We start from the raw sequence: 144,179 nt of genomic DNA on the forward strand, positions 1-144,179 counted from the left end.
TAATGGAGGGGAAAATCTTTGTTTTGTTTTAGACTTCAATATTAAAAGGTCTCGCCGTTTCTTGTTCCGAAGAAAACTGTTGAAAAAATCTTTTTACACAACTTTGTTAACGGACGGGAAATATAAAAAACACAATAGTGTGGCCATATTTTTTTCTTTATTAGTTTTTTGGCTATACATAAAGACGTAATGATGGGAGTATGCAACTTTAATTTAATAAAAGTTAAGACATCTTAAGTCGTAAGCATTAGGTCTTAAAAACGATACAATAGGTAGGTATAACCATATAACAAATATTTACTTCAACATTATGTTGCATGAAGAAGTCCGGGTATCTATCCGTATTATGTACATATACTCTTTACAACCTACAGCTTGAATGCTTTACAGACGTAAGAACCTTCCCCAGATAGCAGAACATTTCTGCATTATTTTCTAAGTTTTTTCCATCACTTGATTATCAAATATACCTACCTATGAATGTATCAATCCCTTCTATAGCTACGATGGTATACATCTGAAAACAGTGATTAGAGAATTTAATAGACTTGAAAAACGATCCTCTGCACAAAGCTTCATTTTCTATGCTAGAGTTATCATCATTCTGGATTTCGGTATCCTCGATTGGCTATTAATTATTACAGCCATTAAATATCTGTTTCAGTTTGAATCGTCGTATCTTGATGGCCGCGTCGGCATATAGCGTCGTGGGTCCCAGGTTCGAATCCTGGGTCTGACAAGTACACATATTGTTTTTCAATTTGTGTACGAGTATGAACCTAATAGGTTGAGCAAGTGGCTGACATCCATTTCTCATAAAAAAACAAAATCTGTTAATACTAACCTCCACTCTGTGGAGGCCCATATTATGATATTATTAGATTAGGATCGGACATAGTCGAAATAAAATCTTTTTGGAGTAGGTTTCTCAGCGCTCATGGTAATGAAATTATCAAAACGTGAACGATTACAGATGGAAGATGAGTTTTTGTTTGGTTATCTAATTTAGAGCCATGTTTTGAAATAATTTTTTTCTCAAAATATTTTTTATTCTTCTCACTGATAAAATTATTATCTATCTATATAATATGTATTATATATATTGATAAAACAATGATATTTTATAGTATTAATATAATAAATATTTAATCATATTAGTAAAGTAATGTTTATTTTGCGAGATTTTTATTTGGTGTGCCACAAAACAATCTACCATTCCTCAGTGTGCCGTCAAATAAAAAAGTTTGGCATACACTGGGTAAGACGGTTAGAGGGAACACTGTCTATAATTCTCTTATAGTAGATATTCAGTCTTGAATGAAGAAATGTCAAAGGTTTTAATAAGACAAGAGACTTACACCTGCATACAAATGCAGAAAAGCAGAATATTTTGTGAATTATAATTTACTTTATCTCATAATGCAGGGAAGGGTAGAGAGTAACAGAAGCGCGGATAGAAGGAGAGTATCTTGTTTACATCACCTCCGTAAGTCGCTCAATGTCCAAGGCGTTATTGATATGATACAAAAACTTACTGGTCGCCAACCTTCGATAAACAACGGCACCAAAAGAAGAAGAACATGTCTCGCATCAATACATGATTTCAATTTAAATTTAAATCAATAAAAAAATATATAAAAAAAGCTTCGCCGTTCTGTCTGCAAACCATGCAACACCAAATATAGAGAATGTCAATTAATGTCAGCTTCTTACGTTGTTTTTGGAGACTTCAATCGATTTCAAAGTATCCTTTACCTACAAGTAGATTTTTTCAAGGCTTATAGACTTGTTTAACTGAATGAATCTTCACACTAAACATCCAGTTTCATGTTATAAGATAAGTGATATTAGTTAGTTACTTTTATAAATGTATTATTAGACTATTATGATTTATGGAGGTAATTCATTGACAGTAAAGTTGACATTCTTTAGGACGTAGGTTTATTAATAATGTAGCACTTCGTAAACATTAATCAATTATTTTTTTACAAAAAAGAAAAATCAAAATCCTCTCGAATTCTTGAAAAATATACATAACATAGAAAGCTGAGAAAATGGGGTAGACCGAGGGAGTGTTGTCTTGTGTTTTTAAGTTGGCCACAACGAGCGCCATTAGTCACGATTTTTTTCGCCTTAAACGCTTCTGCCCCAGCTTAAAGTGTTTCACAACAGATTTATTGCTTAATTACCCCACTGTCCCCTCGGAGATTTTCGTCGCTGGCTGACGGGGATTACGCACGCCACTGAATTTTAATTTTCGCAAACATTTCGTGGGCCGATTGCAAATGAGAATTTTACTTTTAATTAAATTAGAACGATATTTACGGCATGTTTTCCATTACATTTCCATAACTAAGTCTAAGAGGCGTGGGGCCGTTCAGACACACATCAGTAGCCAAGATTTCTAATTGGACGGAGTTAAACTATTATAACAAATGATATGAATATGTAACAGATATAAATACGATACTTAGTTATCTAATTTCGGTATGGCTACAATATTAATGCTCGATTTGATATAAATAAAAAGGATTTCAAGTTATACCTATGATGTTTTTTAAAATAAATATAAAAAATATTAAAATCATGAATTAGTCAAAAATCTCTTAGGTGATGCTTATAAAACTTAATAACTAAATTTTAATAATAAATATGACCATACAAAATATGTAATAATAAGGCGCGGTCCGATTCAACAAATTCACATTTTATTACATTTTTTACAATTGTTAGTTTATCTTTGACTAAAAATAAAAAATATTTTTCTTTTTAATGTTTTCAGATACATATTTATTCACTAACACGGTTGAAATTGTAAATTGTCAAAAAATGTCTCAAATTGCAAGCTTCGTATTTTTCCGCTAGGTGCCTCTAGTAGGTAAAGACATCGCCTTGGGCACTTCTAAATCGATTATAACCGCTGTATGGCAAAGATGAGTTTTGGTCCAATATAATAATTATTTGTTTTGTTACGCCAAAGAGGTATAACTTCTAACACGCGTACATAAGTACACATACCGATTCTTATTCTAACTTTGAGTTTAAAATAAATATTTTTATATTATTGAAGTGTATAAGTGTACATTTCAAAAATTATTGCATATTTTATTAAATTTAAAGTTTCACATTTTTCCGCTAGGTGCATCTACAAATTATTTGTCACCTAGTTAACTTTTCCCGAAGCTTTTACGTATTGGGCTTATTGGGAAGAATATAAAACGGTCTATCTGGAATGTGATCTTTGAAATGAATTACATGTCATATAATATTATAAATTAAATTGGCACGTAATATTATATTAGCACATTAAATTTTATCAATATATTTTACATCCATAGACACTTTATTCATTTTTACTAGTGACATCTTTGACCGAGCGTGTAAACGTTCTACAACATAATAAATAATAATATTATACTGCTATGACGTGATTTAGACCAAGTGCTCGCATATAGATGTCAGTCATATCGCATTATGAAGAAAATGATTTTCATTATACACTCCAAACGTACTGAGATAAAAGTGTATGAAAAGCCATTTGTCATTCATAACAAGTTGGAAAACTTTTCCTATTTACATATTTAATACCAGTTATCATGTACCTAAATAGTATATTATTAAAAACTTTCGGGAATCACAGTTAGTCCTGTTTTATCATTGTAAGAATCAATTCTACGATAATATCAAAATGGAGATCAGTGGCGTAACTAGTATACGCAGAAGTCTTCAATGATTTTTTTTAAACATGATCGATCCTAGGTTCATAATTATAAACCTCCCAAATTACAGGTTGTACATATTACCTTTTTTTGGTTTTACGAGAAATGGGTGTTGGCCACTTGCTCAAAATAATATTAGGTCCATACTCTGGTCCAAACACATATTGAAAAACAACATGTGATTATTTGCCAGACCTGGAATTGAAACCCAGAGCCCACGACATTATAGGCGAACACGTTACCGCTTGGCCATCGTGTAAATACTGTAAATGACCATGTTTGGTCATATTATACGGAGCATAACAATCTCCACCGAGTGGAGGTATTATGTTTTTAATATTATGGCGTTAAGAGGAATTACTTCCTACATGCATAGGTGGTACGAAAAACTATCATTTTATTCGCTTTGTATATCTAAGTATAAATGAATTACTAAACACTATACTCAGAGCGCTCTAAATAGAAAAGTTTATTACGCTCGATAATTTTCCGAATATATAGGTGTACATATTTTTTTGTTATATACCTACCTAATGTCCTTCTACAGACAAATGCGATGATAGTTTTTAGATATCTGCTATGCACTACTATTAAAGATCTCACTTTTCAACGCCGCAGGCGAAAAAAAACTATTTTTTACGAAATATGCTGTCATACATTAATGGTAGGTAGGTATTGTTATTTTTTCTTACTTTCCTTTTACTGCATGGTTTGTCTACCCTCGCGAGACGTCACTGGTTTGTACTTATAATTAATAATGTATTATTTCCAATCGTTTAATTAGTTTAATTAATAATATAATACAATATCCACAGATAGGTATCGAAGATGTCGGAAGGGGAATCTTGGAATACTAAGCCCAAATCCTATGAAATGGTACAAAAGTCTGTCAGATAAAATTGTTACTTCAAAAAGAATTCGAATGTCCCGATTATTTTTCTATAATCTAAGCTCCCGATACAAAAACGGCGTTGACGTAATCGAATCGATTTATGCTCCAAATTCCTATTGATAAATACTAATTTACATAGGATACCTATTATATTTCTGTGGTTTCATAAATTTTTGTATGCTTACCTATGTATTTTTGTAGTTTGTTTAGGTAGTAAATAGGTACTTTATGCTCCATCGTCCTTACTGACTATACAAAATAAACGGAATGATAAATGAATATAACTTATAATTATTCTTATGAACACTAGGCAGTGACGTCCCTAGACAAAATGGCGCCCCTAAGCAGCGCCAATATGCCGCCCCATTTTTATACAGTATTTTTTACCATCATTTCATGACTGCAATATCTAAGAAATGTGTTGTATGGATACATTAATAACAAAATATATAACGCTAAATTTAATTTAAATGCCATCTCTACTTCAGTAGATAATATTGCGGGTCCACGGTTTCAGATACATTTAAAAATACATCTGACAACTTTCAAAACTCGCGAGTGACTGGCAAAAATATTTGGATAAATTTATTAGGTTATTATGTACCTACCACATAATTAAAATATAATTCGCAAATCTGCACGTGTAATTGCTGGTCATCAAGGACGTGACGTCCAAGAACAACGGAAGTAAACTAGACATCGCAAACTCGAAAAAAAATTACATTCCTGTTAAACCTTTCATGTTAATTAATACATTTTGTTTCCAACCAGTGAGCTCATTTTTTTAATGAATAGATATTCCCGTTATTACTAAGTTTTGGTACCTATTTCTATATATATACCTAATGATTCTCCTCGATTTTCCGCCCTTCGAGCAACTGCCGCCCCCAAGCGACGTTCAATCTGCCTACCCCCACGGGACGTCACTGACACTAGGATAATGTGCACCTACCTCTTTATCTATTCTCAATAACGACAAGTTTTCTGTAAAATATTGCCACTATTTATCAACGTATTAATCAACAAATTATCCACAGTCCGGCAACTTGATCTTGGCTACGTGGCAAAACTGTGAACTACAATAGAACTTCCGGTTTCAAATTAGGAACGCCCCTAAATTATTCATTACATTTTTGACATTTGCATTGGACGCATCTATCTATTACGTAATTTGAAGCTTATTGTATTCAAAAGATGTCCAAAACTATACGAAGTGATGTTCGAAATATTATTAGTAAACTTTTGATGTATTGTGAAGAAGAAAAAGAGTCGCATTTAAAAGGCGAGCCTATACAATACTTAAACAAACCCATATCACGGGTGGCGGCCATGTCTGGTATGTCAAAATTCAGTGTTGTAATACTAGAAATATTTCCCCAAATACTGGAAATTATGTTTGTTTATTATATAGTTGTGTGTATCGTAATATGTTTTATTCATATTTTTAGACGTATAATAATAAAGTATAAATGGTCATTTAAGTACACTGGCAGTGTAATAATAAATTAGCAAGAAGAATATTTTCAAGAATAAACATTATTGTAATTAAATCAATTATTACAGAGATGTAAAATTTACAAAAATGCTTAAAATTATAAAGATACTTACAGGAAGTGTATCATTAATTTACAGGAATATCCCCAAGGACAGTTTCGAGAATTAAGAAAGAAATGGCTACAGCGAGTGCCTCCTCTTCAAAAATCGTAACGCCTGGAAAAAAACGCCGTGGAAAAAATAAGATTGCATTGGACAGTATGGACTTATATACCATACGTCAAAAAGTGCAGGAGTTTTATACTGTCCGCAAACAAGTTCCGACGCTGCGAACCTTACTAGTTTCTTTAAGAGAGTGCATGGACTTTCAAGGAAGCAAAGAATTTTTACGGCGATGGTTACATAAGCTAGGGTTTAAATTAAAAAAAAGCCTTTCTAAAAGAAATGTTATCATAGAGAGACACGACATAGTTGCGTGGAGAGGTAGATATCTCAACACTATGCGAAATAATCGACTTGGTGAAAATCGTCCTGTGTTCTATGTAGATAAAACATACGTGCACGCATCCTATGTTATGAATAAATGTTGGCATAGTGATGATATTAGAGGAGTTTTGAAACCGGAATCCGCTGGTCCTCGATTATGCATAATACATGCTGGGAGTGAAAATGGGTTTATTAATAATGGATTGGTAGTATTTAAATCTAAATCAAAATCTGGAGACTACCATGACGATATGAATACAACTAATTTTAAACAATGGGTGGAAACACGCCTTGTTCCAAACATTCCCACAAATTCTATAATAGTTATCGATAATGCCCCTTACCATAGCGTTAAAATAAATAAACCACCAACTATGGCCAATAAAAAAAGCGTTATGAAAGAATGGCTGAAAGAAAATAATATAATATTCGAAGAAAATATGGTTAAAACTAAATTAAAAGAAATAATTGATAGAAATAAACCACCACCAAAGTATTTATTCGACGAGTTGATCAAAGAAAAAGGCTCAACAGTGGTTCGTCTACCACCATACCACTGTGATCTTAACCCAATAGAATTTATGTGGTCACTTGTGAAAAGAAGAATTGCAAGTAATAATGTTGATTGCCGAGCAGCTGACATGCAGAGGCTAACAGAAGATGCTTTTGGAACGATAACACCGGACGATTGGAAAAAACAATGTGAACACACAATACATTTGGAAGAGGATTATATGATAAAAGATAGATGTTGTGAGACTATGAGTGACCAAAGTTTAGTTTTTAGTGTCAATTTTGATAGCAGTTGTGAAAGTGAATAAATTAGTATCGAGTGATGATGAAGCCAATATGTCTGGTGTAGAATACCTCACATGATGATTGGTTTAATCAATTTTTAATGTCGTGTCCTTGGAAATGTACTTTTAAAAGTTGTGTTGACGACCTTACATATGATGTTATAAATTATTTTAATCTTATTTGTATTTACGGTTAGTTAATTAGTTGTCCTCTTGTATTTTTAAACCGATAAGTAGGTACATATTGTTTTAAAGTTTATAATATTAGGTGGATATAATTTAATTTATAGAAAATTATTTTCACAGTAGGTATGTGTTTCTACAACAATTTTACTAAAAATACGATATAAAAGGCGTCATTTGTAAATTATAAAAAAATGTGATTAGGTCATCAATATAATATTGAATATGTTATATCTTTCACTTCTACTTATTTAGTCATAATTTGTGTTATCTTAATTATTTAATTCATAAATACCTGCAGCAATATTATCAGTTAATGTGGGTTCAATGATAGATTTCCTTACAAATTCAATAATTACGCTGTATTAATTAATCTAATATAATAGTAATGAGGTGAAATTATTTTTCTATTGATACTTATCAAACAATAATTAGATTTATAAATTAATTACTTACTGAGAATAGAATTGTTATAAATTAAAAACCTAATTTAGCGGGATTTGTTTTCTCAAAAAATGACAACACTGAGAAATATTCTATAAGTGACACGGGCGACTTCCTGTTGTCGCCTAAATAATGTTGTCGTACCTACCGACATGACATAATATCCTTCATACTGAGTATACAAAATAAACGGAATAATAAATGAATATAACTTATAAGATAATTTATCTATCCTTAATAACAACAAGCTTTCTGTGAAATATTGTCATTTATCTACGGATCTATCAACACACGTTCCCTTTTTATCTTAATATTTGCCGCATTGAAATAAGTTATATTATTTCGAGTAGTATCTTCGCTACAACACTGTGTCATTTCTACGGCAGTAGGCGACTAATGAACTCGTATGTTCAGACTTGTTTCGTGGTTTGTTTAGTATTTAGTGAGAGGTGGTGGGGGTCGCTACTCGGCCGAAATAATAGAATAAAATGGATCGACTGAACTGACGATTTTACTAAACTACCCGACTAAATTTGTCTGTTCAGACACGTTTATTTACCAAATCACTCACTACTCGATTAAATCACTGGAACAGTCCGAGCAAGCCTTTAATACCTACCAGTGATTCGAAAGCAATTTTTAACCCAAGTATTTGTTTTGCAGATCTAATATTTATGGTAACGGAGGATGTTTTCAAAATCCGTCAACCAAAGTTTACTAAAGGGTAGGTACTGTATTTGTTTATTAAATAAAAAAGTGACAAAACTGGATTTTAATACTCCAGTATATGGAGTCAGGATTACTCAAAATTCTTACTGTGGCATTATTATAATTACCTTGAATAAATCTTTCGACTTGGTCAGATTCGAATACCTACGTGTTTTTCAATAATTCATTCAGTTGTTTCAATGCAAATTAATTATTTTAAATAACAATGAACAATAGTAATACTTACTTAATTACCATTCGGTTAAATCCGATAATGGCGTCTCATAATATGCATGGTTTTTGCATATTTTTTTTATCTACGCTACTGGGCTGTATCAGTTGTAACGCATCTGATTGCACGCCCCAGTAACGATATTGAGTATAACTCAATCATTTCAAAACTTACTTCATACTATATATTAAACGACGTACCATTTTACCGTTAACCTATTTCCCAAATGTCTAAAACATCCTGTGATTTTCCATGTGAATAATTAACTTCCCAAAATGGGCGTTACTCTTTAACTTATAAGTTATATAAGCGGAAAACACACCCTTGTGTCATTTCCAATCAAGATGTCGACGGAAAATCAGGCTCTAGGTTTTATTGAATTCAACGCTAAGGTTTTAGGCTACTGGGGCATGTGGCCGGTGGTCAAAGGGACAAATCGAATGGCTATCATTCAGCACTGGACCTATACCGCTATGACTTTCATCTTGATGTCTGCTCTCGTGTTTGGACAATTGTGTGATCTGTTTACAATTATTACTGATGTCATTGCATTTTCTGAAAAGTCAGTACCTACCCAATTAATTAATTAATCAATAATATAATGCATTTCTAACATTTATTGACAATTATTAACACCATAAAATAAATAAATTAGTATGTATTTATAAATTCAGCATTTAATTGGCATAGGTACCAAGATATCTTCTTTCTGGTTACATACATGTAAATTGTACGTAAAACATTTCACCGTGGCGCAGCTCGCCGTGAGCTTTCTATCGAAAACAGATGACCTTATACTGTACGGTCTCCAATTTTATTGGATTCAATATGACAATAATTCAATTTTCATAGCTGATTTTGGCAAAATTCATAAATTCAATAATGAAAACCTAACCTAACCTAACCTAACATATAATCCAGTATATCGGCTATTTTCAAAAATTGTTTGATACTGGCTTCCTGTAAAATGTAAACCGACAAGAACCGTGTTTTATTTAGACATGAATTTTATGTCAGTACCTACTATACGACCCAAAGAGGTTACAAGATTTCACGGTGAAGTGTGATACGGCGAAATGCAAACGTACAAGTTTCCGGACACGCTTTTTTCTATGTTTATGACGCCCTCCCAAAAAATGCCAGAGCCAAAGTTAGACGGCCTTAATATACGGAGTTACACGAAGTAATCTTATATGAATTTATATATATTTTGCATACAAATTAGCTGTAAAATTGTAACAAAAAATATCTGCCTAGACTGCCCAATTCCGGAAAGGCAGAATTTCGGTAAGTACCAGGCCATGATACCTTTCGGTGGTATACATGTGGATATTATCTGGGTTATTCAAATTCGACCTGTCACCGAAGATCCTCGCACGCAGTCTACATATATCTGCTAGACTGCTTGAATGTTGTAATCTCATTAAACTGTATCTACTGTAATTATCTGTAGTTCTTCGTCTGAAATTGTGTGATTCCTAGACCCGCCCTACACCGCATACTCATTATAAATAGACACCGAGCCAAGGACCTTAACACTACCCATTCTAAAGATGTTAACTTTCGATTCGTAGTAGAAAGAAATTATAACATTAGGAAGAAAGTTAAAACACCAAACCATAATATAAAATATATTATGTACCTAGTTTAAGAGAAAAAAATCGTGTTTGATTTAAATTAAATGAACATGTAGGCGATTGCGAATTCGTTGTTACACTACTAATAAGTATTTTATCCCGAGGCGTGACCCTGGAATACTTTTACCAGTACCTATGTCTTATTTAAGTACCTACCTATTGAATTATAATTCAAAGTCACTTGTAAAATTGGTTTGGTAATACGGTACTAGGTATACATATAATTTTTTTCCAGGAGCCATGGGGACTCATTTTACGATTTTTGACTAATTTCCCATAATACAGTGGTCGTTTCAGCAAACGAGCGAAGCGGGGGAAATTACTCAATGATATACTTACAGAAAAAAGAGACAAAGATATTATTATTATCCAACTAACACACCCGCTTAAACGATGTCGCATACGTCACGACTAAAAATAGTTCTTCTTCTTCGGCCATATCCGCCCCTTAATTAGAGCATATGGACACCACGAGGCGCCTCCAAGAATCCCTGTCGGTCGCCAGTCTTCTTGCATCGTTCCAGGTCAAACCAGCCTCCCGTAGGTCCGCCGTATACACCCTAGATAGTATTTAGCGCTCTTCCAGGATGCCGGAATCCGGTTGGTTTGAAGAAAATACTACTCCACCTATAATGAGATAATCGTTTTCTTCCCATAACTACCTATGATTTCTTGGGTCTCATGACGTCTGAGACTGTTTGATTGATTAAACACCGTTTGATTTCAGCTCTACGCTAATGTTCACAACAATTTCAATGATGTGCAAACTCATAAATATGATGATGAAGAGAGACCAGTTCAAACGCCTTCTTAGATTTCTTCAGTGCGAAGAATTTGTCCCCAAAACTAAGAAGCACGTTGAATTAGTGGGCGCCTGCCTTCAGACGAGTCTCATAACAGCTAAAAGCTTTTTCTACATATCGGTATTTACTCTGATAAGTAAGCACTTTTTATTAATTAAAACGCGAAATATAATATTATGGTGCATGTCACGGGCTATCACGTGACGTCACAGTAAGCTGCCGCTACGGGAATAAAGTGTGTAATGTCGTTTTTCTCGGTGTTTAAAATGTTATCAGACTGATGGTCCCATTCCGTAGCACATTTTGAACCTTTAAACAAACATTGTTAGTTGGCAAAATCTGCCGAAATCACCAAAACAACAATGAAGTCACCTCACGTTGAACCGCACTGCATTGACACCTGCATGACGTTTTGAACGATTATTGTCTATGGTCTGCAAGTTGGGTTCTGATCAAAATATTATCTATGGATATAATATTGCAAGTAATTTTAACGTACGCACACGTACTTCAAAATACTAATACATTAGAGTTGGCACTCTCTATAATTGAATTGAGAGAGGCGGTGATCATTCAAAAATTTCTGCAAAATGACGAAACCATAGACTAAATTTGTCGCTGTGACAGCGTGACAGTGACGTGACATGCATGTCAATTTGATCACAACTTAATTGGTAACGAAGAGATAAGGCACGTAACAAACAGCAAATACCACAAAATACGCTAGATATCTTGCAATAGCCGAAGGCAACGCTCTGACCCAATCAAATTTCACCACCTGATAGAGCAAGTTAGGTGAGATAGGCGGAGGGTGATCTTATTATTAATAAATAGGTAATAATTTTCTTTTGCAGGTTTCCTCATTTTCCCCGTAATCGAAAGAAATAGACGACATCCATGCCCGGTTAAATTCCCGTACGTGGACGTGAAAGATTCACCAGCTTTTGAAATAATCTACGCCAGTCAAATAGTATCTCTGAGTGGACTCGCTATCATGAATTCCTCATTAGACACGCTTATGCCAGGGTTCATGTCACAAGCAAGTAAGCAAGTTTATGTATATCAAGTATCCGATGGAGCTGACCATTATTTTATGTGCGGAAGAGAGATTATTAAAAAAAATATTGTCATGTGTCATCAACAACATAAGTGATCATGTTCAATAATTCTTCAGGTTATAATGCCCTGACCTTTGAAAATTAAAATAAATATGTTGTCGAAATTTCGTCCTTCATTTTCTAAAAAAATCATCCTTTTGTCATACCAACAATGCTTAATTTGTATCTCACCTAGTAGCACAGTGGACAATGCGCGGACGGGGCGTAAACCCAAGAGATGCAGGTGCGATTCCTGCCGGGTGTCTTAGTTTTTTTCAGTTTTTTCTCAGAAATGTTTTTCAAAATTATGTTTGTTCAATATATATATATATAACGAACGAATGTAAAAAACCGCCCGCAAAAAATACAAAAATATACAAAACAAGTGCTTTTTTTTTGGTTTTTCGAATTGCGTAGGTATCTATAGAAATTTACATACTGACGATAATCAGTGTAATTTGAGATTTAAGTGATTGCAGCTGTTAGTATAGTATTAACTTAACATCATCAGCTTTTAATACGTAGTTAATGCCTTTGTTTGGTTTTTTTTAATTTAGAATATTTAAGAAGGTTAGCACACAATATTGAAATTTTATTTTAAATAATTAATATATTTTTTTATATCTTTATTCGGTTTATTTGTGTACTAAAATATAATATTATGTAAAAATAAATACTGTCTCATTTCTAAATTGTTTTGGCGGCAATGTCTAGGCGGTAATGTGTGGGCGGTAATGTCCGGGCGGTTTTGGTTCGGGCGGTTTTGTCGGGACCCCCTCGTTATCCTTCTCCAGTAACTACCCAACTCTCGCAGGTTTTTCTGAACACCAAAGCACCGTCGTGATCTTTCCGCTCCTACCGTGATCGTACATAATACATAGTATATACCTACTGTCACCACCTCGGACTTCGGGTCTTATACCTGGAGTACCTTTTATGGGTGTAGAGTGGCCTGAACACGCCCTTTGCCTCGTAGTCAAATAAACTGCACCGAGCCGCACCCTTGATCACCCGGAGGGACGTTTCTTTCCAGAAATAAGTCCCACGGCCCGTGTCTTTGAGACTGAGGACACGGTTCATGGAAGACCAGGTGTGAATAAGTAAGAAAGTATGCGAGACGACGAATGCAATTGGGCTTCGCCACTTAACCAGTATAAAAAGTGACCAACTGTCGCTAACAATAATTTATGAAACATGTCAGTAGAATGTATAGAAAAAAAACCGTTGAAAGCGGAAGACAAGGTGGCGGCAGTGTTCGGAAAACAGCCAAACAAGAAACGCACAAATCTTGTCCTCCGTAAAACAAATTATAAAAAAAACGTAACAATTATATAACATCCACTTAAATATACCCTGCTATTTATAAAACAAATTCCGGTGTGTTACTTTGTCCACCCCAAATCCTAAAAACCATAGTAAAGATAAAAGTGACAGTTTACTAATTACTAACCAAAAATTATGATACCCACCTTCAAAAACAACTGAAACTGAGCTAGACCTGAAGTGTGGTGGTTTATCACTACATATATATTTATTTATTTTATCGTTTTATTTATTGATGACTAGTTGCCCAATTAGACTGCTTGAATGAGTCATTGAGTCATATTATGGAGTCAGACATCGCGAAGAAAAACACACAGATAACTGACAATTCTGAGACAATCACAGATGACCAGCCCCACGAAAACATCAAGAAGGCTATCCAACACCATTTGCTGATAATAAGGTAATCATTCCGTCAACCGTCCTTTTGACGGTTCTGTATGTTGTATGTATTATCTTGGCGTTGGTAAAAATGTAACCGCAGGAATTAAACGAGCTCATCAATAATGTACATCTACAATTCTTCAACGAACTATTATTCATATGTATAATATTAATACTATCGACCGAAGGTACTTAATGGAATTTGAATTTAAATTCTAATGGATTTAAGTTTTATACAGTATCAGTGGTGGCGAACTAATTTAGATTTTCGAACGATTTTCCACGGCACGCGTTTGAAGAAAAAAAAATACCTGATAATAATAATAAATGACAATATATCGCATATAAAATAGCAGGCAAATACTCTTCAAGAATAATCATTACGTTTAATGTAAAAATACAATTGCATAGGGCAGTCCTTAGACTTTATTCGTCACATATAATATTATCGTACTAACCTTATCAGGCGGCGGGGGATGTCGCGCCGCGAACCTTTAATTTTGGTCGATTTACAATGCTTGAGCTACTGTAGCGAGAGAATGCCTCATCTCATCGGAGCAATTCTAGTCTCAATTTATGCGCAAAGAATTAGACTAATGAATACATTAACAACTACTTTCTACGCATTAAAAATGGCTGCACCAAATAGGAAACAAAAGTTTGATGGAGCTAGTAGTAGTAATTCTGGCAGTTTCAAAATTGGTGGACCGAAATGCATGGCTTAATTGAAAAAAGTGTTAAAGCTATATGTGTGCTATGTTCTATGATTGGTATCTCGAATAATATAATTTTTTTAATAGAATTCTTAAAAAATATTTTTCTCCGTGAAAAGCTGCTCGGCACGTCAGACAGCCGAAAAATAATATTTGGGAAATTTTGGCACGCGAACGTAAAGAGGTTCGGGAACCCTGTACTATATACTACTTTTGTACTATATTTGTACTCAAATGGAATAGTACAAAACTTAAATCCATTAGAATTTATTATTCATATAATATAGGAATAATATCATTAAAATGAATGTTCACTTACATAGAGTTTATTGATATTTTTCTGTTGTAGATTGGAAAGTTACCAAAATAAAATAAAATTTGATGGAATTTTACTCAAAATTAAATATTATTTTTCTGTTTAAAAAAAATATAACTCTTTTTTGACAATCATTTAATTAAACCGAAACCCTCGAAAGTAAGAAAAAATCAATTTTATAATCTCAAATGTTATTTTTAAGATTGTACTTTCTGGAAGGAAATGGTACATTATTGTGAATTAATTATTATTATATTATCATTTTTTTTTAAATTCCTATTCAACGTTTTTGTCACCATACCAACGTCAAATAAATTTGCCTACAAAGAACATTGACCCAGTTCTCATAGACCGGCAATCAAATGATTATCTGCACACTCAGTTGACAAACATAGTCTACTTTTTGTTGTTATTCATTTTTTTTATATTAATTAGGTATGTCGCAGAGATAGAAGACATGTTCAACATAGCGCTATGCTTTCAGTACCTCGTAAGTGGGATCGTCATATGCTGTAGCGGTATTCAACTTGTCGTGGTAAGTTATCAATTAAAAACTTCCTCATATTATATAAAATAATCAATTATTATAAGTTACTAGCTGAAGTACCCGGCTTCGCACAGGGTCGCTTCGTGGTTATATTTATCTTAGATATTTAAAAAATAATAAGAGGTAATTATTTTTTTAATATTAAAATATCTGTGTAATACAATATATCAATATGAAAATAATTCTAATATAAGTAAAGGTCAAACAAAAGAACACTAAATTAAAATCGAATCCAAAATATGCAAACGTTATTAATGTTATTAATATGCAGTAACAAACCAAAATTGGATGTATTTTATATAATACTAATTTAGAAACCTTCGCAGGTGTGCGCACAACTTACAAAAATTTCATCGCAATCAGATGAATGGTATAAGAACGCATATGAATAGAAGAAGATAGAATAGATGAAAAAGAAGAAGAAATGGTTGTCTCAATTTAGAAACCTTTGCGGGCGTGAGCACAACACTTGATCAAAATTTCATTGCAATCGGATGAATGGTATAGGAACACATACGAATAGAAGAAGAAGAAGAAGACGATTGTACTAATTCAGAAACCTTCGCGGGTGTTGGCACAATTACTGAAGAAAGTTTTATTGCAATCGGATGAATGGAATAGGAACTCATACAATTAATAGAAGAAGAAGATGGTCGTACTAATTCAGAAACCTTTGCGGGTGTTACCACAACAACTGACGAAGGTTTCATCGCAATCGGATGAATGGTATAGGAACCATACGAATAAAAGAAGATATAATGAAGAAGACGAAGAAGATGTTTGTACAACTTCATAAACCTTTGCGGGTGTTGGCACAACCACTGACGAAAGTTTCATCGCAATCGGATGAATGATATAGGGACCATACGAATAAAAGAAGATATAATGAAGAAGAAGAAGAAGAAGAAGATGGTTGTACTAATTCAGAAACCTTTACGGGTGTTACCACAACAACTGATGAAGGTTTCATCGCAATCGGATGGATGATATAGGAAACATACGAATAAAAGAAGATATAATGAAGAAGAAGATGGTTGTACAAATTCAGAAACCTTCGCGGGTGTTGGCACAACCACTGATGAAAGTTTCATCGCAATCGGATGAATGATATAGGGACCATACGAATAAAAGAAGATATAATGAAGAAGAAGAAGAAGATGGTTGTACAAATTCAGAAACCTTTGCGGGTGTTGGCACAACCACTGATGAAAGTTTCATCGCAATCGGATGAATGATATAGGGACCATACGAATAAAAGAAGATATAATGAAGAAGAAGAAGAAGATGGTTGTACAAATTCAGAAACCTTCGCGGGTGTTGGCACAACCACTGATGAAAGTTTCATCGCAATAGGATGAATGATATAGGGACCATACGTATAAAAGAAGATATAATGAAGAAGAAGAAGAAGAAGGTTGTACTAATTCAGAAACCTTTACGGGTGTTACCACAATAACTTATGAAGGTTTCATAGCAATCGGATGAATGATATAGGAACCATACGAATAAAAGAAGATATAATGAAGAAGAAGAAGAAGATGGTTGTACAAATTCAGAAACCTTCGCGGGTGTTGGCACAACAACTGATGAAAATTTCATCGCAATTGAATGAATGGTATAGGAACAATACGAATAAAAGAAGATAGAATGAAGAAGAAGAAGAAGATGGTTGTACAAATTCAGAAACCTTCGCGGGTGTTGGCACAACCACTGATGAAAGTTTCATCGCAATCGGATGAATGATATAGGGACCATACGAATAAAAGAAGATATAATGAAGAAGAAGAAGAAGAAGATGGTTGTACTAATTCAGAAACCTTTACGGGTGTTACCACAACAACTGATGAAGGTTTTATCGCAATCGGATGGATGATATAGGAACCATACGAATAAAAGAAGATATAATGAAGAAGAAGATGGTTGTACAAATTCAGAAACCTTCGCGGGTGTTGGCACAACCACTGATGAAAGTTTCATCGCAATCGGATGAATGATATAGCGACCATAGGAATAAAAGAAGATATAATGAAGAAGAAGAAGAAGATGGTTGTACAAATTCAGAAACCTTTGCGGGTGTTGGCACAACCACTGATGAAAGTTTCATCGCAATCGGATGAATGATATAGGGACCATACGAATAAAAGAAGATATAATGAAGAAGAAGAAGAAGATGGTTGTACAAATTCAGAAACCTTCGCGGGTGTTGGCACAACCACTGATGAAAGTTTCATCGCAATCGGATGAATGATATAGGGACCATACGAATAAAAGAAGATATAATGAAGAAGAAGAAGAAGGTTGTACTAATTCATAAACCTTTACGGGTGTTACCACAATAACTTATGAAGGTTTCATAGCAATCGGATGAATGATATAGGAACCATACGAATAAAAGAAGATATAATGAAGAAGAAGAAGAAGATGGTTGTACTAATTCAAAAACCTTAACGGGTGTTACCACAACAACTGATGAAAATTTCATCGCAATTGAATGAATGGTATAGGAACAATACGAATAAAAGAAGATAGAATGAAGAAGAAGAAGAAGATGATAATTTTTATAATTCAGAAACCTTTATGGGTGTGCATACAACCACTTACCAAAATTTCATCGTAATCGGATGAATGGTATAGGAACCATATGAATAAAAGAAAATAGAATGAAGAAGAAGAAGAAGATGATAATTTTTCTAATTCAGAAACCTTCATGGGTGTGCATACAACCACTTATCAAAATTTCATCGTAATCGGATGAATGGTATAGGAACCATATGAATAAAAGAAAATAGAATGAAGAAGAAGAAGAAGATGATGATTTTTCTAATTCAGAAACCTTCATGGGTGTGCATACAACCACTTACCAAAATTTCATCGCAATCGGATGAATGGTATAGGAACGCATACGGGACAGACACACAGACAGACAGACATTCATTTTTATATATTAGTATAGCCTATACTCTTCGCGAAAGTGCAAGCAATAAGTTGACAAAGTTTTATCGCAATCGGATGAACGGTATGGCAGTGCATTCAATACGAACAAACAAACAAACACACAAACAAATATTATTTTTTATATATTAGATAATAATATAACAAATGCTTGAATAAATAATTAATTGATGGGCGGAGTATACAAGAAACCCAAAAGTATGAATCGGAGTTGAGTGCATTAACTCATAAAAAATACATAAGTCATACATTTTATTTTAAATACTATTGTAGGTATTCCCTAGAGACATTATAATGATAATAAGAATAATTTACATTGATCTTTCTTTATGCTTAGGTATTAGTGTTTTAGGGATGCAACCATTTACTCGTTCAATGCGGAGATTTTTAGTAGGTATTAAATGAGTATTAAAACTCAGGTCAAAAGATTTGCATTAACCACATATTAGTATCTAGTATCTCGCGACACTCGTGTTGCAGTGCGTAATGCGCTGACCTTGAATTGAATTGATCGGATTGAACCGGTGAGGACACAATATACGAGGGCGGGTCAATAATTCCTTAGAAAAAAGCATTAAAACAGTTTTTATTTCTCAACATAATCTCCTTGGAGCTCAATACACTTGGTTAGACGTTTCTCAATTTTTTTTAAACCGTCAGAAAAATAAGTTTTCGGAAGGTCCTCAAAATAAGCATTTGTCCGATCGATGACTTTTTCATTTGAAAAAAAACGTTGTCCACTTAGCCATTTTTTTATGTTTGGGAAAAGGAAAAAGTCACTGGGGGCTAAATCTGGCGAATACGGTGGGTGGTCGACCAATTCGAACTTCAATTCTTCAATTTTAGCCATTGATCGTAAACATGTGTGAACACGGGCATTGTCCTGATGAAAGAGGATTTTTTTCCTGTTTAAATGAGGCCGTTTTTCTTCAATTTCGTTTTTTAGCTGGTCCAATAAAGATGCATAATAATCCCCTGTTATTGTTTTTCCTTTTTTCAAATAGTCAACGAAAATAATTCCACGTGCATCCCAAAATACAGTAGCCATAACCTTACCAGCTGATTTTACGGTTTTCGCCTTCTTTGGACATGGTTCGCCTTTCGCAATCCACTGCTTTGACTGTTCTTTCGTCTCGGGAGTATAGTGGTGTATCCATGTTTCATCTACAGTCACAAAGCGACGAAAAAATTCATCCGGATTGCGTTACATGAGCGACAACAGGGCTTTAGAGGCCACCACCCTATTGCGTTTATTGTCGACTGTGAGCAAACGCGGCACCCATCTTGCAGAAACTTTTTTCATGCCCAATTTGTCATGTAAAATAGAAATGACGCTACCTTTTGAGATCCCTGTAACCTCAATTATCTCACTCAACTTTAATCTTCGGTCACTTAACACCATATCGTGGATTTTATTGATCATTTCTGGTGTAGTCACCTCTACAGGACGTCCTGAGCGTGGTTCATCCTTTGTTGATGTACGACCACGTTTAAATTCATTTAACCAGTTATAAATAGTTGCAAGTGAAGGAGCAGATATGCCGTGAACTAAATCCAACTCATTTTTTATTTCCTTTGCTGTTAACCCTTTTATATTAAAATGTTTAATAACAGCTCTAAACTCAATTTTCTCCATTTTTGTAAACAAGCAAATTTTTTTTTTAAATGTACGAAAATAAAAAACAACAACCCGACCAATCTGATTGAAACTTCGCAGCATACTGAATCGGTAGTGCCGCTGCATGAAAACAAACCGCTTACAGTACTAGTCGCGCCACCTGTCGGCTTTTCTAAGGACTTATTGACCCACCCTCGTATTTATGTGATTTTCTCAAAGCCTCGAGATGGAAACAGGGGCCCGTGGTCCTTTATGTTTGTCTTAATCGATTTGGGTTTTCGGGTATGCAGGCGAACTACTCACAACTCCTGAATTTTATGGTGTCCACGAACATGCCCTGGTTGTCTGGATATATTTTCATTCCCTTAGCCAGAACTTACCAGTTTTTAGGCGCTGGTGATTATTGATTTCCCGGTGAGCATTGCAACCCCCTCTATTTGCTAAAGCATGTTTACCGCTAAAACACTTAAATTAGATACTTTGCTATGAACATAACAACATTTATTTACATATATTTGTCTCCATCGAGATCTAATAAAAAATCAATAATGCAGTCAACGGTTTTTAAGTACCTACGCTCTAACTTCGCATATAGGTAAACCAATACCGAATGTGAAACGTTTGCACGCTTCAATGAGCAAATTGTAGGTATGTGTAAATTGCTCCTAACAAACTAATTATAAAATATTTTATCATAATATATACCCTGCCCTGGGAATACACATCGCGTCATTTAAATTGTAATTTTTCAGATTTTTCACAATAATCGTATTTTCAGATACAGCCTTTGGAGCAGCCTTTCAAACTAATCGCATTACTGTCCTACCTGGCAACAATGCTTTCCGAAATATTCATGATGTGCTGGTTTGGAAATGAGATCATGACAAAAGTATGTACCTACAATGCACAGGTGTCCAGTCAATGATTAACCTGTTATAATAAGTATGCATTCATATTTCGTCAAAAAAATGAACGCGTCAATACAAAGCTTAGCGTGCATTAGGCGCAAGGACAAAATCAATGATGGTTTTCTAATTAAATACAATATCATCATTATCAAAGGCACTAAAAACCAATGTGGGTCATGGCCGCCACCAGGAAATGTCCTCACTTTACCTGCTATAGGCTCCCTCCGTTGCTTGTGAATGCTGTGTTTCTTTGGTATAGTCCAGCCTGTTTTCTTTAGGTTTCCCAACCTCCTTTCTTGGATGTCCGTTGATGAGACATGATCTACCCCTTTTCTCCCTTCCTTACATTCAGGCCGCGGCACGAAACTGTGAATTTCAATCGCATTGCTTATATTTCGAACGCAACATGGTAAACTGTCTGCAGAAACTGATGATAATTTCATATTTAAAAATATGTTTGGTGATACATTAATTAAAATTAACGAAATTTGCTATGAAAAGTCTTTATTTACTGCGAGCAGGTTGCCACAATATTGCAACTCGAAGTAACGCAATATCTACCACTACCATCCAAAATCACCATTCAGTGCAGCGGCATGACTATAAACAGTTTTAGTTCTATCTAGAAGTTGTGATCGGGAAATTTCGTCTCGGCAATTCTCGAGAAAGAAGATCCAAATTTATCGATTCATATCTAAAATTTGTCGGTCGCAGCAATTGTGGGTTATAAAATGCCGGGTCCACACTGGCAACATGTCGCGCGACAACCTCGTTAAATTTTACGATAAGTATGATAATTATCCTAAAATTTCTTAAGCAATTATGGTAATTATCGTAAAATTTAACGAGGCTGTCGCGCGACATGTTGCCAGTGTGGACCCGGCATAAGGTTGATTTTTTTTACATTTTCAAGTTCTATCAGGCTTAAAAACATCCTTTACTTAGGTATATATAAATTATAAATTTACCAAACCAATCAGTTTTTATTTTAATAAATTTATTGGTAACTATTTTCTTTTTGATAATTCCTCAAACGAGTATTTTAGGAATATCGTTATTCAATGCACATAAAGGTCGGATACCTAATACAAATAATGCCGGGTCCACACTGGCAACAGGTCGCGCGACAACCTCGTTAAATTTTACGATAAGTATTAATAATTATCGTAAAATTTAACGAGGTTATCGCGCGACATGTTGCCAGTGTGGACCCGGCATACAAACAATGGATATCCGACATTTTTGGGGCTCCGGTTCCGATTCAGAGTTCTTATGATTCGGAATTGAGGATTCCAATTCCAGTTCCAGCATTGTTACGGAGTTTTTAGGGTTCCAGGGTTCGGCTCCAGTTCCATTTCCAGCTATGGTGATAATATTGATAATACCTACTTCTACTAGCAATACGTACGAACAATCATATTACAATTAAGAATATGGATGCAACGCGTAGAGCCGCATTTTCTTAAGTATACCGATTACCGACAGTATCGTAGAAATAATTAAAATAATTAGATGTTTTATTTAAGTATGTACTTCATTTTTATTAACTTTGAATATATTTTTAGAGCGAAAGCATCAGTCAATCAATTTATAACACGTCGTGGATGGAGAGCTCTCGCAAATTCAAGCAGACTATGAGAATATTCGTTGAGAGAGCAAAAGTTCCTCTCATCGTCACAGCCGGAAAACTCTTCAAATTGAACTTACAAAGTTTCGCTTCAGTAAGTTCTTTCTATATTACATATAGTGTAGGTACTTTGTAATAGTGCTTTTATTTATTTATTCAGGTCAACATATTATTGTCATGTTATAAATTTATTATGTATTTTTTAAGGCTAAGCCAATTTATTAGATGAGTATATATATCAAGCGATATATGCACGAAAAATCAATGTGAATAACCAGTAAAATATTTTTTTTGAAACAATGACGGAAAATATTCAGTAATATTTATTAAAAGGAGTGATTTGCCATTTCGCCTTTCAGTGTCTTCAAGTATTATACATAATTTAAATTTAAATTCCTCAGTCGATAGTATTAATGTTCAATTATAATTGTTATATTATAACCCTTATATTTTCCCTTATATTTGTTAATTATAACCCACGGTAGCCGCGCGGCTTAAGCGTTGGACTGTCACGCCATGGGTCTCAGGTTCGAATCATGGGTCTGGCAAGTACACATATTGTTTTTCAATGTGTGTTTGGAGTCAGTGTGTGGCCCTGACAGGTTGAGCAAGTGGCTAACATCTATTTCTCTTTAAAATATAGATGTGTTTCTCCACTCGGTGGAGGGAATGGGACGATTTGGCACCGCGAACTGGCCTCCGCCGATTGGCCTCCGGTAATTGACCGCCGGTACAATCGGACGCCGGCCCAATTGGACGCCGACCCAATTCGACGCCGACCCAATTGGCCTCCGGGAGATTGGACGCCGCACAGTTGAATTAAATGCGCAAAGGAATAGACGTACGTTACGATTTGTTGGAGTAAATAAGCAAGTCAGTTTAATATGCTTCTATCTTCTCAGTAGTTGTACCTTATACATTTCGCGCTTGACACATTGTTAATATAGATTGAGAATAATTATTATGCCTTATGATGTTTATTAAAAGAAAATAATTCTTCCCTCGATAAAACTTAAAGATGTGCATAATCAATTAATTTATAGTCTATACATGGGTACTTATTTATATGTACAACAAATATTAAAAATAATGTTAGATGTTACAATGAAAATTACATTATATTTCAGCGTTTTATTGACTTAATATTATAATAAAGCTTAAACATGTATATTATTATGCATAAATGCGTATTTTAAGATACGAGTAGTATGAAATTACAAACAAAATATTAAGTAAGTTATCTGCTAAGTATAAATGTTTCAGTAGTTTGATTGATAAACTACTTAGGTACTGGGTGCCGGACGAAATCCCGAAGGCCGAAATCCCGAAAAATAAAAAAAATACAAATATCAATAATTGCGCAATTTTTGCAAGAGACACAAAAACCCATTTTTTGTGGATATATAAAAAAAATGTAAAATACAAACATCAATAATTGCGCAATCGTGAATTGCGCAATTTTTGCAAGAGACACAAAATCCATTCGTTCTGCAAAATGGTCTCTCCTGAAAAAAAAAATGCGCAATCGGAAAAACCCATTTTCCGCAAAAATGGGATTTGTCTCTTACAAAAATTGCGCCCACGATTGCACAATTATTGATGTCTGTATTTTACATTTTTTTATATTTCCACAAAAAATGGGTTTTTGTCTCTCTTGCGAAAATTGCGCAATTATTGATGTTTGTATTTTTTTATTTTTCGGGATTTCGGCCATTTGGGATTTCAGCATTCGGGATTTCGGCCTTCGGGATTTCGTCCGGCACCCAGTACCTAGGTAGTTTATCAATCATACTATCTTAAAATACGCATTTATGCATAATAATATACATGTTTAAGCTTTATTATAATATTAAGTCGATAAAACGCTGAAATATAATGTTATTTTCATTGTAACATCTAACATTATTTTTAATATTTGTTGTACATATAAATAAGTACCCATGTATAGACTATAAATTAATTGATTATGCACATCTTTAAGTTTTAGCGAGTGAAGAATTATTTTCTTTTAATAAACATCATAAGGCATAATAATTATTCTCAATCTATATTAACAATGTGTCAAGCGCGAAATGTATAAGGTACAACTACTGAGAAGATAGAAGCATATTAAACTGACTTGCTTATTTACTCCAACAAATCGCAACGTACGTCTATTCCTTTGCGCATTTAATTCAACTGTGCGGCGTCCAATCTCCCGGAGGCCAATTGGGTCGGCGTCGAATTGGGTCGGCGTCCAATTGGGCCGGCGTCCGATTGTACCGGCGGCCAATTACCGGAGGCCAATCGGCGGAGGCCAGTTCGCGGTGCCAAATCGTCCTAGACCCCTCGGTGGAGGCCCATTTAGGATCAGACATGGTAGTATATAGTACAACACTATATTAATGGTTTTAAAACATGTTAAAAATAAGTGACAACTGTTTCGGGCTGTGAAAATTATTTTAATTTTATTTTGTTTGCAGATTTTGAATTCTTCTTATTCTTACTTCGCCCTCTTGCGTCACATTTACACGGCCGACCAAAATAATGGGAGCGACCAAAATTGAGATACGTAGTCAAAATAAATTTCATTAATATGAAATTTAGCTTGTATTGTGGGCAGTATTTTATGTAAACGTAGGTACTCTACAATTTGGTATTAATTGTTATAATATTATATAGTTAGAGTTGAAACCCTGAATCGCATAATATAAATGTTATAGTTGCAAAAGAGCAGTAGTACCTACCAGTGGCGAAGGGTGACTTTTGGAAAGACGTAGGCTGTGGAGATCTGATAAAAATAACACACTTGTCAGCTATACTTACGAGAAATAAGAAGATAATACGATATTATGTACTACTAATGAATATGTACACACTAATGACAACGACACACTAATTTAATAAACCTTCAAAAACTCACTGACGACATAAAATTAAGCGATCAGTTTAAATTACGTATTTTTCAAAACATTTATACACCTCAAAAATCATTAGATAAAAGTTCTTTTTATTTTAAAAACAGTCTATATTTATTAATATTCGATTAAACACCATAGAAATTATTTTTTTAAATTATCGAATTATTAATTATTTAGTTTTAGGCTCTGCGGTCGGAGCTTACTTTAGTTCATACAATTCGATAGACTGGGCGGGGATACGTGACGTAGTCCATATGAAAAAATTGAGAATAATTTGAAACATAATCCGACCTTTATTCACGTCAAGACAGATGGCGCGCTGTGGTATATTTTTTAAGTTTTGTAATTACTGGGTAATATATTCCTACACATACGGCATCTCTCGTTGGCAAAATAAATTATTTTAATAAATTTATATTATAATCAAGTGATTATATAAATAAGTCAATATGCAATTAAAAATATTTTTCTTAAGAAGGTAGGCTTCAAATAATCGCCTAGTATGGAGTCTTCGCCACTGGCTAACTGTGAATATTTGCTGGAAAGACATAGTATTAATAAGAATAAAACAGAATATTATGTAGTAAGTACTTATTCCACATAATTTCGTAATAATCAGAAACAATTTTTATTTTTTTTCATTTTTAAACAAGAAATGTTCTTAGAATATTGTATTAAATATATTTCATGTCTTCAATAAATACCATCGTAAGATATCTGTTAGATATCGAGATGAAACTCTGTTATCTTGGCACCAGTCATTTTTAGTCGATGAGTTAAATGAACGTTTCATTAATATTCGTCTAGTAGTTAAAAAGTACCTCAAAACGGAACAAATTGATAGACGAAAATAAAAATATAATTTGTGATCAGTCACAGATACGTAACGCAATGTTATTATTAATTTAAGTACTAATTTGTAATATAGTAAATTTAAATAGATATTGTAGTAAAATAAATCATAATAATGTAATTATTCAAGTCCTAAAAATAAGAATAGGATTGCGGAAACAGGAAAAATGTTGTAAAAACAATAAGTATTTCAGTGAGTATTTTCTTCTAAAAATGTGACTGACAAATCAATAATTATTAGAATAGTCAGATATATTCCGCTGGTACAACGGTAATGGCCGAAAGCACTCAAACCTTACTCAAACAATTTATTAAAATTGTGTGTCATTTAAGCTACGTAGCTAGTGGCTTGTATTAGCTGTTATACAACCTTAAAACCTCTACTAAGTGGCTACCGAAATTAGTTTGTTCACATATTTATTAGCGATATTATTTTTAACGTCAGTAGGTTTTTGTGTCAATCCGAATATCAATTCATTCCTTGTTTCAATGTTCAGTCAATAAAATTCTGCAGGTATTATAATAGTATTGCTTGTTAACAATTTATATACCTCGATATCTTTCCAATTTGATTCGAGCACATTCTTAAAGAAATTCACATTTTCAGAGATTTACGCGTTTTCAATCAAACGCCATATTATTTCACATTTTTCTGTCCATCTGTCACAAATTAATCGTAATATCGTTTACTACTTTCTATCTACTCGATATATCACAATTAGTCACAACTATTATTCTAGATAATCACTTAAATCCTAAATTAAGGCACTGGCAGATAATAAGTTTAAGCCATTGTAAAGGATATTTCCCAACTAAATTATAACGACAATATAATTTGAAAACATGACACTGGGTACCCACTTGTCTACGAATCTACGATAATGATTGTCATTTGTTTTCTTTCGCCACCCGATTATATACATTCCTTTTCGAATTTAGAATTTGCCAAAACATCGAAAATTGATGTGACGATGTGTTTCTATTGCCATAATAAAAATTAAGAGATTTATTGTAAAGTAGTTTTTCTAATATATTTACCTACCTACCTATTTCTTTGTGTCTTTTCCTATTTTTCCGTTAGTTTTTATTACTTACATATTATTTTGAATGACTAATTACATGAATTTTACCTCAATGCAAAACGGCCAGAGGTTTCGGATACAACAACAACGGTAAACAGCATACGTTCAATTTGTCTGATACGCGCCGTGTATTATGAATCTTTCTACGACTGTTGGACAGCCTTAACAAAATATCTACCAACTTATCTACGGTTTCGTTGCTTATCAGTTATCACCATGTTAACTATGACAACGCGACATGGTATTGTACTTCAATAAACTATCAAATAGGTATCTCTACCTATATAATATTTTTATTATCCCCCCGATGAACGAGCAGTGGCGCACCCAGGATTTAATATTGGGGGGGGGGCCCAAGGAGGAGAATGTAAATTAGTCCCATAGGCTCTTTTTCTTCTTCACAGCCTAATTTCTCGTTTATCGGACTTTTGTCTATTGCACTCGGTGTACCTACACCATGGTCCCCACATCCTGAAACGGGCCCTCAGGCTAGGATATTTGGCGGGCCCCCTACCTACCGCTATGATTAAAGACAGTGTGAAACACTACATTAACGTTTTTCAAATTGTGTTTTAGTTCAAATTAAGGGTACTTATACAGTGAATTATTGGCGATTTTTAATACGTCTATTTTAATAATGGAGCTGTCGAGTATCGACACATAATAATAAAAAAATATATTGCACAGTTATATAAGTAATTGAAAATGTTCATGGCCATGAAGTATAATAGCGCCGCAAGCGACTTTTTTTTACAATTAAAGCTAATTTATGGTGTGTGTTTATCTCACTTATCTGGTCAACCTGACACGCCGGCCCCCCCACTGCCCGGGCCCGCAGGCTAGAGGCCTATCAGCTCTCCCCAGCCATGACCTACACCACTCCGGAATTCGGGTGGACACCGAGAATTTTTTGACAGTTCCATTAGGGATTGGGTTTCTAAAAAACCTGACATTAGTGTTTCGAAATTTTTGTGTTAGAAATTAAAATCTAAGAAAATTTTCTAAAAAGGGTGCTAGAGAATTACAAATCATTTTCTTGCCGTGTTTTTATTTGTCTAAGCCCAAAGGTATAGTTTATTGGCTTTCAATTTCAATGTTTAAAATCATTCTGATAATTTTCATGTTTGGGGGGTGCCAGGGCCCCTTGCCCACACCCCCCTGGGTGCGCCACTGTGAACGAGTGCTAACATATTTCATAATCGTAAACGTCACGATACACGATGGGTATACGGGCCTCGGATACAAATCACAGGCTTTGAAAATTCACGTGATATTTTTATGTGTGTGTTTACCCTTAGCTTAGACTTTAGTAGAGTCTTTTTAGTCATTTCATGACTATTTATAATTTTGTATTAATTTATTATATATTATGGCATATTGGTTAATAGTTGTAATGCCATAAAACTATTGTGTAATAGATAGATAAATAAATAAATGAATGAATAAAATAAATCACCTAAATCCTAACAAAATCACTGCAACATCAAATAATGGAACTATATTTACAACATCCACTCAAACAGATACGTACGTATACCTACACATAACATTAACTACTAATGTTATTATGTGCCAACACTGTCACCTTCAATAATAATTTGATAGGGATGATTATGCATTGTAATTTTTACTGGATACGTTAGTAGTTAGATTTTTTTTTATCGTAATGACCTCAAAATCAGTCAGTGGAGTCCCTAGTCCCTAAGCTCGCCACTGACTGAAGAAGGTAGTTTAATTGTTAAACAAGCCTATGTTTGTCATGTCGCACTATACTATACCATTGCACACCAGCACACCAGTTAATATTGCAATAGTGAAAGAGAAGATACTAAAGTATTATAATGTGAACGAGGCTTTGACTTGCCAAGTTCATTTGTGAAAACCAGAAAATCTTAGCGCACTGTCAGTTGTCGGAATCAACCGTTCATTTTCAATTTTATTGCGTCGTTAAAATGCGCCAGGAGATGTCGGTGTTAGCGGTCGTACACCAAGATTAATTTATGCTGACCAAAACGATAAAATTTACTTTGATTCATAGTTTTACATAAGGATAATAAATATTATGATTAATATAAACATGAAACATGCGGATTTTCATGTATATTTATTCGCGCGTCTCTTAGTATCTTCAGTTCACTATGTGTTGATGCAATAATACATCCTCTCATTATCTCACACTTGATAATGTCTACGACATATTATGTGAAACATGTGCCGCTTAAATTCTATTTTATTGTTTAATTTGTATTTTTTTTAATTATTGTTTTTTTAATTATTTCTATTGTATAAAACTATGTTTTGCTTTCTTTTGTTCTCTAACTGATTACTTGTACTTTTTATTCTAAATGACATGTAGTGAACCTCCTGAATTAATAATTTCATACCTACATACATCTAGTGCTTCGTTCAATAATGTCGACCTTTCATTTTTTTAAATGCAACAATTTCGTTTTAAATAATTGTAGAGTAGGAAATGTATCGTAATTTTGTATATGAATTAATTGCTTTGTACATTATTAATATTTGCAACATCTTCGTGCTAGTGATGTATGTATTTCAAATACAAATGGCACTTGTACCCAATTATAAATGTTGACGTTCTGAATCGAATGGGAAAGACCGAGAAGTTCTGCGTAGTATCAAAACCAGAAAGTACAGTACCTCGGCCACATAAGAAAGGACAAAAGTACTGCTTTTCCCGACGACGACGCCGCATTTCGTGGCTTAGCCTCAGTGATTCATGCAACTGCAGCTCCACCAAACTTTTCCGGGTAGCAGATTATAAATCAGAGATCGCTCTAAAAGTATTGTTTTTTTTTTAATTTTTCGACCCACTCAATAAATATGTAAATTGATCCAAATTTCACCCTTTAAAAATACATTCCATATCGCAATAATCTTTCATATTGTTATATGTTTATAATTATTACAAAAAAAATATTATAAGATGTGGACATCTGCTAAGTTTATTGACATTACAAAATAATGTGCTCTAATTCTCTAATAAATATATTTTTTGCACATGTGTGGTTAAATTAACGATATAAAAGATAGATTATTATTTTTGTATATTGTGTGTATTGTGGGTAAATATCAGAAATAAAAACACTTTTAATTTTTACAATCAGATTTTTATTTTTCAAAAGTATATATGACATTAGTGAGTTTACTATGGATAGTACATTGGATATTTTATAATCTAACATAGACCAATAATTAATCAGATTTATTTAATATGAATTGGTATAAATAATGGTTTAAAAACAGTATTTTAGATTTTAAAATATTAGGTATGTTGTATTGTTCATCAGGGGAATTATTACTTTTATTTATATTTTTTACTGTGGATATGCTATAATTGAGAATTGAAAATAAAACATGTTAATTCATACATAAATTTAAGTGAATTAAGAATATTATTTGCAAAATCTGTTACCTCCACTTATTTAGCATTTATTGTGTTAGTAAATATTATTTTACCCACAAATTTACCTATTTTCTCTTGTCAAATTGGTTCAAAATCGGAAGATGGTTTTGAAAAATGGTGACTTCATTAACTTTTCAATACTATAGTGTGTTTTAAGTCTAATCCCATTTATTATTATATTTTAATAGGCTTTTCAAATCAAATATTCTGTATTTTAAACACACAACTGTCGTTTTCCGTAAACATCTCCTGATAAGAGTGTATGGAGTAACCACAGAATATGTAATTATATTAATCTTATGTTCCCTGTGGGTAACTGACTTTCTTTTTAACATAATACCTACTTATATTAGTTTTAGTAAGCCCTTCTTAATACTGATTTGATCCATACATTGTACATTTTGCTTGATATCTCTTTGGTTGTATGTAGTCTAACATTATAATATAATATACCTATATATAAGTATTTTGTATAAACTTTTTCACATTTTAATAATGTCAGCTTTCACAATATAATTTGCATTATGATTATAATAGAAAATTATCTAATAGTAAATACATTTATCATAACATGATTCATAATATTATAATTTTAAAATGACCCGAAAATCCCCCCACCAGTGCCCCTCGAAATGAGATTATAATTCGCCAGACTAAATTACCATAACCTAAATTACATCCAATAGTAATTTTGAAATAAATTATTTCATTTCACTGGGATTTTATTGAATATTTTTTAACATAAAATAATATGCGAAATGCTGCAATGAATTTTTGGTGTCTTTGATGTTTGAATTGAATGTTTAATCTATATTTGAGGCTGAATTTCATGCAATGAATGAGTAATTCGGTATTCATAATTCTGTATTTGAATATTATTTATTAAAATCACAACAAAAAAGTTTAGTAGGTACCTATACATAGGTATAATGTTTAAAATACGTTTGCATATTTGGTGACACTTACTTAATTATGCAGGCATTTTATTCGCCGGAACAAAGAGCATTAATTTGTTTACACAAAACAGCGTGACGAAACTGCTACCAATTTGGATGATTACTATTACCAAAGTCTCTAAAACACATCTAGTGAAATCACCGGTCTTTCAGATTTGGATATAATATGCATCATAAACATGAACGGGAAATGCAAGAGAAATACGGAAATACTACGGATTTGAAGTGTGGCGCTGTAGGCAAACGATGCAAGTCTCGTGGAGGATTCAAATAGTTATCCATCATCGCGTACTTTCATTCATTTTCCCGTTCCGTACTCTCTATGTTGTAGCTACAAAGTCCGCTGGAATGATGCCCACCCGAACAACATAAACATAGACTCCTCCACACACACCGCCCCGCACCACACCCGGTCCTAACCGGGCATATCACGAAGCTCTACGCTAGGTTTGAAGCAGAATAAATTATATATATCTGGGAAATTCTTAGGATCAGTTACTCAAGGCTGAGATCGCCACATACTCAATTGTGGTTTAACTGAGTTTACGCGACTTTAACTTAAGAGTAAGTAGCTATAGAAGAGGGGAGCACGTAGAACAAACAAATAATAATAATAATCAAACGCTTATTATAGCTTTTGACCAGGTTAAAGGTCGTGGTAGTCAATCAAAAGCTCCTCTCAGATGGACGGATCAAATCAATTAAATTATTATTTATTATTCAAGATTGAAGAATTTAAAATTATTCTTATTATGGGGTTTTCCACTGCTGCAGGCCCTGCAGAATCTTTTGTGCGCCGAAGACTGGCGGACGGCCAAATTATCCGGGTCTGGTTACTCGATGATGAGGTCCCGACAAAAAATAATTTCATAATACGGCTTTAGCTTTAGCAAATGACATCATTTCTATGTGATTTTAATCAGATTCCAAAATAGTTGATAATTTATCATAAAATTAAATGGTACTTTTATAGTTACTATCTTTATAATTAAATAAAAATTAGTGTTGATTGCCTATCTTAGACGAAAACATTCCATTACAATATGACAATATCTTACATATTAATATAATACCATAATAAATATGCTTATTACAATATAACCTAACATGATTAGGTGCATGGTGATGTTAATATCTTTACATACTATGTATGAAACTAGAATTTGGTCATAATATAATATGTACACTAACTATTTCATATACATAACTGACAAATGAAGCATTATTATTATTTCAAAGTAAATTAGTTATTGGATTCATACATAATGATAGATATAACTAAAATTCAATAATCACATTTTTTTATTTCTTTGAACGTGACGTGCTCTAAAATAAAATGATAGGCAGTTGTTTCAAAATAATTACAAAATCATAATTAACCGAATGCGACCGTTAGAAAACTAGCATTCGCGACGTGACAATCAATCATGTCGACTGACATACGGATCGTCAATCGCGGCCTGGAAAGACGGATGGTCGTAACGATGCAGATCGCTGTCCATCCTTGTCAAATCATGGTAAATATTCTGGTGGGGAACTTTGGAGTTGTCGTTAACATTTAAATTTGTCGAAAGATTAATCGGGTATTGGTGACTGTTGAGATTTCCGTCTCTTCCTCGATTGGAATCCTCGTTCTTCTTTTGCTGCTCTTGCTGTCGTTTCAAAGCCTCCGCAGCCTTTTCTTTATTTGTGGTTCCAGATGCTGAAAGGTCTCTAGGACCTTCGTTCTCTGACTTCTTTAAAGGACTGTAAGGATATCTCGGATATGAATTGCCCCTGTAATTATCGTATCTGTAATCTCGGCTGTACCTATCGTCATCGTACCGACTGTAAGGATTAGAGCTGTACCTGTATACATTAGGAGGTGACCGAACGACATCAGGTAAATTGGCATAATAAATAATTCTTCTCGGTTTGTCGTATTTGTCATAGTATCCATCGTTCACGTCGTATCTGTCATAAGGGCGCCTGTAATCGCTATAGTCGCGCCTTCTCGCGGTATTTCTATAATCGTATCTGTCATAATTTGGTAATCTTCTCTGGTCATAATAATAATCGTCGTAGTATCCTAAATCGTCGTATGCACCTCGACGCCTGTTATAATACTCATCAGGATAGGAATAACTTTGTCTAGAATACGACGAATAATCCAAGCTCCTCGCTCGTCCGTCTCTAGGATAGAAGTCTGTCCTTAAGTCAGAAGATCTATAAATTCCTCTCGGAATTGATTCTCTTTGATGTCTGCTCTCTGCTGTATCCAGACCTCCTTTGTTTTGCGTGACAAAGTTGACTCTTGGCATTCTGTGATTGACATCGTCAGAATTTGATAATGATGTTGAAAGTTGTTCATTTTCTAGCGGTCTAGCCAAGTATGGCAATTTGATCCATTGGTCTTTGGTAGCACCGCGTGCTTCTCTTCCAATTTGCCTGTCGAGAAGTTGTTCTGTATTAGCTGGAGGAGCTGGCACTTTTATATCACTAGTTAATTCATCTTCAGAAAGGCTAGGTTGAGGTATCCACTGTTTTACATTGTCCACTGTTTGAGTTATATCGACGTCTATGGGTTTCTGATCACCATTTTTACCATTTTCTTCGACAATTATTTCTCTCTTACTTCTTGATAGTATTTCAGGTGAAGCGATTTTCGGTTCAGACGATAAATCATTTTCATTCAGATTACTGACTTCTCGTTTCAAGGGATACTTGACATTTTTTAATATATACTCGTTCGCAGTGAATTCATGCAAACTATTTCCTGTTAAATCTCTCTTATGTCTATTAATCTGTAAAATAAAATGCATGCCATATACAACCTCTCCAGTACATTATTCTTTATGTTAAATGTATATACTTTCTCACATTATTTAATAAAAATCCACTCGATTTGAAAACAAACTTTTACTCGAATTTATTTCAAATAAGTAAAGGTTTTTCTTACATTTTTCATAATTAATAATTCAGAGTTGATTTATGTATTAGATATAGTTAATCTATATTGTAGTGAATTTTTCCATTTAGTGTTAAAATAAATTATTAATACATAACTCTTCAAACTAAGAAACGTTTTCTCTGGTGAAAACTAAATTAATAACTTTGGAAGTAAACATTGGAAATAGGAAAAAATGTACTAATTTTACTTAAGGTGATTATAATATCAAGTATAATTTGGTTCAATTAAAGGCAATAAAATAACGTTTATATGATAAATACCTGCTCAAATTTTTCTTCCACGTTATGTGGATTTTGGTTTTGTGGGGTAAGAAAATGATCCTGCTTAATTTGTAAACCACCTGCCACGTGGATGAAATATATAGCTATTGCTATACTTGCCCAGAAGCTCCGCATTTTGATTAATCAATGATACCTGTAAAAAGAAAATAAATGTATTAGTTTTGGCTTTCATAAGTCATTTTTTAGAATCAATAATGACAACCCCTAATCAATAATGACAACCCCTAAAAACCACCCTGCATCTCCGTTTAAATACATGAAGCACTCGGCGACCGAGAAAATCGATCAAATAATTTATTTTCACAGATAGGTATCACAATACGTTTGTAATTTTCTGTACGCTAACAATATTATAAATTATATTGCGATAGATATTTGGAAATGAAAATATTTATGCAGTGGCGAAGGGTGAAGGTAGGCTGTCAATATCCGTCATAAATAATGCACAATAAACTTTGTCAGTCATACGTTTTTGTTTTCATTGAAATACGACTACAATTTACAGATGGCGTTGGTTAGTTTTTAAAATGAAATTAAACCCTACAAAGGGTACCCTACCAAGCCATAATGATAATAATCAAAAAATACGTACATATCTTTAAAACATCTAAAATTATGTAATTAAATCATAATATATAACTTTGGATATTTTATAGATAGAATAATATTATATAGTTTAGGCTTAAAAAATGAACCAACAATATGTGGAATATGTATTCTTAATCCAAAGAACACAAATAAGTATGAATGAAAAAGTGTGCACAATTTTATCGTATCGCCCAAATATACCAAAACTATTATGGTTTGGTTTAGGCAGGGTATAATTATTGATTTTAAAAACTAACCAACACTATATGTAAATTGTAGTCTTAGTTCAATAAAAACAAATACGTCTGACTAATAAAATTTAATGTGCACTATTTATGAAGGATCTTAACAGCCTACCTCCACCTTTCGCTACTAGGGAGTGGTAAAAATTGACTCAGTAATATTTCTACGTGAAACCTTTTATTTTAAACATGTTATTAATTACGATAAAAAAACTACACTAAAACATCTTGTTGCGTTTGGTAAATTTTTTATGTAATCGATGTATGGCAGTTTATTGTTATTTATTATTGAAGGAATGTTCACTGACTTTTAAACATTTAAATATACGGATTTTTGCCCGCTCTCATGCACTGCACACTCCTTATATATGAGACTGGTTAAGTTAAATTTTGTATTATTAAATATATATTTACATTTAATTTTCCAAATGTAAATATTATAAATACAGTCGAGGAAGATGGGACCGACTGAATTTGCGCGTTATAACCATTACTCGTTATATCGGTTTATAACATTTTTCGCGACACATTCTATTTAAGCATATTATATAACATATAACATAATAATATAAAATCCCCGAAATAAGCATGGCATTCATAAACTACAAAAGAAGTTGTTTATTGTAATGAACGCTGGTAGGTACCTACTGACTTCACAAAGCTGTGATTTTTTACATGCAATTTCAACCATATGCGTGGATACTTTTTCAATTGGATACTTAGACACTTAACTAGCATCATAAACGTAATCCGATCCTGGCGGCATCCTGCCTGGTCGGATGTTATTGCTTAGGGTCGAAAATGTTGTTTTTAAACGATCGACACATAACAGTTTTGAGAAAAATTTTGACGATATTTTTGCTCGGTATACTGTATACCCGATAAGTAGCTCGTTTTAAAAACGAGTGAATAAATGTATGGAGAAAATCATAAACTAAAATGTCAACGAACGTTTCCTCATTACATCTGAGATCTCGCTATTTCTGTGATCGTAATAACCGAGTTCGACTGTAATTATTAATATGTTTTCATTTAACGACGTTCTTATCTGACCCTCGACTCCGAACGCCACTGCTAGCGATATTCAAATAGATCTGATAAAATCGCCAAAACTGTGCTATGTTCGAAATTCCACATTCAAAAGGCCCGCCACTTTTTAGAAGGACGTGGGAAAGTGCGTTACATAGCAGCCGATTGGTCGTTATCTAGGCTGGGAATTTTCCGCACTAACAGGGTCGTACTGAGTTGAAATTTTAATAATATATGTATGAGGTTTTTCAAAACGATATAAGCCAAGGGAGTTTCAACAACATCCTTTATTTTATGATGTAATCAATGTTTGCCAATAAGCTGAATATTACTAAAAAAATCAGCAATTTTGCTCATAACACGCTAATGTGGTATTTAAAATATTAACATATCGTCTCTTAGAAAACATTAAATTTATGTGAAATGGCCTACCCTACTGGGTGTGGTATAATAGGATTCAGATCTCGAGTGTGGAAAAATATGGTATAAACTTAAACGCGTGTTAAAGAATACGTTATTTTCAATGGTTACGTCTATCTCATAATATGTATTAAATTTTCCCACGTAGACATAATGTGCATTTAATGTTTGTAGACAGTCGGTATGCTTAGAGTCCCTTAGTTTTATGGCCTAAGAAAATAAAACGAACCCCGCTTCAAAAGTGCTGCCATACCCTGCAGACTAAGCCAGTTCCCATTAATTTTATATTCTCTGTCGTCAGTATATTTCATTTTTTTACAATACCTACACGCTTGATCTTGAAAAAATACTCAATGGGTTAGGCGGCTGACTGAGAACCGTTCCAAGTAACAAAAAACCTTTTTACATTTCATCGAGATTTCATCAACTTTGCATTTGCATTATATCATTGTATAATTATTATGCTCCTAAAGTATTGGTTATTTCTGCCCAATGCTGCCCTATCGTTGTCCAATCAAAGTTAACTGGTAGACAAAATTACTCGTCACATTAATAATCATCGGTAAACATCGTTATTGTAATAATTACATTTTACAAAAAATCTTCATAGGCGTTTACTCAGGCACAATAGAACAATCAAAACACGTAATAATACATCATTTTAATCGAGGGCCCAATTATCAAAATAAAAAAATCTAAACTCTTAACGCAGCATATTTGTGATTATTGTCCAGAATACACAATATGCCTACTTGCTTAATTCACATAATTATTTTTTCATAAATTAAATCACAATTAATTAGAAAAGTTGGCTTCCGCAATAATCATTGATTTAACTTAATTAAACACTATTCTCACATCTTTAAAAACGAGGCGAAAAAAACATTACTTCAAGAAGCGATGATACCCACTTAATGTTTATTATTCAATATTAAGATTAATCAGTAATTAAAAATAACAATAGGTTTAGACATCATTTAACAATGTCTATGTCACATCCTGCTCCTCAGGCTTAATCGAACAAATAATAAAAATAGCCAAAATGATATTGACAATAATATATAGGCCATAGGGATACATAGGGTGGCAATCCGTATATTAAGTGGATAATTCTTGAGAATAGTTATGTGTTCTTTAGATTTATTTAATTCTGAAAAATTCACTTTATCTTTTTTTTAAAAGTTGTATCGTAGAAAAGAAAGAAAAGAAAGTTCATAGTCGATAGTAGGTAATATTATTTTGATAGGTACCTAGGTACTGATGTTTGCACCATAATCAATATTTTATAATTAAGTTAGTAGCCTCCCCCCCACCAGACAACACTATGTGACCCCTATGTGAAACTGTGATCTACCTACATGATAATATGAAGAATTCGGTCCAACTTTCATGAACCTACGCGTCATGTGTTATTTAGACAAGTGTTTAATTTGAATTGTAAAAAATTCTTTTATATACCCAACTTGTTAAGGTTAATCAAGTGAAAACGGTTTCAAAATACTAAATATTCAGGGTACTATTCTTGAATGGTTGCTGGAGTTAATGTAATGAAAGATTCCGTCTCTCGTCTTCATCGTCTGATTACATACTTAACCAGATACAATTCGTTTGTCTTTTTAGTCTTGATAATGGTGTATCAACCGAAATACCTATCAACTAATATGTCAACCTATAGAATTTAACAAAATATAATATATAACAAACGTATAAATTTAAATCACATTGCCCAAGTCAATATTCAAAACTCACATAGTCGCCCGGTGAGTAGGATTATTTGAACATAACATTATTATTTTCAATCGATTTTAGTTTACGATGTGGAGCGATTAACGCATTAGCTTATAATGTCAAAGGTCCCGAGTTCGAATCCCGAGTCTGGAAAAATTTACATATTATTTTTCAGTGTGTGTTTGAAACCAGAGTAACGACCTATTTATAACGAAACAAGTGGATAACATCCATTTTTCGTAAAAAAAAATGGTATATTTACTATTTTTCGGAAAATTACAAAGTAATAATAATATGTTTGCTACTACGGTACATAGGTACAGTATTATTGTTAAAAATTTCTACATAAAATTATAAAACTGATTCACTCATTGATTTTATCATTTCATGAAATGATTATTAAAATAACATTAATTTCACATTGCTCGCTTTACATACATACAACATGTGGAGTTTGAAACCAATATAACGGGACATTTTCACCCAAGCTTACGCTTAAATTAAAACTTTAATTTGTCCGTCGCATTGTGGTTATATTTCTGTACAAAATATGAATTAATCACATAGAAAATAGAGAACTAAAAGCTCGATGACATTGAGCTACTTTATAAGCTTCTTGTAAACTCGCCCAGTGTCATCATCGAACAAGCTAACATGCAGATTGTAAACAATCTACCGAGAAAAGTTGAAAGCCGGGCTACTTTTATACGCTACTCGCTGGCGTATGGGCCGGTCGGCGTCTGCGCAGTAGAGCGATAGTGGCGACCTCCCGGTAAAAAAAAACTAAATACGTCCAGTCAAAATAGTCGCTAGATTATGGCTTCTGAGTGAGTGGAAAGTTCTGTGTGTCATCACGATCGCACTAGCTGACTCGCCCGCTTTTAAATTCGCCAACAAGCAGCTTGTAAAGTAGCTCAATGTAATCGAGGCATAACAAACAATCTAAGAAAACAGTTTCGGCGGCTTTGGGCTTTCTGGGTTTCGGATTTTTTTAATAGCTTCAATAATAACCTGATGCAATATTTTATTTGTCAACTGAGCGATTAAAAGCGAGTATGCACAATGCACACGAAAAGTGGTAAATATTCTTTAACTTGATATTTTGACAGGGCGGTTTTGCCAAATATTTTCAATTATCAACTCAACTTTTATTCCTAAACTATTAAATTCTATTTCCATTATCAGTTAACTACTATATAGTATATAGGTAGGTACATTGTTTCAATAGGCTTATCAAATTAGTACAATAGATTTTTAACAATAATGAATCTATTCGAAATACGTTTTGGGCATCTACTATTCTTATCTTACTATTCCTAATTTAATTGGAAAATTCGAGTCAATTGATAATGTTTGTGATGTTAAGAATCCAACCCGTCAACTGCAGAAAATATCGATGATGTGAATCGAAGTGTCGATGAAAATCTATAAAAATTAATTACACATAGATTTGGGTTTCTGGAATTTCCCGACGGGAATTCTCGAGAATTTTTTGAGATTTTCAATCCCGAATCTCGAGAATTAAAATTTTTAACATTTCGGGAAATTCCGGATTTCGAGAATCTTTTCTTGGGATTAGGGATTTCTTTATTATCAAATATTAATTGAAAAAACAATTTTCTATATGAAAAAAGTGGACAGAAAACACAAAACGTTCAAAGACTGATCGAGGCATTTAGCGCAATTAAGCCAACGTCGACTCAAAATAAGCGCAATTTTTGCAACATCATGGAATTTTATGTATCAAAAGCGTACGCGATTGTCAAACGCAGCGGTTGACAGTCTGTGTTTTTTGAAATTCCATTTTAATAAGTTATGTTTTGAAATATTTTTGTTTTCCTATTTCTATTTTGTTTGTCTTCTTACATAAATAAAAAAAACATATTTTTTTGGAATTTGTCTGTTTTTACACTGATTTTAGGATTTTTACAGTTTTTTTTAAATTCCTCGATATCTCGAGAATTCTTTTCTGGAAATCCCGAATCTCGAGAATTCAAAGTTTCATCATTTCGGGAAATCCCGAATCTCGAGATTGAGATTTTCTCGGGAAATACCCAACTCTAATTACACATCGCTCTCAAGAGGTTGGACTTTTTTTATGGCACTAAATGGAATATTCTTCATAAAAATTTGCATTTGAAAGAGTATAAAATACAGTTAACAAAAGAATTTAAACCGAATGACCATTTGGTGCATCGAAATTTTGCTGGTTGGGCTTTAGAGCAACTTGAAACAGATCCATTATTTCATGAAAAAATCGTCTTCAGCGATGAAGCTCATTTTTGGTTAAATGGTTTCGGGAATAAATACAATAAATTGTCACATTTTGGAATAATGAAAACCCCCACATGCTATTCTTGAAACACCTTTACATCTAAAAATGTTAACAATTATAAGTGGTTTATGGTCTGTAGGTATAATTGGATCGCATTTTTTTGAAAACAAAAAAGGCAATGCTGCTAATTATAATATAATTACTGTTAATGGAGAACGATAGAGAAACATGATTACTGATTTTTTTATGGCAAGAATTAGATGTTGATCTGGACGGTATGTGGTTCCAACATGATAGTAGGTATTGATAGTGCAACATGCCATACAGCTCGTGACTCAACTTATTGAGAGAAAAGTTCATATTTATGTCTCTTATTTGATAACCCATTATATTATAAATAAAAATACATTGTACTTAAGCCAACGGTTTTCTACAACATCTTCGACTTAATTACTTTGGTTGAAGAAAACAGTATGCTTCATATAAACAAATAATGTACTGCTAAATATATACATATACGTAAAAAAATAAGATAATAATATATTCCTTTATTTAACGACTAATGTACAAGAAAATAATAAGTACCTACTTAGTATTTATGTCAAAATAATAAGTGAAAAAAATAAATAAAAATCTTTTCCATGTCCCCACTAAACAGACGATAAAATTGTAACCTGTTTCACGTTGATTTTTTTATTCATCCTTTAATACCGAGGATTAATTTTCTTTCGAATAGTTCTTCTGTTGGCATGTTAAATAGCTCCCGTTCAGGCACTCGACCACCGCATTATGATTTTTTTTAAACCTACTCAACTTGTTTTTTATAATATTTGCTGATTATATTATACTACACTTTTTCTTTTTTAGATAGTTTGCATTTTGTTTTATGATTAAGTATTCGGCCAGTCGCATCCAGTCACAGTGGCAATAACGTGTCGGGCTATAATGTCGTGGGTGTTCCGGGTACTAATCCCGGGCCTTGCATGTTGTTTTTCAGTGGGTGTTTGGACCCAGAGAATTTGCCTAATAGGTTAAGCAAGTGGCTGACATCCGTTTCTCGTAAAAACAAAAATCTGTAAATACTTCCACGATGTGGAGGTCCATATTATGAACTTCTTAAAATCGACCATGGTTTAAAAAAATACCTGACTTATATTTTATTATTCTTCTTCTGTGTGCTTTGTATTATTTTATATAATTTCTTTCTTAGGTAGGTACATGTGCAGTCTGAAAATAAATTAATATCTAGACAAGTACCTATTTTATCGTTTACCCCGAACATTATGCATAATGCCCTGTTAAACACTAACTTGGTCTATAATAATCATATTATATATACCTATACCGGGTATTATTATTGTCTCGAAATTGTATTGGATATATTAACATTAAATTCAATTTGACTGGATTTCAATAAAATAGATAGGTAAAGGAAAAAATTATTATACCTATTACATATTATGCAGTTTTTATCTCCAAAATGAAATGAATCAGAATTAAATACATTATATTCGAAATATTTCATTATTTTTTATGGGAATTCAGCGCATTTATGAGCATCATTATCTTACAACCTTGAGACACACAATAGTAGAATACGAATTTGACACCTATTTACATTATAAAAGTTTGATTAGAATCATGGCTTTCCGTGTTCATTACAACTAGTTTTCCGGCATATCATTTGTAAAATTCTTTCTAAAATCTGAACATTTTATAGCTTAAATAATAAAACGTTATTTTCCCACGGAAAAGGTTAAAAATCCTTACCCAAGGCCGATATGCTTAGAATTTTTTCAATTAGTAACAGTGTACCTAAGTATCTATTTTATAATCGTACTTTTAAAACTTATACCTATACATTTACCTGAAAGTTTTCCAATTTCGTTTTTGTTTTAATACTGTCGACTATCTTAACAAATTTATTTCGTCAGATTTTCACAATTAAATAAATTGTCGGTTACTATAATTATAATATATAAGCTCAAATCTCATTGTCACATTCATCTTTACCTTAACGATAGGTACCTAAGTACCTAAGTACGACTATTCTGGAGTGTTAATTTACTGTAAACAAGATACACATTGATAAATAATTCTGAAATGAACATCTTTTTAAAGAATAGCCTGAGTTACTTTGTATCTTGAAAATATATTAAGTTTACCTCGTTATTAGTTTATCACTGTATGTCTTAAACATGCTTTAACGACATTTCGAACTCACTAGACAGTACATTTTTATGATGGAAGGCTGTACAGCAGTGGCGAAGAGTGGAGGTAGGCATAAATAATGCACACTTAACTTATCCCGTGCGGCTCCGTTTCGGGACTGAATGGGCACTTAAAATCACTTCTTTCAGACACGTTTATAGTGTCATGGAAGGCGGCCGTGCATATCTACGGCTGTAAATACATGACGGGTGGTGGTGGGAAAACAAAGTAATCATACTGATTTGTTTTCATTGAACTAAGACTACAATGTGTAGGTAGTATTTGTTAATTTTTAAAATTCAGTTGAACCCTGCCTAATCCAAGCCATTGTAGATAATAGTCAAAAAATTTTCGTTTATCCATGAAATATTTAAAATTTTGCCATTAAACCATAATTTTAGATAGGTATTTTATAAATAGAAGAATATTTGTTATCGATTATGGTTTGATATAGGCAGGGCTTAATGATTAAAAAACTAACCAACACCACCTGTAATATTGTGTACCTATTCTTAATTCAACGAAAACAAATAAGTATGACTAAAAAGGTGTGCACTATTTTTGTCGGATCGCCCATATCATACCTAAACTAATATGGTTCAGCTTAGGCAGGGTTTAACTGAATTTTAAAAATTATTCTTAGTTCAATGAAAGCAAATAAGTATGACTAAAGTTTAGTGTGCCCTATTTATGTTAAATCCCTACAGCCTGCCTCCACCCTTCGCCACTGCTGTACAGTGTACTGAGTCTGAAACCGTAAAAAGGAAAAGACGATAAAATAGACCGTCATGATCTGAGTTTTCTACGTTTACTTATTTTCCATGACTTAATAAGGATTAATAATATTATAAAGACAACCATTGTTATTGGCAGAGGCATAAACTCGGTATTAACCGATTATATCACGTTTGCGACGACTTGAAATATACATAATTTAAATACGAGAATTACTGGAGGGAAGCAGCTTTAAACAAACCCGGATAGATACCGGAGAAGGTTAAAGCGTCAGGAAGTAGAAGAATTTTGAGAGTTTGATAAGCATATAGATAAGTACAATATATAAAAAAATCAATTTCTCTTTTCAAGATACTACCTGCCTATTTCATATTTAACGTCAATCACATATTATAGTGAAAACCCTTTTTTAAAATGGAATTACTCTTTAATTGGTAAGTACCCATGGATACTAGGTACAATTTAAATTAAAGATTATTTCATTTTAATGGTAAGAAAATGATTTATGAGATTATTCATCCAATAATCCTTTATAAAATATGTATCAAAATTACTACTAACACCACACTGCAGAAATGAAATTAGTTCATAATTTAGTCTGGTTAATGGAATGAAATGTGTCCCAACATAGTGGCTGATGATAACCTGTTCCTAGACAAAAATAAATTCCTGCGGCCGTGGTTTGACCAATGACCCGTTGTGATCGGCGGCGCTGGCTAAAAAAAGCGCGCGAACCGGAAGTCCGACAGAAAAGAACGGAAGTTCTTTTTTCGAAATGGCCGAATCACGCAACCGCGCACAATTGACGCGGCCTGTTCGCAATAACGCTGTGAAAATAATATAACGTGAACGTACGCGAAGGTACCTTAGCGAGTGACGTATAAAATAATATACATTTATTGACAGTTATGCGCGGGATTTCACACATGCGTCCTTTGTCGAAAAAATAGCGACGAAATTACACCGCGTATATAATTATTTCTGTCACACGAACTTGCCGATGGCTTGGATGACGAATGGAGAGGTCAATAGATTATCGCAGCCATCAAATTCGATATGCTTTAGGTACATTATATCATAGACACGTACATGATGTTTTATAAAAGGAACAACAATTTCCTGGAAAAAATTTTAAATAACAGAAATAAACCTAATTTTCCAACATGAAAATAGATAATAAGTGACGATTATGTTATTTATAACATTAATACATACTGTCGACCGAAGGTTTTGGTGGAATAAGAATTTAAAAAACGACTCAAATGGAATACTTAGTACAAAACTAAAATCCATTAGAATTTAACTATTATGTATTGAAGAAGGTATTGACGTACCTATTTGAAAATAAATTCCATATTTTAACCATCCAGGCTAAACAATTTTATGGTCGGTGAAAATTTACCATCGCGGACGATAATAATATCTATCAACCACGTACAAAAAGAAAAAGTAATATTTCCATTCTAAAATGTCTTTATTATTTCATTATTTAGTTTATGGTTACTGCCAAAGAGATTGAAAGACTGTACTGCACTATTCATAAATAACCGGTTTAAATGTAATTGGTTAATTTAATTAATTAATAATTATAAGAAAGATACACCAATCCATGTTGTCAAGCGTCATTTGTGGTGACACAGACAATCTACAAAAATAGCTATTTTGTAACCATAAATTTTCTTCAATATCGCAGTGAGAAGGTAGGTACTATTTTTTTTTTTTGAATAAGCTTCTGATTCTGCCCGGACGTGCAATTATCTACACGGTAAATTATGACATTCATTACTATATATTGATCATCAATGACCGTACCTGTGTTTGACTTTTGGTGTTCTTCACCAACGGCCACGGACCTGATAATTCATTCCGTATTGACGGTTGAATGTTTCATAATGGCGCGTATGATCTAGTTACCAATTAACTTCACCTAAACAATTAAATTCGCTTACTTCGACATAAAATAGAAACAAAGATTTTTGATTGCCCTTGTGCAATGGACATTTCTGAAGTAAAACGGTCAAAAGTAAAGACAGTTATCGTAAACTGATTTAGAATATTTTTATCATTAGCTACTAAAAATAACAAGCACTTAAATGTACTTATACTATTATACCATAAATAAAACAGTTTCAGCCTAAGGTACCAATGTGTTCAATTAGTCTGATTTCAAGCCAACCGAAATTATGTCCGTTAGGTACACAACAAGCACGTAAATAAAATATAACTACCTAACCTAATTTAAGTATTGTCATTTCTAAGAAGTATAATAAATAGTATTTTCATTAAGTATTAACAGAGAAAATAATTAATAACATAATATTTTAATGAACATGTACCTACATAATTTGAAAACAATTCTGAGAAAATATAATATAACCAATAGTGCATGAAGAAGCCGAAAGGCAAAACCCGGGTCGCAAAAACGACAAAGTACAGTAGATCTACTGAAATTTCAGTAGACATGGCAACACTGACTATGCGATCAACCCAGTGTTGCCAAGTCAAAATTTAAAATTTTAGTAGATTTTGACAAAAAATTCAATAGATTTCATAAAATATCAGTAGATTTTGAAAAATGTGGTTTATTAGATATGATTTAAAACTAATAAGAATAACAATAACTAATAATATTAATTTATTGTAAACAATGATGATATTAATGGGTAAAATGGTGCTCTTCGGTAGAGTTACAATGCTTTAGAAGTGTATAACATCAAAAAAGGTCATGCGTAAATCATTTCAAGTTTATTATTAAAAGAATCATCAGTTAATTTACAATTACGGAGAAACATAAATATCAGTAGATTACTTGAATTTCGAAAAAAAATCAAAAATTCAGTATATTGGCAAAAAATATCAGTTGATCTACTGAAATTTCAGTAGACATGGCAACACTGGTTATGATGAAGTGTAGTGTAGGTGTATGAATGCAAACGTCGCTCTAAGAATGCCAAAAGGAATCCGATTAGCTAAGACTAAGACGAGTCCGTGAAAGTCTCAAACAAGATGAATCCCCATCTCTACCCGCCATATAGGTACACTGCACAGCCGCCGCTCACTTCGTTATATACGTGTCGTAATGGAAAAAAATATCATTGCCTCACTTCCGTACTCTGGAACGTGACCGATAAAATACACGTACTAAAGACAAGAGAAGAATTTTGAAACACCTCGTGAATTTAGATTTTTGCGTATTATTTATAGCTAACCTCACCATTATGAAATGAACTAAGGATGAGTAGGTACGTCATTATTGGCAACTACCATTTTGATCGCCACGCTCTATTACAACGAGTGTAAAGTACCTATGTACTACAGAATGCAGTATCTAAGTTTACCGTTTACGAAACAATATTTTCCTAATAGTGAAATGAATTAACATCACTCGGCATTGTTTTCCTAAAACAAGAACATGTCTAAATCTTAATAAACAATAGAGAAGCTTCATAGTAATGTGATACCTTGGCCTGTTTACCATCCTTGTATTCAATAATTGAATAATATTGTAGGCACTTGTCTTCTGCTGTCTAAACAACTGACATAATCATAGAAGTTACGAGAAAAAAATATTCAAAGGAAATGTACAGTCATTTGCATCACATTTTGATTTCTTGTTATAATGTTGGTACGTGCGAATATTGTACGAGCGTGTTCATCTTCACATTGTGTTCATATCGAGAACGTCCTTCAAATTTACAAGATCCAAAATCAGAATACAATAAAATTCTGAATTCAATCATGATTTTACGTTCTTTTATCAAAATAAATAACCAAAAAATATTGTAGGCATAGTACTTACCTACTAAACTTGAAGTCAACATGTTCCTAATCAATTCAACAAAACAATTATTGCATAACAACATGTTCAAAATAATCTCATTGGCATCATGGGAGATAATATTTATAGTAAGTACAAAAAGCCAGTAAAATGCTGTCATCCATTTTATCTATTGATTAAAATTAAAAGGCAAGAAAAATATTTTCTTGATTCGGTAAGCAGTATTGTTATAATATAATCAAAATATCCGGTGAACTTCTATATTAAATATATATATCTATGCAGAAAAGCATTTTGAAAAGTTTTTCATAAAAATTATTTCAAACTGATAATCAACTCCCTTTTCATTTAGTTTTGGGGAGGAAAATATTATACCTAGCGGCCTCGCGCAAATACTTCTTAAGGGTCTCCCTCTTGCAATGAATAAACCATTGTATTATCTTAGTGCTCACGTATGCATGCGAAACATTATAAGATACATACATCCAAAAACTACGATTAGCATAACGTAGCGTGGAAAGGTGCATATTGGGCATAACGCGGAGAGACCACAATATAATTAAATAGACGACAAGGGAGATGTAGCAGTGTGCAATGTGGTAGAGGGAGCCAAGCTGGTGAAATGGCAATGGGCTGGGCATGTCTCTCTGTGAGTGGACAACCGATGGACCGACCACATGTCTACCATAAAACCCAGGAGATTGGGTACCAGACTTTGGCGAATGGGAAGCAGTGGAAATGAATAATTAGGGACCGAGGACAGTGGATCGACTCTACCCGATGATCATGCTGATATTTAATTCTCAAATATATCTAGTTTTATTTTGTATTTTTTTTTTGACATTTTGACAATTTTCAAGCTCACCGTTATCAAACATGGGAGTGTCATCATAAAGTTTTTTTTATTTATACTTACGGATTGAATATTTTAATTTGGTAAAAAATTTCGCGAAAATCTTTCACAATTTCTCAAGAAACTGTATTCATAGAATTTATTTAGAATTTTCTTATAAATAATCTACTATAATTTTGGATATGCTAGATGCCAAAATCAATGATTTGATTTTTTGATTTAATAATTTCAATTAAATATGTTGTACGTACTTTAACAGAAGCGGATTTACCAGTAGGTACTATGAGTGGGGCCCCACGGTGGCAAGAGGCCCCCAAATTCAAAAAAAATATTGAAAAGAAAATAGCAAAATCCCTGGCAATTAGTTTAAAAAAGTTTAAATTTTAAATCAATAAAACGGCTAATCTTACAGTATTATAGACACCGTGAGTTAATCACTATACCTATATAATTATTATCTCATCTTAAAAGATTTATTGTTTTAATATGAAATGATTTTATTGAAAAATAAATCAATGTTTGTAATTAATAATATCGACAAGGGCTCTAAAAGATAGACGTGTAATATAACATAAACACACAATAACTACCTAGTTCAAAACTTATTATAAGTATACTACAGTTAAAAATGATTTAGTTTTAATAAATTTGTGTTAGGTAGAGGTACTTTTTGTGGAATCGAAAAAAATAAATGAATCAAAAATGTACCTATACCTATTTAAGAAATCAATACTTATGAACTATTATTTTATTCAATGAATAATTATTCACAAGATTTGAGGATGCACCTAACATTATTTTATTGAACGTAACTACTTAATATGAAAACACCTCAGATCTTCTTTCTTTCGACCATGTCCGATCCTAATAGGATCATATGGGCCTCCACAGAGTAGAGGTTTGTATTGACAGATTTTGTTTTTTACGAGAAATGGATGTCAGCCACTTGCTCAACCTATTAGGTCCATACCCTGACACACACACATTGAAAAACAATATGGGTACTTGCCAGACCCAGGATTCGAACCTGGGACCCACGGCTTTGTAGTCCAACGCTTAAGCCGCGCGGCCACCGTGGGTGTATAAATCAATCTAGATACCGCAAAAAATGATTCAGCTACAAAAGCCAAAGGCCAAAAACGAATACAATTTGTTAGGCACTTCAAGTTGTGAAAACGACTTGTTAATTTCGTCGTAATTAGATAAGACACACGTGCATCAATAATTATTGGTAAAGCACATTGGCGTCAATCCTATGGATGCGCGTTCGGTACTGCTAGGCGTCGCATTTTCTTGAAATATTTTTTTCTAGTAAGTAAGTGTTTTCATATACCTAAGCCATAATGTAAGTTAAATTAAAGAATGTTACATTCTCAAATCTTACGAATCATCCGATAAATAAAAAAAATAGTTTATTAAATCATTACCAAGTACCTACAACTAGAGTTGGGTTTCTGGAATTTCCCGACGGGAATTCTAGAGAAATTTTCGAGATTTTCCATCCCGAATCTCGAGAATTGAAATTTTTAACATTTCGGGAAATCCCGTATCTCGAGAATCTTTTCTCGGGATTCGGGATTTCTTCACAAAACGTTCAAGGACTGATCGGGGCATTTAACACAATTAAGACTTAAAATGAGCGCAATTTATGCAACATCAGGGAATTTTGTGTCTCAAAAGCGTACGCGATTGTCAGACGCAGCGATTGACAGTCTGTGTTTTTTGAAATTCTATTTTAATAAGTAATGTTTTGAATTATTTTTGTTTTCCTACTTCTATTTTGTATGTCTTCTTACATAGATTTTAGGATTTTTACAAGCTTTTTTTTAATTTCCCGATTTCTCGAGAATTCTTTTCTGGAAATCCCGAATCTCGAGAATTCAAAATTTCATCATTTCGGGAAATCCCGAATCTCGAGATTGAGATTTTCTCGGGAAATACCCAACTCTACCTACAACGTTATAACAAAAATTTGGAGAAATTAAATGGCGCCACTTTTCGAGACTAATAGATGGCATAATATGCCGGCGTTTTTTGTTGCGTTTAAGGATATTATATTATAATATTATACATCTAAGGATACTTAACCGGCCATTACACCTAAACTGACTCACGCTACCTATGTGTCGATGTGATTTTGCTGGCATTCACAAAATACATAATATAAAAAAATCTACCACCCCATACCGCATGATTGCAACCATAAGATACCGGGTGTTTTGTGAATAGCGATTACATCACATCGACGTATTCGACATGTTAGAGCTTAGATGTGCGAGCCGGCTTATACTGACTTCGGACACTTATAGCAGTTGTACTCAGACACTGGTGACACAACTTAATAATATATTATCAAAATACATATCTATTTCACATTTTATTAATACTACCTACTGAAGAGTTACCTGATACTGACAATATTATAATTATTATAAGTAAGTATTCCATTTTATAATTGAATACGGTCTTGAGCGGTTTTGTCCGCTTCAATATATTAATATTCTCTACTGGTGGAGCATGCTAAAAAAGAAAACATTAAGTTAAGAGATAGTTGATTATGTCCCATTGAAATGGATGAAACCGGTCCTGATCGTATTGAGATATGTGAAATAAGCATAATATTATGTTCAATTTAATTACGAGGATTTTGAAGATGAATAGTGGATTACGCTTGTATCCCTGCACCTTTTTATATCGTAGAAAATTAAAATATATAAACTTGATTTGTTGGTGTGATGGATACCTACTTAGATGTGCCACATCATAAACAGATAATTGACTGCAGCAGACAATAATTACACGTGCCCAAAGATTCACAATCTCATTAAAAAAACTACTACCGACTCACACCAATGTTGAAGATGGTTAATTATTTATTTTTTCCCAAGCCAAGAAAACAATAATTATTATTGTTTTTTGGTAACTTTAGCTAAATACTTTTCATAACAAATAAATTTTGATAATACGTATTGGGTTATTGTGTCCTTAATAACTTCGAGCTCAAATGAGTTACTAAAAAATATTGCACCCAATGGTATTGCAAGGCGCTCAAAACATAAATCTCATCTACGAAATTAACATGTACCTAAGTTTCTCTCATTTTGTATGCCATTTTATAATTAATTAGTGTAGTATAATTTTAAGCGAATGGCACGTCTAGCTTTATATCAGTATTTTCCAGTGGCGTTCCCAAGGCAAAGTGTCGCCATATTAAGCAGACTGAAAATGCTCCCCTCGATATTTATACATTTATGGAATTATTGATTTGCAGTATTAATATCTTTCTGAGATCAAAATAGGTTTTCAAATTTTAATAACAAAATTACTGTGTGTACCTGTGTGACGTATTTTTTAGATCCTACCTATTTTTTTCCCTAGATGCCTTTATGGATACCTCGCATTTACTATCGAGGTTTCTTTAAGGACTTTGGCACGCAAACTACTCTACTTGATGCTAGTCAAATGAAAATTGTGCGGGCTGAGAGAATATGCCTTATTGGAAACTATTCTTCTACCCGCATCGGGTATTGCTAATTTGAATTCGGCCAGGGCCTATTGCTACCAATAGTAAATTTTTATGGTTGTTTTAGATTGAAAAATGTAGTAATGCAACGACAAAATATACTTTTTTTGACTTAGTAAATACTAAGCATCGGCTTATAACGTTGTGGGTCTCAGGTTCGAATCCTGGGTCTTACATTTACACATATTGTTTTTTCAATTTACGTATGAGTCGGAGTATGGACCTAATAGGTTGAGCAAGTGGCTAACATCCATTTCTCGTAAAAACAACATCTGTTAATACAAAACCTCTACTCTGTGGAGGCCCATATTATCATCCTATTAGTATCGGACATGGTCAAAAGAAAGAGAAAAAAAGAAATTCGCTGCGGACCTTTTAATTAATATTTAATTACCACATTTAAATAACATGCTAATTATATCTAATGGCCACCTGATGGGAAACGCACCAGTTGCGTTGGAACACAAAGATTAATCTATTGTGTGATATTGATATTAATACTAAAAGCATGCCCCCCACATCCTGACACGGGCTTCTAGGCCAAAATGTTTAGTGGGCCGCTTACCAATTACTGTAATAGGGGCAGTGTAAGAATACATCGTACCTACAGGTCGCGCAGCTACATACATTTAAATGTTACTTAGAGTTTTATTCATGCAATAAATAATTTGTAATAATATATGAAAATGATACTTTTCAACATAATTTAAGAGTAGCTGACGAGAAGGATTTTGAAAGTGTTTCTATCCGAAAAACGATTTCCGAATACCTCTAATGATAATAAATAATCTGATATCATAAAAAATCTTATATTTATATTCTGCGACTATTTCATTGAGAAACACTGCTGTACAGGATTTAAGATAAAATAAATCAGTTTAAATGATGATACAAAAGGATAATACAATGCGCCTAATAAAGTAATAGTTTTAGATGGACAAAAAAGTCAATATTGGATATATAAAGTCGCTTTTGTCTTCTGTACACAACACTTACCTGGACAACCTGCCAAGCCGCCCTTCCCCCCCTAAGCCTAGCCCCTCAGGCTAGAGCCCTGTCAGCTCCATTCTTGTGGAGGTCATGACTAAAATCGCAAATACTGATATTTTTCACAAAAGCTAAATATTTATCTTGAAGCTTTTCTCAATAAAATATCCAATCTCAGATTATGTATTTGTGCACATAATAGAAGGACGTGAAAGACTAAAGAACCTACTAGTGCAGGATCCCATAGACTTCTCGTATACATAATATGCGGAACGCATTCTGACAATTGGAATAGGTTTTAGGGGTCACCAAGATATATAATGTCGATGTTGCCAGGCGATATTAGTGGCAAATTTTTTTTTATTGAGGTTTTAATTTTTTTTCTTAAAACCCACCAAAAAATTTTCTGAATTCTTCAATAAAACCAACACTGAATCAGGGATTGATTGAAAATGCAATAATTGTACCATGCCATCGGCATGGTCGTAGAACGGTTCGTCCCATTTGAAAAAATAAAAATAGCGGGTTGTGCAATGTGTTCAAAATTATCGATTCTTAGGATCCTCCTTGGCTTAAATTATTTTATTTATTAGCATTTTTGTATAGAATCACCCAGATTGGTTTCTTTACTATATCTATGCATATCACATTAGTTTTAGTATTATGGTTAATCCAGAAACAGTGTAGGTTGCATATATTGGTAGGTGAATAAATGAAATAACGATAACCACTAACCACACTAAGTACACATTTATTAAAAAAAAGAAACAACAAGTCAAGTGTTCAAACTGCTTTAAGTAAAGTATCATGATCACAGTTTTTACAAACACTACTTACACATTTTCACAATGATATAAATGTCAAAGCCGATTTCTTATAACTACATAATAATGTACGACAGTTAGAATTACATATGCATGGTTTAACTAAATAATTTGGTAGAGGTTCATTCGTCATTAATTGTCTTGGATACAAATTATTTTTTCGCAACTCATAGCTATAGCTCATAGCAAGTTGTAGGAAATCAATAGGCTCAATAGTGGATGAGATGAGCTTTTTCTTAAATAAACTTGTGCTGAAGCCCTTAAACAGTGTAAATACTTATAATATGTAAGCCTTGGAGATTATCCCTTGATGTGGTGGATTAATTGCATAGATTTTTTTGTGAGCCCTCAAAATAAATTACAGCTTTTTAAATTTATTTGGAAAATGCCTCACATTTGCAAAAATCAACGAAGAAAGTGAGCTGTACATTTATGGTGGATTTGACGATCACACACTATGGTTTAAATTGAAGGGATCAATTTTCACTGACGCCATTGATTTAAAATCAAAATCATTTAGAAGCAGACTCTAGAATGTTATGTCATATATTTCATGCTGTAAGAATGCAAAATTTGGAGATTATTACAGTCCCGATACAGATGTTTTAATCTTAGGCATTTATTTCTGGAATAAACTTGCAACGATTGGTTGCCGTGTATTATGGTTTGAGGGATCTCAGAAGAAATCCCGTATTTTAGGATGCCATTTGGCAGCTGAATCTCTTGGCAAAAATATTTGTAATATTTTGCCAGCATTACATTCTTTAACCGGCTGCGACACCACTAGTCGAATAGGTACAAAAAAACAAGCTGTAACCATCTCGTTAATGAGTTTTGTTCAAGATGCACTTTCAGCTTTATGAAATGGATTGTTGGAAACCACAGCAGTTTCAAGACCTGGAAAAAGTTTGCACTTACTTATTTATAAACAAAAAACAACAGCGGATGAACTTCGATATACTTAAATTTATTTCCCAAAATATTGGATTTAGTTTAAATTTGTCAAGAGTGATATGCACATATGATTGATTGTATTTACAATGTTTAAATGCTTCAGCACAAGTTTATTTATGGAAAAGCTCACCTGATCCACTATTTGAGCCTATTGATTTCCTACAACTTGGCTATGAGTTACGAGAAAATAATTTGTATCCAAGACAATTAATCACGAATGAACCTCTAACAAATTATTTAGTTTAACAATGCAAATGTAATTCTAACTGCCGTAAATTATCATGTAGTTATAATAAATCGGCTTTGACATTTATATCATTGTGCAAATGTGTAAGTAGTGTTTGTAAAAACTGTGATCATGATACTTTACTTAAAGCAGTTTGAACACTTGACATGTTGTTTCTTTTTTTTAATAAATGTGTACTTAGTGTGGTTAGTGGTTATCGTTATTTCATTTATTCACCTACCAATATATACAATCTACACTGTTTCTGGATTAACCATAATACTAAAACTAATGTCATATGCATAGATATAGTAAAGAAACCAATCTGGGTGATTCTATACAAAAATACTACTAAATAAAATAATTTAAGCCAAGGAGGATCCTAAGAATCGATAATTTTGAACACATTGCACTACCCGCTATTTTTATTTTTTCAAATGGGACGAACCGTTCTACGACCATGCCGATGGCATGGTACAATTGTTGCATTTTCAATCAATCCCTGATTCGGTGTTGGTTTTATTGAAGAATTCAGAACAATTTTTGGTGGGTTATAAGAAAAAAAATTAAAACCTCAATAAAAAAAAATTGACCACCAATATCGCCTGGCAACATCGACATTATATATCTTGGTGACCCCTAAAACCCATTCCAATTGTCAGAATGCGTTCCGCATATTATGTATACGAAAAGTCTATGTGATCCTGCACTATACGGTCAACAAAATAAATCACTTACTAAACTGTCCCTAATTTAGTTATTTTATAGTCGGCAACCCAAATGCATTGGCATGCCACAAAACCCTTAAAACCCTCAAAGTACCCTCAGCGTGCCACTGAAATAAAACTAGTAAATCTATTGTAAGACAATTTTATTTGACTATAATAATACACGCTATATAAAAAACATCATAAAACTACAATATTTCAACATTAGTGACTCTCTTGAGGCTCGATTTTGGATGCTAAAACCTCAATATTTGGTTCATAGTTTGAAGTTTTAAATTTTATGCACATTTCCGAATTTTCTTCAGTTAAACGATTTTGATACGGGTTTATAATATATTTCATAATAATTGAGAATGTTTGCTCACAGTTAGTAGTACGTTGTACCGAAAACACTTAAAAGAGCGAATGCGACTTTTTTCATACAATTAAATCTATGTGGGAGCTTCCACGTTTTGGCTATCATGTCAAGATCTTCGTTTTCATAATTTCATCTCCGGCAGTTTTAAAGTTTAATTTATAAATTTCAGAATTGTTAAATTCGATTAACTCTAAATCAACATACTCAATATTCAAAAAATTAAAATATTCTTTATCAATTTTGTAACTGTCTTTAATGTCAGGCTGCAAAATATATTTAAACATGGAAGTGTTTTTATGTAAATATTACGGTACAGTTTTTAAAGTATTGAAATTTTGAATATATTATATCGTCATTTTCGAGGCGTGCCACCAAAAATCCTTTCGCGTTGATTTTTGATTATTGTTGATTATTGATTTGATTATTGTAAGTATAGATACCTACTGCATATCTAGTAATGGTGGACAGTTTTTTTTTATCAGTGAGGCCAATTATTTAACCAATTTTTAATAATTGTTCGTGGGCTGTAGGTACATGGTACAGGCAGAACGGATAATGATATTATTATATTCTCTTCCGAGTTTATCAGACATAGTATTTTTAGTTTAATTTAATAAAACACAAAAAAAAATTAGTTCTTATTCCACTTTTGATAAATAAATCTGGACCGGTTGCGTTCGCCTCAGAGGGACATTTTCAACTGAATAATCTTTATAAAACAGGTATTCAAAAGGTGACACAAATAATCTACCAATACATTGAATTATCCTTCCAATAATACTTTGTTAAAAACAATTAAATTGAAATTAATGAAATTGGATGCGGTTCAAAATCAGACGGCACTTAAAATAATTTACCCGCCAAACCACGCGATTACTTACTAGTTCAGCTAAGTATTAGGTTATGCTAGAATATTTTCCACAACTGCTCTAAACATCGTACTCGCCACTCAATAAAACTTAAAAAAATGAAAATTAGTAATATTATTCACTAAACAAAAAAACCATTTTTTTCGTACATTATTATAATATGGTGATGTAGTAGAATTTTACAAGCAATTGAATCAAACTCGGACTCGTTTGAAATGATATAATCTCGATTTGAACCCATCTGACCTCTGAATGCCTGCTTTGTAATCATTCGTATATATCTGCACTATTATACACATTCACAAAAAATATTATCCAAGTAGTTATGTAGGTTTATAAAAGTTAATTTACATTATTACTATTAGGGTTATGCGATCAAAATCGATTCTTTGGACAAACGTTTCTTTTTTGGTTTCGTTTTAACGATGTCATCGAGTTTCTTTGGTAAGTTATGGAAATAAAATATTAATTTCCGTTAATTTATAGGAATTCCCCTTTGCAACTACCTACTCTAAGAATTATGAATTATTATTATCTTCACTCCAATGATATATTCCCATTGTCAATGTCATTTTAGACACCTAAAACAATTTATAAAAAAATCGAAATCAAAATTCAAAAATCAATATTTTTAAGATCCTATTTGTGATGAAATTATATGACATGATTTCATATAGAAATTGACTTCTTTTGATATTGTTTTACTTGAGAATTGTTACCTCAATACTGCAACTGAATAACTTCGATTTTTACATCATTGTGAAATTAAGTTTTAAACTAAGGATCTACCTATGATGCATATAAATTATAAATTGATTGAATTAGTCCTTCTGTCACTTTACCGCGGCAATATTCAGTTATCCAGTGGTACCCAAGAGGTACAAAACGTCCGCAAAGTATACTTGGATCGATGAAATGGTTAAGTAGTGCGGAAGTACGTGGCAACGAAACGCACAGGACCGAGAGAAGTGGAATCAGCTTGGAGAGGGCTTCATCCAGCAGTGTATTGATGCAGACTGATGGTGATGACTCTAACTATGCTACTTTTCCACCAATGATAGTTATTCTGAAATTCCCTTTATTAATATGTCTTCTACTTGTCATTATTTACACATGTACCTACTTATAATCTCTACGCTACGCTAAGAATATACTATGCAGTATCTATCTCATTTTTTTTTATAAAAATAGCTAGATAATTTTACCTACTAAAATTTTACCCTAAAACTATGACAATGGCTTTAAAATATTCTGCATTTTTGTCCTGGCAGAAAACACTAAATAACACTTAGTGTAATCAGTACCGCTGAAAAAGACAAAATGTGTTCTGGCAAAAACACTTACTTTACAATAAAACTATAGGCCAAGAAAACTTACCCCTTTAATACAATTCGTCCAATCCTTAAAAAGTTATGCAACGTCCATACGTCAAAACTATCAATTATAAATGATCGCGAAAATATAATAATGAGTGCTGTATGATCCAAAGCCAACACAAAACTGACTGAATATCCAAATGAGATTTTTCTGCAAAGCGCCAGCACCTAATAGTGCCATGAAACGGGTACAGATCAATTTTAGCGGAAAGGTAAAGTACCTACCCGACTATAACAATACAATACAATAATATTACGTATGTATGCGTGCGCGATATCAATGTTTTGTCTAGTTTTTTTCGAACGGATGACAGATTTCAACGCTATCTGATTGAAATTTACTATTTCGTATGCAGTGTTGTCTCTGAATGGCTCGCGAGAACCGGTTGCTAAAATCAGGACTATTTTATACTCCTTATATTATATCATTACTGTGTGCCGTACCTGCTTATATATTATATACATACTTATATTATTTTTTTAACACTACACTACAGGCCTAGAGGCCCAATGACAGTAGTGTAGTTTTAACAGTTAGTAGTGTAAATGAAACAATCATAAACACCCAGGCTTTGAGAAAATCACATAAATATATTGTGTCCTCACCGGGATCGAACCCGAGCTCCCAGATGAAAGACCGCCGCCTTACGCACTACACCGCGAGAGCCGCTAAAAGCTGCCGAAGGCTAGTTACGGCATAATCCCTGAAGTCCCGTGGTAAATTCAGTGGTCGTCGGTAAATAACAATTGAATTTCTTTATTGTACAATCTACTAATAATAATATGTAGGTATATATTTTTATTTTATTTTTACTGTTTATATGCAAAGTACCTACATACCTAATGAAAAGTGTGAAAAATATGATAATATTGTATATTTTCAAAGGATTCGGCGTTCATTGTTCGGCGTTTGTAAGTAATTAAAGTTTGTGATCGAGGTTTATCGTTTCGAGAATAATTCTTGATAAATAATAATGTGAAAGGTTGATAGGTACTACGTGTTTCTCGATAGTTTTCGCTCTGAAAAATCGATATTATCATTTCTCGAGAAATTATCAATTCGAATCTCAAAGATTCGAGATTTTTTACCAAGGATATTTATAAAAAAAAAACGCAACTAGCTTTGTCAACTTAGCCTTTTTCTTGCAAGGATCTAGCATCAAAGAGTAATTTACCGGTGAACACTTTCCCGGAAGAGCTTAAAATATAAAAAGTTATCTATTTTATTTTGGACGGAATTTGTTAAATTATTTGAAGATGGAATTTTTTCTCCAAAGATTCACAAATTCACAAAAATTTGTTAAGTAAGTAATAACATTAAATAAAAAAATCGCTCGAAATCAATAAACCGATCTCGAGAATCGAGAAAAGTCGAAAAATCACATCATCTAGTAGTTATTAATTCATGATAGATAGGTATGTTTTCATAAACTTTTATTCTCCTTGTTTTAATATATTATATTAAATTTATCATTTCGATTTCACCTATAAAAATATGATTGTATTTAGGTACCTACGTCATTTTACGGAACCGGTTGCTTGTTTTACTCTGGAGGACAGCAATATCTGTTTAGGTTTAGGTATATGAATAACACTACCTATTGAATTTGATTGTGTACGGTGACTGGTGAGTGACTATTACCTATGTATATAATATTTTATACAATAATTTATTATTTTCCCCCGCATTACCTACCGTCATTTCGACTCGGCGACTCAGCATCGACTATCTCGTTGTAATGATGGCTATCACTTGAAATCACAGAGAAAAAGCATTATGATTTTCAATGAAACTAGTTCTATCCAATTCTAGGGTATATTTATAACGATTTGGTGTGGGTACATTGAAATTGACATTGATTTCAGGGGTTCAGTGTTGATACTCCATAATTCGATGTATTAAAAATCGCTAAAATACACTGAATTTTATCTCTTTATATATTTTTTATTTACATTCATAGGGGGGGGCGCCAAAGATCCTTGCCTGGTGCCCGTTTCAGGATGTGGGGGCCATGAACATCAGTATTTTTTATGACTGGAACAAGAGTCATGAGCGGTCGCCATGCACTCGAGTGTGTTTTGACTGATTTTACATGGATATAAGTACGTAGCCGATAGCCTCCAAAACACTTAGATGGTCGTGAAAGCAGGCGTCAGACTCAAAAAGTTGAGAATGTATAGGTACATACTATGCTTGATTTCTCATGTAATTCATCTCTGCGGCGCCGAATCGTTCCATTCCCTCGATTTTCTCGATCGTCTGCTAGCTCAGTGCTCCGAAACCTTTTCTCACCCAGGGCACACTAAAGGTCTTCCCAGAATTCCGCGGCACACCACACGTAAAACAATTTATACACCAAAACATGGACCCCAGGCCAGAATCTTCGGCGCCCCTCCTACCTATCGCTAAGGTTAAAGACAGTTTTTCAAATGATGTTCGAGGTAAAATTAATCGTATTGATTCTACGTTTAGTGATTTTTTGTATTTATAAAACAGCGCCTGTTTTTGTTATAAGAGCAAATTTATAATTTGTGTTTATCTCACTTATCTGCTTGACCTGCCACGCCGCCCCCCCCCCCTAAGTTTGGGCCCCCAGGCTAGAGCCCCCACCTTGTGAGGGACATGCACCAAAATTACATTACATATTTATTTGATAAATAATTAAATATACATAACACACGACGAAGAACCAAATGTACATATTTCCATGTATTTGTATTATCAATAAAATAACTAATTAATGTGATACCTGAGCTTGTTTCAATGAACGTAAAAGTTTTTAGCATTACTTACTTAGTGTGGTAGCCTTGTCAGAAATACGAGGATATTCTTTATTAACCGAAATCGAGAAAATAGCATCAGCGCTTCTATAGAATCTTTGCCATTGGTTGCAAAAGGGCTTCGAATCCAGTCGTATTGATTGTATGAAAGTAATGGTGAAATTTCTTTTGAAACAAAGTTAAATGTTTTTGAGACGGATCCAAAATGTTTTGCTTGTTTTCATTGGTGGTCTGGTAGGTCCTTTAGTACATTTGTAGAGATCCTTGTCTTAAATCCTTCTAATAATTTATCAGATCACGTCAATATATTTTTATTCTGACCTTGTAATGTTGTATTAAGTTCACGCAGGTGCTAAAATGTATTTATTACCAGCCATGTACGCAAATTTGGCTATTAAGTAAGTATTGTATAATATACAAAATTATTTGTATTTTTTTTTTTTGAAGCAATGCTCCGCGCACACCTAGCATCGTCTCGCGGCACACCGGTTGCGGAGCATTGTGCTAGCTGACATTGTTCAATTTCCAATATTTGATAAGTATAAGAAGTGTAGCCGTAGCGCCATGAAAAGAAGAACAAATAGTAGGTAGGTATCTATTCTTCAATCTCTTTGGTACATACGTATATTATGTTAACATGATGGAGATACCTAAATATTTAAGTACCTAGCTATATCTTTCCGATACAGATATCCCTAAAAAATGAATCTTCAAATAATTCGCACCAAAATGTTTTCTTATTTTGTTAGTTACAACCTTCATTTTGACAACTTTTTAATTTACAAAATACTAAAATTAATTAATATAAAATTAGTGGATGACAGTTTACATAACAATCATCACTCATTATGAAATAAAATATCAATGCAGGTACAGTACTCTCTCACTAATCCGCCGCTCGATTATCCGACAACTACTATAATCCGCCGTTATTTTTACTAGTTGAAAGCACAAAATCAATCTCTATAATTCGCCGGTATTCGTATATCAAATTCAGTAGTCCGCCGCGTGCCATGTCAGCCAACGTTCCTCTAATTTTACTATTGTGTGTGCGGATCATCAACACATCTGAGCAGTGTCGCTCGTCACCCGGTGCGGTAAACTTTCACCCCCCCCCCCTCACACACACATACAATTATTTTTCATTAAAACTTATATATTTAAGGTTTTTATTAATTTCGTAATTAACGTACAAAATTAGCATTTTTGCACAGATATATCCATACCTTCATCAACAATAAAATTAATGTATGAAACCGAGACTTGCATTAATGCATTCGACAAATTTGAACGCATAACTTTTACTTCGCCAGCTTTCGGGAATATCTGTGTATTTAGATACATGATTATGAATATCTTGTACAGAAAGCATAGAAGCATTTATTTTTATACCCAATAGTACAATATCAATTAACACTTTAACACTTGACTTGAGTAGATCGCAATCAGATTTTTGCGCTCAGCGATCTCAATCCTCTCCTTTCGTTCTTCGGGTGTTTCCGTCATTATTTTAAAAAGTCCACCTCTTTTCAAACTAAAATTTTCAATTTCGTAATATCATCCCGGTGTACTTTTTGACTTAAATGCCTTTTCAAAAGATACAACCTCCATTCAATCCACTTATTTCCAGACGTGAATTTTCCTCGCATATTTGGTGCGGAGCATATTATGATGCATTTGACAGAATCATCTGTTTCCGAATAAACAATTATCACCAGTTCTTACTTTTTGCGAAAGCATTGAAGATGGCATTTCTGTTTCGACGATTTCAGAGAGCCATTCCAATTTAAATTTATCGCAGGATTTCTTCTTAATGATCGCATTCGAAATATCACATCCACTCCTTTTTGACATTTTTAGGGGATAAGTTTTCTATAGTTAATAAGTATAATTTGTACTATACCTATATGTAATTGTGCAAGCAATCGTATTGTTCACTTGAATTTTATTGTTTGTTACGTACACTGAACACACCTGTAGTTATTATTAAAATCTGGCAAAGGAAACTTTCTTTCACAATATTTTTGTGTGAGGACTGTGCGGGTGATGAAAACATGCGTGCGGACACATTTTGGTAGGTGTGCGCGAGCACACGCGCACACCTTACAGGTAACGTTGATGTCAGCTGGAATTTTGATGGATGCAATAAGTAGAGAAGAGGAAAACTTTAAAGGAAATTAACATAAAAAACGTTACCTACCTACGTTAAAATTACCTACCGGGACTTTACTAGTACAAAATTCCTAAAAAAACTAATTTTATGAAATACCTGTTATAATTTTGACTATATTTTGTATGTATGCACTATAATCCGCCGCATTCGCTAATTGGACACTTGTCTGGTTTTTGGGTGGCGGATAACTTACTGAGAGAGAGATATTATTATTTTATTTTATATATTTTCATGTTCTCGTCATTTTTATTAGTAAGCTTGCATTTACACGCTGAATGTGAATGTGAATATTCTTTCATTTTCTTACCTTTTGTCTTTTGTATAAATATGTAAATATTATAAGTATAATAATACTTGGTCAATAACAATTAAATTAAAATTAATGAAATTGGATAAGAATTAATGATTCAGACTGCAACAGACGACACTAAAGAAAATATTCTAAATTATTAACATAAAACAAAATATGAAGCAATTTAAATAACATTTCAATATAATATCACCAAACAAATATTTATGATTAATCAATATTTAATAACACAATACATTTGATTAATAATACTAAATGCATTTATAAAATTTAAACAATATTACCACTTGATGGACAAACGAATATAAATACGAATATAAACGAAAATATTATGAATAAAAAATAAAATAATAAATAATGTAAGTACAATATTATACCTACCAAATAAGACAATCCTGAACATTATATAGCATTGGTTCTCATGTGCGGCATGTCGGATGACATGTCTCATGTCGGCTGGATTCTAATCGAAGTAAGTTCGGGACTAAAAAAAATGTTCCCACCACCACTCGTCATATATGCACAGCCGTGGATATGCACGGCCGGTTACTATGACGCATTCAACATGTCTGAAAGAAGTGATTTAAGTGCTCATTCCGTCCCAAGACGGAGCCGCACGGGACTGATTCTGCAACCATGCACCGTAGTGCTTAAAGAAGAGTTAAGAAAGAAGTTAAGAAAGATTTCTTTTGTTTTTGGACTGGCTCTGCTGTCCGCTGACGTTAAGCGCCCTGTGTACCCGCATACTGAGTGTCACGAATTGAAATGGATGAGTCTACAGAGGAGTCGGGACTATCCCGCTCCCCATACGATGCTGCAAATTTCTCGAATGCCGCAAAGTTGGCCTCGGTTGCTATCAGATCTCCATGTCCAATTGGGCCCGTGTGAGGACGGACCCTGGCAAACAGCTCCGCTCGTTCGAGTTCCATAAGCGGGCAATCCCAGAGGAATTCAAATCGAAGTAAGTTCGGGACTGGTGTGTAAATTTCCACCTCCGCTCCCGTTATGTATATGCAGCCACGTCATACGCGGCCGGCTAACATAACCCTTACGTGTGCCAGATCAAAGGATTTAAGCCCTCATTTTGTCCCGAGCAGAGCCGCACGGGACTTGGTGATGCAACCTTGCACCGAAGTGCGAATGCATGATGTTAATTTATATGGCAACTATCAGAGTGACTTTAATTTGAAGAGTCGCAAGGGAAGTCGAGAGTGTCCCGCTCTCCGTACGCTCTGGCGAATTCAGTAAAGGCCGCAAAATTGGCCTCGGTTGCCACCATGTCCGCGTGTCCTATTGGGCCCGAATGGGGTCGGACCCGGGAAAACAACTCCGCTCGTTCAGGGCCCATAAGTGGACAGTCCCACAGGACGTGCTCTGTGTTCTGCTGGTCGTGTCCACATGAGTAACCCGACCCATGTCCTGCCAAACCAAATCCCTGCAGTTTGGCCGCAAAGTTTCCATGGCCAGTCATGAATTGACTAGTCCAGTGGGTCGGCACCAGTCTCCTCGCCATGTGTCTCACCGAGACATCACTGGAAAGTATAGAAAAGTCTGGCGGCCCTTAGAGGAGGCCACCCATCTCGCCTGCCATGCCGCATATGCGGTCTTGTAGACCAGCTCAGATACAGTCTTTCTGTAGCTCACGCCCTCCACTCTCGATCGCGGTGTCAGAGGGACACCGGCGAGAGTTGTATTGATCCTCCTCATAAGGAGAGTGATCGATCCTCTAATTTGAACGTGCAAGTCGAGGGGAAAGACTCCCGCAAGGACCGCCAGGGCATCCGAAGATGTGGTCCTATAGGCCTTAGTAAGGTCAATCAGAGCAGCACTCTGTCCGCTAAGCAGAGCCCTCTTCACAATTGTCAGCGAGGCTTTGGTGTGCCACACGCTGGAAGCATAGCCAGCAATGCCCATGAATATAGCCTCGTAGGCGATTCTCAGGGCCCGAGGCTTTAGGACCCAATTGTTGCCCGCCAGGAGAACAACCTTCTGATAGGCTGAGTTGGCCTTAGCCACAATTACTTTAGCATGCTTCAAAAAGGTCTGCTTCTCGTCCAGAACGACCCCCAAGTAGGTCACCTCTCGAAAAAACCTTATAGCAGAGTCGCCGAAGCGCACTGCGGGTGATCGCTTATTTATGTTTGTCCTTGAGCTGCCCTTGAGGAGGATAGCTTCCGTTTTGCCAGGTGCAAATGCAAGCTTATTAAGCTTACCCCAGTTAAAGATTCTCGATAATGTGTCCTTAGCTACGCGCTGGAGTGTCGGACGGCTCGACGAGCCAACTAGTAAAAGAAGGTCGTCAGCGTACGCAACGAGCGCGCAGCCCGGTGGCAGAGGTAACGTCAAAACATCGTAAAATTATACTCATACTACATACTACATTCATACTACTGTCACGACCTCGGACTTCGGGTCTTATACCTGGAGTACCTTTTAGGGGTGTAGAGTGGCCTGAATACGCCCTTTGCCTCGTAGTCAAATAAACTGCACCGAGCCGCACCCTTGACCACCCAGAGGGACGTTTCTTTCCAGAAATAAGTCCCACGACCCGTGTCTTTGAGACTGAGGACACGGTTCATGGAAGACCAGGTGTGAATAAGTAAGAAAGTATGCGAGACGACGAATGCAATTGGGCTTCGCCACTTAAACAGTATAAAAAGTGACCAACTGTCGCTAACAATAATGTATGAAACATGTCAGTAGAATGTATAGAAAAAAAAACTGACAATAAATTGTAATACCATGTATAAAGAATGAATGGGAAAAATAACTTGTATTGTGACTGAGAGGGAGGAATGTTAGATAGTGCAAGGAGAAGAAAAAGAGTTGTTAGAAAATAATTAAATAATGTTGAATATCTGCTGGCAACAATGCCATAATTTTGACCGTTGGAGATATTGCAACGTCGCATTGAAAAAAAACCGTTGAAAGCGGAAGACAAGATGGCGGCAGTGTTCGGAAAACAGCCAAACAAGAAACGCACAAATCTTGTCCTCCGTAAAACAAATTATAAAAAAACGTAACAATTATATAACATCCACTTAAATATACCCTGCCGTTTATAAAACAAATTCCGGTGTATTACTTTGTCCACCCCAAATCCTAAAAACCATACTAAAGATAAAAGTGACAGTTTACTAATTACTAACCAAAAATTATGATACCCACCTTCAAAAACAACTGAAACTGAGCTAGACCTGAAGTGTGGTGGTTTATCACTACATATTAAATTATATTAGAAAAAGTATATTCCATAGCAAGGGGCCAAGCACGGAACCCTGGGGACACCCCATGGTGGTCTCCCTGTAAATCAATTCAGTGCTAGAGTCGTATATAACTTCCCTTTTATTAAAATAGCTTTGCACTTGGGCAAAGAGGTCCCCCGGGATCTGTCGGAGCCGAAGCTTAGATAGAATTAATGGCCACCATGCGGTGTCGAAGGCACCGCTATGTCCAAAAAGAAGCCTGCCACAGTGACTCCTTCTGAGTCCTCAACAAATTTCTGTGCAAATCTGATAGCGTCCTCAGTAGACTTGCCGGGTCTGAAGCCAAGTTGCCTATCCGAGATAAGGTAGATTCTCTCAAGGTGGTCCTCCAACCTTCTGCTGATTAACCGCTCCAATATCTTACCCAGCACTGGCAGAAGAGTGATTGGACGGTACGCTTTTGGGTCATGCGGTGGTCGTGTGCTCATCTTAGGTATAATCCTAGGCGTAAAACCCACTTAACGCAGCAAGTGTGGCTCTCGCGCAAAATTTCACAAGTGGCGCGTAAATCAACGAAAATACAACGTAATCAAATACGCCAGCGCCCACTGGATTTGACGACGCATTATACGCGCCCGCCGCATGAATCATCGTTTTTTCGCAAATCACCGCTTCTCGGCGATACGAATGAAAGAAAATACAATGGAGTCCATTCATTGAACACAGCGAGCAAAATCACGCTCTGGACGGCGTCGTCGATCGACGGGCGATAAGTCATTATATAATAACAGAGAACTCATTGTTTAATTTTATTGCATGTCCTATATTTCGCTGGTTGAATAATGTCGTCGTGAATATTAATTACAAGCCCCGAAATAATATAATAATTTTATTGCTTTGTTATGAGAGACGCTGTAATAATAATTATTTTGTGCTGCTTGGGCCGCTTATTACATAGGTGAAGGGTAATGCGCGGCAAGAGACGTGTGATTATGGTTATGAATAAACGCTTCATCCGCCGACTTCGCCCGCTCGACGCGTTCTATGGGCACTATGCCTAAGGAGACCCTTCTTCCAACAGTCCGGGAAGATGCCCCTGCTCATGCAGTCAGCATACAGCCCGACTATCTCATGAGGTGCTCGAAGCCACGCCCTTCTGGCAATCACATTGCTGATCCCATCAGGTCTGGGGGCTTTGCCCGCCCAGAGGCCATAAACAATTAATCCCACCTCCGACTGGGTAAGCTCAGGAGAATGGTGAGTCTCCAACGGCAAGATTGCAGATAGTCTTAGTTGACAGGTTCTGTAATCTTCATGTGCCGTAGGTATCTCCTGTGGAATTAGAGCTTCCAACAGTATGGATGCAGACTCTGCGCTGTCCATCGCAAAGGTGCCATCGGGGCACCGCATAGCCACCATGACTTTACCAGGCCTTGAGCCCAGCTTTATCACGCGGAAAGGCAGTCCCCACGGATTATAGCCCCCCATTTCAGAAACAAAATCCCGCCAGTGCTTTTTCTTGGCTTTATTTAACTCTTTTTTGAATTTTGCCCTTGCGGATTTATAAGCAATCTCCGTAGGTTCGTCATTTCTGGGTAAGTCGTTCTGAGATCTTCTAGCTCTTTGCAATTTTCTTTAGGCAAGTCTCATGGTCCTTCTCAAAGACGTCAATTTTGGTATCCACCATGGCGCAAGGTTGGGTGGCCTCAGAGAGGTCCTACCCAGCGTGGACTCCGCAGTTTGAGTAATGAACGCAGTCAAGTCATTGGCTCTTTGATGGAGATCGTCAGCCGACATGGCAGAGGCCAGTCCACCAATTTTGACGTCAAAAGCATCCCAATTGACACCGCTCGTCCGAAAGCGCCTGGGAAGTAGTACCTCGGTTTGGCTCAATGGGGCCGCATCTCCCGCAACTCTGAACAAAAATGTGATCAAACGGTGATCGCTAGCCACCGCGTCCGTGTGGACCTGCCAGTCCACGGCACGTCTGGCAACGCCATTGGATGTCAGAGTGACATCAATATGTGACTCACCATTTCTGGTGGAGAAAGTGGCCGGCCCGTCAGGGTCATTTAGCACCGTCAAATCAAAGGCGGCTAAGAGCTCTTCGAGTGGCTCAGGACTGTCCTTGTTACGTCTGGGCCCAGAGGGGGCCCAGAGCAAGGACTGGACGTTAAAGGCCGCCCCAACAATTATCTGCTTGCCTCTGCAAGCATATAAGATTTTCTCCAGTTGTGTTGTGCAATACAGTGTAGAAGAACTGTACTGAAAATACGCAGATATAACTACAATGGAGAGCCCCCTGTTATTAGCAATCTCCGCCACCGCGAAGAGCTCATTGGATAGATGCGAGAGATGCAACACAGTCAGTGCGGTGTCAATTACAAATATGTAAGCTAGAGATTTCGGGGTAGCTTGTATGATACGGCCACCGCTTAGGCCCCGATTGGGACCAAAGGCGTATGGCTCTTGTATCATAATTATGTCCGTATTCTGATCTCGAGCAACCTCAAGCAGCTCGGCAGATGTGGCTCGACCTCTGCCTACGTTGATCTGAGCGAAGGAGATCATTGCGGACAGTAATCAGTGCGGCTTCTTTCCTCCTCAATAGCGTGTAGGCGCGCGGGACAGTCGGGATCGGTGGCCAAGTGGCCGTTCGGCTTCTTGTAGCGCGTGCACGCAGGGCACTTGCCCGGTTCGTCAGCGGTGGGCAGTCTGCTCTGTCATGCCCTTCTCTAGTGCAGTGGCCACACGTTGTAACCTTAGCGTTGCAACCCTTCGCCATGTGTCCGTATAAGTGGCACTTTGCACACTTGACAACTCCGCAAAAATCACGCACAGGGAACGAATTCCACCCCATGAAAAGTCTGCTATCATTAAGCAGCGCCTCTCGAGCCTTTCCCGGGATCGACATTATCATATGACAACGTTCGGTCTTCGGTCCCGCCTTGTGGCTCAGTTTGGTTCCAGCGTAACCCTCAGATGCAAGGCCAGACGCCTCCTTGGTATTGTTTATGATTGCCTCCTTGAGCTGCTCTTCTGTCGTCTCAATGGGTACATTAAAAATTATGACGCGGGGAACTTTCTCCCCGCGACTTGGGCCTTTAAGCCGGCCTCAGTCAGCCCAGGGGCAGCCATGAGCCGCTTAGATTTTTGGGATGCACGATGATCCCGCCTCCCCGGATCTTGCGTACCCCGGTGATGTGCACTCCCAAAGTTTCAGGCACTATAGTTTTCATGACCGCTTCCTTTGTGGCAGTCGATTCTTGACCCTCCTTAGTCGGATAAAACATCACCCCCGGCCTGGCGACAGTTTTCGGAGGAACTGGTGGCCATTCGGAGACTCTAGTTGGTTGAGCCTCTCTACGGGTTACGTCACTCCAAAGAGCCCTGGGAGGAACATTAAAAGGAGCCTGGATGATGGCTCTCATTAAGGAGGCACGATCCTTCACAATTGCCTTGTGCGCCTCCAGCTCTATCGCCATGGCCCACGTTTCAGTGATTGCCATCTCAAGCTCCTCGGCTACTGCGTTCACGGTTGCTCTGGCAATACGACTGTCCTTCTAGAGGGTGGCAAGCGCCCTCTTGATGGCAATCGTCGCCCTGGACGCACTCTCCTGAGACTCAGAGAGAATACTCAAAGCCACGGGACTGATCTCCTCGCAAGATGCTGAGGCTGAACCAGCCCTTGACTTAACGCCCTTGCCCTTTGAAGTGGAAGCGCTCTGCTTGTCTTTCTCTTTTTCTTTATCAGGCCTTTTATCCTTGACCTTGGGAACCTACTTTGGGTCACCAATACCCTCAGCCACGTCCGACTTCCGTTTCCTAGTGGACATTCCTTCCGCTTGCATGGGGTCCCCTTTGTGGTTGACCATGGCGCTAGGTAACACTCGTCACACGTTACTCACTTTATCAATAACAATTACAATTTATCGCACAATAAATATTATTGTTACAATAATTAGGCAACTATTATTAAACGAATTAAAAGTCACAATTCCCGGGAAAGTCCAAGGGGAAAACACACAAAAGTTTCACAAATCTATTCCAAGGGCAGGCGAAGGTATTAGTGATGAAACGGGATCAAAAACTTGTGAATAGCAGGGTCAAAATTGAAGATAACGAAAGCGAAATAATAGCTATGCAAAAACACGTCCGCACGGCTCGACATTTCAATCTCTTCTAGTAAGTTCGGGACTCTAAAAATTTAACTGAAATCGTTAAAAAGTCTTATGCGTTTTATGCATGTCCACAAGGTCCGTAATAAATTGGCGAGAGAAAATGCGCACGTCCATTTGTGACGGAACGTAATAAAACGATTTGACGTACGGCACGCGTGACAGATTAAACGTGGTAAAATGTGTTAAAAAACGACTTGACGTACGACACGCGTTAAAGATTGGACGCGACTAACCTCACTCTTTCCGCCGTTCGCTACGCGACTTTAGACACACGATTATTCCCGCGCGACATCGCGCACACAAGACTTTCACGCAGACAAGATTGTGTGTGTGCGGCCGCTAATATCTTTGATAATATTTTACTCTCCGAGTTGTTAGATTTCGTCCGTCGATCACTACGTAAATTTGATTTGACAATACGCAATCATTTGGACCGAAAAAATCTGTAATTGTTTTAAACATTTTTATTGATTAATTTGTTAATTTACACATTAGAAAATGAGAGATTTATCAATTAATTTTTATATTTGTATTTATGAAATTCGTAAAAGAAAACGTAAAATTTGTATTGTTTTCACTGTTATTGCACAGTATTTTATGCAAGTCTAAATTTTTTATTAATAACATAAAAATATAGGATAATCGGAAGACATTTTATTAGGTACGATAATCGCACCTTTGACTTATTTGACAGCTCGACTGGCTTATTCGTTCGTTGAACAGTAGCAGAGCATAATGCTAATTATTATAGTATAAGCTAATTATTAATAATAATTAATTGTCCTCGGACTTTTGTAATAATAATATGATGGCGATATAATATTTCCTTAGTACCTAGGTACCTATAGTATTATTATTTTATGTTGGTACTGCGTTAAAAACTCTCATCAAACTTTTGGGTACAGGAAATAAATGTTACCTCCCCAAAATAGTTGTCATCAATGGTTCTGCGCCAAAATCGTTTCCCTGTTCAGAAAAAAAATCCAAATAATATGATATATTATAATATTATCAAAGAGATTGAAGACCAACCGTCCAATCTGTTTGATTTATACACACATTATTCTAATCGGAAAAGTGGCACTTATTTGTACATTAATTTTGTTATCATATTATTGGTTTTAGAGAATACAATCAAATAGATTGACGCCGTCAAACCGCTTTCGGTATAATTCTAAACTATTGGACTTTTTCTGGCAAAATTTTATTAGGGTTGTTTCATTAAATTCTAATGGTTTAGCGTAAAAAAAGCTTATTGTAAAATTTGTAGGTAGGTACCTAGTAAGTACGTATTGATATTTTAGTAATAATAAAATTGTACGTTCGTTTTTATGTCAGCACCGTAAGTTGGGTGAAATTAAGCCACAAAACGAGATATGAATAATAAATTGAGATTCGTAGGTAATAAAGTTGTCATAACTGGTACATATTTAATTAAATAAATTCTGATGATAAAGTTGTTGACGGGGCGCTAATGTCAGTGCTACTCGACGCTCTTGTTGCTTGACAAAAAATATATTATAATCTATAACGTATATTGGCAGCATTGATAAAAGTTTTACGAACATGGACAGACTCCCGCGCATTTAGATTTCATTGTTTTGTTTTATTAGGTTATCCGTCATCTGGTACATTTACGAATTTATTTATAAGTTTAAAGAAATGCATATTAGAAAGATCTTTTGAGTAAACAATTTACAAGTATGATGTGAAAAGTGTCAATTAATATATGAATCATTTATTTCATCGTGGAAAAGTATAATCTTTGTTGTTTTAAGAAAATGAAAGTTGTCGATATGTCAGCTGAAAGTGGGACCGCCTCTCCAAATGTGAAGAAAATGAAACAAGCCCGATTACCGTTTCAAGTTATCGGGGCTGATTCTGCGAAGACGGAGTCTCCGCCTCCGAAGAAGCGAAAATTATCTGTACAAAACGATGACGTCCCGGTTAAAATTGGAAAACTTTCACACAAGGAGAATGAACTGTCCGCGAAAACTGTCATCGAATCGGTTATCGTGAGTGACGACGAAGAGAAACCGTCCGCCCCTGAAGAAAGTCCCGCGGACGATACCCTAGAATCCGGACTCCCTAATCCTTTAGTGATCTTTGTGGGCGCAGCCCTGCAACGAAAATTAAGGAAAAGAACTAATACAATAGAAACGTTGGCCAAAAAGAAAAGTAAAGTTTCTCAAAAAAGTCCACTCAGTAAATCTAAGTCAAAAAACAGTGTTAAGAAAACGACTGCGACGAGGAGTGCGGCAGCCGAGACGGCCATCGTCAAAGGTGTGACGACTGAATCTGAAGATGTTATAAACTTAATTAAAGACGATGTCGTGATGGTTGATGAAACGAGTCAACCTAGTGACCCTGTGAACGGGGAGAGTGCTCCGGTGTCCTCGGTTAACGATCCAGCGTCAGAAGACACGGTTAGCGAAAGTGCGTCCCCCGAATCCGAACAAACTCGAGTCTCGGATACGGTAAAAGATTCATCTCAGTCCGATAAACCGGTTGAATGTGTCGGTTCACCGATGAGAAATGTACAGAACAAGGAAGAGTTCACGACGCCCAAGACCAGTAAGAAGCCGGCGGAATCCAAGAGTGAGAATTCGGAAGAAAATGCTTGCTCTGATACGACGGTTGATAGTTCTCCGAATGTTTCTTTTGACCATAAGAAATTAACTCCGAAACAGGTATAATTATTTGGTTCTTTTTACTGGTTCTCCGCCGTCGCTCCATCTGTCGGTGAGCGCAGTGTTTGCCAACCGAACTATAATTATAGTACATTTTGGTCCGCGTAATATTAAAAAGTATAGTACTTACGTCAAATATACCACAATTTTGAAAAATGGAATGAATAGAATTCGCCGGTTAGCATTTTTCGGTCGTAATAGGTGTTTAAATAAAGTAGGGTATCGGAATTTCTCGAATTCTCCGTTATGTTTATGTGACAAACAAATAACTTACATATTATTCAATACGTCCTATAATTTTTGCCGAAATACTATCATTTCTTGGACCGCGTACTATAGTTCGATGACAAAAAGATAGCTGAATTCCAAAATGGCGACTGACAGCTAAAGACGGCGGAGGACCAGTCACAACCACGAATGACTTTACTCCGCCTTGTGAAATTTAACTAATCTAACTAATTTCTTCAGACATTCGCATTGGTTAATCTCAAAATGAGTATGCGGTGCAGTATGTTTTTTTTCCGGCAGGTTCGCCACTAAATATCGCACAGTCCAATTGTCTTGTGAAAATTCAGAAGTTTGTGATCTTTTTTAATCCATGCATGCGCAATCTGCAATAACATTTGCAATAACAAAGAAATGTTACTCTTACTTACTGCTTACTCTTGCAGAGTGAGATTGGCGACACTGTCAGCACCTTTACGTGTAAACAGTTATTATCAATTTAGTACCTTTTCACCGCGGAAGGCACAGCTGTTGTGGCCTCATTAGTTGGCCATTCGATATAATTAGCATGTTATTTAAATGGGGTAATTACTTAAATGCTCCGCGGTGAAAAGGTTAAAATTAAAAAATTAAAAAAATTAAAATTAGGTATAGATCGACCAGTAAAAGTTGTCAGCTGAGTGAGGGCGCCACATGCTCACATTTGACATATCATTCAATACTTTCTATACTGTAAGTAATGAGCTTAGTTCTAAATTCGAACACCTGACGATTTATGATGGTATCCTATTTAGTCATGCAAACTTTTTATATTAAACAATATAGCGATTTAAAAATGATTTCAGTGTGTTTGTTTATAATAATAGGTATTATAATAATAAAATTATTAAAAGTGTTTGTTAATATTTCATGATGGTTCATCTAAATTCTAAGTAATAATGCTTATTTATCTAAAATGTTTATGACAGTAATGCATTGACAGTGTTTTTATCTGAGTACAACCATTGAAAGAAGTGTGCACTATGCTACAGATGAATCGGCAATGTTAAATCTTACGGCTAATTTAATCATCAGCCTTTGTGACCCTTTTTTAAACTTTTACAAATATGAAAGCTCCATTTGCATAGAAGGCGACTTTCTCTTTCTGTATAGAGATGAAGCCTAACCGTATGAAGGTGATGGCATAACAGATGACTGAAAACACTGATAATTATCAACAAAAAAAACCCCGAAATGATGGGCAGCATTATTATATTTCTTTGCGCATAAAAGTACCACTTGCATCAAACTGAAGTCGCTTTCAGCATTTTATAAGGATATCACCGCTGGTTCGTGTGAAAGAAGATATAACATCTTTAGGTAAAATATATTTTTCTTTATTTTAAACTTTATTTCATTCCAGTTACAAAAAAGGTTAGAATCGACCAAGAAGCAACAGGAACGAGAACGTGAAAAGCAAGAGAGAGAAAAGAAAAAGCAGGATGAAAAAGATGAACGAAACAAACAGAGACTGGAAAAAGAGGAACAAAAGAAGAAAGAGAGGGAGGAAAAAGAGGAGCAGAAGAGGAAGGAGAGGGAAGAGAAGGAACGCTTAAAAGAAGAAGAGAAAAGTAAGTTTCTTTACTGTAATAATGTATTCGTTTCGTATGTAGATTGTCAGGTGGCATTGAGCGACGACATTTACCTGACTGTGATGTACATCGATAATATTGTAGTTTTTCAAATTGTAACACTACACGGATCGCATACATATTTAGGTATGTTCCAGTATTTCAAATCAAACGAATTCAACTAAACGGTTGCTGGAATGCACCTTTTATATCATCATCGGCCAGGGTTGATCTTGCGTTAACGGCTTCCTTAACTTTTCGCTGCCACATGTCTACTAAATTCATTCCATACAGTCAGTCTATCCGGCGGGTCCCATGGTGACCCTGCGGCTATTAAGTGGCCCTCAGATATGACTGTTTATCCAGTGGATGAGTGGTGCGATCGGCCTGTTGCCATTTCATCAGTCGGGTGACGTCAATCATATCACATTATCCTTTTGGGGGGTTTCTTTGCTTCTTTCGTGGTATTTCTGTGTTATGCTTACCATGTAACTTTCTGTACCGCATTATGCTAATCTTAATTTTTGAATCTCACAGGCTCCATGTTTCACTTGAATCTTGAATCGGTTCATAAGTCAACACTTTGGGCACAATGAGAGGTCGCTTTTGAAAAAAGCAAGCATCTTTGTTCTGTGCGACAGTGAGCAGTCTAGTAATGCATTCTTTTGTCCATGGACATGGTTATTGACCTACTTCAGTTGGGTGCTTTTGATGAGGAACAATTTCTGACCAGTCCAGCATATTAACACATATTAATAAGATAGCATCAAAACTGTTCATTTCAGTAAATTGTTGACACGTCGCATATTTTCAGAACTGAAGGAAAAACAAGAAGAAGATAAACGAAATGAAAAGAAACGTGAAAAAGAAGCAAAAGATGAAGAGAGGCGCAAGAAAGAAATGGAGAAAGAAGAAGAAAAACGGAAAAAAGAGATGGAGAAAGAAGAAGAAAAACGAAAAAAAGAGTTGGAAAGAGAAGAAGCGGAAAACAAGAAAAAGAAAGTTTCGGCTGCCTTTGTCAACTTTTTCGTAGCCAAGGAATCAAAAAACACATCTGAATGTCCTGTGTCGGAAAAAATCATCAAGAATGATTACTTATCAAATTTCACCATCAAATCGGACATGCGGTTGGCGCCCATCGTTCGTAATCCACTCAATGAAGGACGGAAGAATCAGTTGGATTTACACCTCGCAGAGCAGAAGATCAAGATGGAAGACCTCTATGTGACCCAGTTGAGAATGAAGGAGTGGTCAGGGAAGACATCTGACAAAACGTGGCCTCTCGCCGACCTCAAGAACGATGTCTTCATTGTCGGTAAGGCATATTTTATTTGTGCATTTTTTGTACTGCCGATGGCTGAATTGCATTTCAGTGGCCATGAGCTTTTAAATTTTTTTTTTACGAAAGCAGTTTATTCCATATAGACAATTATAATAAATACCTTTTTCTGTCGGTGCATCGGCTTTTCGATCCAATAATCGTTAATTGAAAATTAGAAATTTTCATACATTTTGATGCACCATTATCACAAACTAAGATTATATGAGGTACTTAATAATATTAGGTTGGGGTAGGTTAGGTTAGGTTAGGTTTGGTTTGGTTTGGTTTGGTCTGGTCTAAAAAGAAACTTGTAAAATCCCATGGCCACCTCTGCAGCACATTTATTATTCTCTATTACAAATAATCATATTATATATGTACAAATGATGGCCTGCAACTTTGCAATTTAACAAATACGGAAATACAAGGTAAATGGATATACAGAAAGAAGAAATAAACTGATTCTAGAAATAGACTGATTTGAATGTAACTACATCTCTATAGACAACGGTCGGTCTCTACCTGCACCTCATCACGTCACCGATGCTATTTGACCGTTTTACCTATGAGTGCGTTATTTTCAAGCAATTTTAGAATTGGTATTGACCGATCACCCTGCCTTCTTCAATCTAACAGACTGGTATTATACCCCAAATTTTTCATTCACCATTGACATTTCTTTCCGCTACACCATTTCTATTCTTATAGAATGAATATGGAACTCTACGGTTGTTAGTTATTCGATCTATCCATCGGGACACTTCATTTGTAATCAGAACTGTCTTTTTCATCTAGTCTTATAATTTTTGCAGAAGACAACCTGCCACCGGTAGAGGAATCGAAGGAGGGCAATCTAATAATCCTGGAAGCGAACCCGACCGGTGAAATCCTCAAACCCAAATTGCTCGGCTTCTCCGAAAACAGACGGCCGCCTTACTGGGGCACCTGGCGGCGAAAGAGCGCATTCATCAACGGAAGAAGGCCTTTTGCTCTGGATAAGGTATTAGAATTATTATACATTTCACTATCACTATGAATGTGATCGGTTCTGTCACCGATTAACAGAGTAGTACACTTAATTTTTCAAAAACTTTCGTTCCTGAAATGTTGACTGAATTGAAATGTACGTCTGATTCGCAGATATCTCGCCATCCGCCAATTTTCATATTAAAAAAAAATACATTGATGGAATTTTTATTCCATACTTAGATTTTGTACAATAATTTTCCAATTCTGTTCAAAAATTTCACCCCACAAGCATCTTTTAAAGCGAGAGTTAACACAATGCTTACGGGCCCTTTTAATTAATTTTGTAATTAACGTGTTAATTTGCATTTGAAAAGCAATTAGCAAAAACACAATTTTGTGCGGCCCGTAAGCATTGGGTTAAGTGCAATAGCGGCCTTAAGCCTGACAACGGGGTAGGTCAATTTTGAATATATTATTTTAATTTGCCTTTTCGTTGTATACCTAAAAGACGTATCGCAAATTAGCTTTTTATACATTATAGAAGAAGTACTAGAAATTTTTATATGTAGGTTACTTTTATATGTAGGTTTTAAAAATTTCCATTTTTCACGTTGTCAACTCATCGTTAACCGAAATTGCACCCAACACGTTATAATTTTTTGTAAATTAGGTCAAAAACCAAACTTTGTGTGTCTATTTATACACCTAATAACTCTTGTACTTAATACTATTTAAGGCGAAGTCTTCACTGAGCCTTTTTTAAGGCACCTAGCGGAAAAATACGAAGCTTGCAATTTGAGACATTTTTTTGATAATTTACAATTTCAACTGTATTAATGAATAAATATGTATCTGGAAACATTAAAAATAAAAATATTTTTTATTTTAAGTCAAAGACAAACTTACAATTGTAAAAAATGTAATAAAATGTGAATTTGTTCTATCGGTCCGCACCCTATTATTACATATACTTTATGGTCATATTTATTATTAAAATTTAGTTATTAAGTTTTATAAGCATCACCTAAGAGATTTTTGACTAATTCATGATTTTAATATTTTTTATATTTATTTTAAAAAACATCATAGGTATAACTTGAAATCCTTTTTATTTATATCAAATCGAGCATTAATATTGTAGCCATACCGAAATTAGATAACTAAGTATCGTATTTATATCTGTTACATATTCATATCATTTGTTATAATAGTTTAACTCCGTCCAATTAGAAATCTTGGCTACTGATGTGTGTCTGAACGGCCCCACGCCTCTTAGACTTAGTTATGGAAATGTAATGGAAAACATGCCGTGAAGGAAGGAAATGCCGAGAAAAAGAATGCAGGTTCATAAATGGGTGACTACCACTGAAAAGGGTCGACAATTAAATTTCGAAGTTGAAGTGACGACACTGGAATATAACATTGAGTGTTTATTACCGTTTTTGTTTACGTCTCGTGATTCAGCCGTCTAGAAATGGGCTTGTAACTAATAAAAAAAATGGTATAGGTACAAAAAAAATACTGAATGGTATTACGTCCGCCATCTCTGTAAAAACCCCGAAATATTTTTTTTCCATCATGCTTTTACTTCTTGCACATGTCATTCAACCATCTGTCGATAGATCTTGCAACCAAATATTAAATTTCATATTTATTTTTCACAGTAAAGATATGCCTATGTGAGGACGCCACGTAGGCGTCACCGGATCGTAACGTTCGGCTTGCAAAGGACGCCAATGTGGCGTGACCGGACCGTAAAGTGTTAATATAAATATTTTATTTATATTTATAAAAATAATTATTTGATATAAATAAAAAGGATTTCAAGTTATACACATTTATATTTTTTATAAAAATCGATGTTTTTTAAAATAGATATAAAAAATATTAAAACTATGAATTTGTCAAAAATCGCTTAGGTGATGCTTAGAAAACTTAATAAACTAAATTTTAATAATAAATATGACCATAAAGTATATGTAATAATAGGGTGCGGACCGATAGAACAAATTCACATTTTATTACATTTTTTACAATTGTAAGTTTGTCTGTGACTTAAAATAAAAAATATTTTTATTTTTAATGTTTTCAGATACATATTTATTCATTAATACAGTTGAAATTGTAAATTATCAAAAAAATGTCTCAAATTGCAAGCTTCGTATTTTTCCGCTAGGTGCCTCTTTAAAAAAGGCTCAGTGAAGACTTCGCCTTAAGAACATAAGATTAAAACAATCAAACACATTTAATAAAAACTCCGTTATAATACCTAGTGTTATGGAATGGCGGGATCATTTATATATAAACACTTTTTATATTTCAACTGATCTTATTAGAAGGTAACTTTATGATTAATATAGCAGATTACATTTTAATCGGTAACTTGTATACAATGGTTTAATACAGAAAATGCAGTCGATGGGTTTTACTCAAAGGTTGGATTTAAACTGAACTACAATTAATAACATATGAAACTTTCAGACAACAATGGTCAGTTTGAAATAATAAGCGACAACAAATAAGAATAAAAAGGTTTGCCGCACAAATGAGACCTTGAAACCACAGAACAAAACTCTTGAAACATTTAAGGAAAAATTTATATCATTCTGTTTCATTTTACATATTGAAAATAGTATAGCTGTCTCGTTTACAGCAATGACCAAAATTTAGTGTATGCAAGCGATAAGCGATAAAACAATATGAAAAAAAAGGCGTGTTTTGTGCTTTCTTTCCGTCTTACATATGGGAAATGAGAGAGAAAGAAATATTATTAAGAAATATGAATCTTGGCGTTCATGAAATTGACCGAGAATTGAACGAAACGCTTGTGAGAGTTGAGATACGTGTACATATAAATTAGCGTGCGTCACGTTACAATCGCTCGCCAAAACGGAAAGAGGCGTAGGATAATAATATATAGGAGATAATTGACATTGTATAATGTATATAGATTGCAAGATATTTATTTTTGGGAGGTCATTGACTATTTGACCCAAGCAGCCAGCCGCCCATGGTTAAGTGTAGTCACTTTAACTGTATTAACTTTACTGTTAATTCTTGTGCAGCTATTCATAGCCGTTTGCACTTTAGCACGTTTCTGTTATTTTCATTGGTCTAAATTAACACGGAAGGCATTCCATACACAAGGCAGTTATCTATAAATTTAGGTTGGTAGATATGTCAGTCAAATTCGGGTACGTTCGTGCTGGCGTATCCACCCGAACTCCAAAATTTTGTATTGAAGCGTCAAACATATCCACATAACCTACAATTGTATTAGTCATGTCACTATGATTGCATCATGTAGTAAAACAAAAATGTTACTACTAGCCACTCGATATTTGACAGTTCGTGAGGGACTATAAATTAAGGCGGTGGCTGTGACTTAATTATCTTGCATCTTAATTCTTAATATGTAAAATTGACAGACTCTCTATCTTGCTCTAAACCTAAACGTTAACGGCCCACGTGCTCGTCGTAGGTCAAAATTGAGTTTTTATTGTATTTTCAAACCATGATCCTGGACACTCCTTAAACTTTGTAGATAATCTATTTATATAATTTTGAAGCCTTATTATCCTTTATAGTTATTTTAAACATTTGATGACTGCATAAAGTATTTTTGTTACATAAAATAGTATTCTTTTAAACCTCTCGCTCTAATGTTTTAGAATATAGTCATATTTCGGTACATAACTGTGCAGTGGTGTTAAGATTTTTTACGTTTATTAATTTTTAAACGCATTTATGAAACCATTAGTATAATTTATTACGAGATAATTTTTGTAAAATATTCACGATAAAAAATTATATTGATAATCTCTGTGATCCCAAATTTGACAAGAATTAGGCATTTTATTATTCAAAAAATTGGCAAGATTAACACATTTGAAGATGATTCTAAAGATACTTATTATAAGCTATGTCTTTGACCATTTAAGTGTGATAAACATCTTATGAATAATGATTGCTTTATAATAATTATTGACCTAAGAATAAGGTAGTGTTTTTTTGAAATACGCCATTTCTTTTGTCATTCCCTAGTGGTTAAGCTACAACATACGGCCGTAGCCATAAATTGATAAACTATAATTTAAGTAGGGAGTAAAATTATGTTAACGCGCGTATTTGAACATGTACCTAACCGAATTTTTTTTTTTTTTTTTAAACATTACATGTTCAAACACGCGCGTTAATATCATTTTACTCTCTACTTTAATTATAGTTTGTCAATTTATGGCTACGGCCGTATGTTGTAGCTTAACCACTAGGGAATGACAAAAGAAATGGCGTATTTCAAAAAAACACTACCTTATTCTTAGGTCAATAATTATTATAAAGCAATCATTATTCATAAGATGTTTATCACACTTAAATGGTCAAAGACATAGCTTATAATAAATATCTTTAAAATCATCTTCAAATGTGTTAATCTTGCCAATTTTTTGGATAATAAAATGCCTAATTCTTGTCAAATTTGGGATCACAGAGATTATCAATATAATTTTTTATCGTGAATATTTTACAAAAATTATCTCGTAATAAATTATACTAATGGTTTCATAAATGCGTTTAAAAATTAATAAACGTAAAAAATCTTAACACCACTGCACAGTTATGTACCGAAATATGACTATATTCTAAAACATTAGAGCGAGAGGTTTAAAAGAATACTATTTTATGTAACAAAAATACTTTATGCGGTCATCAAATGTTTAAAATAACTATAAAGGATAATAAGGCTTCAAAATTATATAAATAGATTATCTACAACGTTTAAGGAGTGTCCAGGATCATGGTTTGAAAATACAATAAAAACTCAATTTTGACCTTCGACGAGCATGTCCCCCCTTAACACAGCCAAGAGAAGGGCTGTTAAAAGATCTACGCTATTGATGGTAGTTTGTCATATTTATGTATTGAGGTATTATAATTGTTTATTTCAATGTGAATGGCAAGTATTTTCTGGTAAAAATCTGTTAGAACCTCCATATTATGCTTAACATACGAAGAAATATGGTAATTTACTTACTTTCTTAATGAAACTCATTAATAAAATTAATATCTAGAGACCGAAAACTATAATTTGGGACGCAGCATTGGCAGTAGGTGTTGCAATGTGAATATTGCCGGTGCAACGCGAGCTAACAGTTCTCCAAGCTACTGCACCTCCGGTTATAGTTATCGGACTTTGCCGCTTAAATTATCTTTTTTTTTATCAGTTGACAATGTCCTCGTAAGTCAGTGACGGGCGATAACCCGGTATGAACCCAGTCTATTTATTAAATACTCTTGTTTTATTTTAACTGATATATAGTAGTATGTGTTGATATCGCTTTCATCCTTCAGAATCAATTGGATTACTCCTGTGACTCGGACGAGGAGTGGGAAGAAGAAGAACCGGGGGAGAGTGTGGGAGGAAGCGTAGCCAGGGGAACGGACGACGACGAAGAGGAGAACGACAATGAGTACGATGTGGACAACGACTTCATGGTGCCGCACGGATATCTCAGCGAGGAGGTCCCCACTTTTACTTATTTTCCCATTTTGACAATACATAATATATCCTTGTGTACTTCTACCTTCTTTTCTCGACCTTTCTGGCTCATTGCAGAGGCCATTTTCTAGAGAATATATCGATCTGTCGAAATCGTCATACATAGTGATATCATCAAGAGCACTATTTTAGGTTTACATTTCTTTGTGGAATTTGAAACTCAGATAACATAGTGATTATTAATAGTTTGCTTGAGTCATAGATATTAATAGTTAAGAGCTTATATTGTGTATTAGGCATTGTCATTATTACTTCCAGCCTTTGTCGATCCATTGCTGACTTGAATATTTCATCGAACCCAACCGATTCAGGGGTATTGTACCTCCCGGGTATCACCGGTTTGTCAAGTGATTGTATTGTAATACAAAATGATCATATTACTCCCTATGGTATAATATGTAGTAATTTAATCTCTTTGACTGATGGTTTTTTGTAAATCGTGTGCAGGAGGCGCTGGGGGAAGAAGATCAAAATGATTTCTCTCCCGAAACGCAGAAGGCCAAACTCAAAGTACTGGAGTACGAGTTCCAAAACGAGATGAAGAAAACAACAGAGAAGCTGCACCCTCGACTTATCGGAATCTACTGGCAGACAGCCGACGGCCACCGACCGCCTCTGTGCGCCGAAGCCGTTTGGAATTATCTCAATATCAGAAAGATGCTCACGACTGAAGGTCAAGTTTGCATCACCGCTGCTGATGAGAGCAATGATTTGGAAACAGACGACGCGTCCAAAAACACTGAAAAATCGGCAATTAAAAAACAAAAAATCACTGAGGGTATGGTTCCTGAATTGATAAGACTCGTTCACGGAAATACAAACAATAGAGGTTTCCTCGCCAACGAATTTCAACTGCACGTTGCCACTATGAAGAAAGCTGATACCAAAGAAATAATCGGCGAAAGCCAAACTTCACCTCTACCTTCGGACATCTCCAAGATCAGCATCAGCAGAAAGATTAACGAGATATCTAATTGGATGGCCTGTCCCGATGAAGGCCCCATGTTATCCAAGACCTGCTGGTATGTCAACAGGGAAGTCAGGGAGAAGTATGACATGTCCCATTTGGAATTGCCCAATGCCTGGTGCTACACTCTGACTCCTAAGAGGAAATCGGACACCTTGAGACAGAAACTGTCCAAAGACAGAGCCAACAGAAAGAGTGGGAATGTCGCCGAGGAGCCGCCCAACCCTAAAAAAAAGTCCGCATTCAATATCAAAAAGTTCACCAAACAGATGACAGATGAAGAGAGAAAAAAACAGTTCATCGCGCCGAGTCCAATAAACACCTGCAGCATTGCCAACAGTCGAGATACCAATGTGGGAGCTAAAACTGACTCGATCGCCGACCCGCCGGTGAAAAAACGAGTGAATTTACTATTTTCCGGTCCACGAGGAAAGTCCCTGCCTCAGAGTTCGGTGCCCGCTGAAAAGGTTACGAATGCGGCCGCGCCGCCTCCTGACTCTTCCGTAAGAGTGAAACCCGTGACAGTCAAGCTCGCCGATCCGCAAAAGAAGAGAGTTCAGATTCTCGCGTCGGGTCCCATTGGCCACGACATTCCGAAGACCGTCAAGGCCAATTTGATGACGCAGTTTTTGAAAACAATCAGCACGGACGAGTCGAAAAAGAGAACAACTTCCGCCGAGTTCGATTCTCGGACAGACGTCGAAGAAGATTGTATCATATTGAGCGATTGATAATTTCATATTAATTTTGGAATCCACGATTTTGATGTCACGTTTTTTTTTTTTTTTTAACATTTTCAGTTTTCCTAATCGATGTTTGGGAAACTGTGCTCGCTAGAAGATGTAGTTTATCAGAGTTTACATGAAAAAGTATTTATTGGTATGATAAGAGATACCGTCGGACGGCAAGTCATCGATTGTGCGTTATATCATCCGAGACTCTAAAATCTAGTTGCATCATCGTCGACCCGTGGTCCGTCGTCATTTCCAGTGTTGATATCTTTCCTATTTAAAGATTTTTATTATTCGCAATATAATTTTGTAAATTATATCTTTAACCTTGTATTAATGTGAAAAGTAGCATTTATTTTGTTCATCTGTCTGCTCGCTTTTCTTTTCAGTGAAACTGAATTTGGAATGCAAATAAGGCTTTTTTATATATCGTACAATAAATAGACTGCTATTGCAACGATAGAATGAGAACTTTTTGGATAAGACGGCAGAGGAGATGGAGATGTTAAGAGATAATTGTTAGGAATTTGTGTAATCATTAATTAAATAATACATAATCAACAATGAGGTGTTTTATGTCTTTATTTTAATAAAATTTGATGTCAAGAGTAAATGTTGCATAGTACAATAATATATACACAATAAACAGTTTATGAGATACCATACATACATACATTATATTTATAATAAAGTAAAAATGATGGCTTTGTAGAAACCATTGTAAAGCACAATGTACTAACATTAAGATACCTAGTAAATCTAAGCTAAAAACAGCAAAAGTTGACCAGAAATTGGAATGTTGCCGTTGTAGTGTCGGCGAACAACTTCTCTATTATTTAGTACAAATACTGTCTTAAAAAGAACGAAAACAATCGCATAACGGCAACGCAACAAGGCAATATCAAAATAATCAGGCGATGCTAATATAAAACGAGCATCGAGGCGCCGGCGTAAGCGACGTCCACGACAAACGGAGGGATTTACGCGAACGCCTCGACCCTCGGAACATGCAGAATACTTAACGGTGACAGCATTACAACGCACCGGACTTTTTCAATGAGGTTGCCATCTTGGATTTTGTGTTAATGTAGTCAATGTAATGAGTCAAAACAGTGCTGAATGGTTTCACCGTGTACCATTGAACCGATCAGGTCTCAGAAGTGTGAACACATTCGTGTTTCGCCTGACCGCCCTCATCTTGCGGTGCTACAAAAATGATCTACACACTACACAATAAAATACCATCAATTAAAATGAAACATCTGTAGCACTCCATTAGCATGATTTAACAAGAATCAGACTTCTTTTGTCCGATTAGGATTCCAACATTGTCATCCGGCCGGGTTTAAATTATGTAGATCAAGTGCTACAGATATATTTTGTTTTATTTTAATTAACATGTATTTCTACTGAAAATTGACGGTTAACACCGCATTAAAGGGTGATAAATATTAGGGAAACATCCGTCCTGTTGACTTTTGGTTCGGTTTATTTTTAAAGTTGTCTGTTTTAAAATGAAATCCAAATGGTGTACCGGTTGCAAATCTGGTGCTCCGTAAGAGTGTCACCTATACGTACTTAAAATATGACAAATTAACTAACCGCGCTGACATGAACTACGTACTTCCAGCAAAGAAAAATATGTCAAAACTCTAAGTCTCTCTCGCCACTAAACTCAACTACTTTGTTCACATGTTCACATCTTGAGATTGTTTTCAATACATATGTATTTAACAATAGTTAACTACTGATTTAACCGCTGATGGCCCTTTTTAGGTTTATTTAAATTTTAACATCTTCGGTATCCTGCTCTGTGGAAGGACTCTCGTTATTCAATCAATTATGACAATACCGTTTGATAAACCGGAGACAGTTTAATTTGCCTGAGAATAGAACTCCTTACAGCTTTACATTTCCCAAATTTGATATTACAGAATTTATTGCATAGCCCTGAAAACTGATTTTTGTCTTTAACATAATATACAGTCTGAATAATGGCAGTTTACAACCCACCGTATTCTAGGATTGCAGAGTTAAGCGGACGATACCACCGTTATGTGTTAAAATGTATGCATGATGAATCCTTAATCATGTCTCCCTATAAACCGCCACCGAGCCTGAAGCTCATTTTCTACAGCAAATGTGTGCCGTGTAAATCACTGTAATTTTTTCTCGGGTTGCAATTCAATTATAGACACTACTAAAATCCTGAATTTATAAGATCGGTTGTCATATAAATTTTTGTGATTAATCCGTTGCCAAATAATTTCAAAGCGAGAGTTGTATGTAAAAACTGTATATTCTCCGCAGTCTTACGTTTTATCCGATGACAGTTCCCACTGAATTTCAGGAATACTTTTCAAATAACGGGTGCATCGGATTGTCGGTTGCGAACGAGTATCATTATTTGATTGAAATACCCAAAAATATATTTACTAAAAGATCATGGTCGATGTCGATGTCGACAAGTAAACCGGAACGTCTTCAGATGGAAAGGAATGGCATCGCGACAATCGATTTATTCTCTAGTCATTATTTCGATTCTCGATTTACATTTAATAATTAAATATAATACATACATCAAATTTAATATATTTTATTCTCTAATAAAAGCATGATTAGAACAATTTCATCAATAAAACAATAATAATTACAAATGCTCAAATTATCGGCAAACGACATTTCCATTATGCGAGTAAAGTGTTACATCAGTCCTTCGTCGATGACCTTCTTCAGTTACTTTACGAAACGATCAAAGTTTCATTTCGACTCGCCCGTTATGTTTATAAAAATTTATTTCTTAAAATGTAATATAATTTTCACTTTCAATATGTAATGAGCGGTCACGGAATGACGTCATCGACGAGTGTCTTTATTATCTATGCTTGTTTCCGATACACGACCGGAAAATTCCTTTAAATCCATCTAGACCTACTTGACTGAGGCGACATTGTGACAGCTGACAGCCGACACGAGTGAAGTGTGTACCGTTCTCAATCCACTGGCATATCATATTAAATTTAAGATGAGGCATGTTCAGTTAGCTCTATTTTAGAACACTACATAATGGAACCATTAACGAACACCGTTAGTTTAATGTAACCATTCTATCTTTTATTCCAGGTTTTAGACTATTTTAGAGTGAAAACAGAATGACTTTTATAGTCTCATCATTGTGTTTATACCAAGTGAACGTATGTCACATTGAGACGTTCTTTCATATACTCGTCGAACTTCTCAGTTAGGGTGTATAAATTTGACGAGAGGCTGCGATCTTTACAGTTAAACCCAGGTATTCTATCACTGCGAAGACTAATATTTAGATTCGGTTGTGTGTTTGTTACATCCGGTGATCGCAGATAAATAAATGCATAGGACATATAGTAGAATCTCGATTGTCTGCATCGATTGAGGATGAAGACGGTCCCAATGATGAAGATATGAAGCCAAATAAAAACTGATACATATAATGAAGTGTTCGAATAACTACATTATTCTTTGTTAACGGTCATCTTGGCGAAAACCTCAATGCGGATGCGACATCAGTCATCAAGAAGTTGGTCATCCTACCTTGTGGTTATTTTGCAATCATAATACTTCAAAGTAGGTTTTCCTAGCAGACAGAACCGTACACAGTACACGATTAATTTTTTTTGACACATCGCTCGATCTGTGACCCGTATGTTGCAGTCGGACCCCACTCTTTATTCCGCAATATCTATCCAATCAAATTGACAAACATACATATAGCATTGCATACCTGTCAGATGGCAGTAGGAGTATCTATAATGTGCATACATAATACTCTTTCGCACTATATTGTTGTGTTATGTTAATGTTCACACTGGACCTGACTTCTGCGGATTTTTGACTCTGGTGATGTCGGATGTGAAATTAGTTAAAAACGGTCAACGAACTGAGACCGGATTAATCCATGGAAATGTTGACAGTGGCGCCTACCGACACTGGCGTCATAAACCGAAGTCTACTGACATTTATTGTGTTCGCTTCCTTTACTCAATGTTCATATGTGAGGATGATAATTAAGAAAATTGACCGAATCAAATCAGATGCTGTAAGTCAGCTTCTTGCACTGGAGAAAACAGACGATGAAACGGCATCTCAAATTTATCAAAGATGACTAGTACCAGTACCACAGTCTGAATGAGTGTTGCCACATATTTTTGCAAACCCAAAATCGAAGAAGCTCGCAGTCAGAAAGCGATCGACAATGCCTACTTTCCAACCGTGCATCGTAGAATACTTCCTCTTCACATAGATTTCCAGAACATCCACCTAACGAAATGCTGATGACTTCAAACTGTTTGCGTTCATATTTTTCTTTTATTGAACGATCACATTATCCCATTTTTTTTATATCTTCCACCTGCTTATAAAAATGTTAAGCGGTCGCACGTTTATCATCAATAATTTTATTATTGACTAGATGTCAATTGAGGAATTATCTGTAAAAAACTGCACATTACTGCGCAAAACCCGCAAAAGCAGTCGGTAGATTCATCTGACATCATAGTAAAAAATGAACAGGCGCCGGATTCAGTGTAAATGTAGCCTAAGGCCACATAGATAAAAATAGACACGACTTCCAGATAAATATTGTATAAATTTGTCATTTAAATGCTCGCTCGCTATATGTGGGAAAAGAAGATTGAAATTATATTGTTCGGTAAGTAGATACAAAGTGTACTGTACTACATACATATGTAGTTTTAATATGCCTCCTGCATGTCCAGATGCAATTTCTTCTGGGGCGCAGGAATTACGCAGGGCTAATGTGATTCTTGTTGGGATCGCTGTTAATTGTCTACTACACTTGCATCGACAATATTACATCGCTTCCTCTCGCTCGGTGGTTTTTCGACTACATGTCTTATTTTCTGCCAAAACTAATGAAGCTCACGCTAATGTGATATGTTTATAATCGTGTACTGTCCCGCACTGCCTGTCTCATCTCGACTGACATTTCACTGAGCGGGTTCGCACAGATTCAACGCAACCTCAAGTTCTCAACTTCATTTTTGGTAGACTTTCACTAAATACGTGCAATAATGTACGTAGAGTTGACTCAGTATTGTGGATTTGTCGATACGTACATTCTTTGACAAAGCGGTATTGAACCTTCCATATGAATAACCACGTCTGCGAGCGAGATCAAAGATCATCCATCTGATCGTGACAGGCTTTCTGAGTTCAGATCATATCGATGTCGCTTCAGGCTTCATCGGGTTTGTCCACCTATCGATGGCACTTCAAGCGTCAAAAAATGGCTGACTAGAATCACTAAAGCGATAATGTCAACCTCGTTTTTATTTCTAAAACCTGATGTAAAAAGATAAAATGGTTTTATTCTAATTATTAGATAACCGAAACTGATGAATCTGCTCAGAAAAACCAATAATGAAGAACATAGTAAACAAATTGAATGCCATTCCAATGCATTTAATTATGGTGTGTAGTTGATATGTTTAGTATTAGTGGTAGTCTAGTCCGCTTGAGCGCTGCAACTTTGCGTGTCGCCATTGCCTCCGCCTCCGCACGTCTTGGATTGGTTTTGACCTGCGCAACAATGCCAAAAATTGTGATAAGTATGCTACGATGTATTCCAAATGTTAAATTTAAAGTGTTCACAATGTGACATAAAAAACAAAGACAAGAATTAGTGATAACAATATACAAATAAAAGACAGTAATTAATGTGTACGAGTAAAAACTACATGGAAGCACACTACAAGTAAGTGAACCGAGTATGTACACCCTATCTTAACATATTGATCCCTGAAAATAACAAGGTTCCATCCAACAGTTTTGGGCAAATGCACTTTTTCAGTGGAAAATGTTCCAAATACAGTAAACTTCATTTCGTTCTTACATACCAACGCCATCTGACGTTTAAATACGAAGATAGAGGTTGCATTAGTTCCAACTGCATTGGTTATGAAATAACCAGTCTCAGGGTTATGAAATATCAAAAATAACGTTTCTCAAGAGGGCCTCCCGCCGCCAGCTTTAATAGCATTTTTAGCTGCAAACTGTCATTAACCGTCTTAGCACGCTTTTCTATTCCGAGAACAGAGGGCCGGCCAAGCAAAATGCGCGTGCAAAGACGCTCCACTTGAAACGCAATATATCGGCCGAGGTCAATGTTTTGAATAATTCAATCACATTGCCCACAGCGACATCTCTTAGGATCATGGTGTAATACTTACATTTCACAATTTCTATATTATCATCAACGAAACGTCAATTTTAAACAAAGCTTTCTTGGGTTATCGGAACGCGTCGCTAGTAGGGTTGTGCCACGGATCCGATATTTATCAAATCACACACCGGAATTCCCGTTTACTTATAGTAGAGGCAATCGAAATTATGGTTCGCCTATGCATACGAGAAACGGGGAATACTGTGATTCCTGAATATACACTAATACTCAATAGGAGTGACACATCTTGGAATACATACCAGTTGAATATTCGTAGTCGTATTTGACATATCTAATTCGGTTTCGCGGCTGAAATATTATAATTCATTTCTTTTATGATAGTTTTATAATAATTACTTTTAAACTTTTTGCATTATTTTTTATTCGCAACTTACGGGTACGATTTCGTAATTGTTAAACCTTCGTAATCTGTGTTGTGTCGGTAATTGTTTATTTTATAAGATATTAGTGTCTGGACTTATTTTATTCGCATAGTGTTTAACTTATTTGACTTTTTTGTATTATATCTTTTTATAATAAGTCAAGTTTCTGGGATATTTGAACTTTTTTACAAAGAACACAAAGTACAACGGATGACAGTGATTTTGATGTAGATTATATGGAGTATCACCGAGGACACAGTCCTCGTCGAATAAATACACGCCAAAGATATAGTGTGGAACGTAAAAAAATCCGCCATATTCAATGGCGATCACGCTGTTCTTCAGTTAGCCAACTTTTGACCCAGTGTTTTCGTTTACGGCGAGTCCTGACCGCCTGAGCCAGTTGAAATATAGCCATACTTGCTGCAATAAATTAGTCTTTGGATTATTCGATTTCGATATTCGAATTACTCAATTGGTTTGGAGATTCAAGCTCGCCCAGTTATTCATGATGTAAATTAACAATAAGTATACAAACTTTCTATAAATGTCAAACGGCCGCATAAATTTTAACAGATCTGATGCTCGCTAGGTTTGACAGCTGACAGCTCAGTTTTGTTGACGTAAAATTGCGCGGGAATGCGTTCAGTGTAGCCACCAATCTAAGAAATATCTAGTTTTCACTCAACCTATATTTTTAATAATAGCAACACTAGTATTATTTTAACCAATCAAATCAAGGACCAACGAGATTGAATCGTTGCGTGTAATTGCAAATAGCTAGCGACAACGGTTGGCGTCGATCGTTGGATCGGGTTGGGTCTGTGCGTCTGCCAATGGAATATGGCCTTAAGTTTATATGATATAGTATTAATATAATGCAAAAAAAAGTATATTTACTAATGTTTATTTTTTCAAAAAAAATCGCAGCCCTCCGTATATGGCCATACTAATAGCTCCTGGCATAGAACAGGTTAATGTCACTAAACAATATATTTTCAACAAATTGGAATGACAATGTACCTTTCGGAGGTTTTATGTGGAATTATAATATTTTCATTGTAAATATTATACGCAATGTCCGATTCATTTCCAATGGCATCATATTACGATGACTTCAACAAAATGGCAGCATTACAACAGCTGATTGCTGAAGTATACTGATCTTGTTTGTAGGATGGTCAAAGGCGTAACTTTGCACTGAATAGGATTTACTCAAAAATACTATTACTAAAATTACTAAAAAGTATTCATTTCAAAAAGAATTCTAACTATAATTGTCGTGGCATTCACCCGACCTGATTTTAGGCAGCGGGAAGATGGAAAAAGAAACGGAGAATATCAAGCAGTCGGATTGGATCATAGAGACCCCCGGTATGTTGGCGCACAGCGCCAATAACTATTGCACGGAGGCGGCGAATAGGTGTAACGGAAAATAAATATTTTGGTCAGACAGAAGATAAATATATGCAAGCGGTTACCCTTTTTCTTCGTTGATAGTATGCACTTCGTGCAGCTTATGAAGAAAAAGGAGAAACATTAGAGTTGGGTGTGGTAGGTACGAGACCCATCGTATCGCAAACCCACTTGGCTATGTCCGCCCGTTCTGCTTCAGCCTGTCTTATCCAATTGTGATTCTGCAACAGAAATAATAAATAACAAATTAAGTACATATATATACATATGTCATATCATGATCATGGTTCAGTCATAAATATCTGAAATCTTACAATGTGGCATTCGCCCGATTGCTAATGGTTTGTAAAATTGTACATAAAACTTGAACAAAATCAAACGGCTTCATTAATGATGAACCGATGCAACCCCCGCTGACAGGTTGGGATAGAAAAGTTTCTATTCTCGCTTGACGACAGCCTGTGAAGGCATTTCCGCAGACTGCCGAATGACACCGTCATCGCATGAGCTGTCATGTTGACGTTTGGCTTCGTAACTATCTCATGTTTCAGTGGAACACAAAGAAAAGAGTCGAGGAAATGCATAATATTTACCATAAGAGTTTTCAAATCAGCTCGTTCATCGGGATTTTTCTTAAGGCAACGGTCGACAAAGTCTTTGAATTGATGAGTAAAGATCCCGGCGGGCAGGGTGGGTGGCGGCTCGTTCACAATGTAATCGAGTAGCTCGAAAATGGCCATCGGACGAGGTGCATTTCCACCCTGAAAATAAATAATTTACGGGCAATTCAACTTTTTGTTTCTTTGCATTGAAATAACCGGACATGGTGGTTTTGCATCCGACTTTGTCAGCTCGCTCCGATAACATCCACTTGCTGAAGTGGCAAATTGCAAGAAAGTCCTCCATCGAGTGAAAGTCGAGCGAAAGAATTCATTCGTTGCACGCTTTTTGGCATGTGAAAAATGATTATCAGAATATAGATTGGATCCATTCTACAACACAGTAGAATGGTAAAGTTTCGACACAGCTTTGAAGTTGTAGGTCACCTGATGATCGTTATACCATCGTATTTTCGGGTTAATTTAATTTTATAGGCCGATTAATCATAGAAGATTTTTGACAAGAATCTTGACCTCACCGCATTTGTCGATCTCTGCTGCTATCTCTAACGTCGCCGTAGAGGCACATTCCCTGGAAATGAAAGATACATTGCGAGACCGTCACCTGTCCGGGAGAGTGATCTTCGTTTTGTGATCCGAAGATGGCGGCCAGGGTCTTGGCGTCGGGCGGCGGGATGGGGTACATGCCGATGGCCATCTCCACCAGAGACAGGCCCAGCGACCAGATGTCCGACTGCACCGAATAGTGGGTTCCTTGCAGGCGCTCCGGCTGCAAAATGGTATCACAGACGGACACAAGCTTATAAATAATTTAAGAAGGACTATGAATAGCGATACATACGGTGAATGGTAACAAAAAAGCCCCACCTACTACATTACAGAACAACCACAACTTTAAGGGTAAGCTCTACAGAATTGCCCTTGAGAATTGAAAATATGATTTTTTTATATGTGGTCCGGAATTGTTGGTCTACTAGCAATATACAAAGGTCGCCGACAATGCTTGTGTCAAATGTAAATGGTCTCTAAATTAAATTTAAATCATAAACACGGTCGACGTGAAGACAGAATGGGGTGACCAAAAAATAATATCTTCTAATATAGGTAGGTACGTAAATGTTACTAAATTCAATTTGTTAATCAACTGTTTGGGATAAAGTATTGCAACCAATATGATGGTGACATTTTCAATTATGTGGTTGCCACAATATAAACTTAATAATATATTAATAACTTTTTAACCTGAAATTGTCCGAGAATTAAACATACGAAGGATGTTGAAATGCATATCTACCTACATTTTTATTTCATGTGCTATCCAAAAAACATTAATAATGAATAGTGTTTATTTGTAATGTTTAGGACCTACGTATTAAAAATAATAGGTATTGTTTAATTCTAATGCATATTTTTTAAAACGTAGAATTTAGTGTCTGCCTATTATAAAAAGAAAGTGACTTTTTATTGACTGCGCAACTTCACTTTTATACTAGTGAAATAAGTGGTAGGTAGAACCATTATTGCATGTAAAGGCAATGGGCGAAATAATTTATATCATGAGTGCCTAAAAATAATTATTAACATACAGTCACTAGATACATTATTTTTTTATTAGACCATCCGACTGGCGGGCGACGCCAGGGCTGTCGACGCAATTAATTATACTGTACTTTTTAAATTTTATTTATAATATATTTTATTCAAGTTTTGTGCATCTAATGCCGGGTCCACACTGGCAACATGTCGCGCGACAACCTAGATAAATTTTACGATAATTATCATACTTATCGTAAAATTTAACGAGGTTGCCGGCGACATGTTGCCAATGTGGACCCTGCATAATATCCACTGTGGTTCACGTAGTGGAATGGACCTGTTGTTTCTGGGGTCAACTAATTCAAGAAGTAAACACCCATGATAGAATTTTTCTAGTTTTAGTTGCATTATATTCCAAAACTCATTTTGGATTTTATAAATGGAAATTTCTTGGTGTACATAGTAAACAAACCTACGAATAAAAAAAGACAGGAAGGAACATACTGATTCATCGCCATAAAAACTGGCAACCAAATTCGCCATTTTGGAAAGCGATGACTTTGCGAAAACAAATATCGTGTGGTCTGCACGTGTGCGGTAAACTTAAATAGGTAATTTTGTGTATTTTATGTTTGTGTATCATGCATTGTTGGCCATATTTTCCGGTCTTTCTTGATTGCCGTGACACAATATGTTCCTTCCAGTCTTTTTTATTCATAGAAAAAAACAGTATGTTGTATTAGTTATATAACGTATTATGAATCTGTAATAAAATAATACACAATTAAAATATTTTCAAATTGAAAAAAACACATTTTCATAGCTTTGAGCCGTGCTCACTCATGAATGTCGAATATTCTTCATTTAGGTAAGTATATACAAATTTTGATGTTATCTTGAAAATTAAACAGGTATCTGACCTTTTCACTATATTATACATGTACCTACATGCAAATGTATTGTTTTCAAATAATTGATATGGATTATATATCATCGTATTATTTTCTCGAAATCATAAACATACTATAATAGTATTTGAGTATCAACCTACGCTCAATTTGAATTAGGTAATAATAATACTATGACGAAATTAACATTTTAAAAATATTAATGGATATAATATTTTGACAGCCCTGTTTTCTGATCGGCGGACACGTGCAGTTGTTTATCAAATAATAATGTGTAAGACTGCCGACAATGCCAATAATATATATTTTTTTTAAATAAAATCTCCGATGATTAGTGGTTTTTGCGAAAATATCGATTTAAATTAACGTCCTAACGACGCCGATGTCCTTTTGATACTAGATTATATTTCAATCTCCTCCTCTTGAGCCCCCTCTTAATGCGAATTCAAATAACTATTAATGACATAATAATATGGGGAAGGTGAAATACTATACATTTACGCTCGTTGCAGCTTATCAATGATTGGCTTTAAAAGAAATGTTTTATTTTAGTATCTCATTCTGAACATCACCGTCTTCATTGTTTTCCTATTATTTTGGTACGATAGGACTCGACATTGACTTGAAACTCGGTCAATTACCCTAAATATGAATGGTGAATGATGCAAATATTTTTAACCCGAGGATACAGCTGCGTAATCCAGACGAAGGGTGGAGAATTGACTGTTACTATTACATGATTACAGTCGAAACGCAAACAGTTCAACCTAATTACTTAACTCAGACTCCAGATTTCACTTGAAAAAGAAGAAAGCGTATTACACAAATAATAACAATTCATAATTCAATTGAATATATACAAAAATGGACAGCACAGCACTATTTTTCTAATTACTCTAATTCAATTAATCGTCATTAGGGGTTCCCTGACAACAGTCATGTCATCTGTTCTTGGCCGCTTTGCAATTTGGTTACGCGTTATCGTATGAAATATGTTGTCCTCGGTTGTACTTTCACGAAAATATTTAGTACACATTCATTTGGCAGGTTTTCGAGGCATAAACGAGCGCAGGGGTTTCATGAGTGTAGAATGTCTAGTAAAACTTGCGCTCGCCTATCTTAGTTTTATTGTCGCACACGTCACGGATGCCTCATGGGAGTATGAGGGACAAGGACAAAGGAGAAGCGACTCACCGACATATAACTCCTAGTGCCGACGAAAGAGTTGGCCATGGAGTCGATGAGCTGGCCGGAGACGCCGAAGTCGCAGATCTTGATCTCCCCGTTGCCGTTGACGAGTATATTAGACGGCTTCACATCTCGATGCATGATGGCATGTTTGTCGCGCAGGTAGCTCAGCCCTTTCAGAACGGCCGACGTGATTGTACCTGCCCAAATTACCAGATTTTACACTAGGTGTACCCACCGTGGCCACTAAATAAGAAGAAAGTAAAATCTCAAATGAGAGATTGCTCAAAATCGATACATATAATTTCGTACATGACGTGAAAGTGTTTATTTATTGCCAACTGTCATGTGGACAGATTAGCTAACAAACATATAGAAGTGGGAAAGACTCACTACTGAACAATTACATATGTGACGTCTACTTTTAAATGATAGTATATTTACGACCCTACTCGGAAAAATAATGTGTGAATTGTTATTACCAATTGAGAAGCGGTCTATACTTCGACGCTTATACAATCGCATGATGACATGCAGTACATTACGCCAAAATCGTTCGCGTTCTTTTGTGTACAAGTGATTTGTATGGAATTTATTTGTTTGACTATTTTTGAGATTACTTTTGTTAGAAGTTAAACAAAATGACAAAAGATTAGCTGAGAGTGGTCACTCATGTTATAACGTTAATCAATCTCGAATCACAACGATTTTACAACATATATTTCCCAAACTTAAATGAATACCAAAAGTACAATTGCATAAGAACACCATTTGCTTTGAACACAAATTATGTGGGCAGCTCAAGTAGAATTGGTTGATGTTAGGTCAGATAATTTCCTTGAAGTCGAATTTAATGAAAGAAGTCTTGCAGAATTTTGGATAAGTTGACAGCAAGAATATCCGTCAATCGCAAAAGCAGCATTGTTAATCATAATTCCTTTTGCGACAACATACCTACCTATGCCAAACAGCATTTTCATCATTACTGGTAATAAAAAATAAACACAGGTCGTGTCTTTCATCGGAGACTTTGGAGCAAACCCTGCGAATTATCATTTCAAACATTGTACTGGATATTGATTTATTATGTAAAACTATGCAATCACCCCCCTCTCATTAAGAGCATACTTCAGTGAAACGGCAAATAATTTTCAACTATAGGTGCGACGAAATTTCATATTTGCCGCCCATCGGAGAGCAAAAGTCGAGCTCTGAACACGTCAATTTGTTTTGTGATGGCGTCGAATTAATTCTTAAATCGTGTAAAGATGACTAAAAAACGTTACCTATTTACTTGAAAAAGAAAACATGTCAATGAATATATTATTATTACTAATAGAACAATAAACATAATATTAAATGGACGCATGTTTAATTTTTATGACAAATTATGTTTTGTTCTGCACGCGTCGTTTGCACAATCTTCACGTCACGTAGTCACGATCGTTTTAGACCATGCCCCAGCTGAAGTATACCCTTAAATTGTTTTTGTAGGCTGTAGCTACAATAAAAATGGGAAAAACCAAGCCGGGTTTCTACCTGGTCGAGCGTGTGCAGACCAAATCCACAACCTTGTTATGAAAAAATGCATAACTTCAATTCATTGTTATCCTCCCTGGTTTTCCAAACCCCTAATAAAAGTTATAAATGAAAAACTAAAGTATCATAAGAAATGGAAAAAGTACAGTAGCCCCATAGATTACGATACATTTGTCATTTTAAGAAAAAGGCAAAAACGCCTTGCTAAAAAATGTTATGAAGACTTCATTTTACGGGCAGAAAAATCCATTAAGCGAAACTCAAAATCTTTTTGGTCATTCGTTAAATCTAAATCCAATGGGTCCAATATTCCCGGTGAAACGCTCCTTGATGAAAAAATTGTTTCGGATGGCAAATCTATATGTAATTTATTCAACGACTATTTTAAATCTGTATTTATTCCGTCATCCTTACAAACACCTGTTTTGCAAGATGTTAGCACTATGATAATTAATTCAATCATATTCACTCCGTCATCAGTTCTTTCATACATCAAAAACATAGACATAAATAAAGGCGCCGGTTCTGATCGTATTCCTCCCATTTTGATTGCTTCTTGTGGAGAAGAATTGGCCTCCCCATTATCAATTTTATTTAACTTTTCTGTTAAAAGCGGATGTTTTCCTGATGTATGGAAGAAAGCATTAATTACTCCAATATTTAAAAGTGGGGACAAAAGCGTCATTACTAATTACAGGCCGATATCCAAACTTCCTATTTTCGGAAAATTGTTAGAAAAGATCATTTCCGACCATATTTTTGCAGCTCTACGTAACTTCATCACACCAAATCAACATGGTTTTTTTAGGAGACGCTCCGTAGAAACTAACCTACTCGAATTCACTGATTTCATACTTAATTCAATGGGCAGTAAAACACAAGTGGACGCTATATATACGGACTTTTCTAAAGCTTTCGACAAAATCAATCACTGCATCTTACTTAAAAAACTCTGGGCCCTAGGGATTCACGGGGATTTATTCCATTGGATTTCTTCATACATCTCAAATCGGTCGCAAGCTGTTGCAATTAAAGGATTCGTCTCCAGTTTTATACACATTCCATCTGGAGTACCGCAGGGGTCCCACCTTGGTCCCTTATTATTCATCTTATATATTAATGATATGAGCACCTGTTTTCTTAACTCACAATTTTCCATCTATGCAGATGACACAAAAATATATAAAAATATCTCTTCAGTCGATGATTGTATTGAGTTACAATCTGACTTAGATAGACTGTATAGATACTGTCAACTGAATCACCTTTATCTAAACGTCAACAAATGCTCGTCAATAACATACTCCAGAAGTATGAACCCCGTCATCACAACATACAAACTAGGAGTCGAACCCTTGAAACGCAGCTCAAAAATACGTGACCTGGGTGTTATAATGGATAATAAAATGAATTTTAACGCTCATATCAATGAAACCATCAATAAAGCATTAAAATTACTAGGTTTTATTCTTCGGATCTCTAAACCATTCAGATCACCTGATGTTCTGAAGGTTCTTTACTTCTCTTATGTTAGATCCTTAGTTGAGTATGCCTCTGTCGTATGGAATCCACAGTACGTTATTTATATAAATCGGCTCGAAGCGGTGCAAAAGCGATTTCGCAAGCACGTTAATTTTAAAGCCTACTGTTATGATTTATCTAATTCTACTTCGACAGCTGCAACTTTTATGGTACCATCTTTGGAAAGTCGACGTTCTATATCTGATCAATATTTTCTTTTTAAAATTATCAATGGTTTTGTTGACTCGCCAAACCTACTCGAAAGGGTGGGTTTCCATTGTCCATCAATATTAACACGAAACCAAACTTTGTACCTTATCAGTCGTAGCGGTTCTAATTATGCACAAAACTCCTTTATTCGGCGCTCTTGTTTAAATTATAATATGTATTTCTCCACCGTTGACCCTTTTAATAATTCACCTGTTTCATTTAAACATGCTATCTCAAAAATTTTGTATAAATAGATATATAATGTATTTACTTATACATATATATTAATTCTTTTATTTTTTATGTTACTTTTTTATTTTTCTTTTTTATCTTTTGTAAATTATTTAATTATTCATTATTCTTCCTCATTTTTCTCATGTAATCTTCTTATGTAATTTCTTTATATTTATGTTATTTTACTCTCTATCTTGTTAGGCTTAACTATATTATAATGTATATATGGAAACTTTGCTGGTTGCATTAACTTTTTATTATTATATTATAAATTTCTGTAATCAATATGTAACTGTTTGTTTTCCTTAATAAATAAAATAAAAATAAATAAATAAACCTTCGATGTCTTCTCCAGCAGAGCCATGAGTTGAACAGTCCGATGGCTTGCTGCTTTGTGGATTATGAGAAGGCTTTCGACAGTCCGCACCGCCCCTCCCTCTGGATGATACTGGGAGCATACGGGATCCCTCCCAAGATCATTGCCATAATCAAAACCCTGCACGAGAATAGCGAATGCTGTGTCAGAATTGGAGACACTGTCACGGAATGGTTCGGGGTCACGACCGGAGTCAGACAGGGTTGTGTCCTTGCACCGTTTCTCTTTATCATTCTCTTTGACTTCATACTACGGAAGTCAATACCACCCGACCGAGGCATACCTGTTACCCCCACGGTGAAGCTATGCGACCTGGAATACGCCGATGATGCTGTCCTATTCGACAACTCAATCGAGGGCATTCAAGAGACAATTGACAGGTTGCATAACAACTCCTCTCGCGTTGGTTTGAAAATCAACGCGAAGAAAACCAACGTCTTGTGCAATAGTACCTGTCCTGATCCAGATTTCCCTCTGATTAGCGATGGACAAAACATCGAGAGCATCGACAGCTTCAAGTACCTGGGGGTACACATCACGGGAGATGGCATTTTGCAGAAAGAGCTCGCTATCCGAATGGGAATGGCTGGAGCAACATTCAACTCGATGCGAAATGTCTGGGACTCACGATTGTACTCGGTCAAAACCAAATGCCGCCTATTGGACGCTTGCATTCTGACGGTGCTGCTTTACGGTAGCGAATCATGGCACCTTACGAAGGCTCAGAGCAACCGTATACTGAGCTTCGAAAACAGATGTCTGCGACGAATACTGGGTGTGCGGTGGTATGACTTTAGGAGCAACGAGGAGATAAGAGAACGCACCAAGCAGCCTCTTATCACGCTGAAAGTGAAGAGGCGACGTTGGACCTGGCTTGGCCACGTGCTGCGGATGCCAGAAGAGAACTTTAACCTGGCTTGCCTGTTCAAGCCGACCGGACTCCGGCGTCCTGGAAGGCCGCTAAATACAATCTACAGAGTGTATACGGCGGAGCTAAGGGATGCTGGTTTGACCTGGAACGAAGCAAGAAGACTGGCGAGCGACAGGGATTCTTGGAGGCGCCGCGTGGTGTCCATACGCTCCAGTTAAGGGGCGGATATGGGCAAAGTAGCTACAATAAATTTGAAGTTGATTTTTTTTAAATTTTTGCTTTGCAAGTAGGTAAATGAAATGTTCTATTATTTTAATAAAAATGTACCTATAATAATAATTAATGTTAAATAAAGTACTATTGGTCACTAAAGACTAAAATTTTTGCGGAGGGGAGCCTTGGATTAATTTTTTCTGATTTAGGGGGTCGTGGTATGAAAAAGTTTGAGAAGCACTGGTCTATGTTTTATGCCGGACTGTTTGAATGAGGATTCTTTGAGGTATAATCATTATCAATTATTAAACTAAATTATATTTCACACCTTTAATAACAAATTATATTGTCCCAATTTTAAAATGTACACAATTACCCTCTCCAATTACTCCCCCCCCACCCACAGACTTATCGTCGCTATAGTACTTGTTTTCCGAATATCCATTTTTGTCAAAATCGACATTTTAATGCAGTTATATTTCTTTTGTCTAACTACACCGAAATCATTTATAAAAATTGTATATTTTCATGTAGGAACAGAGATATTTTTTTAAAAACTCCGAATACGCCATGTTTCGCAACGATTGCTTTGTGCTTATTTTCCGAATGTCAAATAGAATAGCTCGGTCTCACTCTCGCATATCGCTTTCATATAGCGCTGTCTACTTCTAATGTCGCTCACTTCATATGTGACTGATGTCTGTTTTTCGTCATTCAAAGCGCGCGATTTTGACTACTATTGTGTTATTTTAAGTTTCTATCGTTTAAATAATGAATTTATCAAATTTAAAGTTATCAATCTTGTCTGGTACATCACCAGTTCGCTTTGAACTTACAGCAGAGTTATGGAAGTAAGTATTTTAACCTAAATTACTGTATTTTGTACTGAGAAACAGAGATAATATCCCAACGGTCATACGAATTGTACAGTGTGACTCGGTAACTACTGTCTTAAAAAATAATTATTATTAATGTCTATAATCAAAACTTTTTCTGTTTTTAATTTACTTTTTATCTATTCATGCTAAAATGTAGGCGAATATTTAATCTCATTTATTAATAAGATGTATGTTTATACCTATTTTTTTTTTTTTGGTGGATTTCCATTGAATAGTACATTTGATTGTATTTTCATTAACCCTTTCGCTGCGAGCCATTTTCGCGGGAATTTATTTTCAGTCAACTGATCTGTTAAAACGGTCACTACAGCTAAAACAGATCGATTCCAAAATTAAAAAATAGATTACTAGATGAACTATATATCAGTTATTCCAAATGCACCAAGAAATAAACTATATTCGTTACATTCTCACTAAAATAAATCGATGAAAGTGAAGACGCTAAAAATTATCCAAGCTTTGACCGCGCGTTCAAAATGGCGGCCGTCCAGTCTTCACATACATGGTTTCTACACATACTACCGAGCAATTCGACGCGTTTGTATTTGTTATACACAGGGCTGTGTTGAATACATGCTGCCGTGTAGTTGGTTACGGTCTATGACAGATATATTACTAAATCACTTGTGGAATAATCAGTGGGTTATCGCTTATCGCATTTAGTAAGTCGTAAACTCAAATTTTATTACCGTTTGAAATTCTGAACCTATATTTATTTTCGTCACCATAAAATAATGTTGTCATCCACTTATTCATTAGGATGTTTTGGAGAATAAAACACTAAAAATAATTACCGCACTGCTAAAATACTATTATAATATAATTTATGAGGCGCCATCGGCTTTTTAATTGTACAAAGGGCCTGTCGAATAATCGCCAGGCATGTGAACAGAGCTAACACAGTTTCGTGGCACATAAAAAATATAAATTATTACCCATTATAATAATGTAAATATCAAACATGGAACAATGAACAAAGCCAAACAACTGGAGAGCTGTGCATCGATAAAATATTTTCCAGCATTATTTCTTCGATAATATTATGTGGTAGTGACATTTTGGCGGGTGAAATAATTATTTCACATATATTTATAATGACAAAAAATACTAAAAACAAATCTTCAATATGTTTCTTTCGAGATCACAAATCACTAAGAAAAAATACATAACACTAACGTAATCATAATAATTAATTAAAAGGTAAATAAAAATATTATCGATGCACACTTTTCGATGCATGACCAATGTTTTGTTTTGATAACCCTGGTGACGCATCTAGTACACCCGTCTTCGCAATGGCGCGCGATTCAAACAACTGAATAACGAGTGTTCTTTTCAAAAATATATTTCCTTGTGTTTTACTTGACATTTTTATGATCTGTTGCCTGATATGTCTACCTAAAGGTTTGAACTAATTTTTAAAGCATATTATCCACAAGTGTCTCTTCTAGTTTGGTCAAAAATACGAGATAAAGTCTATGGCATGTTTACATGCCATACGCAGTCTAAGGGTTAAGTATAATTATAATACTATTGGCTATCCAATAGATATTTTAGTAAATGTACGATCTATTAAGATTAATTCTGGTTTCGTGAGTGAATATTTTATATAATAATATTATACTCAGGATAGAATATTCGCAATCAATGGTTATTAAATAACACATGCCCCTATTTTTTGTTCCATGCCAATAAAACATAATACCTAATATGCAATATATGGTTTGTAATAAGTTTAATTGTATCAAGTTCGATTAAAATCCATAATGAAGCATTATTTGTGACCAATAAAAATATCATTGCCACCGTTTTAATATAGAAATTAGGAAAATTTTACTACCTACATTATTATTACGTAAATCTATGGATACAGATTTTTTATAACTATAATTAGGTATATAATTTTATGTTGATTCCCAATTTTGTAAACAGAAAATGGCGAATGGCATATTTTATAATTACCTATGAAATTAGGTAAAAACGATCATTGATACAACTTGATCACCCATTTACAAAAAATCATGTACCTATCAGTAAATTTATTAAAAATTACGTAAATAAATATTAAGTTTTTAAGTTTGTACTTTTTGACCACACGGTATACCGTGGTCCATGCAACGATATGCTACGGTCTTACATTCCGAATGTCCTTGTTTTGTTCCGAATATCCACTTTTCGGAGCCAGCGCTGAGAATGATCCGTATATCCACATTGCTTACTTGTAAATAAAACGTATTTTCTCTTAGTTTAATGAATTATACTAATATATTATTCATCAAATCTCTTCTTGGATAATGTGGCAATCATAAAAAGGAGACAGAGTGCTTGATATATAAACTGATATTTAAATATAAGACAGGGAACTTTGTTTTTCGTTTCCTGAACAATCGACATTTGGTCTATTCGGAAAACAAGTACTATAGCGACGTTATGTTAAAATATATTTTACGAGAAATAGTTGTCGGCTATTTGACCAATCCATTGGGTTCTTGCTCCTTTGAAAAAACACAATGTACATATAATTTTGACTGGAATCACATCTGAATGTATGAAAAATAATCTTTGCATTTTCTTTTCAGTTTTCAATCAAGGAAAAACTCTCTCGAAAATCATCTGCGGCAAAGCAAAAACCATGATCCCATCTAAATAACCACTGCAGAATGTAGTGAGGCACCCCATCCCAACTCGACGATGTTTATTATTTTATAGATCTATGTCATTATTATATTACACCACTATGCGGTTAGGATACCGATTGTCTAGCGAGACCCCTAGTATTATATCTATTATAGTAGACCCAAATATTGTTAAGATAGTGATTGGTAATTTTGTAATTCAATTCAATCAAATGTATGAGGTAGGTAACGAGTTCCGTTAATTGAAGTCAATTTCCGAATAGGTTCGCCATCATTCACCTCGGTTAACAATTTTAGCAAGCAAAGATAACATACCTAAAAAATTTTCAGGAATCTTGCCGGCTTTCTTCAAAATGAGATCGAGAGATCCACCATCCATATATTCCATGCATATTGATATTTCGCCATCGCTGTAGAATGCACCGTAGAATCCTACGATGTGCGTAAAGTTGCACTCGTGGAGAACTTTTAACTCGCGTATGATCTGTTTCTTGATGGCCGGCTTCACTTCCAAGTGGATGAGTTTCCTCGCCATTATCAACTTAGTCGACTTGTGCCGGACTTTCATCACCACGCCCCCGTTACCTTGGCCTGAAAAATCAAACAGATTCGAATACTATCATATTTTTATTACAGCCTGTCAACGGCGAGGGGTGGAGGTAGGCTGTTAAGATCTGACATAAATAGTGGACACTGATCCAATTAATTTCCAATTTACATTCTCAAATCTTGTGAATTATCTGTTGAATAAAAGAAGTGGTTTATTAAATTATTAGTATTAGCGAAACTAAATCCTAACTAAATGAGTAGTCGGTGACTTCGGTTAGTAATTAAGGCATTTAATAAAAATTAATACCCACCTTAATTTTATTTACAAAAACCGATAGCCGACATTATTAACGCAATTTGATAAGCATTTCATGTAGGAACTACCAGTTAAAATTATCGTAATTAAGTAGGATGGTCGTAGCTCAATTGGAAAAACACACTGGCGCGAATCCAGCGGTTACAGATTCAAGTCCCGCTGGGTGTCATATTTTTGAAGTTATACTTCTTTAGGCGCGTTTGGGAAAACAGATCAGAGTATATTTTTGGCGTGTGACAAAGTTGCGCGCGCAAATGTAACGCATTAATATTTGGCATGGGACGGAAATTTTGCCCGCCGATGCGGCATAATTTATTTTGCGCGGTGACGTTCGGATGTTTTAAATGCTGGAGGTTTGTAATTTTCAGCTGTGGCTTGGGCCGGTTGGGTAAAAACTGAATGTTGCAACTTTTATTATGATTATTCATTTTTCATTTCGGTCTCAAGCGTACATGCGCATGCACATAGTCGTTCAATACCTACAACCAAGTAAACAGGACGTGTTGCAAACATAACCAATATTGTGTCATAATAAAAATATATATTTATAAACAAATTTCTGGAGACTAACATTCTACACTGTTAATTTATATTCAACTTTATTTGAACGTAGTTATGCAGAATGTAGCCAGTCCACAATAATGTCGAGCTGAGATAATTGCACTTTAGTAACAACATGATTGTTAAAAATGTATGTTAAATGTCAATTTGTAAATAGTATTTTATTTCAAGAATATTTTTTTGCGGTTTGACTATTTTCAGCAGAATGTAGAGAAAACCTTCTCGCATTTGATCTATATATATAATATCTCATTTTTTTATTTTTTGTGGACTGGCTACTTTCTGCATAACTATGTCCATTTATATTGGAGTGTATATTTATTTTTCATTGTAAAGGTTGTGTATCAAGATTTGAGGCTATATTTATGTAAGTATTATTTATGAGTAAAATTATATATCAATAAATAAATAAATTTTGTGAATGTTGACTTGGTAAATAATTCAAACAATGGTATGTTGTAAATTTACAATATTTAGACACTTCATACACAAAAATACATATTTTTACAGTTTAGGATAATATTTGTCGCATATGTCAATTTATTTATTAGCGGTTTGTAATAATTGAAGACGATAATAATTATTATGTTGCATCACAAAAGCCATTATCACGTTTCAGTTAAACCATTAAATAGGGCATAGGCTGTTTTACTTTTGATTTGTAATAAATTATTATTGTTAACGAAAATAGTTGTACAGTCATCTGTTTAAGCAAAGATGGTCGAAATAGCGGTTTGCTAAATTTTTCAAACACAGGTTTTGAGATTTTTTATTCCAAAGTAGGTACATTACTAAAGTAGGACATGACTCGTCAATACGAAAAGACAAATAAAGACAGGTGCATAAATTCCTATAAAGTGAAAGTGCCAATTACGCCCTTTTGGCCTGGCAACCTCGACATGATTTTTTTCTAATCAAATTTCTCACCCAGTTCTCCGAGTTTTTCAAAATCATCATCGCTCAACTCGCCGATCTTCTCTTTCTGACACAGGAACACTTCGATCTTCCGTTTCTCTTTGTCGTCCATTTCACTCAGTTCAAGTCGCTCAATCTGCTCCGTCAACGTTTCGATGCTGGTTTTGGACTTGCCCGCCAACCCCGGGGTGCGCCGCTCGCAAATCCTGGAAATAAAAATCAATATTATTATTATATTGTATTTGCCGATAGCGGCCCGCGTTCGAATCTGACATTCTTGAATACCCATGTATCTGGGTCCCGGCGGCGTAGACCTTCTTTCGCAGGAAAGTGAACGGGCGGCCGGAAATAGCGGTGCGCACCGACATTCATCTTCGTGTGAAAAATATTAATATGATTTATGATTATTAAATAATTGACGGACAATTTGTCTGCCATTGTTTCTCCAGTCGGTCCTCGGAAATTATGTTTAAAACAGAGTATCGGTCACTGGTGAATCCGGGGCACGGATGTCTACGAAGTTCTCTTTTATTTACTTACTGCTACCGCCATGGCCCCCACATCCTCAAGCGGGCCCCCAGGCTAGGATCTTTGATGGGCCCTCTACCTATCGCTAAAGATAAAGGCAGTGTGACACTCTACAGTAGCGTTTTCCAAATGGTGTATGCGGTAAAATTAATGTGTATATTTAATGTTTTTTGTATATTTGAATTCATCTATTTGAATTATGGAGTTGTCGAGCATCGATACACAATTAAAAATTGTATCGTACAACCACATAATTTTTAATAATAATAATATTGAAGATAAATAGCGCCGACTTTTTTATACTGTTCGAGAGAATTTGTGATGTGTGATTAAATCACTTATCTGGTCGATTCGCCACGCCGGGCCCTTCCTGAGCCCGGGCCCTCAGGCTAGAGCCCTGTCGCTTACCGCTACCGCTTACCACATCATTCAAATAGTATTGCTAACTATTGATACCCACATCCGAGTATAAATGTCGATTGGTAAAGCCAACAGACGATTTGAATATGTGACATTATCGTCAGAATTGCAATGCTCGACTCCGTTGTGAAGTTAAATTAAAACATACCTTATATTCCATTGATTCCAGCGTTTAATTAATCGTATAGAGACACCTCATCTGCACTTTTCCATTCATCATATTCGAAGCAGAAACTTTCCACCAATAATAGAGTGGCAAGTGAGAAATGTTCATTTTTTCGATGTCAGAAGCTAAAATAGGTAAGTACCTACCTAATTTGGTAAGTTGACAACTTTACTACTTCTTGAATATTTTTATCAAGCATCAGTCAGACGAAGACGATGTAAAGACAGGAACATGACATGATGAAGCATCCCAAACATATGCCAGTTTCATTAGGGCGTAGCAGAGAAGTGATTGTCGATTAGCGATATTTTAGTTGATATTTCGGTTGTATCATTCACTTACTCTGGATTAGCGGAAGATTTGAATTGCGGAGTCATATTGGAAGGGGTGACGGGGACATCTATCGACCCGGGGGGCAACGTCAAATTTAGCTTATTCTTTGACATTTTACTCATCTTGTCCGGTATTCTTGATGTTAAGAATGGACGATGTTTAAATGTTTATCGATCGCACATCTGTTTCACTCGTTGAACTGGAATCGGCAAATGCACTGACCATCAATTTTCGCATTTCATAACTGAGAACCTACACCCAAACAGAATTTGCCCAACTTCAGGAAGAATCGAATGACAGCTTGTTTCAGTGTTGCCATCTAACCATACATTTTACATTATCTATGGCATAGCCATAGACAATAATTATACGAAATCTAGGAAGGTGCGTGCATGTGGGCATGGCCGCAATCATCGCAACGCCACTACTACTCAAAAAGAGTTAGGTGATCCAAGTAAATCTTTATCTGTTTGTATTTTTTAAATTGTATCTTTATTTACCTAGGTAGGTACCACCTACCTATATGAAGTAAGTATATAAAAAAATAGGTAGGTACCAATAATAAATAATTCACAAAAAAATCAATATTAAACTTACATAATATTAAAAAAAAATGACGACATAGCCATGCGTATTTTTGGTTTTAATATTATTTTTACCAATCGATGCATTAACGGAAACGAAAAAACACCTAGCCGGAAAAAAATACCTTTTCAAGAATGAGCATTAGGTAGACTGTTTTCTATAAGCTGGCGTGCGGTTTCCCCCGCCCCCCCCCTCGCTTCAGCATTTAGCATTACATTCCCTTCCATTGTAAACTTGCAACAGTCAAACGCGATGGCACAATGCTCAACGTCTGCGAACAACGTTACGTGAACGCCAGCTTATAGAATACACTCTAGATAGGTTTAATCGCGTTTAACTGCGAACCTCTGATTTTGATCGATTTACAATAGGTACCTACTTGAGACCACTGTAATGAGAGAATGTTTTGATGAAATTTTAATGTTTTCAGGTGAACAGCAAAAAATAACATTAAATTTAATGTGATTGTCAGTGTAGCCGACAAATTTTGTCATCAATGAAAATTATGTTTGTTATTCAATTTGGTCACAAGGTTTACAGCTGACGTTTGTCGTAGTGAGACTTGGTCAGTGAATAAAAGTGCATGCATTTTATTAAATTTAATAAATCCTATTTAACATGGCTAGTGGATATAAAAAAAATATTAAAATCAAGTAGCAGAGACTTTCAAACTTGGCGGACTGAGGTCAGTATGACATAATTAACGAAGGCAATAAAGCAGTAGGTCGGTATGTATTTTGTATTCTGGAACAGTTGTATGCAGAACCTCGACATTAAAATAGTATTATGAGACAAACCATAAATCACTCATTGAGAAAATCAAGGATGAACAAAAATAATTTATTAATCGGGCAATATTAAAAATAAAAATATTCGATCAACAAACGTAATGAAATTTATCGGCAGTCATTCAAATATAACAGCTGTTTATTATTTAGCAACAAACATAATTACTAAAAATGAAAACCGTTCACGATCTCTTTCAAAATTTTGAAAACAAGGAAAAATTTATTCAAAGAATAAAATATACGCTTTTGGCTAGAAACACGACGAAAGACAGAATCTCAAGAACCCAATTATTATACAATAAATTGTTAAAAACCTCTTTTTCCTTTTTTCCCACGAAAAACTGCCTGGCACGTCAAAACGACTTTTTGGAAATTTTGGCACGCGCACATAAAAAGGTTCACGAACCCTGGCATAGACTAATATACCATATTATATACTAGGGTAGGGGTGGGTAGGGACATCAAAAAAGTGTCAAAACCAATCAGTGGCGCACCCAGGGGTGGGGGGGGGCAAGGGGCCCTGCCCCCCCCCAAACATGAAAATTATCAGAATGATTTAAAACATTGAAATTGAAAGGCAATAAACTATACCTTGGGCTTAGACAAATAAAAACACGACAAAAAAATGATTTGTAATTATACTAAAGCACCCTTTTTAGAAAAATTTCTTAGATTTTAATTTTTAACACAAAAATTTTGAAATACTAATGTCGGGTTTTTTTAGAAACCCAATCCCTAATGGAACTGTCAAAAAATTCTCGGTGTCCACCCGAATTCCGGAGTGGTGTAGGTCATGGCTGGGGAGGGCTGACAGGCCTGGGGGTCCGGGCTGTGGGGGCCCGGCGTGTCGGGTTGACCAGATAAGTGAGATAAACACACATTATAAATTAGCTTCAATAGTAAAACAAAAAGTCGCCTGCGGCACTATTATACTTCATGGCCATGAACATTTTAAATTATATAATTGCGCAATGATAATTTCTGATTATTATGGGTCTATACTCGACAGCTCCATTATTAAAGTAGATGTATGAAGCCGGCGCTCCATTGGCACGCAAGTCAGACGATTTACAGTCTTCGGACTTTTTTTCGCGTGGAGCTCCCCAGACCTGCGGACTTTTTAATCCGCAGACCAGGCTCGTTGGACTTCAAACATGTTTGATATTTTTGCCAGACTTCGTCAGTCAATCACTATGCAAAATCGATTTGACATTATTTAATACGCAATCATTCGGACCGAAAAAAAATCTGTAATTGTTTTAAACATTTTCATTGATTAATTTGTTAATTTACACATTAGAAAATGAGAGATTTACCAATTATTTTTTTATTTGTATTTATGAAATTCATAAAAGAAATCGTAAAACTTGTGTTGTTTTCACTGCTTTATTATTTTATGAGAGTCTACATATAAATAACACAAAATTATAGGATTATCGGAAGACATTACGAGAATCGTAACTTTTCACTTTTGACAGCTCGACTTTTTTATTCGTTCGTTGATCAGTAGCAGAGCATAGACAAATCGGACGATTTATTGTCCTCGGACTTTTGGCTCGCCAATGGAGCGCTGGCATTAAAAATCGCCAATAATTCACTGTATAAGTAGATACCTTTAATTTGAACTAAAAGACAATTTGAAAAACGTTAATGTAGTGTTTCACACTGCCTTTAATCTTAGCGGTAGGTAGGCGCCAAATATCCTAGCCTGAGGGCCCGTTTCAGGTTCTGGGGGCCATGGTGTAGGTACACCGAGTGCAATAGACAAAAGACCGATAAACGAAAATGTAGTCTGTGTTGTGTTGAGTAGGTTTGTGTATAATGCTTCAAATACACTCTATGACGATCGGTCATATATATGTCGAAAAACCCGTTTCTTATGTTGGCGTCCTGTGTCACAGGGTGTCACAGAGTGTAAATACGATGTCATAGCTCTCGTACAATATGTATGTATAATACGTCGGAATGGCATAGATTTGACCATAGACACTAAAACGCTCTTAGCATATATGTGCCCGATCGTCATATAGTCTATTTGAACCAAAGAGATTGGACTCCTCCCCCAGAGGTAGCACACAAATGTCAGTGTGTACTCGTTTTGTGAGAGAAAGTTCTACTTCTCTGAAATTAGGTACACTTTGCTGCAAATGGGCCATACTTGGACATAAAAACGCCCCACTGAGTATTTTTTTTATCAACACAAGCTTACAACCAATTTATGATAAACGTATTTTCATTATAAAAAGTTCCCGCAATAAAAACTTTATAAGGATTCAGGGTAAGAAAAAATAATGCAAAGGGATGTAAGTATTTTATTTTTAATAACACAAAAAACACAATAATATTACGAAAAATTATACACAAATCAGTTAATAGCAAATGGTTAAATATTGGAATAAGAAATATGGTCTTGTTTTTACATATTGTTCTATATAAAATAACATAGCATTATTGTTTAGATAAAACGGTTAAATAAAAAACACAAATAATTACAGTTAATTACGAACAAAAAAAAAATTATTATATTACCTACCTATTTACACATGTGTATTTTGAAAATATTTTATGAAATAAAAATATAACATGGGTTCGTTTTTGACATATTGTGTATAAAATTACTTGTTTATACAAACCTATTAGAGACAAAATACAGGTAGGTATGTTGAAAATTTGATTATATAGTTAATTACAATATTTTATCTATTTAACTCACTTTTTTTAACTCTCATTTTACTTTAACACTCATTTAACGTCACTTTCCGAGAAATGCTTCCCACACAGTAATGAATATTTAGATGGCACCCAGCTCTCCCGCCCGACTGCATCAATCCACAATTTCCGAAGAACTTTATTTTTCGGAAATCTGAAATAATTTAATTTATACCTATAACATTATAAAATTGCTACATATACTCCATTACATACTTCATATAAATACAATTTTTTGTTTGGTATTCTTAAAAATATATTTAACTCTGAAATGAAATATAAAATCTATGTGAATAATGAATGTCATTAACTAGCACTAACAGTTTTTACTTTGAAAAAGACATCGTATATTTTGGGTTCAAAATAATATTATGCATACGGCCCTGGATTTTTCGCAATAAACAACCATTTGACGTTTGATGTAAAAGTTTTGAATTGTTATTGTAAAAGATCTTTTAGGAAAAACTATCAATGTATAAATAATTAATAGTATGCATATTGTTCCGAAATGCTGTTACTCATTTGTATTCTTCCATTAATAAACATTTTTTTACCGAATAATAACGTATAATACGTATAAATCGAGAGAATAACAATATCATATCCGCCATGTTGTTTTACCACACGAACTTGAAGAAGCTCCAGAATACCAACATTACCAACTGTCTTTCTCCGATTCGTATTTTTTAGTACATAAATGATAGCGTGTTCCCTCTCCAGTCTTTCAATCTCTTTGATTTGAACCCTAAGTTAAATGCAATAATACTTTTTTTTGTCTATTTTCAATTAATATTTTGGAACCTGACACATACCTGTTATCAACAGGCTTTTGTTGATTTTTAAATAAAAACGGGCTGAACCACTACCCTGATCTCTATAAACAATTGAATAAAACACCTGATCTGTCCCTGCTCAACTAGGTTAATATTTTATTCGTGAGTAAAGGCCTTCGTCCGGTGCGTGAAAATCACTTACTGGGCGGAGGTGTAATTAAGATAAATTTTAAAGTATAAATGATGATGGATGAAAGAGATAATTTTAAGACTAAATATAATATAAAAAAATATAGAATTCAAATGTTGTAAATTTTGCCGCGCATTGCGCAGCGGTAAAATCTTCACGCGCCGGCGTCAGGGTCAGGCTCGTGATTTGCCGAATCCAAAGATCATCCGATCAGATTTGGCTAATCACGAGGGCTCTTGGTAAGTCGGCGTGGGTCCGGAGGAATTTCAAAAAGAAAAGAAAGTCACTAAGCGTCCCTTGTAAAATGTGTACGGACCTGCGACTCTAATTGTAAAAACTAAATATATAAAACTGTAAAAAAGACTACAAAATAATCTTGTCCAAGAAAAAGATTAAAATATATAACACTAAGACCCGCACAAGAAAGTGAGATAACCGGGGTTCTAGCGGCTAGCTCAGGTATCCATCGAACCCCGGATTCATAAAAAAAGGATATTTTAAATTGAGGAGAAATTAAATGAAACCACGTCTGTCTCGTGCGTAACTTAGTATTATCTTATAATTTACATTTTCTTTACACGTTTACATATTTTGTTTTAACAATAAGTTTCGCAGGTCCGTACATGTTGGAAAAGGGACGCTCACTAACTTTTTTTTTTCAAATTTCACGTACCCACGCCGTCCAGCAAAAAGGACTCTCGTGATTGGCCAAATTTTATCGCGTGATGTTTTTGATTTGACGAATCACGAGGACCACCCCGGCGCAGGTGGAAATTTGAACGTTGCCGGCAAGCGCGGCAAAATTTATTATATATGAATAAGTACTTATATTTAATCTTAAAATTATCTCTTTCATCCATCATCATTTATACTTTAAAATCTATCTTAATTACACCTCCGCCCAGTAAGTGATTTTCACGCACCGGACGAAGGCCTTTACTCATGAATAAAAAAAAATAAAATTACGTAGTTGAGCAAGGAATCAGATTAGATGTTTTATGAAGCCGTTTCTAGAGGTCAGGGTTACGTTTCGACTTATGACTACTAAATGATTATTTTACACCGGGAGAAGCCCGCCTGTAACAGGGGTGTATCAAAAAACTTTGTGGTTTTATTTAATTTAACACACTTAATATATCCTTTTTTTGTGAATCCGGGGTTCGATGGACACCTGAGCTAGCCGCTGAAACCCTGGATATCTCAAACCTCAATAAAAAAACCAAAAATCGACGATAAACATTTTTTTTCAGTGGAATTTTTTTTCAGTAGAATTCGGCATACATATTGTAGCTCTCTAGACCAAGCGGGTAACACAGCCGATATTATATGAGTAATGTTTTAGCATACTAGGCGCACACGTCCAGCATGGTCGCTGTTAGTCACTTCCAATCCGCCAGTCGCTGATGACACGCTCAACGGTTACCGCCACTATGCCTCCAATTTAATAAAAACTAGGAGAAACTCTAAAAATATACCGCTGCGTATTATGAAAATATGCAAAAATAATTATATGAAGAAGCAAAGAGCCTATGGAACTAATTTATATTCTCCTCCTTGGGCCCCCCCCAATATTAATTCCTGAGTGCGCCACTGAAACCAATATCACTTACCATTATCGATACTTTTTTGTCAAGACGTCATATTGGATTATGTTAATATTATACTTTTCCACTTTTAGAGTTTAAAAAAAATGCTAATTGGTGATTAATATTCATTGGAATTTTTGCAATATTTTCATTGCAGCATAGAGATGGAGCATGTAGATATGAAGTATAAAGTGATATTTTAATATTCTTCCTTTTTCAATAAATAAATAATACCTATTATATCGGTAGGTACCTAAATATATACATAATTTTTAAGTTACCTGATCATATGACATTGTTTGGAGTCAGTTTGGAGCCCAAGGTGTCTATTCTATACACAAGGCGGCTATCGACGATAGTTTGTCATATGTATCGAGGTAGGTAATATAACAATTGTCATACTTAATAAGTTAACCATCTAAACTGTCAATCTCGCTCTAAACGTTAACATAGTCAAGAAAGAGGCTCTTAAAATATAGAACTTTTTGACAGTTTAAACTGTTAACTTATTGTACCTAACTATAATTAACCGCCTTATTACATGAATATGATAAACTACCATTGATAGCTGCCTTGCGTATAGAATAGCTTTGCATGTGTCACAAACATCCAACCCCAAGAAGCAGACTTAACAAAAGTACCTAGGTATATTAGTCTATGGATCTACCTTAAAGGGTTCGAAGGGACATGGAAGGGACCCATATTGCTATCTTACCAAGATGAGATTTTATTATTTTTATTTATCAATCACAAATCTCAATCACAGAAGAACACAATATGAGATATGAAAATATAAAAGAAGCGATGGCCCCAAAGATTTTTTTGCTTATATAGAACTCACAAATGGGTTAACTGTCAAACCGAGCTGTGATACTGTGCCAACTTTTTACATTTATTTTATGGTCAGCATAGTCTGGTATCATCATCATGAATATAGTCACGGTTGAAAGATGCTAGCATTTCAACTTCAACCTTGAAGTCCACATGCGAGTTTAATTTTAGTAAAGAGTTCCAGTTGACATCATCCAATGGAGTGTTTATCTCTTCGTAGTTAGACTTGTTAACAGAGATTTCAAGCGGTGGACGGTGTTAATCCATCTCAGTTAAGAGAGTAGTAGTCAGTACTGAATGAGACACTGTTTGCAAAGGGTGCATTATTGAACATTACATAGATACTACATTATAAATGAACTAAACTATTCTTATATCAACTGAAAACGTTGTTTACTTATTAAGTGTTAAGTATAAAGTAGCAGAAGCATATCGATACACCAGTTCAATAGGGGAACAACTCATAAAACCTTGTTCCGAGATAATGGTGTTTGAATTTTTTGCAGTAATTCTTATTTTAATTTTAAAGCCTTGATTTCGATGTAAGTGTATGTTTTTTTGTATTTGATTTAGTGGAATTCATCAATGCACAATGAAATTGTACATTTCAATAACGAATTAACAAATAAATTTGATTATATAATGGAATTACTGATTAATCTTAGAAAGGGTTATTCGATTTTATGACACATTGAAGAAATTTTTAATTATTTTTTTTTGCTGAATTATAAAGAGAAGACCTTTCTACATCAAATGGCATTCTTAACTCAAAACTGATGTATTGATATGCTGGTCATTTCAGGTACGTCTACGCAAGTAGTATTCCGAATCTGGATGTCGCCTCAACGTCAAGAAAACGATCATGCGGTGACCAATCTGTTGACATCTTCCCAATTGATGAGGGTGACGTGTTTAGATTTATTAAAAAACTTAAGAATACTCCTCTTTGGGACCGAATAATGTCCCAACATTTTTTTTAAAGGGCTGTATTGACTTATTTATTATTATTATTGTCACGGGCCCACTTTCATATATATTTAACCTGACAATGTCGAAGGTCACTCCGATTCATAAGAGTGGTACAGAGTCATCAGTGGAAAACTATAGGCCGGTAGCCGTTCTCTCTGCATCAGCAAAAATTCTTGAGATTATCATGCACAGCATGATTTCTCTAAGGATTGAGTCATTTATAATGAATGAGCAACATGGATTTAGAGCAGGCCGTTCAACGGAAACAAACCTGATGGTATTTACTGATTATGTGTCATCAGCACTAGATAGAGGCAGCCAGGTTGACTGTTCTTACAATGATTTCTCGAAAGCATTTGACAGAGTTGATCACGATATTCTAATGGAAAAACTCCAACTAATTGGATTGTCTGATCGATTTCTAGGTTATTCAGGAGTTATTGTAGGAATCATCAACAATACGTATCGTACGGCCTTTATCAGTCACAGGCATTTAGAACATTTTCTGGTGTGCCTCAGGGCTCAAACTTGGGGCTATTGCTGTTCACGATTTTGATAAATGACATAGCATTGGTAATTAAAAATGCTGTTTTTTTTTTTTTGATGACTTGAAACTCTTCATGGAAGTTGTCACCTTGGACGATTGTCGTCGACTCCAACTTGATATAGATAAGCAGGGCAGGCGCAACAAACTGGACTTCAATATAGATAAATGCAATGTTTTATCGTTTACTAAAGCCTCACGAGTATTGTTTTTCCAGTATTCGATGTATGGCAGAGTTCTCGCGCGAATATCATCTGTAAGGGATCTCGGCATTACGTTTGACAGTAAACTAACGTTTAGTGGTCATGTAGACACCATTTTTTGTAAAAAGGCGCAAAAAATGTTGGGCTTTGTCTTGCGTACTTCCCGGGTCTTTTCGGATGTTATGGTACTAAAAATTCTCTATAACTCCTTAGTTAGAAGCAGACTTGAGAGTGGGTCTATTGTTTGGGCCCCGCATCAGTTGAACTACGGCCTTATGGTAGAGAGAGTCCAAAAGAAATTTTTGAGACTCCTTTACTTTCGGCTGTATGGATATTATCCGTGGCTCTATCCGACTGACTTTCTCTTAGGTATGCTTACATACTGTAGCTTAATACTTAGAAGCATGGCCCCCACAGGGGCTGACAGGGCTCTAGCCTAGGGGCCCGGGCTCAGGGGGGGCCCGGCGTGGCGGGTCAATCAGATATTTAAGATAAACACACATCACAAATTTTTCTAACAGTAGGTAAAAAAAGTCGCCTGCGGCGCTATTTCACGACAGAAAATTTTACATTTTAAAAATGAGGTTGTTAGATGCATTTTGATTGTTTTGTGTTGATACTTGACAACTACGTAATTCAAGTAGATGTATTAAAACTACAAAAATCCCCAAAAATAAACCGAAGGTCCTTCTTTACTTTTACCTCTAACACTAACAAAACGCTTCTGTTGTGCGTCACACATGCCATTAATCTTAGCGATAGGTAGGGGGGCCCGCCAAAGATCCTGGCCAGGGGGCCCGTTTTAGGATGTGGGGGCCATGCTTAGAAGGGATCTTTATTTAGCTACATATTTTTTCCGACTTATACGCGGCGTAATTGTGAACTCTGCCATTCTTGGTGGTGTTGGCTCGTGTGTCTCTGATAATTACCTTAGGAATCGAGGGTATCCGTTGTTTGTTCTCCCAAGATGCAGAACCTGCCATTAGTGATGCCAATTGGGAGGGCAATAACCATGTTTAATAAAATCGCTTCGGATATTGATATATTCCACCTACGTGAGGATGAGTATAGGTGGACGTTGTTTTATAAATTCTTAAAATAGGGTGTAATTTCTTGTACTTTTCTAATTATTATTTTTTGTATTTACATTTTTCAACTGTTTAATAACTTAATACTGATCTATCTCTTTTTTACGTAATACTGTTTTAATAATATTTCTTTGTTTCTAAAAGTCATGTTGTGAACGTCTTAAATTAATAATTTGTAATGTTCACTTTATGTAAAAATAAATAAAATTTGAATTCGAATAAAACATTTCAATTACGTAATAACATCATGATGGTTATGCACATATGAAGAAATTAATTAAATTAAATACTCGCTATTGGTCGGTGACACATTAAGAATGCTGACATATTTCTCACAGGAATGTCATACAATTTTTTTGAAATGTTATGAATGTGTATGTACTAGTAAGTACCTATACTGGTACTAAATTAAAAAAGTGTGGTTAGATGCGGAAAGTTCTTTCATATTGAATAATATTGTGTAAACTGTAAACATAAGGCAGTAATCTGCCATAATTAATATTGTTTGTCTGCGGTTTTTGTTGAGACAGCTTTTTGTTTGACTATTTCCAATTAGGGAATAATTATATTAAATTTATAGGTAAAAATTCGTTGGATTTATTAATTGCACATTTAAAAATAGGGATATTATTTATTATGAAAAATAAATTTTACATACTATAATTATATTGTAGGTATAATTAGGCCCCTAGTGTCAAAGAAATGTAAGTATCTCATTTTTCTTTACTTTATAGGAGGTCCGATGCAAGTAAATTTATATTCCACCGACATTATGACATTAACAAGAAGATAATTTCAGAAGAAACGAATTGAACTATCTTTTACCTGTTGTATTATTTGATGTCTTCATCACCTAACGTAAAATTTTATTTTATGTCTAGCAGTCTGTACTGTAACTCAAAATCACTAAAAATTGAAATAGGTTTTTTTGATCTTAAGTGGCCAAATTGTGATAGTAGTAGGTCTATTTTTTAATAACAGATGATCCCACCAAACAACCCCAGCCGCAGGCCGAATAATTCATCTTTACGAGTGGAGGAAATATTAGAAATCAAGAAACTCAATGCAACTTTATATGATATGACCCGCCTGTTTTAATGAAGTTGAGCCTAGTGGATATTATTATCACAATAACAATAACATAACAATGGCAATATACATACCATATACCAAAATTAGGCAGTTAGTTCGGTCATGATGGTATAGGTTGAACATTTTTGAGGAGTATGTAGAATACCCGGCTAGAATTCGAGTTTCAATACTGATAGGTACAGGTACACTACATTATGTATAACAATAATTTGAAAAAATTATTGTTATATGTAGTAACAAAAATGTATCATTGTAATTTTTAACTTGGGAAACAAATCGAGAACTAAAATAATACCTAATAAAATGGGCGTGAAATGAAATGTGACATTAAACAGTGTAATTCCGATGCGATTATGGGAAAAATTATAGTCTTTGTTTCTGCAAGAGCTTTACTCGATTTGATCATTCACACCGATCTTATGTTGATACACTGACTGCATGGCTAACTTCTGACTGATTTCATTCTAAAAATCTTAAAACACAACATTTTAAGATTGGGGAGCTAGGTGCCTAAAATATTATAATTAATAATTAACACTCTGGGACTTTTGCGATGAGCACTACGCCGCTGGATAGACGTCAATGTATAATAGAAAGTATCACGGTTTCAAGTGATCTAGAATCCACTTCATATAATGTGAAATTTTAGTGTAAACGTGTGGTGCCCCATAATTTTCACACAGGGTATTATCGTCAACTTTAACTAGACCAAACTGTACATGACGTAATGTAGATTCTAGCATCGCCGGCATCAAAAGAGGACTACCCCGGTCCGCGACGCAACCGTCCTCGTCTTTTTCCTCTGCTGCGCAGATATATGTAGTAGACGGACCGCTATCGGCTTCACAGTCATTATAGTCGTGAACGAAAACATGAGTTTCAAACGTTGCACTAAAATTATAATCGTATTTATGAAGACCCCAGCCGACTGAGATCATCTGCCGTTTGATGGTATTCATGTACAATATGTCCTCGGCTACGGGTAGGCAAATCGGCATTACAAAAGATTTTGGAAACAGTTGTATAGGTTCACCGAGTCTTATGAGACCTATATCGTTAGAACCTTCAATCAGGTTATAATCCGGATGAATAATTAGATTTTCAAAGGGCATATTTCGATAACAGGTTTGCGTTTCACACCCCACACTTTCAATGATTCGAACCTCGCTCACGAATGTCCATCTGTCGGGTGATTTAATGCAGCGGGCGGCAGTGAGAATGTGCCGTTCATTAATTATTGTACCGGCGCACGACACAGGATCTCTGGTGCCGTTCGTGAAGGTAATAATTTGGGCCATCCAAGGGAAATCGGCTACGCTTGTTGAATTTGTTCTTTCCGCGCCATTTTCGGGTATTTTTCCGCAGACACTGGTCGAGAGTAATTTAAGATTTGGGTGGCTTTTGATTTGGTACAGTTGAGACTTAGAAATCATTCTATTTTCAGAATCGCAGCACACTTTAAGTCCTGCACTCTCATATTCGCATTGGATTTCTTTTATTCGAGATGGAATTTTGTCAGTGACGGGTCGAGCGGTGAGAATCTTTAAGAATTCCCGACACTCCGTAATGTTCACGCAGACGCCGGTCTTGCAAATTTTTTTCTCGGACGATTCATCAAGGTCATTGAAGATTTGCGGCTTCGATTTCACTTTTGTAATCATAAAAAAACCAGACAAAACTATCCCCGCTATCAGCAACCCGATGAAGATTAAGAGTTTGCGTGACATTTTGCAAATTGAGCATTTTTGCTTTTGCGATTCAATATATTATTAAATTTAAATATGTTGATAAATAATAATACAATGATATTATATCACAGTGTCGATTCCCAACCTATGGGTCACGGTCCTCATAATAAATTGTATCCATTCATATTATGTATATTAACAATTTTTTTTTTAAAACCATGTTCGATCCTAAGAAGAAAATAATATGAGTCTTCCTGTCCTGATGGTAGATGATACCTGATGGAAGGCACGGCACAGCATTAGAAATTACATACACCATAGAATTTATAGTCTTCAATTTGAGTTAAGTTTCCACCGCAGGATCCGTGTAGTGGCGTAGCAATAAATAAACTTGATAAGTTTTCAATTCACAATCCATGTAATTAAATATTGGTATAGTTATAAATGTCTTTTAATTTACATAATACTTATGTTTGTAAGAAAACACTTGTGACCATGGCCCCCACATCCTGAAGCGGGCCCCTAGGCCAGGATCATTGTCGGGCCCCCCTACCTATCGCTAGGGTTAAAGACAGACGCTCTACAGAAACGTTTTCCAAATGGTATTCCAGGTAAAATTAAGGGTATTCAGTGTATCTATAACGATTTTTTGTATTTTTCAATAAATTCATTTGTGTTATGAAGTTTTCGAATATTGACACACGATATTCAAAATTTGCCTCACACAATAACATATTTTAAAATGGTCATATTCTTAAAGTAAAATCGCAGGGAACTTTTTATTATTAGAGCAAATTTTTTATGTGTGTTTATCTCACTTATAATGTAGACGCACCACGCGGGGCCCCCCCAGAGCCCGGGCCCCCAGGCTAGAGCCCTGTCAGCCCCCCCCTTGTGGGGGCCATGCTTGTGACCTATGAAGGCAGATTCGCAAATGGCAGAAAAGCGTTTCAAGCCTAATGTAATCTTTGTGGATCAGCTCTTCACCGACATGGTGAATTTATGATTTTTAAAAATACATGCATTCATTTGAGAGACAACTTTTAATATAAATGGAAGATCATTTTCTTTAATAATTAAAAGTCACATCTGAATAAATGCATTACTACCGAGAGCAGATTATGTAATTACTGCATTGGCAAACAGCTAAAAATAAAAATTTCATTCGGCTTATACCGGTTGTGAATCTGCCCAATTTAACATGTATCCTAAAAAAGTACACCATTTCAGTGAATCTGGTTTTCTTATTATTTTTAATAACATTTAAAGTTTCCAGAAAAAATGTATTTTTAAATTCCGCTTTGGCAATAAAAAAAGTTAGAAAACCTTTCTATGAAGATATCTAATAAATTAAGACATAAATAAATTGATAACACAATATGTTTTTATTACAGAGGAAATCAACCGAATCCTATTGGTCCACGAATCATTACAGTCGCACGCTATCTTTTGTAAACTGAAGTATGGGTATTTTTTCAATTATGTAACATATTATAACTAACAGTCAAAATAACATAGGTACCTACTACCTAGTAATTATTGTGATATGGGTTATGTTTGGAATAAAATATGATAAAATCAAAGATGAGTCCGTGAAAATATTTTAAAATATCTCAAATAAATAAAGTATTGTAACCTTACGATTCGAGGTTACCGTCCGCTAGATGGAGAGCCGCGAAGCGAGATTCTACTTCGAGGGGTTAGTGTGTTTAATGATACCAAACAATCCTACTGTCAGCAGACGAATGAATTTATTTTTACAGCGATTTATCCGTTAGACACATATAACATCACTGTTATACACTCCAAATTGCAATACAGAAGAGACTTAAAGTGTGGCATGTTCACCTTTACCCTGGACAAAAACTTGTGTAGTAAATAAAATTGATATTACTAGATACGAGTCAATCAAAACGGTCGTCGTCAAGTCTTCAAGAGATAGGACGTGTCGGTAATTTAAATTTAAATCGAGCGTCTTGCAAAATCACATTACTTAGGCAATACTGAACGGTCATAAGATGTGAATTTAAAAAACTCAATTAAGTAATAACGGTAGTCAGATTTCAAAAAGATTTTTTCCATCGGTTATAATATATTTCTCGGTTATAATAAAGTCTTTTCAAAATTATGTATGTTCAATAATTAGAATGTTACATTCTTAAATCTTGTGAATTATTTGTTGAATAAAAAAAATAGTTAATTTGCAATTAAAACTCATGAGCGAGTTGCGGGGTCAATGGAATGGGATGGATAATTTTTTTTTTTTTCGACCATGTCCGAACCTAATAGGATCATATGGGCCTCCACAGAGTAGAGGTTTGTATTGACAGATTTTGTTTTTTACGAGAAATGGATGTCAGCCACTTGCTCAACTTATTAGGTCCATACCCTGACACACACAAATTGAAAAACAATATGTGTACTTGCCAGACCCAGGATTCGAACCTGGGACCCACGGTGTTATAGTCCAACGCTTAAGCCACGCGGCCACCGTGGGCCTTGACTTAATAGGTAGTGAGATACCCGGGGTTCCAGCGGCTAGCTCAGGTTTCCATCGAACCCCGGATTCACAAAAAAAAATATTTTAAATTGAGGAGAAATTAAATGAAACCACGTCTGTCTCGTGCGTAACTTAGTATTATCTTATAATTTACATTTTCTTTACATGTTTACATATTTTGGTTTAACAATAAGTTTCGCAGGTCCGTACATGTTGGAAAAGGGACGCTCACTAACTTTCTTTTTCTTTTTCAAACTTCGCGTACCCACGCCGTCCAACAAAAAGGACTCTCGTGATTGGCCAAATTTTATCGCGTGATGTTTTTGATTTGACGAATCACGAGGACCACCCCGGTGCAGGCGCGTGGAAATTTGAACGTTGCCGGCAAGCGCGGCAAAATTTATTATATATGAATAAGTACTTATATTTAATCTTAAAATTATCTCTTTCATCCATCATCATTTATACTTTAAAATCTATCTTAATTACACCTCCGCCCAGTAAGTGATTTTCACGCACCGGACGAAGGCCTTTACTCATGAATAAAAAAAATAAAATTACGTAGTTGAGCAAGGAATCAGATTAGATGTTTTATGAAGCCGTTTCTAGAGGTCAGGGTTACGTTTCGACTTATGACTACTAAATGATTATTTTACACCGGGAGAAGCCCGCCTGTAACAGGGGTGTATCAGTAGGTGATAAAGTTTTTACTTACTTTATTGTGTCAATTTATTATATAAGTTAGAATTAACTGTATCCGTTGTCAGTGTGTATTTACCTTTTGGTGAATGCACACATAGTGCCTGAAGGTGCTGAAAGGCGAAACCTGGTATCACTTCCGGTCGAATTTTGGAGGGAGAAATGTGTAGGTACTCCCTCCCGATTGTTTGGGCGTCAGTAGAGTTTGGTATTCTTCCGAGCGATAAAAAAAAACGGCGAGGTTTATTGCAGAATACACAGAACTTGAAATGGAAAATTTTACGAACCGGAGTGCTCGTTAATTTTCTATAAAATATTAACATGTTATCTAATGTTATGTGTGTTTTATAAAAATAAGTGTGTTAGATTTTTTGTTATATGGCAATTCTAACTCAAACGGTAAAATTATTTTTTCCACGAGATGGAACGACAATGTTACCGATTTTACAACCCAGAACGGCGCTCCGGTCCATTTCGACCCCTGAGAATACAATTATGGTTATTACTTTTTGAATAAAATTATGTATAAAAATGTGCAAGGGACGGACCGTGCCAACAGTTTGAACGGCTGGGGGTGTCTGATGAGACAATTCACAAAATCTTTCTCGAAAAATCAAACAGCATCTGGCTGCCACGTGTAATCGAGAGTCACAAGTGTAATATGAATATTAGAAAAACATCTATTAGAGCAGTGCTCCACAACCTTTTCTCACCCACGGCACACTAAAGGTCTTCGCAGAATTCCATGGCACACCACACGTAAAACAATTTATACACCAAAACATGGACCTTACATACTCTAAAACGGTGTTTTTAAAATGGTGTTCGAGGTAAAATTTAAATGGTAGGTATTGATTGTATGTGATTTTTTGTATTTTATTAATACATTCACTCGAATTATGGTTAGTTGTCGGCAGGGCTTTTTTTTCCATTTAACGCGGTGGAACGGCGTTCCGGCACCTTTTTTCACGGTTTTATTTCAAAATCAATTAAACGAAAAAATATTTGCGCTTAAGTAATTACAATAATAATTCGTTAAAATGATAAAATAAGGTACAGGTGGAAGCCATTTTGAATGTTGGCGTGTTAGTGTTAGTGAAGTAACCGTATAGTTTAAATAGCAAACATGCGTATGTAACTAGCTTCATACGTATGCTGCGTATTATGATTTTGACAGTTTGACGTTTATCGCATGGCAGCATCTGCGTATATTGTTATTTACGTTTGTGTTACGATTACGTGTTGTGCAACTATTTTATATATTATTTAGTGCAACCCCAAGTTTAAATATGAAAAAAATTTCCTGTTACTTCTCAACCACCGGCAGCGGCGCCGATTCCGCAAATAAAAAGCTCAAAACAGAAACGATGACAGAAGATATGGAAATATCGGTACATGTAGATGTTCCTGAATCATCTCTAGCTGATCTCGGGGATCAAGGTCGAACTCAAAACGATTGGCCAGACTGCTGGTCATTAGATAAAAAAACGATTTTTGCTCAAAAAACGAATGGTTGAACGTACACAAAATGAAACTTGGCTGCACAATTTGCAGAAACGTTGGAACTCTTGGAACTGAAACGACAATGGGAATGAAAATATCCAAAGAATGGGCCAATAATGAAATCACGTATTCTGGGAAAGAGAGGAAGCTACAATTGGGGTCACTTCGAAAAAAAATTTTCGATCACAGAGGATCTATTGCACACAAAGCAGCGTTAAAAATCATTTCTGAAGCCAAAAAAAAGCAGATTGAAAATACTTTTTTAAAATCGTTATCTCGCGAAAAAGTAATAACAGCAAACATTTTTCGAACTGCATATAAAGTAGCTAAGGAAAATCAATCATTCAATATGTTTGAAAGTGAAATTAATCTCCAAGAACTAAATGGGATCGAAATGGGTCATATTCTCCATTCCACTAACGCATGTGTTAACATTGTAAATCATATATGTGATGAAATGAGAAAAAATGTTTTCAAAGAAATTGTTCAATCGAAAAATATAATTTCTTTGATAATTGATGAGTCTACCACCATAAGCCAAAAAACCACCCTCATTGTGTATGTTCGATGCTGTGTCGAAAGTGTTGGAATGAATTCACCAATTAATTTGTTTTTGGATTTGATTGAACTTAAAGACGTAACGGCAAAAGGAATATTTGAATCATTACTCCAATCTCTTGATTTATATGGGATGACAGAAGAATATTTAAAAAAATATTTAGTTTCGGTTGCATGCGACGGCGCTGCTGTGATGTTAGGTTCTAAAAATGGAGTGAAAAAATTGCTGACAGAAAAATTTCCTTCAATTATAGTTTGGCATTGTACTAATCACAGATTAGAATTATCAGTAAGTGATGTTGTAAAAAAAATTTCAGGGATCAATAGATTCAAATCATTTATTGATAAACTTTATGTTTTATACCACGCGTCGCCGAAAAATAATAGAGAGTTGCATTTATGTGCAGAATCACTAGGCGTTGAGGTACTGAAAATCGGAAGAGTTTTAAGTACCCGATGGGTGGCATCTAGTTTTCGTTCAGTTTCGGCTGTGTGGAATAATTATGAATCCCTTGTGCGTCATTTTGAAGAAGCGATGAATGACCCTACAAGAGATAAAAATGACAAGTGTACTTACAGTGGCTTAAAGAACAAAATAACATCAACAGCATTTTTATTGGATCTAGCATTGATGTGCGACGCTCTCCAAGAATTGTCGGAACTTAGTTTGGACCTACAAAATCGCAATGTGAACCTTTACATTGCAAATCGAAAAATAAATGAACTCGTTCAAGTTTTTGAAGAAAGAAAACAGAATTTTGGACCCTATTATAAATGTGCTGCAGCTGCTATAAGCAATCTGCATTTTCGTGGAGTTTTACTTCACGAAAAAGTTTCTAAAAATGATCCTCCTATTGATCCGAAAATATTTTATTCCACGTTGAAAACGTCAATTGACAAAAGGCTGCTAGATAATAAAGATGTTGAGTTTGCACTTTGGGCTCGCGTACTTGACCAAAAATATTGGCCTGAAGACATTGATAATCGGTTGACATTTGGAGAGATGGAAATTAGAAACATTTCGATCAGGCTACAACTAGATGAACGAGAAATGATTCGTGGATTTCGCGAATACATTCTCGAAAAGACATATTCTGAAAAACTCTTGCGTTTGGTATATGCTCTAAATTCTATTCCCATTTCTTCAAGTGAATGTGAACGGGGGTTTTCGCAAATGAATCTTATTATTACCCCAACAAGAGCTTCGTTAAACACTAAAACAGTTTCGGCACTCTTGTTCATCAAACTCGTGGGACCACCCTTGACACTTTTCGATCCTTCAAAATATGTTGATAGGTGGTTACTTAAAGGAAGACATTCGGCCTTAGACTCTAACACTAAGAAAAGGAATCGAGATGATGTATCAGACGAGAATTGGAAAAAACTTTGGAAATCACTCTAAACTTTTATTCAAGTTCATAAATAAATACATTACATATGTATTTACAATTATATTTTAAAGTTAGTCTTATTTAGTCTTATTTGTACAATATATTTCAAATATAATGTATGTATTTTATTGTTTCTGTAGCTTTGTTTTGACTAAAATAAAAAATTATCGTAAAAATCAACCTTTTTTTGTTCGCTTCGTGGCATAGCTCCTTTAAATTTCATTTAAGTGACATTTGAATATAATTTTATTTAGTAAAAAGCTTGACATGAAGTGAGTTCCGGCACCTTTTTTTTTAAAAAAAAAGCCCTGGTTGTCGGGTTAAGAATAATTATTTGTCGAGTATTGATATAATAGTAATAAATTGTATCCTACAATCGTATGTTTTAAAATATTAATACTAGCGTAGTGCAATAGTGCCTTTTTTTTACTATTAGAGCAAATTTGTAATTTGTGTTTATGTCACTTATCTGGTTGACCTACCACATCGCCCCCCCCTGAGCCTACATTTTCCATATATTTGTAATATCAATATAATATCTAATTAATGTGATAACTGAGCTTGTTTCAATGAACGTAAAAGTTTTATATATTTTGACTTGATATTTGAAAGAGCAACACGAAGTTCTCGGTCAAGACCCTTCAAGCAAAACTGCTTATTATTTTAAATTATAACTTGAGTTGAAAAACTTTGGTCACCTAGATATGGCGTAGATATAAAATGGGAGCTGAACTACGATAGCCTTGTCGGAAATCCGAGGATATTTTTTATTAACCGAAATCCAGAAAATAGCCAATGGAACATAGGCGAAGTTCAGTTTTAGCATCCCGTCTTTTCTCAATTCAACCAATTCTTCTCGAATTTATATGGAAAGCGCTTCTGTAGAATTTTCGGCATTGGTTGCAAAAGGGGTTCGAATCCAGTCGTATTGATTGTATGAAAGTAATGATGAAATTTCTTTTGCAGAAAAGTTAAATGTTTTTGGGATGGATCCAAAATTAATTATTTGTTTTCAATGGTGGTCTGGTAGGTCCTTTGGTACATTTGTAGAGATCCTTGTCTTAACTCCTAATTTATCAGAGCACGTCAATATATTTTCATTCTCAAATATATAACCAGCCATGTACGCAAATTTGGCTAAGGTAAGTATTGTGTAATATACAAAAATTTTTGTGTTTATTTTTTTTTGAAGCAATGCACTGCGGCACACCTAGCATCGTCTCGCGGCACACCGGTTGCGGAACACCGTATTAGAGTATTGATCTACTAACAATATCTGGCGATAAAGACATCTGATTTTTCCATCCTAGAAACATTTAAGTACTCATTATTATTAGTCTTAAATATTAAGTAAGAATGACTATTATTTAAAATTGATAAGAATTAATTAAGTTGTCAAAGGGTGGCTATAAAATGTTTGTAATTAACATGCTTGAAATCGATCTGTTCATAATCGACCCTGCTCATACTACTATGAATCCGCCCGAAAATGGTTCCGGCATCTATAGGTATCCAGAGGAGATCTCCCCCAAATGGTTAAATTTGGGGGGTGACACCGGGTCGCAAAAAACGACTCAAATGGAATAGTACAAAACTTCAATCCATTAGAATATTATTTTCGTTCCTAAGTGAAACATAAGAATCTCCACAGGGCGGAGAATGTATTAATTGGCTATATATTAATTTATTCCAGGTCTGGATGACAAATTAATAGTCGAATGACACTCATCTGTATGAAAGCAGCTTAAATTTTGTGGCACAAAGGCAAAGTGGATAGATAATTTTCATAGAACTTTACTCTGGCCGTGGGCGCTTGTTCATGACACTACTCTGTATATTATATGCATACAATCCAATACAAGTAGGTATACATGTATGAAAATAATATCTAGCGGAAACTGAAATATTTTCCTATTACATCAATAAAAAAAATACTATTTAATCAATTTAATTTATTGTTGCATAATATGTTATTGCGAAAGTGTTTCAAAAATCAACTCATCGGTCTTTGATAAGCTTTCAATTGGTCATGATCATAGTAAGAATGAATCTTTTTGTACATGTGAGAGAAGAAAAACAGTATGTTATCGTATTGTCCGTTATAGGCGACGTCGCCGAAGCCGTCTTCAGGTTCAGATCGATATCCCTCACAGTGAGGACCTCTATAGTTGGGACTGACTCCCCACGCGTTCAGGTGGACTTCCAGCAGGAACTGATGGACGGCCTCCACGGTCGCCAGATACCATCTGGGACTTCCCTTCTGATGTCTCCAGAATTGAGAGATTCTGTCTTGGATCACCACGCAAGGCAGGCGCCGCATCCGTTCGTCTTTGTATATTCCGCGGCTCTGATTCCACGTGCTGTCGATGAACACCGCCCGTTTGATCGGCAAGCCGTCCGGACTCAGCAGCACCGGAGAAGTTTTCTTTCCGCTCACCGGACATTCGGCCCTTTTAGTCAGCAGCGTTCTCTGTCGATGGTTGTCCTCCGATATCTGGGCCGCTTTTATATCGTCTAAATTATTTCGGGCGTCGTCATCAAAGAGACTGGCTACGTCGACGGCTTTCATGCTGGGGTATACGAGATAGACGTTTTCTTCATGCGAGTAGTCGGGAATGTGCGGGTACGTGTAGACGGTTATGTGATCGGGCGCCAGGATCGCTCCGTGAACGGCCGTACTCTTGCCGTCAATTTCACTCTTGTGTTTAATGATGTCAATTTTAATCGGCAGCTGAAATTAAACAAAACGTAGCATATTAGTCTATCTGGATCATCATACTTCCAGTGAAATAGTGAATTCGAATCACAAAATATGCCACACGGCGCAGGCGCACCCTAGACCAGCGGGTGAGCATCCTTTCGATTGAAGGTTTTTAATACACAAATCAGTTGATCGGCAAAAAAAAAAACATTTAAATTTATAAATTTTTAGAACTGAAAATTTCTGTTAAGGCGAAGTCTTCACTGAGCCTTTTTTAAAGAGGCACCTAGCGGAAAAATACGAAGCTTGCAATTTGAGACATTTTTTTGATAATTTACAATTTCAACTGTATTAATGAATAAATATGTATCTGAAAACATTAGAAATAAAAATATTTTTTATTTTAAGTCAAATACAAACTTACAATTTTATTGTAAAAAATGTAATAAAATGTGAATTTGTTCTATCGGTCCGCACCCTATTATTACATATATTTTATGGTCATATTTATTATTAAAATTTAGTTTATTAAGTTTTCTAAGCATCACCTAAGCAATAATATTTTTTATATCTATTTTAAAAAACATCGATTTTTATAAAAAATATAAATGTGTATAACTTGAAATCCTTTTTATTTATATCAAATCAATTATTTTTATAAATATAAATAAAATATTTATATTAATATAATAAAAAAGGATTTCAAGTTATACACATTTATATTTTTTATAAAAATCGATGTTTTTTAAAATAGATATAAAAAATATTAAAACTATGAATTTGTCAAAAATCGCTTAGATGATGCTTAGGAAACTTAATAAACTAAATTGTATTAATAAATATGACCATAAAATATACGTAATAATAGGGTGCGGACCGATAGAACAAATTCACATTTTATTACATTTTTTACATTTGTAAGTTTGTCTTTGACTTAAAATAAAAAATATTTTTATTTTTAATGTTTTCAGATACATATTTATTCATTAATACAGTTGAAATTGTAAATTATCAAAAAAATGTCTCAAATTGCAAGCTTCGTATTTTTCCGCTAGGTGCCTCTTTAAAAAAGGCTCAGTGAAGACTTCGCCTTAAATAAGAGTTAGGCAGTTTATAAAATGGTAATGGCTTGTTGGGACAATAATCCCAACCGAGAGGTATTATATTGTCCTTGCTTGGTCAATTTAGCTTTGAGCTTTTTTTGTATTTACAAAATAGATTTTATTTATGCAGCCTCATCTTCTCAGGACCTAAGTCTTTCATTTAAATTATCAAACACCGTAATACGTTCAGTGGTTTTCACATAATTTCAACTATAATACAGAATTATATATATATATATATGAGATCAAGACAGTCGGTCGGATGTAGACGCGCACCCCTTTATCCACGCCTCACTGCACCGCTGCTATCTGCTGTCGACCATTTTAAATAGTGCATTATTTTCGAGAAGCATTATCTTGTAACTTCGGAACCTTTTAATATCTATCTATAAGCTGTGCAAGTTATATTAACCGGAATTATGCCACAAACGCGTTTATGCGCTTTACAATTCTGTGGGTATTAGGCCGGTTATAGTAAATAACTGAGTAAATACTTTACACTTATTATACTAGCCCTGGTCGATTGTTTTAAATCAAAGGTGCACAACCTATTCGAAAGGGTCAGTTTATCCATTTTCTAATTTTTCACAGGCTGCAGTGGGTAAGTGTTAAAAAATAATGATATATTATTATACTAGACAAGACGTATGTTTTATTATATTAAAAGCCCACTGACAAAATTCCCGGAGAACTAACACCAAAATTGGGAGTTTTGAAAACGACAATCAAAAAATAGACTGCACTTGTATTGCAGACATATTTAGTGATGAAGTACCTACTTGTTATTTTGGGCCTCAACAAATGCCATTATGGGGCGCTGTTTGTGCATCATTGTTTTAAATGGAACGTGCGTTACTATGGAAATCAAAATGAAATGTCAAAATGACATTTCAGTATTCTATATTTGTTTGTTTATTTGTTTTTTATTTACTTCTATCAAGTACAAGTTTGAGCATCATAATTCAACAGAAAATTTAAAAATGTTGTATATAAAAAGTTCTTTTTATCTTGTAATTTTAATTATAACTTGAGATGAAAAACTATGCTCACTTAGATATGTCATAGAAAATAGGAGCTGAACTGCGGTAGCCTTGTCGGAAATCCGAGGATGTTCTTTACTAATCGAAATCCAGAAAATAGCCAATGGAACATCGGCGAAGTTCAGTTTTAGCATCCCGTCGTTTCTCAATTCAACAAATTCCTGTCAAATTTATAAGGAAAACGCTACTATTAAATTTTCGGCGTTGGTTACAAAAGGGTTTCGAATACAATCGTATTGTGACAGGAATACAACCAAGAAATCGTTTTTTACACTTTCATTCAAAATAAAATATGATACATTCGCATATTTGTAATTTTTGGTAATAAATATAGATAACTCCCAATTCTTTAAGATTTTTCATTCATATGTAATTTGATTTCTTTTATTTGGCATTGTTCACCGTAGTGAAGATTTGCATTAAATGCTATATTCTGTAACTTTGGCAATGTTCACTGTGAAAAACATATTTTTTCTGGAAATCCGAAAATAGCAGATTTTTTTTCAATTTTTCCTGGATCTATTTTCGACCCAGAAACCCAATAAAACAGTCATAACATTAAAATTTAATTTTTGACATCTTTGCCAAATTAAGGGTTAAGGTGAGTTTTTGTAACACAGATTGATTAAAATGATCATAATATTTACCTTTATATTCGGAATCGCATTCGCTAATTCAGATATTGGCACATAGCAAGTGTAGCAAAAATATTTTCGTGACTTTGAGCATTTGGGACAGGCACTTCTCCCATTCAGGCGGTCCAATATTGATGAATCGTCGATGCGCATTCCTTCGAAGGGTCTCTCGTCCATGGCTTCGGGAGATTTGGGATTCATTCTGCACTTTATTTACCTCGACTCCTTGAAAAGTACAAAATTCTAACCAATGAAAAATAGTCACTTTACTTTTCAATTGTAATTTTCGTTCATTGACAACTACTAAATTAATGATAGTAGCATTTTTTTTTAAATTTTGTTGTGAAAATAAAATAAGTAGGTACTGAAGTAGTAATCATCCGTGCAATAATTAAAACTCTGCGTGGTCGCCACGGACACCACGTTCCGACATCACATTAAAAATGACAGCTGTCAAATCAAAAGTATCCACTGAGCCAGTGCTGCCAACTAAAATTTTCAAAGTTCAGAAGATTTTTTGATTTTTTATTAAAAATATCAGTAGATTGACAAAAATGTATGAAATTCAACGATTGTGTTTGGTGAAAGCGTGCATATTGACATAATCTCACAAGTGTCTTTTCAAAAATCATGTAAAAAGTGACTTTTAATTATCACAAATATCATAATTTCTTCTTTTCCTGAAAAAAATTTCAGTAGATCTACTGAAATTTCAGTAGATATGGCAACACTGCACTGAGCAGTGGGCAGTGTTGCCATCTTTTTGTATGATTTTATCAAAGGAGTAAAAAATAAGATTTATAAATTAGCTATATAATAATATTATTATCTATGAGGAAGTCTCACTTTATAATCATCCATTTATCATCTTCTTATTCTTCTATGGTCACGTTGTTTACTTCTAGCTAGATAGTATCAATCTGATAGTGATAGTATCTCCTATATATTAATATCCTACAGCTTTGCCCGTTTTTGCGAGCGATTGTGTGCCCAATAGGGTTTCCATGGAAATAAGCCGAACCGAATGGTTTATGACGGTCTCACCTTACGCCGAAACCGTTTATTGCCGTAATAAAACTTGTCGAGTGTTCACCCACTTAGCTTCGGATTTGTATATACGGGCGCCGCCGTGTTCCATTATGCTCTATTCAAATAACGGTGTTTGTACATGCGCGCCTATTTGAAACAAGTATTCATTAAAACAGAAAAATATTTTTTCTCTATGGTCAGTTTTTGATGTCTATGGGCACTTAACTGTCAAATAAATGACAATTTCTCACATTTTGCCGCTAGATATCCCTAGTGGTCCATATATTTTGAACTCGCTATTACATTTACTTTCATATTATTTCTTTTATTTTTCGATTAATACTACATTATGGCCGGATAATCCGAATGCCGAATAAACGTTATTGAATTAATAATCATTACAATATAAACAAATGAAAGTAAATGGTTATCGTGATAGTATACCTACCTACCATATAATTATTATGCATACATCGATTCCAGCATAATCATGTGAATTGAGTTCAAAATATTATATTACTTGTATTTATTTGATTTCATGAATCTGCGTCTGATGTGTATTTACTAACGAGACTCTTAAATTTGAAAGCGTCGCCTCTTTTACGAAATTTGCGGCATTGTAGATTAGCTTTATCTACGAAAGCAAAGTTTACTACCTATAAATAAAGCATTCATGATTGAATAAAATGAAGCACCAATTATAGAATCAATTGTAAAATAGATAGTACCATTAGACAATAATCAAAATAATACACTGAATCATAATGAAATACGGAAGAAAACAAGAACCTATGACAATTATCAACAAACGCGGGCTGTCAGTTGCGATCTGTCAAAAATGGACTCTGCCGAATTTAGCAATCGGTTTCGCTAAACTTATGGTAGAGGGGCATTAGGTGTTCGGGTTCGGCGAGATGCTTATGTACTAAATTTGGATGAACGCAATTATACGGGCGTATTATATATCTGGCGTAAAATCGCATTCGAAAATTTTGGATGAACACCCTATTATTCGTTATGTCCGATGGGTTCAAACGTCAAACACACTAATTAAATGTTCTTAATTCAAAACGGTCGAATAGAGTGTGAAAGAAAGGGTTTTCCGAATTTAAGTTATCTTGCGATATAATATTGATGTTTTTCTAAAGCTTTCCGGCACGAACGTCACTTTATTGACAATATGGGAATTTATTTTTTCACAATGTTTGCAACACTCAAACCAACTAAACAAAGATGGCCGCTTTAAATTTAAAATGCGTTTTAACCGATATATACGATCAATTTTCACAAACTAATCATAATAAGATTAACCGATAAACATATTAGAACTGATTTATTTAAATTTTTATGAATTAGGTTCTTTGTTTAAGTTAAGTTTCTACACCTCTGACGGAAAGGAAGTCTTTTGACACTGCGCGTATTTATCACGCTATGTATACTAAACTACGGTATTTCAATTGACACACCACATATTTACTTATCAGATGCATTCGAGTGACTATAATTTGAAGTGAGCACAATTTTATAAAACTTAACACAGTCACAAAAAATCACTTTTAAAAACTAGGTACCATCCGTCATTTGTTGTTTATGTAAAAAACGACAGGTGGTATTATTTACGTCTCATAATGTTTTAAAAATGCACAGCACTATATAATAACTCACATTTATAACAAGTACCCATAGATAACTATAATTATTCAAATAAATATTAACATTTATACGAATTCCGATTAAAACTGATCATTTCATTGAAACGCGGGCGCACGAAATATCGGCGTTTTAACATTACCAAGGAATAATATTTCAAAATTTAATGTCACTTTTTTTTGTACGGCTGTTGAATGAATTTTTTTTTTTGAACCAATGAAACTTATATGCATTTAATTAGCTCATTATATAACCCAAAAATATTTAAAAGGTATCAACCAGTGTTGCCAACTAAAATTTTCAAAGTTCAGTAGATTTTTTGATTTTTTCTTCAAAATATCAGTAGATTGACGAAAATGTATAAAACTCAACGATTGTGTTTGGTGAAAGCGTGCATATTGACATAATCTCACAAGTGTCTTTTAAAAAATCATGTAAAAAGTGACTTTTGTTCATCACAAATATCATAATTTCTTCTTTTCCTGACAAAAATTTCAGTAGATCTAATGAAATTCCAGTAGACATGGCAACACTGACTATGCAATCAACCCAGTGTTGCCAAGTCAAAATTTAAAAATTCAGTAGATAGACATGGCAATACTGACTATGCGATCAACCCAGCAGTGTTGCCATGTCTACTGAAATTTCAGTAGATCAACTGATATTTTTTGCCAATATACTGAATTTTTGATTTTTTTTCAAAATTCAAGAAATCTACTGATATTTGTGTTTCTCCATAATTGTAAATTAACTGATGGTTCTTTTAATACCCAATAAACTTGAAATGATTTACGCATGACCTTTTTTGATGTTATACACTTCTAAATTGACATAAAAAGCATTGTAACTCTACCCAAGAGCGCCATTTTACCCATTAATATCATCATTGTTTACAGTAAATTAATATTATTAGTTATTGTTATTCTTATTATTTTTAAATCATATCTAATAAACCACATTTTTCAAAATCTACTGATATTTTATGAAATCTACTGAATTTTTTGTCAAAATCTACTGAAATTTTAAATTTTGACTTCGCAGCACTGGGTTGATCGCATAGTCAGTGTTGCCATGTCTATCTACTGAATTTTTAAATTTTGACTAGATTCTACTCCTTTCTGTCATTTGAATTGCTGTATTTATCAAAATCGGTGATATAATATTTATCTACATATTCGTATCGTTATCATCATCATCATCAACTAGGATCAATCCACTGCTGGATGAAGGGTTCCGCAACCTGATTCTACCACTAGCAGTTAAACGAATTTGTGATACTATACCTATTTATATCATCCTTATCAACATCGACCTGAACCAATCCACTGCTGGATTAAGGCCTCCCTAGCCTGATTCTATTCCTTTCTGCATTTTAATTGCTGTATTTATAAAAATCGGTGATATTATGTTTATCAACATATTCATATTGTCATTATCATCATCGACCTGAACCAATCCACTGCTGGATAAAGGTCTCCCTAGCCTGATTCTACTCCTTTCTGTCTTTTGAAATGCTGTATTTATCAAAATCGGTAAAATTATATTTATCTACATATTCATATCGTTATCATCATCATCATCAACTAGGATCAATCCACTGCTGGATGAAGGGTTCCCTCGCCTGATTCTATTTCTTTCTGTCATTTGAATTGCTGTATTTATCAAACTCGGTGATATTATATGTATCTACATATTAATATCGTCATCATCACCATCGACCTGATCCAATCCACTGCTGGATAAAGGCCTCCCTACCCATATTCTACTCCTTTCTGTCATTTGAATTGCTGTTATATTATATTTATCTACATTCTCAAATCGTTATCATCATCATCATCATCATCAACTAGGATCAATCCATTGCTGGATGAAGAATTCCGCAACCTCATTCTACTACTATCAGCGAAATGTCAAACTGTCTGACGTGAATAAAAAACCCATCCCGAAGAGAAAACTATGGCGCCATCTATGCATACTTCACAATTATATTAAAATCCAACACCGCCAAGCCGTCTGCAAGACCTAGCGAGACGGACTGGCGAGAGCCAGCTGGCTCAGCTAGTCAATAATTATTAGTCTACCATAAATAATTGTACTACCGTATAGTATAGATTCTATACGGACCTTCATCTCCTCGAAACAAGCTGTACCTATTATAGTAAGTTTTGCGTTGCTTGCTTCCTATTTGTGTCTTTGGTAATTATTGTGCCGTAGAGGTGGACACTAGCTTTTATATATTTTTTTTACGAAAACAGTTTATTCCATGTAGACAATTATAATAAATACCTTTTTTTGTCGGCGCATCGGCTTTTCGATCCAAAAATCGTTAATAGAAAATTTGAAATTTTCATACATTTTGATACATCATTATCACAAACTAAGATTATATGAGGTAATATTATGTTGGGTAGGTTAGTGACACGGCCCCAAAATGTAGGCCGTCAGCCGGCATTTCCCCTTAATAAATTAGTGACGTCACAACTTTTCGATCCGACCTTAAATGTCGATTTTACTTGAAAATACGTGGCCTATCTCTAAACAAAGCTATAGTAATTGTGTATTGAGTCCCATAGTACAATCTGAGCGACTTATAGCCCCTCAGAATGAACTACGGATGAATTTTCTTTCAAGGGGACCAAACGGTCTTATAAGGTGAAATGTAAGTAATTGAAATGCATAGGATTAAGGTTAAAAATAGATAATAAATTGTAAACGACTTATGGGATATCAATTGCTAAACATTGTAAATAAATGTCCATTTGTATTTAATCTGATTTTGAATTATATAAAAATAAATTTTATTTTTTCAAATTTGCTCTCGATCTAATTGCCGATACCAAAGCAAAATAACTTAAATAAATAAATTATGATATCAAATATTGTCGTAATTAAAATCTAATGATTAAGTTTTGTAAGTACTGATTACGCACACTCAATTTAAATAATAAATTAATATTTCGAATCGTAATAAAAAGGGTACCAATTTAAGTACCTACTTTTGTAAAAGTTAAATGAAGGAATTTCGAAAATGGAAATTCTGATAATGTAAGTCTGAGGACTCGGTTGCTCTCCTAATTTGCAAATAAAAATTATTCTTTAGATCTGTCAATTAACCCTGACAAATCAATATTAAATTATCCGAAATAGGTAATTTTCAAACTCAATAAATGAAGACTTGTCATAGAAATTTAGATTGAAACTAATGTTATACCTTTAAGTTGAAGTGTTCTATAAATGTAATTAAATAAATTTTAATCGTAACCCCTTCAGGCTGTCTGTAATTAGCCCGCAAAAGTTCTGCATAAAAGAAACGAACAACTTCGATTTCTGCCAGTCTTATTACATCCACGCTCTTGAACGGTGATTTTAATGATTCACGTCTCTGTTACGCTTTATTTTTAGCGAAAATATTTTCATTTTTTTTTTCCGTTAGCCCGATAAACGAACTAACAGATATTTGGACAATCTATGTCGAAAGCACTATAAAGACTTTTACGATTGTTATCAAACTTGTACCGCCTATAGGTATTAACTAATTGTATATTTTTATTCTATTGAATGATCATAATTTTCCGGAAAAGCCGGGAAATAAACGGCTTTTCTGTGATTGGTCCAAAACTTTGGCTCTTAGCTCTGTGGAGGAGGTAGAAAGATCTCCCATTGGACCATTTTTCAAATGACGTCAAAATCTCGGGGAGTTCCCTTTCGAAGAGTATAAAGGGACGTGTTTTTTTCTATACCGTCAGTCGTCGATTTTTTCAATATTGCTGGGAGGTTGTGCCCGAAGGCGATCCGAATTCGCTTAGTTTTTGGATATTTCCCCGATAAATTCGTTCGCGGGATATTCTTGTCGCGTCACAGTCTGACGTCACAGTGGATGACGTGTGTGATTCGGGTTGTCAGTTGATAACGTAAACAATATCGCGTCGTGTCATCGTCCGCGATCTCATTTCCGCGATATTATTTTTCTTTTTGAAAGAGCATAGCTCTTTAAAGTTTACGGTCGGCGACTCATAGTTATAAGAGTGTAATCGTACATAAATTAAATATAAAATAATTATAATTAACTAACTTTACTTAATAATTAAGTTAAATAAGTTTTCATAAAATAATTATGCAATTATTTGAAATTAAACTAAAGTGTATAATTGTCAATAAACAATTAATTAAAAAGAAATTAAATTTATTTATCGAGAATAATTTAATAAATAATTTAAACTGAATTACCACAAGGAGTTTTTATTTTGAAAATAACCAACGAAACATTTTACGAAAAACATCTGATACTAAGGAAAGTGGCAGAGTCTTTGACGTTTACGTAAATATTTACGAAAATAAATTCGATTTGAAAGTCAATCGGATAATTAATAACCTAGACACCAACCTATTGCTAGGTGATGGTTCTAAATAATATAAAGTTAAATAATATTGATTAAGTGTATTCCAAAAGTGTCAATCAAGAACTTTAGTTGATCACCCTCTCCCCGAATAGTATCGAGCTAGCCAAACAAAGGTTCTTAATCGGTCCGAGGGCAGGACCGGTTGAAGATAAAGTACCTTTGAGACTATTCCAGGACCGGGGTATCGTCATTAGGTTAGGTTAGGTTAGGTTTGGTTTGGTTTAAAAACAAAGTTGTAAAATGACATTTCAGTAGTCTATATTTGTTTGTTTGTTGCAATATAGCAAAAAAAAGATTTGTTGACAGTTGCCTTATTTGTCCTAAATTATTAATAGATAGAATTGTCAAGTTTATGATTCAACAGAAAATTTAAAAACGTGGTATATGAAAAGTTCTTTTTATCTATACATTTTCAACATATAATATGTTGTACAATGCGTTGTCATTGACAACGCGTGCAATATTTTTTGCCGAAATACTATAATTCGGTGACAAAAAGATGGTGACACTGGTCGCCGTGTTATATACGACAGTGCTCCGCAACCGGTGTGCCCCGAGACAATGCTAGGTGTGCCGCGGAGCATTGCTTCCAAAAAAAACACAAATAATTTTGTATATAATACAATAAGAAGCTTAATAGCCAAATTTGCGTACATGGCTGGTAATATATTTGAGCACCTGCACGAACTTAATAAATCAATCCAAGATCAGAATGAAAATATATCGACGTGCTTTGATAAATTAGGAGTTAAGACAAAGATCTCTACAAATGTACCAAAGGTCATACCAAACCACCATTGAAAACAAGTAATTAATTTTGGATCCGTCTCAAAAACATTTAACTTTGCTGCAAAAGAAATTTCATCAATACTTTCATAAAATCAATACGACTGGATTCGAAACCCTTTTGCAACCAATGCCGAAACTTCTATAGAAGCGCTTTTCCTATAAATTCGAGGAGAATTTGTTGAATTGAGAAACGACGGGACGCTAAAACTGAACTTCGCCGATGTTCCATTGGCTATTTTCTGGATTTCAGTTAATAAAGAATAGCCTCGGACATAATATCTAGGTGAGCAAAGTTTTTCAACTCAAGTTATAATTAAAAATAATAAGAAGTCTTGCTTGAAGGGTCTTGACCAAGAGCTTCGGGTTGCTCTTTCAAATACCAATACAAAATATATAATACTTTTACGTTCATTGAAACAAGCTCAGGTATCATAATAATAGTATCAGGATAATACAAATAGGTAGATGGAAATATGTACATTTAGTTCTTCGTCGTGTGTTAAGTTGTTTGTATATTGAATTATTTATCAAATAAAAAAACATAAATTAATGTAGTTTTAGTGGATGGCCCCACAAGGGGGGGGGGGGGCTGACAGGGCTCTAGCCTGGAGGCCCGGCGTGGCAGGTCAACCAGATAAGTGAGATAAACAAAAATTACAAATTTGCTCTATTAAGGTTCAAATAGACTATATGACGATCGGGCACATATATGCTAAGAGCGTTTTAGTGTCTATGATCAAATCTATGCCTTTCCGACATTTATACATACATATTGTATGACAGCTATGACATCGTATTTACACTCTGTGACACCCTGTGACACA

At 34.9% G+C, this 144,179-nt stretch overlaps 6 protein-coding genes across 6 annotated transcripts; 2 read left to right on the forward strand and 4 right to left on the reverse strand.

Moving 5' to 3' along the window:
• Nucleotides 1-11,368: 11,368 nt before the first annotated feature.
• LOC147072996 (odorant receptor 43a-like) lies at nucleotides 11,369-25,426 on the forward strand. Its single transcript, XM_085945901.1, has 7 exons — nucleotides 11,369-11,531; nucleotides 12,250-12,438; nucleotides 14,110-14,218; nucleotides 15,664-15,763; nucleotides 21,124-21,234; nucleotides 22,819-22,974; nucleotides 25,343-25,426. Exons 1-7 carry the CDS (start codon nucleotides 11,369-11,371, stop codon nucleotides 25,424-25,426), a joined length of 912 nt encoding a protein of 303 aa, XP_085802027.1.
• Nucleotides 25,427-33,409: 7,983 nt separating this feature from the next.
• Nucleotides 33,410-59,158, reverse strand: LOC147072997 (uncharacterized). The gene is made up of 3 exons (XM_085946143.1): nucleotides 59,034-59,158; nucleotides 35,308-35,461; nucleotides 33,410-34,880 (listed from the first exon to the last, which is right to left on the reverse strand). The coding sequence occupies exons 2-3, from the start codon at nucleotides 35,440-35,442 to the stop codon at nucleotides 33,519-33,521; spliced, it is 1,497 nt and encodes a 498-aa protein (XP_085802269.1). The 5' UTR covers nucleotides 35,443-35,461; nucleotides 59,034-59,158; the 3' UTR covers nucleotides 33,410-33,518.
• A 14,070-nt stretch (nucleotides 59,159-73,228) lies between these two features.
• On the forward strand, nucleotides 73,229-86,425 carry LOC147072998 (uncharacterized). Its single transcript, XM_085946205.1, has 6 exons — nucleotides 73,229-74,373; nucleotides 76,001-76,208; nucleotides 77,023-77,523; nucleotides 78,342-78,529; nucleotides 83,848-84,018; nucleotides 84,503-86,425. The coding sequence occupies exons 1-6, from the start codon at nucleotides 73,465-73,467 to the stop codon at nucleotides 85,751-85,753; spliced, it is 3,228 nt and encodes a 1,075-aa protein (XP_085802331.1). The 5' UTR covers nucleotides 73,229-73,464; the 3' UTR covers nucleotides 85,754-86,425.
• Nucleotides 86,426-88,330: 1,905 nt separating this feature from the next.
• On the reverse strand, nucleotides 88,331-110,653 carry Dsor1 (mitogen-activated protein kinase kinase 1). Its single transcript, XM_085946207.1, has 8 exons — nucleotides 110,321-110,653; nucleotides 108,877-109,070; nucleotides 106,839-107,114; nucleotides 98,031-98,224; nucleotides 94,997-95,161; nucleotides 94,366-94,533; nucleotides 93,838-93,993; nucleotides 88,331-91,330 (listed from the first exon to the last, which is right to left on the reverse strand). The coding sequence occupies exons 1-7, from the start codon at nucleotides 110,431-110,433 to the stop codon at nucleotides 93,874-93,876; spliced, it is 1,230 nt and encodes a 409-aa protein (XP_085802333.1). The 5' UTR covers nucleotides 110,434-110,653; the 3' UTR covers nucleotides 88,331-91,330; nucleotides 93,838-93,873.
• Nucleotides 110,654-122,136: 11,483 nt separating this feature from the next.
• LOC147073000 (venom protease-like) lies at nucleotides 122,137-123,426 on the reverse strand. The gene has a single exon (XM_085945770.1). It carries the CDS (start codon nucleotides 123,394-123,396, stop codon nucleotides 122,269-122,271), a length of 1,128 nt encoding a protein of 375 aa, XP_085801896.1. The 5' UTR covers nucleotides 123,397-123,426; the 3' UTR covers nucleotides 122,137-122,268.
• An 8,519-nt stretch (nucleotides 123,427-131,945) lies between these two features.
• Nucleotides 131,946-135,968, reverse strand: LOC147073001 (tRNA-uridine aminocarboxypropyltransferase 1). The gene is made up of 2 exons (XM_085945769.1): nucleotides 135,500-135,968; nucleotides 131,946-132,739 (listed from the first exon to the last, which is right to left on the reverse strand). Exons 1-2 carry the CDS (start codon nucleotides 135,686-135,688, stop codon nucleotides 132,002-132,004), a joined length of 927 nt encoding a protein of 308 aa, XP_085801895.1. The 5' UTR covers nucleotides 135,689-135,968; the 3' UTR covers nucleotides 131,946-132,001.
• Between the last annotated feature and the right edge of the window lie 8,211 nt (nucleotides 135,969-144,179).

This window comes from Rhyacophila brunnea, unplaced genomic scaffold, assembly GCF_057557595.1.
Source record: "Rhyacophila brunnea isolate RB1 unplaced genomic scaffold, BYU_Rbru_1.0 scaffold_19, whole genome shotgun sequence".
Classification (NCBI taxonomy): domain Eukaryota; kingdom Metazoa; phylum Arthropoda; class Insecta; order Trichoptera; family Rhyacophilidae; genus Rhyacophila; species Rhyacophila brunnea.

Excerpts from the sequence above, each read along its gene's own strand:
- LOC147072996 (XM_085945901.1), top strand. The coding sequence starts at position 11,369 with ATGATGATGAAGAGAGACCAGTTCAAACGCCTTCTTAGATTTCTTCAG. Across the intron at positions 11,532-12,249 it reads ATCGGTATTTACTCTGATAA|GTTTCCTCATTTTCCCCGTA; the intron begins GTAAGCACTTTT and ends TTTCTTTTGCAG. Across the intron at positions 22,975-25,342 it reads ACTTACAAAGTTTCGCTTCA|ATTTTGAATTCTTCTTATTC; the intron begins GTAAGTTCTTTC and ends TTTTGTTTGCAG.
- LOC147072997 (XM_085946143.1), bottom strand. The coding sequence starts at position 35,442 with ATGCGGAGCTTCTGGGCAAGTATAGCAATAGCTATATATTTCATCCAC. Across the intron at positions 34,881-35,307 it reads TGGAAGAAAAATTTGAGCAG|ATTAATAGACATAAGAGAGA; the intron begins GTATTTATCATA and ends TTTATTTTACAG.
- LOC147072998 (XM_085946205.1), top strand. The coding sequence starts at position 73,465 with ATGAAAGTTGTCGATATGTCAGCTGAAAGTGGGACCGCCTCTCCAAAT. Across the intron at positions 76,209-77,022 it reads CTTAAAAGAAGAAGAGAAAA|AACTGAAGGAAAAACAAGAA; the intron begins GTAAGTTTCTTT and ends GCATATTTTCAG. Across the intron at positions 77,524-78,341 it reads GAACGATGTCTTCATTGTCG|AAGACAACCTGCCACCGGTA; the intron begins GTAAGGCATATT and ends TAATTTTTGCAG.
- Dsor1 (XM_085946207.1), bottom strand. The coding sequence starts at position 110,433 with ATGAGTAAAATGTCAAAGAATAAGCTAAATTTGACGTTGCCCCCCGGG. Across the intron at positions 109,071-110,320 it reads AAATCTTCCGCTAATCCAGA|GATTTGCGAGCGGCGCACCC; the intron begins GTAAGTGAATGA and ends TTTTATTTCCAG. Across the intron at positions 94,534-94,996 it reads AAGATCACTCTCCCGGACAG|GGTGGAAATGCACCTCGTCC; the intron begins GTGACGGTCTCG and ends ATTTATTTTCAG.
- LOC147073000 (XM_085945770.1), bottom strand. The coding sequence starts at position 123,396 with ATGTCACGCAAACTCTTAATCTTCATCGGGTTGCTGATAGCGGGGATA.
- LOC147073001 (XM_085945769.1), bottom strand. The coding sequence starts at position 135,688 with ATGAATCCCAAATCTCCCGAAGCCATGGACGAGAGACCCTTCGAAGGA. Across the intron at positions 132,740-135,499 it reads ATGCGATTCCGAATATAAAG|CTGCCGATTAAAATTGACAT; the intron begins GTAAATATTATG and ends GTTTAATTTCAG.